The following is a 113,005-nucleotide window of genomic DNA, read 5'->3' as shown; positions in this document are numbered from 1 at the left end:
GTTCAATGTCTACTATAAATGTACCTCTTTTGTATTTATGGACGGTTTGTTTACCTTTCACTACATCCCTGCATGAAACAATCAACAGCTGTGATGAAGCTGTTAATCCTCATATTTGAGGTTGCATTACTGTCCTGTTAGTAGGCTATACTGTGCTGTCTGTCATGTTAGGACACAATGAGCAAGGGAGGTTCAAGTCCCCCCATGTCACAGATCTGTGTGTCCTTGAGCAAGACAGATTCCTTACCACTGGCAGTGAACACAATTTTCCTATGGGGATCAATAACATATCATATTGTTATTAATACCACCTATCTGCAATGTAGATTAGTAATGACTGAAATATGTTCATTGCTATGCTTTCTGAATTCTTTAAGTAAATACACAGTCTTAAACAAAAGGTGACGAGAGGACAAAAAGACGACACAACCCGTTCACAAAAGTCACAACTTTATTGCACCTGTATAGTTTACTATAATGTGGTAAGAGTCACTTTCATTATGAAAGGTCTCTCCCCTGGTCAGAAAAGGCGGTGCAAAATATAGAACCATCAATGCAAACATGTGGATGATCCATTCACACTGGTAAATGTTCTTCTGTGTCGGTTTCGTTGAGAGTCGTGTCCTAAGTCAGTTTCACAGCCCACGAACACATCCTAGGGGATTCAGACTTGTCGAACCCTTCTTGTACTGTACACACTACAGTGACATAGGGAAGGTCTCGCATGGAAACAGACAACTCTCTTATACACAAATGAACAAACACATTTGCAGATAAATTCTCAAGTGAACATCCACCAACTGATCTGAGTATTAGTAGCACATTAAAGATCTGTGTTTTTTTTTCTTTAAATTATATATTTATAACATTAACTCCTATACTTTTTTTTTAATAGCCAATTCAAGGCAACATTTCTAGAATGAAAGTAAATGCATGGGCAAATCTTTACAGCAATGGAAGAGAACACAGGAAGCACAAGGTGGACTGTACAATCTTCTACACTGGCAAAGCATCTTGTATAATGACATTAATATCTCTATGTATCTGTGCCCAGATTGGTGGAAGATGATCCCATGGTTTCCACACCTGAAATACTTGTATAAAACAGTTTCTACAGGATAGAAATGTATATGGCGCGAAAAGGGAGATTAGGGGTGCGGGGTATGATCGGAGATGAGGATGGGATACAGGATGACTGGGTTCCTGAGGCACAGCCCAGTTCCTTGGTGACCAGCATGACTGTCAGAAAATTGCATAGAGATATAAGATGGGGGGAAAGAAATTATTAGCATGTGGCAGCCCCATTCTAACACAGTGCCTTAAGTATAAAATTTAACCCTTTTATTTCAGTACAAGTTAAGAACAGTTTGTGGAGAAGTTTGTTACAGAAAACAGAAGAGTCAAATTCCCAGATCGAGAGCTTTTTGAACACAGGACTGATGAGATGAGCTTCGTAGTTAAATAGCTGCACTGGAGAGAAGAACTACTCCGGTCCACAGTTACTCATCGATTTTACAGCATTCACATCTCCAACACGCCCGCCCTCATCTCTGCAAACACACAGTGCACTCTGAGCTGTCAGAGGAGAATAATTAGCAGGTAAACAAATGAGTAAGGGGAACGGATGAAACGAATATTGTGTCCAATGTGTTTTTCATGAATTTCAACACTTCCACAAACAGGAGTTGAAACGTTCATATAATTGTTGGAACAGTTTGTTTTTTTTGTGGTCATACGCTTTAAAATGTATCAACTGTAAATCCAAAACCAGTATAACTACAGTGTATCTTCCTCAGTCATATATGTATATTCAAAAACTTTAAAGGAACAAAAAATGTTACTAAACCAAGATACCAGAACTTTGTTCCTAGTAAATTTGAGAACCAATTTGGAGGCATGCATATTTTTGGATTGGTGGGTAATTTTAAAATCTTAATTTTGCAGGCCAAATTTGATCCTTAAAAACAAAGCACATGGCACAGAATAAATGTCAGAAGGTAAAGGCATAAAATCAGAAAATTAATAAGAAATCTAAAATAAAATAATTGAGTTTTACTTATTTGGGGTCCTTGCAATTTGGTTTACAGTAATTTCAGGAAAAGGATAAAAACAAAAAAGAAGTCACTTTTCTCAGAGTCCAACTTACTGAGCCCTTATGTCTGCAAAAGCAGCATAATACACTCTGAGATTGTGTACAGTTTTCAATACATTATGCCACAACAGCAGAAGTGTTAGACGTTATGCAATTATACTTTCTCATTCTTAGCTCATCCTTTCACAAATATGGTAAAGAGTGCACCTTATTTTATACAAGCTCAAGATTTTCAGAGCAATCATCAAGGCTCAAAAGATGCAAATATAGGAATTAATGTGTCATGGTGGTGTCAAGGTTCTGCAAAAGATTACATGCATAGAGCAGCTTGAGCCACTTACTGTGACGCATTTGGATTAAAAAGGGATACGAGTGGTTCATTCCCCCAGGACACTGAAGCCTGAAGACAACATTTCATGTTGGCTAATTTAAACTCGAAATTGATAGAGGAGAGTATGCATCAGTCAAACGCTCAATGCAATACAATCCATTTCTCTGTTTTTGGCCTGTCTCTCATTCTGTAATTCGGGTCTGAACTGAACAAGAGAAAAAACAAAAAACAAAACAAAAAAAACAAAGTACAGAATTTGGGTATATTTGTTGTCTCAATTTCCAGCCAGCACAGCCTCAACAGCAATCTGGGCTCTCAGCGACGGATTCCAAAAGCCCTCTTCCCCCCAGGCGTTACAGACCACTTGTTCCGCCTGTCCTGGATCTTCTGGAAGATGCTGCTGCTGCTTCTCCATTTATCTCTTTTATAGTTTTTCATTTTCTTCACCTGTTAATGCATTAAGGAAAGGCGTGAGTAGTCAGTGAGTAGGAACTGAGATAATATTGTATGCTACGCCTTACTCTGTGGAGCTAAACCTGTCCTTTCATATTTCCAAAGTGATTGGATTTAGCAATTTTCTATTTTTTTATTCAATGCCTGGCAATGAACAATATAAAGCGACCATATTAAGAAATGGTTTGTCTGTTGTGTCAGTCTTCTCTCACCTTTCCACTGTCAAAGTCTTCATCCCACTCGTCGATCACGGTTTCATGCTTGGCATGGCGGGCATCCTCGATGGCATCTCTACTAATAGCAGAGGCCTCTCCATCCCAACTGAGGACTGCAAAACACAAAAAACACACCTATAAATACATATAAAGACAGGTGGGGGCTACCTATCTCTTACCTACCGATGACTGCTACCAACTATCCTGGTCCTGCAACTACCAACTGAAAACACAACCTCACATAGGCTCAACTTTAGACAACATTCAGTGTCTCACCACTAGCTCCATAGGCCTTGTCTGTGGCGTTCTTGAGGAGCTCCTCTACCACACCACTGCTCTTTTTCCCGTCCCAAGCTACAGGAGCGGCGCGGGGCGGGGCGTCTCCAGACCCGTTCTCTTCAGCTGCTGGCGCCTGGCAGCGCTTGTAGCCGTCCTTCAGCTGGCTGTCCCACACTACAACTGTGGCTGGATTTGGAGAGACAGACAGCGGCAGGAAAATAAGCACCAAAAGATAAAACAGCAATTAAATGTGGCATTCTTGAAAAGTCAGGACTCCTACAGAAATTAATGACCACTCAAATGAAAAGATGAGAATTTGTGGTGGGTGTGTGGGAGGGTGATTTTTGGCAAATGGCTTTGATCAATACGGGAGTAATTGCAGGTTCTGTGTTGGCATGGCAATAAAACAGCACCTTGCTCACTGTAGTTTGTGTATAGCATGTACGCGTGTGTGTGTTTGTTTACACATGTATACATTCATGTCAATGCCCACATACCTGTAGTGTGTTTGCTCATTGTGTCGTTCTCGGCGGTGTCGTTTTTGGGAGGGGGCTCCGCTGCTACAGGCTTGTCGTTCTGGCCGTCAGGGCATCGCCTGCTCTCCTCCCACAGTCTCACCTCTTCTTTTAGCCTCTTCTTCTTCTTCTTTAATTTCTTTTTCAACATTATCAAATCTCCAGTGTCATTCTGAATGACTGCGGCCTTCATCCCGTAACTGTTATGGAAGAAAGGTAAGTGCTGCTTCGTTACTGAGAGCAGGTTGTTGGGTAACACTGCTATGGCACTTTCACATTAATCTGCATATTGCAAACTGCAAGCAACCTTTTTGTTTTGTTTACACACTAAAGGTAATAAGGAGAGGAGTTTTTAAGTTGAGAAAAGTTGAATTTTTTTTAGAAAAGCATAAGCATGGTGTTGAGTGTTGAGAGTTTTGAGAACCGATGAATAACAAAGAAGAGACAAAATTTCTCGTATGAAGGCAACAGACAATTTGTGATAATAGTAACAGAATGAAAATGGAGAATGTACTGGCACAAAAGTTCACACTTGCTATTACTTTCATAGTCAGTATGGAGCTCATTGGCTGTGGGAGTTTCTGGTAAGTGTCCGGCAGTTGCACATAAGCACAGTTTGCAGATAGTGCCAGCTGGTTGTTATAGAAACAAAGTATGTGCCCCGTTCTTTCAAATTATGAGCACAAAAAGCAGTTGAGGCAGCACTTTTTCGACAAAAATGCAGAATAGTGTATGTGAACCCTTAGAGGGGAAAAAATCAATTCAAATAACAGAAATTCGAGGCATAATAACCTCCCCTTCAACCCACCTTTTTGATGCAGAGGATGCTGAAGCTGCATCCTGCAGAGCCTCCACCAGTTGCATCTTTTTCCTCTTCTTCTTCTTCTTCAACAACAACACAGAGTCCGTACTCTGTTCCTTCTGATTTGTCTCAGGCTCGCATCGTATCGGCTCTGCCTGGGGCTTCTGTGGCAGCGCAGGCCGAGGTGTGGCAGCTGGCTGGGGTTTTTGTTTAGACTGCTCCGAAACTGCATTTGAAGGAGGTGTTAGACTCCAGAGCCCACCCTGACACCAGTCCTCCTCCTGGGTCGGAGCCTCCAGATGAGACGGGACACACTCCCTCTCCTTCGTTTTCTCTCCGTCCTCATCCTCTCTCTTTCTCTTCTTTTTCTTCTTCTTCTTTCGCTTCTTCTCGCTAGCCGTTTCCATGGGGTTTGGCTGTGGTTTCGATGTAGCCGGGGGGGACACAACTGGCTCCGGGTCACCTTCCACCTCGGAATGACGCCGCTTCTTTTTCTTCTTCTTCTTTTGGTTGACTATTTGTACTGGAGGGCCGTTGAGGCCCGGCTCTTGGAGACTGGAGCTGGGGTTGTGGAAAGACCTGGGGCTCTTTGGGCCGGGACTGTGAAGCCCGTTGGTTTTAAGAGAAAGGCTTGGGTTTGGTTTCTGCAGTGTAGAGAGAAGGGACTGTTTCTGAGGGCTCTGCTGTTTGAAGGGTCCGCTTAAGTGGGCTGCAGGCGGTGACTGGATTTTGGGTGAATGGAATGAACCAGCTCTAAAATCAAGAAAGTACATCCGTGAACATAACATGCGTCTGCAAACAAGATTTGATTATTACAAGGTTGATACTCTGCCAGGAAAATCTGCTTTTTCAGTGCATTTCTGCCATCATATGGGTTGCACCCTTCTTACCTGTGAGTGTGAGTGGGCGAGGCAGAGGTGAGGGGGTGAAGTTGAGTTTGATGCGTGGGGTCACTGGACAGCTGGCGCGGCAAGGGGGGCAGAGCATCAATGCTGCTCGGACTCCGGTTGCGAGCCTGCAGTTATCGACATAAATAAAAACTTGGTGGTCTAAAGAAAATACCCATGAATGTGACAAAAATAAGGAAAGGAATCAAACGAGGAAGGGGAACCATTGAGGGGTGGCAGGAAAAGATGGAGGGAGGAAAACAAAGAGGAGAGGGTATGGCAGAGAAGAATTAGAAATGGTTAGAAAAAAAGAACAAACTAAAAGAAAAGAAGACAAAGAAACTCTAAACAACAAGTACTGCTATGTGGTTGATTAGACAGGCACACAGGAGAAATGACACTCATTACAGTGCATACAGCAGATTAAACTATCAACGAGAGAATTACTTGCCATCACAAAACCATTTACAGAAATCAATGGTCATATTTTGGGACAGCAGTGCGGGGCAGGGTAACGGGAAACCAAGGTATCATGAGCTTGCACTAAGACAGCAGGAAAGTGGCACTGTTGCTGTGGATGGGAATGAAGTTCACCTTCTTGGCTGACAGGGCCAGTTTCTTGGCAGGTGGGGGTGACATGGTGCTGGTGGGTTCAGATGTGATGTTGCTGAGGGCCGGGGGTTTTAGTTTCACCGTCTTCTGCTCCTCTGTGGTCTGAACGCGCTCCAAGCTCTTGGCCGGGGAAGCCAGGCCGTTGGAGCCTTTCCTAGGGGTGGAGGGAGTCTCTCCTACTGGAGCACTTTTCGGACCCATGGAATCCTAGTCGATGTAAAAAGGCAATCATAGGTTATGGTTTCACTTGACATTTCAGCTGGATTTTAAAGTCCCCATGAAATGAGCTCCCGTTACTTTTACTTCATGGAAAATAGACCTCACACTGCACCAGTAGGCGTAAATATAAATTCCAACCAAAAAAAACAAAAACACAACACATATTTTTGAACAATCCCACCCCTCAGCTTCTCCCATAAAATAAAAATGCCTTTCTCTCCCTGACTGATATTCCTTTGGTTTAGACTTTTGAATGGTCGCTCACTGCGTTATGTCCGCCAAGTAAAGATGCCATTTCACTTCTTTAAGAAACCTGATCACTCTGCATCCACACTGAAAATGGCTGTCAGGCTTCTCCTTAGGCACTATAATAAAGTCTGCGTCTGCATTACTTTTTCCCCAGTCTCCATTTGTTTACATTGCTTGTACGCACATTATAACTCAATTGCTACCAGACTATGTAGATTTCCAATCACAGTGAAAGCCTGACCACGTTTATATCTAGTTCTGAAGCTCAGAAAACAATGCGAGTGAAATCTGATTTTGGTGCGTACAGACATGTCTTAATGCATCCTGATGTGACCAGATGATGAAATGACAAGTGTAACCATAGCCATTTTATCCCCAATGTAACCATCTGAATATCGAAGACACCAGGGGTGCAAAGGCATGGCAAAGGGTGCCACGAAAAGCAATGGAGAAACTGTGTGTAAGCTATGTGCATGACTGTGAAGTAAGATTTCCACTTGTCTGCACTCTGTCTATGCACACATTACCTTTGAGTCAGTGGTGTCGGCCGAGGAAGAGTCAGACAAAGACTTGAATGAGGTAGATGCTGCCATGCCCCTGCCCTCGCCACCTTGCCTTTTGTCTCCCTCCGACCTGCTGACGCCGTTGGAGGGGGCGGGCGTGCCGCTGCGTGACTGGGCCTGGCTCTGTGGAGACGGCTTCTTCAGCTTCTTGAAAGGTTCCTCAATCAGCGTAGGCCCGCCTGGCAGCTTCGGAAGGCCGTGCGAGGATGAGATCCCATTGGAAAGTTTGGGCTGAGGCTGGGTGTTCACACCGTTCCTAGAAATGGGCAGGCCCAAACCGCCATCCATGGACTGGATCTTACGCAGTTGGGCGGGCTCAAGTTTCTGTGAACAGGAGTTAAAGCCATATTAAAAAAGATAATTATGTGGTCAAAATGTTACAAGTTGTCAAAACTGGGCCAACTGGTACAGACTGAAATTTATTTGTATGTCCCACAAAAGGCTTCCTGTCATCTTGTCTCTTACCTTTGTGACCTGCGGGGAGGAGAGCGGCCCGTTCAGGTTGGCCTTCTTTATCTGTTCACTGTTCTTCCCAGGATGCATCATTCCCTGCTTGGTGATCTGCCCATCTGCATTCTTCTTGGTTTCAGGGATCCTTTAACACACAAATAATGACTCAGGTTTATTTCATTATATATCCAAGAGCAATAGAGGACAATATGGAGAACTATAACCTTTTATGACCTCTTTTTTCATCTTACCTCAGGTAGAAAAGCACATAAGCCTGCTGGTTCAAGACCACTTTGATGTTACTAGAGTGCACCATGGAGTCATTCATTTGGTACCATTGTCCATTGCTTGCCTATGAAGAGGAAACAAAGACGAGGAAACAATACTTAAAATAAAGCAAGAAGCCACAGGAAACTGTGGTTTACAGTGATTTTAGAACAGCTAAAAAGGCGTTGTTACTGTACCCATAATGCAAAGTTATACAACAGCAGTCATACACCATTATAAAATACATACAAATAAAAAATTTAATAATTTTACTGGAATAATTAAATTGTACCAATAGTAATTAATAATAATTAAATGCTATTATTCTGCCAAACAATATAGTTCTTGAATGGCAGCTAAACAAAGTGGTTGCTAAGCGACAGTCTGTTTGACAGTTCCATTTAATTCTGGGATTTTTCTAAGAGTTTAATTTCCCTCTCATTTATGTCATTCTTTTCTTATTTTTTGCATTGTCAACCCTGCCAAGTAAATATGGATCAGCTACCTACTATCTACTAACTAGTCTTTGTGAGAATCTTGAGTTTTGGAGTTATATTACAGACATACTTCCATACTCTATGTAAGTAAGGTTACAGCTCAGTGTCTGTCCAATTGTTGTAACTTGGTAAACAAATGATAATCCTGCAAAATGCTTCAAAACACACTCTGACCCTTGAAGGATGTGTGTCTGTGTCCTCACCTTGACATAGCAGTAGTAGTGGCCAGCATGACAGCTGTAGCCAGAGTGCACCAGAACGGCATAGAGGCCGTACATAACGGGATCGCCTGAGCTCTGAGACATGTAGGGGCGGATGTTCAGGAATTCTGGGTAACCCACATCCTGGAAAAAAACGAATGTGAAATGAATAAAAGACACATGATATGAGACAGCTCTTTCAAATAGGAATAGGCAATGATGTGACAGCGGTTTGTTTACCTTTGTTATTTTCCCTCCACTGAAGTTGGCAAACCTCTTCAGTGACAGCGTCAGTACATTAGATGTTCGATGGACCGTGAAGCGCTTGGTTGCTGGCACTTTCTTTTTGCACCTGGAGAATAAAAGAGAGATAAGTGCACATATTGATGAACACTATTGAAAAAAACATTCAAGCCCTAGGGATGTCCACAAAAATGTTGTCAGACAATATAGGTGGCACTCACTTGGCACACATGTAGGCATTCTCCCCACTCAATACATCCGGTTTGACAAACAGTTCCAACGCTCGCACAATGTTTGCTGCTTGCTGAAAGACAAGGACAGACAGACAGACAGAGAACTACTCAGTACAGATGAAGTCAGCTGGGAGAAGAAATGACTCTGTACATACACAATACATAGAAATGACAATAGATATCTTGTGATAACATACCCGAATCTCAACAGCGATGTCCAGGTAAGGGTCATACGTGTCTGACACACTTTTGCAAATAGAGCACTTGACTGAAAGAAAATTGAAAACAAATCTGACTCTCCTGGGGCCATTTTCGAAGCAATACAATTTGTTGATACAACAGTGAAAATGATTGTAGGAATATATCACATGAGCCTCCATTATACTTCCTGTAAAGCATGACTACTGAAAACCTCAAACTGACTCTCAGCTCCAAATTAGGACTGAAATGTTTTCCCCAACGACCCAGTTCAAAACAAACATAAGGGGCAATACCATAAAATCTGAATCTCTTCTCAAAATTACCATATTACATCTGGAGTGTCAGTAGTTATTGGGACATTTTCGCAAGCAAAGAGTGACACTCGCAGTTATATGAGGGAGGTCTTAAAGTATTACAAGTTGCTGCCTGATGCATTTTACAAATCAACAGCTATAAGATGAAACTTAAATGATCCCAGCAGGGAAAACTGGTAAATTCTATCAAAATCCTTTAAAAAAAAAAAAAAAAAAGCTCATATTGATGCCTAATTGTGAGGAAATCAGCTGCTCCTGAAGGTGTGATGTTTGATTTAAAAAGGTGAAATGAAAAGCATTTCACTTGTGCTCTAACAAGTCACATTTAGTGCAACAGCAATTCCATAATGTGCATTTGGTGAGTCTGAGAAATATCTAACAGTAGATATACAGTGCAATTTCTTGCAGTGTGACAAAAGGTTTACAGGCAAAAAAGGATACAGAAATGTACAATATTTAATCTTATTATATATAGTATATTTAATCTGAGTTTCCAAAAACTTGCTCTGTCAGGAGATTTGAAATAATCTCGAGCATCAAAAAACGTGGTTAGCCTTTGTCCAAACACACTTGTTGCTCATCTAATGAGCACAAATGACTGGGTTTTAATTAGGATTAGAAGATCTCCTATAGTAGCTTTTTATACAGGATGACCAGCAGAATATTTTCACTGTAGCCAGCTTCAGCCATTAAAACTAGAGGGGTAAAGCACCTCCCTGTTTTCTCCATGTATGATGAGAAAGAAGAATATCTAACTTGATGAAGCAAATTCGGTCGTATCTATTTAGTTGACATTGTGGACATCATTAAAATCCTTGTTGCACCTAGTCAGGCACACATTAAACCATGTTGTGATCAAGGGTTTTAACAAGTTCTTAGACTACTCTGTTAAGAAAACAGATACTATCAATAGTGCACTGGCAACATCCAACCGCTAGAGATGTGGAAATTCATACTATTGCACAGCTCTAAAAACAATTACTTCTGTATTTCTATGGATGAGCAAAGTCTATACCTCTTGACCTGAGGTAACCTCCAAAGATCTGGTGGACCAATGTTGTGGCCTGGGTCTGCCTGTCGAGCCTACAAACAGGAAGCAAAGAAAAAAGAAAGGTCATATAAACAACATTCAAAGAAAAACTGACAGAAGGTTTAAAAACAATAATAAAAATAAACTCTTACTTAGGGTAGCCATTAAGACAAGCTTTCTGCATGGCATCGATGGTGTAACGCAAAAACTCATGGGCGTCTTCCTGGCTCCCAAATCGAAAATGTCTGGCAATTTCTGTAGAAGAGAAAAATTAAGACTAGCTTAGCGCTAGTTAAATGCTTGCCGACTGTGAGCGTCTGGACAAATAATTAACAAGCATAAGTGTTTTTTTGACAGTCATGGATACAGACAACACCAATGTTTTAGCAAACATCATTTACCTAGATGACAAGGAGAGCAGAAAGTTGTTACTACAATTGTACTTGAAAAGTAATTGTAGTTGACATTAGCAACAGCCAGGTGACAGCATGGCAGCTAGAAATAGCAAACAAATCTTTGTTGTTCCAAACTTTGTATTCCATAAAAAAAATTGTTTCCTGGTGGTGTGTCCTAGTTTTGTCCTCGGTGAGTGTTTTGCCACGTGCAATGAGATTATTGTGGGTGACACACGCTTAATAAATGAAAAAAAAAGTAGACTAATGTATCAATGGACATTGATCAATGCTTGTGGTTTGAGATAAGAGCACAAACAAGCGTGATCGCCAGTCAACATGAGACAACTAGATAGGTTACTTTCAGTAGGCTACTTTCATTCTTGTTTGTAAAACGTCAGTGTATGGTAGCAGGTTATAATATAGATGTAAATATTAATGAAGTTTAAGTAGGTTTCAATAAAGCTGCTTATTTTGAAGTGTTGAGTGATCATTTTCAATCATTATTAACCACTGCATAAATTGGTGTTATGTCTTTTTACAACAATGTTTGTCACGCAATGTTGTGTCTGAAGATTAATCTTGCTTGAGGGCCATCAGCTGGTCTGTAAGGTTGCTACCACAGGCATCTTGGTTCATAAAAGGACCTAATAAAAAAGCCTATGGTTACTTAGCGACTTCAGCAGATTGAGAGGGATCTAGATGCCCACCGTGATTCATAAAAAAAGAAAACTCTCACATTAGACCTAATGTAGCACTAACCCCCTTGGCTCTGCGGTATCTCCTAATGGAAAAACGGGAAAGTATGAGCTGGTAGAATTATAATGTGGTCATCACCACCACATTCCCAGCATAACATCCCTGTGCAGTTACAACAATGAGTCACCCCTGAGCGGGAAAGAGGAACAAGACACCACACGCTAATGACCTGTTCAGGACACCTCTCAGACAGAGACGACAACTGTGAAAGAGGTGAAAACTGTGGGAATGAGGGGCAGGGAGTCATTTTGGTTGTGAGACCCCGGTTCGATCCTGGGGCGATTCCAGGATCAGTTTCAGTAGGTGCTGCAGTTTAAGGATGGCCCTTATGTGGTTATTTCTATCATGACATAGACAACTGTGCTGTAATTGTATATTTTGGGTGATGGATTTTCATTGCTTTTACATTGTCCTAGCTGTGATGGCAATTTACTAGCTGTGGGGGCGGCCACCAGCGAAACGAATGTAAAGGAAACCCTGGAAGATGTGTGTCTCTAAGCCATGGTTTAAAGTGAGGGAAAAAGGTGGACTGTATATTTTTGTGCTAAAGCTGCTCCTCTCAGCCCGCAGTCACAAGGAGACTGAGAGGGCATTGGGGAGGGAGGGAGGGAGGGACAGAAGGAGAGGGGAGGGAGAGAGAGAAGCACAGAAGGTGGAGACATGATTGCAGCAGCACACAAGGAAGTAGCAGGCAGGTTGGGGTGGTGGGGGGGAGGGGGGGTGCAGAGAAGGCTCCCATGAGACTACAGCGCAGTACCTCACTGTGTCAAGGTGCAACTAACACCTCATCCCTGCTCTCTCTATATGGTGTTCATTCGTGGGCTGCAGTCTCACCGGTCCACCTATGCACTGCAGCTACTGGCTGTTGTCACTTGGACACCTTCTAGCCCAGTTGTGCGTCACCGTGCCTCCAGCAGCATTCAACCAAAAATCTAGTCTCTACAATTTCCAACACTAGCTACAATCAAACAAGCGAGCGCAAACTGCTCAGGCACAAAAACAATCAGGCAGAGAGTTTTTAGGCGAGGTGGCGGACTGGCGGTCTTACTTTTCAGATCTCTGATGAAGGAGACAGGCTTGATGGCATTGCCTGTGTTGGCAAAGGCTTGGATGATGTGGTTCTGCATTATACAGATCATACAAAAGCCCGACTGGTGACCTGAAACACAGGGACCACAATGAGGTAAGAGAATCAGAGTGACTCAATTTGCCAGGTAAATTAAAAGTACAGGAATTTGTCTCAGTGACACTGGTGCAGAGCTGTATCGACTCACTAAGTGACGAAAGTACATACTCTCGCACACGCTACAAGGACAGCACATTTAGTGCCGGGGGAGGGTGCAGGACAGACAATAGACAGTGGACTATACAACACTAGGTAATGACAAATAGGATGAAATAGACAGCAGCAGTAGTAGGGTTACAGTAATTTCCCATAGCAGGGGGTAGAGGGGTAGACCAGAGACTGTGTGGGCATACACAGTGTAAAGTCTTTCTGAATGAGAGGGTAATTGCTGAGAGTCCAACGGCATTAAAAAACATAAATTATTGAAGTACTCACAGGCACGGCTGTGCTCCTTTGAGAGTAAGTAGTTGGCAAGTGGTGGGGTGTAGGTGAGACACTGCACTGTGGAGTTGAGGAAGCAGGTGTTTCCCAGGTTGTGGAGGCCGGCTCCAACCCTGTACACACGTTCCCATTTAAGGGTAAGCTTGTTCCCTGGAAAGAGCATCTTCTGTGGGGCAGGGATCCCATCGCTCTGGCCCCCAACCACATTCTCTGAGACTGAGGGAAGATTGTGGTCAATTTTGTGATGATTTGAGAACAGTAATATATAGAATACACTAACTGAGCCAGTATCAGAAGATTAAAAAGGCAACTGTGGGAAAATGTCAAGCGTGAAAATTTCTGTGAAATTCAAACTATCACCCTCTACAAGGTTTTTCAGTGGGAGGCCATTTCAAGACCTTACCTTGCCTCTTTATTTGGGCAGGCTCTATGGCCTTCTGTCCCGTGGCTCCCTCATTCCTGGGATTGAGGATCACATACTTGGTCTTCAGGCTGTCTAGTTGGTAGGAGAAACCCTTGCTGGCAGGCTCAAACTCAATCTTCTGCAAGAGGACCTTCTTGGCAGAGGAGGCCAACAGTTTGTTGAGGTCGCCCTCATCGCCTGTGTCCTTTCGGCCAGGTTTCAGCGCCTCCTTGAGTTTATCCACTATCGGCATTGTGGAGCATCACTGCAGAGAAGATTGGATGGGATGTCAGTGTTGTAATAAAAATGTGTTTACACAATCACGTCACTAGGTCAAAATGAAGCCCGCACAAAACAAATAACATAGGCCGTTTACCTAATTTCCCCACAGGGATCAATAGTTTAATCTTATTAGGTGGACGCTTTTACCACCATAAGCACCTTAGAGTAGCACAACTCTTTTTCTTTTCTTTTTTTTTTTTACATGGGCAGCCCAATGGGATTTGAACCCCTTACCATGGTATTGTTAGTGCCATGCTCTCCCAAATATAGTCCCTCAGATGACACCATGTCATGATTAAATGATTAAATGACTGAAACATCAAATTTATCTTTAAGCAAATCACAGAAGTACCCATTAATACCCCTATCTGATGGTGCTTCCACAGTTACTGCAGGGCCTAGCAGTCAATCTTTAGTTCACGTGTCCTGAAGTGGCTATAGGAGCCTTACATAGATATATGACAAGAGGCCTGAGTGCATCTGAGGAGCCAGTTGAGACTTGGAAACTGTCCCCATAGTTATGCAATACAACATGCATTAAAGCGTACTGTGCTAGAGTGGGGGAAGAGGGGGGGAATGGGGGGGGTGAGGGGGGGGTGAGCACTTTAAGACACATAAGGTGGAAACAGCTGCTGTTAACTGCCAGGTCAGATTCTCGTAATCTTTTTTGCCCATATCAATCTTTACATCGTTACCATTGTGCTTCTGCCAAATGGCATTTTTCCCTCAGTATAAAACTGAATGTCATCTGGACTATCGGCCATGTGGGACTTCATCAAAAAACCTAATGAACCAAAAAGTGACAATGGTGCTTAGATAAAAAGTGAGTGAATATTTGCATTGGCTGTTTACTGGCCCTTTAAATATAGTGCCGCTCAGTACACACAGTACACTAAAAGGGCCATTTCTGTGCAGATAACAGTCTGTGCACATTTCTACAACCACCGTCTGCCAGTGTCAGCCGTTTGGCAAGTGAATGACTTCTGACGTGTCATTTCCTGCACAAGGCAGGGGGCTGGCAAAATGTGTACAATGTAGTGAGAGTACACTAATCATTCAGTGTCCTACCGCCTCGATTTATTTACACAAAATGTAGCCAGTGTGCCACAAACAAAATAGCAAACCCTCTAGTCAACACCTTTGCCACAATAGTTCAAAAGCCAAAACGTGAACGCATGACATCATGTGTACACCGACACACTACACACAGAAGATGTCCAGTAGCCAACAGAGCGCTGCGAGCGTCATGCTGATCAGTGGGCAGTGACGTTGTGAAGAGGGGGGGAGGGCTCAACATGCATCGCATGCACAAGGGCACACTAACCTTCACGTGCTGCTGATACTCATACAATTAAGAATGACAGTCCGCAGGGAGATGGCACAGCTGACTGCAGTGATGCAACTGTGAGACCAGGCAGGAATGTTGATACACACAAGGTGATGTATCAGATCATTATTCCTTTGTAGAGGTTGGCAGACCATCCTACACACTTTAGGCTATTCTATCTGGGCCTTAAAACCATCTCTCGTAACAGGAAAGGGACAGGTGTAGGTCCCTTTCATTAAAATATAGGCAAGCCAGGGCTTCCTGGTGGCTCAGGAAAATGTGACGTCCTGGGTTCATGTCCGGCCTGGGACCTTTGTCATCCGCCCCCACTCTCGCAATCTTCTCTATATATATATATATATATATGTTTAGCATATATATATATATATATATATATAGGCCAGCCAACATAATGAGTCAATGTTTTTGTACATAGTAAACAGAAACTTTCCAATGTTCTTCCTGGTATTTGGAGTGGCTTATTGGCTACATTGACAATGGCCGATTTGGTGAAATCAAATTTTTAAGTAGGCTGGCAAAGGGTTAAACATTTAGGGAAATACATACTTTCTACCTTACTGCTTTTAAGTAACGAGTGCATTATAAATGTACAATAATATGAATATGAAGGCAAGTCTCATACTTTTGGGTCCTCAGAAGAGACGCAAAACTACAATCCAGTGCCCTTGTGGTCCTTCAGGAACACAATGGAAAGATTTTTTAAGGACTGCTAAACATGCTAGAGACTATAAATGATTCCATCATATTTTGGAACTAATGCTTGGGATCAAATTATACAATCCCATATATCAATGTTAAGAGCCCTATATGACTCGGACTGAAGTCCTGCAAATTTAAAATTTTCGAGTTTACATTTTGTGAGTCTTCTATTTTAATCTGACCTTAAACTGACCCATAGATATTTAATAAACTACTGAGTAATATTAGTGAACTCTATATGTCTATAAATTCACACAACGCAAGCATAATTCATTATACATCTGTCGAAGAAATGTGTGTAACAAACCGACAATAGCATTTCAGTATATTCTGATGGCATTTTGGAGACTATAAAACACATGTCAAACATGTTTAAGATTTCTACCGTATTTCCTCCACTTTAAGCTAAATTTCTTCATTTCGATTAAGCGCCTCCAGTAGATAGATGGCATCCCAAATGTCTTAACTGTACATTTTTTAGTGACATTCCTGAAAGGGTTTACAGGACCCTAAGGGGGGGGGGGGGGGGGGGCTAATCCAATTTAGGAACCAATACTCATTATTTTCCTGATGAACATTTCACAAGAATGGACATTTGTAATCCAACTCAATTTTGACATTGCTTTTTTGTTTGTTTTTCTTTTTACACACATGAACTCTGATGCAGCCCTGGAAATACACTAAACTGTAAAGAAAAAAAACATCACTTCACAAATCAGCAGCGGACGAAGCCACGTGGCAAGTGTGTTATTAGTGTACCTTCAGACCCACTGACATAGACCTGTGTCCGTGTCCATTTTACATTTCAGTGTATATTCAATAGTAAAGATACCGACAACCACTCTACCAAACGTGTTTTCACCATCTTGCATTCCTGTCATGACAGGGGGCCTGCGCTGCGTTCACGGGCTGCCAGAAATATCCTAATTACTAATGGGAACACGCCACCCAACAAAGTGGAAAATACGACTTGGAAAGTCGGGATTTTCTGGTACTCCAGTTGCCGAAATGTAACGTTTATTAAGGAGAGGAGATCATGTAAGCAGAGAGTATTTAGGTTATAGTATGTTTACACTGGCACAAAAATGTTTGGCTAATTATTTAATTAAAACAATGACATGACTGGTGCATATGTTCTAGTGTTCATTCTGCTGCTGCACCACAACTTAACTACGTGTCACTTAATTTCTAAAATAAGAACAGACACGAAACAACACGTTTGTTACAGTATCCATTGTTACTTTTTCCTGACTAAAAAACACCTGAATATGCAACAAGCAGCTACTCCCAAATTTTGGAGTCGAACTTACACGGAGTACTTGAAGGCAGCGCTGCTCTTGCTGTCACATCTTCAACTCGCCATGAAAATCCCAAGTAGCATTAACTAGCCTAAGCCGACATTCAAAACTTAAATGCACTGCTTTGTCAGAGAGCTGGACGCTTGGCTGGACGAGTTGGAGTGCTTTTCTTTACGGTGTCCCCCATACGGTATGTACACCAGCCGGACTGTACTCGTGCGGGCCAGTCATCATAGCCAACAGTAGCTAGTTGTTAAAAAGGCTAACGTTAGGCTGCTAACCTTAGAGATAGCGAATGTCGATCTGAACGGACGCGAGTTTTGAGCCAAAACGTCGTCAATAGGTGTGTAAATATCTAGTCCCTTCGATGTTTAACAACTGCTCTTTTCCTGGTGTCGTCTACAACGTTTTATGTCCCCAACGTCCCTTTTTAAGGTTGGCAGCAGCAACAAAGTAGCCAGCGAGCTAACGTGGCGAAAGCCTCCAGCTTCCTTCAATGCTGCAATGTGGGTTAGCATGTTAGCTTCCAGTTGGTTAGCATTCCCCAGCCTCGTATCCTGTCTTTTTAATCAACGACATTTCCTTGGAAATACACACCAGCATGATGTTACATATATCCAAAATGAATGGATATACTCACCTTTCGTTCAATCATCCAAAATCGTTGACAGTAGAAGACTCTGCTTCTTTAGCTACAGCCCTTAGGTCTGGTATTTTCGCCCATGCTGCATTATGAGAGGGCGGGGACAGGGATGACTGACGGAGATCTGAGACCAATCAGAGTACAGATCACGCCTTCGCTGAGGAGCTCAGCCAATCAGTGGTCAAATATACGTATCGCTGTCGGGGAGCAAACAACACGTGACTTACAGGCAGCGCTGTTTACCATTGATGCATCACTCGGCATGATATATGTTACAATTTAATGTACAGTAACCTGACAGTAACAAACAACACGGACATTTCCCATATTTGTATAGTTATAGTCGCATCCGTCAAACGTTAGGTTCACACCAAGCAGCTACTCGCTTGCACGAAAAGCCCTCGGCGTATTGCCTCTCAGATGTTCCTAATTTCTGCTTTCCAACCCCCAAAATTATCTTATTTCGTTTGAGTATAAGAAACGATCAACAAATTTCCCCAGTATTATCCAACCCATCCCATACCTAATTCTACAGACTTTCCCGAGCCAAGTCACCTTGCATTTCAAGCTTTCGGAGTAAATTAATAAACTAATTTAGTGTAGAATATTCTCACAGCACCATCTAGGAAGGAACGAAGAAAATAAGCATATAGTATTGAAAGCAAGATGATGCATCTCATCCTTGATTCACACCAAGGAAACCTTTTGATTACACAATTGAAGCGCCATTGCTAATACTGCAATCATCTCGCATTCCTTTTATATTGTTGTACCTGTTTCTGTGTGTATACTGTTTCATAATTGCATAACATCTATGCTTATAATAGGCCTGTAATGGAATGTCTCTGCATGTCATAGACTGTTATGTCCAGTAGGGGGCATAAGATTACTATAATAGTGTCGCAAAGCGTATCATAACACTACCCTCTGTCCTTGGTGTCCAACTATCCCATATAGGCTACTGATTTAAGAAACTGAAGATGATGTATAAAAACATTATCAATTTGACATATGCCGTGCATTGTATGCACAATCTTGCACTGCAGATATTGTCTGCACAAGTCTTTACACCATGTCACTTAAACCTCATGCATTTTCATGCACTTATTTCATGCATTTTCATCATGTCTTCATGATATGTTGTTGTACGGCTGGACTCTCACCTACAGCTGCAACCGACTGCATGCCACAATGCGCTGCATGAACGCCCATAGTGATAGAATGCTTTTTTGTGTATATGTAGAGTAAATGTATGTGTACGATCTGCTGTTTGTTGCATGTCCTGCACTGTCCCCTTCTGCTAACTGAGGTCCTGTTGTCCCTGTATGTCTGCCAGTATGTACTAATGCCACTATGTGAGTTCACATTATGCTCCTGTACCAATGTCACCAAGACAAACTGTCATACATTTAATGTCCTTTGCAAAAATTCAGATTCTGAATCCAAATTCTTTATAATTAGTGCTAGAGCCTCATCATCCATTATACAATAAGCAGTGAAAAAGAACTAGTACAAATCACATGAAAGCAGGGTTTCTGGTGTTTTATTTAATGTATTTGTCAATTGTACAGTATTGTTTAAGTTATTCATGGACATGCATGCAAAAATCTGCCCTCTCAACAAAGTCTCATGTGAAACCAGCACAAGACATCTATGTACTCTACTACAGCCTCTAATGAACCGCTAGGCCAACAAAACAATATTTTTTACATACCTGCGAACTTGAGACACTTTCACATAAAAGTCACATGACTTTTGCTTAACCATTTCACTTTCATTTCTATGGTTCTGCAAGTAGATGCAACATTGGTCACAATGGGCCACAATCTTTCTCTCAGTCTGTCCAGTATGATGCGGCAAGAACAGTTAGGCCTACAACTTCACCCATGAATTTCACCTTTAATGCAAATAAAATGTGTATTTTGCAGCTACCATTAAAACATTAGGTCTTTCCTTTGAAAATATACAAATGGTGTCATTTTTTCACAAAAAGTAGTAAAATGTGGGCATTTTTTTCATTAGAATATGATGAATCATATAACCTCCTTAAATAAAATATGCTCTTACACCAAAGCATTACAAAGAGAAAAGCACAAATTATATGTGTGTCAGAGCTGTAATAATACAAAATACAAAATGGAGGATTCAATCCCCTTGTTTTCAGACATTTTTCATTACAGAAAACATGACTGCTGTGGCAACTGTGTTCAAAGTGCATTCTACATCTATTCAAGAATTTTTTTTTTTTAAGAAACATACAATTATATAACAAAAGCAATGATTGTGTACACAGGCTGGCATCTGAAATGTGATGGATATGCCACTCTTACTCTAAACAGTCAGATTTACTACACATTTTGAAAAAAAAAAAATTAAATGGTTTTGTGAATTCAACAAATGACACAGAAAGTATTCTAATATTTGAAGCAGGACAAACAAGGGGTGTCACTCATTCTTTGTGATAGCACCGCTGTCACAAATGTAGCTCAAGATGCCAGCTGCCAGCCAATGTTTATTTATGAACACACACATGCACAGGGTAGTTATACTTTGATTTATGTGTAACGTGGGTGTGTTATACTTTATAATTATCCTTTGATTTAAACAATACCTTTGGTTCAGATACCGGAAATGAATAGCGCAGGAAAAAATACTTTGAACAATTTTGAGGAATCCCTTTATTTCAGTTGAAAGAGAAGTGATCAGTAAGCAAGTGCCTTTGAGTTGGGGGTGGAAGCGTCAGAAAGTGCTGAATTCATAAGACTGTTTACTCTTGATTAAAAAAACGTGACGATTCCTGCAACAAGTCATTTCTTTTTGTAACATCACAACCTCACCAGTGAATAACGAACCCTATGGCTTTGATATTATGAAAAAAAAAAAAAAAAAAAAAAAAACGATATAACAATTTGAACCAGTAGATAAATTTGTATTTTTGGGATTTATAGCTTAGTATATTTCAACTGCAGACATCCTCAGTAATATTGAACAGTGATGGTCTGTGGAGTTAAGGGTCCTCGATGTCCAGGAAATCCTTTTTGGGTGGCGCCGCCCCTCTGTACCAGGCACAAGAGCCGTCACTCCTCTTGATACAAGCAAAGTGTTTGGCCTGTGGTCCACTGATGCTCTTCTCAATCACCCAGTCTGTCCACAGGCACTCCTCTGGGGTGCTGATCATGCAGGGGATGGAGGTGCAGCGAGTGATCTGAGGAATCGGAGAAGAGCCCGACATCAGTGATCGAACTCAGAGTCAAGAGATTCTTTTACACCTGTAACACTGCTGTGCTGCACTTCCGACTCTCCTTCCACTTTATAGACCCACGCCCGACTTTCTTACCTTGCAATCGCAGCCCATTTCATAGCGCTGAGTCAGGCTCTTCTTCTGGGTGGCGCTCATGGCCTCCCAGGACTCGATGAAGTCACACAGTGTGACGTGCATTGTCCCGTCAGCCTCCAGTTTGCCTGCGGTGGAGAGGGCCAGTGGGTCAGTTTGCAAATGTAGCAGAGGCAATGAGATATATCAGCATTCGATTATCTAATCTGTATAGCGCACGTGATTGATTTGTGATGTCGTCACGGCTGTACCTGTGAAAAGATACTCCTTCTTGCCGTTGGTCTCCAGAGTCACTCCACACACGGCAGAGGAGGGAGCGGTGTAGATGGCCTCCACATCCTGGTTAGGACCTTTGAACATCTAACAGTTCACACAGAAAGAGAAAATAATCAATCAATCATACAGATTCACAGGACGCTGAAGCTTGCCCAGACCTGAATCTGAATATTTCAACATGCAAATTAAAATAGCTTTAGAAGATTTACCTTGATCTGCTTGATGTCATACTTGATTCGTTTGATTGGATTGCCATAGACGTCGTTGCCAGCGTCAACCTCTTGTCCTCCAACTACCTTTGCCCGGATAACTGAAAAAGAAGACCCACAAATTAATTTGTTTGATTCGAGGACAAAGTTTTAGAATCACAAATCTCTGTCACATTAAAAGCTAAAGCGGATCCGTGTCTGTCTGTATCTGCTCTGAGCCCTGCCCAGGTTTGGCGTGCCTGGCTTGGCCACAATGCATTGCTGTGGCTTGGATTTGAACAGTTTGCAGGTGCCAGGTGCTGGGAAGGCCGAGGCACATGAGTGTTTCATCAGCTGCAATCAGAGAGAGGAATGTACGCCGCCTGCTCCCAGGATCCTGAGCCGACACAGGAGGAAGCCAGTCAGCAATCTTTGAAAAAGCTGAACTAGAACGCTCCCCTTGCCCCCAGGCCTCTCTGCCGGCCTGCCTCTCTGTCTGGAGAGAGGTGCTGACATGCAAATCAACCTCTCTCTCTTTCTCTTTCTCGCGCAGCCCTTCCCCTCCTCTCTTCTCTGGCACTCTTAGCTTCAGCTTCAAGATTCAGAGAGGTTTGGATGAAAAAAAAAAAAAAACAACAGTTCAAGTGGAAAAATATTATCAGAGCCATGCGGATGAGCTTTGGAGCTTCAGTAAGGCCAAATACTGTCTACTCAACATAAAATATGACTCATGCATTTCACAAACACTGGCCCCTTTCTTGTGAATTCAAATGTTGAAATATCGGCCATATACGTCATATCCAACTGTCTATGGCAGCCACAGTGGTTACATTAGGATAATTTATAAAATAAATAATAATCCAAATAATCCCCTACTACACTACGATAGGTGAAATAGGTTTACAACATCGCATTCAAAATCAAGCTTTTAACTACAGAAGGAGACAAGCGACAGAGCTAATGTTAACCAGATGTTCTCTCTGCCCTCCTAGCTCAGTGCTCCACTTTCCCAAGGTGGCAGCTACTGACTGGCTTCCTTACCAAATAAGATCCGTCTTTTCATTTGCTTTTTATATGACCGAGGTATGAAGCTGTGAGCCATATGTGCCCTAACTCGATGACAATAGAGGCTTAGAGAACATCTCCTTTTAAGGGTCTAAAGAGTCAACCGTTAACAGAAGGAAAACAGGGAGAAGGGGGAAAAAAGGAGCGCGCGCACACAGATTTGGGACAGAGCGAGAGTGATGGAGTGATGAGGATGGCTGCACTCCGCAGGCAGGGGAACAGAGGGGAGAACTGACAGGAATAGCAATCGCACTGCAGTGGTCAAACTACCCCCGACCGTGTCCTGTGTGTACAGGGCGGAGATACACCTTCAAAGCAACAGTATTGAGCAGTCGAAAACGTACAAGTTGACGGGAGGAAGAGGAGGCAGAGAGCAGAACAGAGGGAGATGTAGGATTTAGTCCGGAGCCAGGAAAAAGTGCAAAACACTGTGTTGTCCAAGGCTGCATGCTTTTCTGTGTGCTGCGGAGCTGCTGTGACGCGGCAGCCATACTGACTCTGATGTACAAACATGCTCACTTGTACATAGATATACAGGCATATGCAAACACACACACACACACACAGGCTGACACCACAGCATAGTGCATAGTAGGCATAGACGCACACACACACACACATAAACCAAGGTCATCAAAGACAGCGTTTGAAACCATAAACTGCATTCAGCCATCGTTCACAACAAACAAGACACACATAAACAGCACACACTTCTCCAGATGCTCTGAGACACACAGTGTTATAGTGTCGCTGCTGCAGGGAGAATGAAGTGGGGAGAAACTGTCCAACTCCTCTGGTTACAAGGAGGATTGGTGGTAATCCCCTTTCCCTGAGTGTGCAGAATCACACACAGATCACTTCTCTTCTGCCCTACTGTTGTAAAGTAGGTCAGGTGAAAAGATCCATATTTATAGTACATGCACATGCACACACACACACACACACACACACACACACACACACACACTATATGGCTAGTGAAAGAAGAAAAAACTGAAAAGGTGTCTTATGTGAATGATGATTTGACCATCTTCAATAGAAATGCTATACAAAATGACTTCTGATGTATCCCAAGAGTCCTGCTAATCTAATTGGAACTGAGATGTGATCCATATTACATGCATACACACACATACACACAGCTGACTGGTTCTATGTCAAAACAGTGAATAAAGCAGTTATTAACAATAAATAGGCCACATCAAGTACAGTATCAAATATGATCTGATTTTCAGGTTTAAAGCCCTTTAAATTCTAAAAGAGGGATCACAGACAAAATGAAATAACCAGGTACACATAAAGGTCATATTATAGTTGCTGTGAGGAAAAACTGTGACTTAAAGATTATTTTCCCCCTTTCACTGTTTTGTGGAAGCCTGCATGGGATCTGCAGTAAAATAGTGGTTGCAGCTATTTTTCCAATTTCCAAGTTTTCATTTGTAACCAGAGAGAGCTAAATGACTCATCCTATAACTTTCCCACACCATGATGCCACTGAAGCACTCGCTGTTCCTGTTCAACTAGGGAGAAGTAAAATTAAAGAGAGTCAATTTAGTGATTATGGTGTGCGTGTGTGTGTGTGTTACTCCATTAGCTGAAGTAATTTAGAAACGTGACTTAACATTTGGTACCGATATACCTAATTCTCGTATAAATGATGGTATTTACTGGAAAGGCTTGACCAAAGACTATGAAAAACACAAGTTTCAAAGAACTGGGAACTAAGTGAACCATCTAATTTTCGAGTTATACAAACAATAAACACAATATTTTGGGTGTAGTAACATGGTCATGACAGTGCTTTAAAAACAAAGAGAATATGGGAAGAAAGCATATGCTTGTCATGTAATTGCAGGGCCTGTACACCCATTTTCCTCTCTGAAAAGCCACACGGTGGTCATGCTTTGAACGAGAAAAAGCAAACTACAAATTCAAACTGATTCCTGTGCTGCCTCTCTCCAGAGATAGTCAATCCATCATTATATTTTTGTTTATCCTCAATAATGTGATTTAATGCTGCCTGAAACCCTCTGCAATGGACCCATCAGTGCCTGGATATGCTTGTAGTTTGCCTTTCTAGCACTGCTTAAAAACATCCCTTTCAGCATTTATTTTAGCATTGTAATGTTTTCCCTTACATGTATTTAAAGGCTTTCACCACAGGTGAGTTGCTCTACATAAGTGCTAGCTAAGTGCAAAATGTAATGTTAGTATGGCTGTCTTTTCATTTCAGTGAGCACATAAATTGAAGCTGCTGGACAGTCCAACTGGTGAACATCAGCCCCCACAGCAGAACAGCAGTTAGCCTACTGATCAATGCAACACGTAATCACCAGAGATGCTGGAGTTCAAAGCAGCTGTTGTGAGAGCTTGCACACATTCAATTTGGCTCAAAGGAGGCCGATCTGGTTTTAATATCTGCTCTGTTTACACAGCTTGCAGGGCTGTCTTTATACCGGAAATCAGGCTAGAGCCAGCCTTCTTTTCAAGCTCCCAAATGGTTTGCCCTCCTTCTTCACAAAGCCACACAGGTACACAGCACTCCAACTACGCATCACCAAATAAACAGCGGATGCATAACGAGCGCAGCATATGACCGGCATTCCACTGCCTCAAGCCAAAGACCCAAGGGAGGGATTTCAATTTATGAGGAAAGATATATTTTTTGGTTTCTGCTCCATCTTTTCTTGTGATAGAGTGTTCTGTTTTGACAAGATAAATACGATTTACTATAATGTGTACAAGTGGAGCTGAACTGGTATTTAACTTGTTTGTTCACTAGAATAAAGCCTGAGAGGCCCTAGCAAAGTGAGGCCAAAGAGGTCACAATGGTCAACTAGGGGCAGAGGTGGAAAGTACCTACCATAGTTACTGACTTGAGTAGGTTTTTAGATTAATGCTATTTTATGCTACTTTACTAACACTTAGTCTGCACTTTTACCTCTATTTTAGATTTTTAAGTACTTGTTTTTACTTTAATAAGTTTCATTTTATACATGTGAGTAGTGAGATCTACAGTAACGTAGCAGATAGTAGACTTTCCCTCCCATACAAGATACTACAGCTTGAAGTAAAAAGGATAATCTCCCCAAACGTTGGGCTGCAACTGACCCATGAAATTATTAATGATGACCATGCAAATCAAGTTTTTTGTGTGTAAGATTTTCATTCACTTGAGCCTGCAATCTCAATTTCATTGATTTTCACTTCTTTTTAGTGAGCAATTCTTGTACATTTTCCACACACTCTGACTCAAGTAGAATGTAACTTAAGTAATAGTTTCACTTCCATAAAACATTTTGTTAAGTATGCAAAATGTGCGAGTCAGTGTGTGAGTAAAGGAAATCTGGAGAAAAACATCATCTACAGCGAAACTAATAATGGTAAACTATGTGTTATGCTTTTTGAGAGTGCTTTCCACATAGTAAACCATTAGCTTCCGTTCAAAAAGAAATTATAAACTACAGTTGTTTGGCTCCTACCTGTCAGTTCGGGACCAGAAAGTTGATTTTAACAGTGAATTGTCTGACTACTAAATTCACAAGGGTTCCTCAAGGCAGTGTCTTGGGACATCTATTGTTTTTACTGTGCAACAATGACATGAAAATCATATGCTCATTGAATTTATTTTACTACAAATGATTTTGCCTTGTTATTATCACTCAAGATACACTAGGCTATTTATGTACAGCACAGATGATTGTGTGTCAGAAGTTGACCAAGATTAGTAATTGGTTGATGTCATTTTAACACCTTGGTCATACTGAATCCATTTTATTTTGTTCACCAAGTTTGAGCAAAGCCTCAGGACTAAAGGTGGAGTGAGGAGCCCACATCATCACAGCTAAATCTTCAGTTCAGTTCTTGAGTTGTACTGTTAATAACAGTTTGGGAGAGTTAGAGTGGTGATGAAGGTTCCTGATAAGGTTAAATACAGAACAACATTTGTAGTCAGGAAGGTTAATCTCTTTGACCGAGGACTGCCTCAGGTTATTAGAATAGAGGCTGGGGAAACATCATTTTGAATATGCTGGTTTGTCTTGGGAGGGTCTATCCATGGTGCTGAAGAAGAAGCTCCAGGTGTCTCAGCAAATTGGTCATGGTCATGTTAGGAATTAGGACTCAGGCATCGTGTGGGTAGGAGTCACTTTGAGGAGCTCAGCTGACTACCCATTTAGGTCAGAGTAGCTCAATTTAGGTTTCACATGATCCACAGGATTGTCAACAATAAAGCCTCCCCTCTACCTGACCGAATGATTCACTCAAGCTGAACACAGTTACAACCACCATACCAGATCTAAAAAGCTCCTCTTTACACTCTGGAGCAGGGGAAATGACCAAGATGACACCAATCAGACCCTTAATGCAATCACCTTTAAGGAAATGAAATTGGCTCATTGTGTCCAAGTGATTCATGTTTCATCTTCTGTTGTGTTTGCTATTTGGTGTTTAGGTGTGGTTAGAATACTGAAAACGTTATTGAATATGTTATTGATTTTGTCTATATTAGGGAGTCACCATAATGTAATGAGCATTTGTCAATGTTTTTAAGACCAAGGACTGTAATGGAAATAAGTCTTTTACTTCTTGTGTTATGCTTGATAATTTTGAGATGTGTATAAGCTCTTTAAATGTAATTTAAAAAGTCATTCACTAAACTAAACTGAACTAAATGGAATATAAATATAGATGGATATACAGGACAATTGCTTAATAACAGCAAATAAATGGTCTATTGGAACATTCATCTATTAGAATTTTGTGTTTACGGCAAGTTGTTGCAATGAGTATGAATTTAAATTTGAATTTGTCTGGATCTTTAAAAAAAAATGTGCCACAGACTTTTATCTGGTTGTCCAAGTGCTACACCATGCTCTCTATCATCTCTCAGCTTCACTATGATTAAAAATACTCCTCTCAGACATTGTTATGTAGGCCAATATCAAATAAAGTTTTTTGTTATTCCATGCCATTTTAGTAAATCTCTAAGCTTCTTAACCTCACAAAGTTTGAGGAATGCCAACTTTAAAATTGGGCTATCTCAGTGAAACTAGTTAAGAAAGTGCCAAAAGTCAGATTTTCCTTTACAGTAAACGCTGCAGCAGGATGGTGTGGTTTCTTCTTCCTCCAGAGCCATGGAACCCAATGGTAAAGAGAAACCTTTGAATAAGTCAGCTTCTGTATACATACCACACGCTCAGCCAGCTCACAACCAAGAAAAAAGACCCTCAGCAAACCCCAATTTAAATAGCTAAACAAGCCAGTCACTGTTGGGATTCTCGTTAGCATAAGGCCTATGTTGACGGCAGCAACAAGCAGTGTTTTGTAACGGGTCAAATAAGCGGGAAACTATCCGCATGGCCTTTGAAAAGGGGTAAAATCAAATCCCATTCACTTCGAGGAACTGCACAGTAAAGCTCTCAGCCATTGATCATACCAAGATGATCTACTATATCATCTCTCCATCCTCTGTAGATGATGAAGTGTCACTGCTGTAGTGGTGACACTGCAGCAGGACCAACTTCCTGGTTTGTTCAAGGGGATGGGGGGAAACACTACAATTTCTATGTAGTTTTTTTGTTTGTTTTGTTTTTGTGCAACTATGAAACTCGCATATTTATTAACTTTCATTGAATGAAAGTTAATAAATATGCCATCATCTAGTGGGGGTCAAATAGGTTTAGATCAACACACTGCTGAAAAGATGAAGAACAGAAGTTTAAAGAGTGATAGATAAGGAACATGACCCCTCTAATCAGCCCATGTTGTTTTCAATCTCGTCAATTTCAGGCACTGATTTGGCAAAAATGGTTACCAGATTTGATGCATGTAGGGGGAATCCCTAATGAAATAGATGTATAATCATTTTAGAAGGACAAATATCAACACAAAACAAACAAAAAATCCACAAAAATTCTACCAGAGAAAATCCAATTCCATAGGAGATTTAAAAAAAAAAGTAGTCTACATTAAGGTCACTATAAACTCACTATTAAACTTACATTAGAGACAGGGGAGAGGGGGAGGAAAGGGAAAGAGAGATTGGCAGAGAGAGAAAATTCCGTTTAAATTGATTCCACTCCATCCACTTCCCCCTGTAATTCTAAACACAAGAGGATACGACAAGTTTGTAGAGTCCCCCCCCCCCCCCCCCCCTTGTGTCTATAAATCGACCCGCAGAATACAGGCTATTCCAACCAATAATGTAAATAGGACGACGCCAGGTAGAAATATGTAGTGGGCTAAAACCTGGAGTCAGAATCAATTCATTCCAATCAATTAACTGACTTACCGACGTCTGCGTTGCAAAACGCCTGCTGGGGATGCGCAGGGGAGCAGCTGCAGGCTTCTGCGATTTCTTCCACTCGCCACAGGAACAGGATGGCCAGGGTGACAAAACAACTGCTCACCGTCCAAGTCATTTTTAGAAAACTATGCTGTTATAATCTACAGATCTAAAAAAAAAAATATATATTTATATATATATATATATATATATATAACAATAGAGAATGTGCAGTCCAGCAAAGCCTACAGGATTATGAACAAAAAAGAACGTCCACAGTTTCAGATTAGTAAAAGACGGTCCACTTGTCAGAGTATGAGACGCACAACGCACGAGACTGTGTTCATTCCTGTTGAAGACTGCACCCAGGCACCCGGACACCTCCTGGAAATCTGTTTTCTACTACCGTCAGGAGCTGCCCGCTTTTTATTATCGCAGGCTGGCTGTGAGCTCCTCCCCCTCCCGCGGGCTCAGCCAGTAAGCGGAGCACTGTGTGGGTCAGCGGCTCCCGAACTTTTTCATGTCAAGGTCCCCCCAAACAGATAAGCATCAGCCCCCCCCCTCCACCCTCCCACACCCCCCCACCCCTCCTCCTTCTCAAGCTGACATGATTTGTGTCAGAGGCGGACAACTGTTTATGCTGTAAATGGGGAGATTACAGCGATGAGAGTGAAACCTCTGACCCAATAGTCATTCCTATGACATTATCTACCAACTATTAGTCATTTTATCCTGGAACCCGATCAGAGACACCTGCTTTGCCACTTTGGGAACTTCTGCTAGAAATGAATGAGATTACCACCACACACACACACACACACACACACACACACACACACACACACACAGTCACTTCAGTATATTGCTACATGAGTTTACATGAGTTGGAGAATAAAAAACATCATGGTAACAAGGCAAGAGACCTTCAAAATCAATAGGCAGCTGTCCTTTTCCTCAGTTTCCTCTGTCATTTCATATTTCATATTTCGTATTATTCCTATAATTTTCTGATATGGACTAAATCTTTGTCTATATACGTATCAATGAGTTTATAGTGACCTTATCCTACTTATATTTTTTCATCTCCTGAGGTATCACTGTAATATTCCTATAATATTCAGATAGGGACTCAGAGGAATAATATGATTTTGCTGTGATATTTCTATTGTGCCCTTCTGTTTGTTTTTCATATGGGTTCAGTGCTTTGATGTTGTCATTGTTATTTTGTTTTGCTTTGTTTTGTTTTGTTTTGCCATGTGATTTTTACCTTCAACATTTGCGTTAATGATACTTTACTGCTGAACAAATACTGACACTGGTTCTACTGAGTCCATGTCATCTTAGCACAGGCTTTACAAGTCCATGTGTTTCTCAGTGGAGTAGTCCTCAGCTCAAGCTGCGCAATTCAGTTATCTGTGATTTTAATTCATTGAGGGCATTTAGCTTTGTTTGCTATGCAAGCACGATTTCGGTAACTGTTAAAGACACCACAACACATGAAAATACTAAAGAAGGAGGGCGAGAGGAATACTAAAGAAGGAAGGAAAGAGTGGGGGAGTGGAGAGAAGTGACATCATCCCTTTAAACTTAATAGATTCAATCTGGTGGCGATTCCCCTAGCGTAAGCTGCCCAAACCCTCCTCCCTTCCATGAAAGAAACATTATGCTATAGTCAAAGTTTTTGGTCGCTGCTCATTCCTTACTCATGCACAAAAATGGATGGTTCTTTTGTTGGAAAGTTGAGCACTGCAACACCATCTCAGGAAACTGAGGATCTCAGGAGTTTGGGTTCGTGGCCTGCGTTGTTGATTCTGGCTTAGAAGGGGAGATCATAGTAAGGGCATGGTGTGTGTAATGATTAGGGCTGATGATGAATAATGAAGAGGACAGAGGAGAGAGGACTGTATCTGCTGTGGTTGCCTTGCTCCCTGACATCATATTTGGCCACAGGCTGTCGGTCTTCTGGGCTCTCCAGCAAATATTTCCACTCTTTTCCATAGTTTAGCATTTTTGCTTGGTTGCTTTTCCACAGGTCTCTGTTACTTGATGTCTGTATAAAAAAGAGGCAGGGAGAGGGTAAGAGGAGGGAGGCAAACGGGACAACCACTCTAGTGCCCTCACTCTAATAACTGCTGCTTGTTTTCGTCGCAGAACGGGGATTTGGGCATTCATTCATTTAGCTTCAGACGTATTCTCGGCGGCCATGAGAGGCCATGGAGTAAGAATGCCATCAGATAGATAAGGAAATTTCCCAAACTGATGGAAATTTTGCAAACCGGTATGACTCGTAAGCAGAGGGGAAGATGCCAGACACAAGGGACACGATAGGGACAACAGCGCAGACGTTGGGCGTGGGAGAAATTAAGACACGTAAAAAGGAAGTGACACATCCAACATCAAATGGGCAGAAATATGCTTTCGTCTCCTTTCCACAGTGTGCCCAAGCCATCACGGGAACAGCAGACGCCTTCTTCTGGGCAAAGCCTGCCTCCCCCTGTCAAAACAGTTGGCTTCCTCTGCACTGATGTGGTGGGATCTGCTCAGATCCCAGTCGTGTCCCCGGCTCCTGGGCGGTAGAGAGGCCGATCCACACACTCTGCACTCCACCTCCCACCTCGCCTGCAGGACTTTGATATAAGATGAGGAGGGGATTTGGGTGAACCTCTTATTATGGGAAAGAATTTCAAGAATTCAGGCCGAGGATGTGTTTCCTTTGCTTAATGAGTTAGAACAACAAACAGACAAGCACAAAACATGGCCGAATAATACGGATGTATTAACATTCCAGTGTTTTTGTAACTGAGCATGTTTTACTAAATCAACCAGTTAAGAGACATAGATAAAAAAAAAAGATTTATTTGAAAAATGTTATATGAAAAATGGCAATTCACAAGATGACCAACTGACGCACATTGCAATTCTCCCTTTAGAACAGGCCAGTTTAGATCTGGATTATTGTATCAACATGAGGTTTTCATTTGTAGAGAGAGGGTGGATTTGTCAAAGAAGTGCAATGTAAGCAGCTCCCCTGTGTACATTACACACTACAAACGCCCAGAGGGGCTTAGGAATGGTCGAACCTCCATACCCTAAATTACAGACTTGCAAGGCCAGGAATACTCTCAAAAGGAAGTGCCCAGCAGGACAGAAAAAGAGGGTCTCATTGCGGGAACTGGTGGGTGCTGTGGCAGTGACCCACATCCTCTGACTCCCACCCCCTCTCCCCTACTGCATGCACACATCCCACATGGGGCAGAACGGCTCGATTGTGACCTGACCACCACCTTGCCTCCTTCCACCTTCCATTCCCTGCTGCCCATCCTCTCCCTCCTCCGCACCATCTTTGTTGTTTTGTTGTTTTTTTTTTCATACTTTGATGTGAGCTAGCCGCAGCCCACGGACAATTCCCATCATTTTCCACTCATCATTCGAATATTATGGGTGTTAATGTGAGACAGTGAATCAGTGGCAGTGATTTCACTTGAGGGACAGTGAAGAGGAGGAAAACATCTGTTGGAAAAAAACGTGGAAATGGAATCAGAGGCTTTTGGGGGTCAAGTGGTCAACATTGCCCACTGTGGTGAGTCACCATGAGTCTGGTTAATGTCCAGAGTGTCTCCTCAATTCACTGACATTAACTGTGACTAAATAACAATAGCAGTGACCAAATAACTTGGGCGTTTACGGTTGGGACTTTCACTTTTACGAAACACAACCATACTTGTCCAATAAATTAGTGCACAGTCATTTCCTCTGCAGGGCCGCTGTAATACCAGAGCATGACTAGGACGTCTGGGGCAAGGCTTGACTTAACGCACAGCAGCAGGCTGGTGTTGAGCAAATGTTTAAACGAGAACCTCAAGTCATTAAAAAAACTACACTTCATGGAATTTCAAAATTTTGGGGCATTTTGAACTGGACAGCCCATGTCATGACCTGCGATTAGTTGGTGTGTAAAATGACGCAATAAGTCAAACCCAGTGACACTTATGACGAAGCATTACGAAATACCTGAACTTTCCCTCACGTAGTATGATGCAGTCTTTTACGTTACTATACACAGCCTGTCATGATATTGTCTGTTAATGGTTCTTACAAAACCCCTCTCCCCCCTCAGGCTAAACAGTTGCTGTAATTTCTTACAACACTGAAGCATGACTTTGGAAGCCATCTTGAAATACACACACTGAACACGTAATCTTAGTAATGCATCAATCGTCCCTTGTCTTGTTTCAGTGCGCCCAGAGACAAGCCCACCACTCAGACCTCCATGAGTCACTCTGCGTCGTGTGTTGCTGTGTTTCAGCCACCTGTCCGGGCATGTCGGTTTGACTGTTGTCAAGTGTGACTGTCAGCTCCATGGAGCAGCAGTGCGGGAAGGTTCGAGGCCCATCTGGGGTCTGTGTAAACACCACGCTTTCTGGAAGATTCCATGATTCATGCAGAGGAAACCACTAATGTATCCCTAATCAAAATGCCTGCAAACTCCCATCAACACTATAATCCTTTCCAGTTCATTTGACCTTATCTGATTATGCTGAATAAAGCTGATATGCTCGAAGTTCATTTAGTTTGGCTGCTCGGCAAGAGTTGTGGTCAGTGAAACTGCAACTTTAAAAACTTCTTTTAACTACACCCAAATTGCATTGTGGCGTACAAGATAATATACTGACAGTGAGACACAGCGAGGAGCATAATGTCAGGGAACAGATACTTTGGTTTGTGTCTAGGGAGAAAAACAATTATGGGTAAAATGAGATTGAATTCAGGGAAAAGGTGAGAAAGAGGCCAAAATAAGGAATTCCCATTTATTTGTTTGTTGGTTTGTTTGTTTGTTTGTTAAAATGTAACTAAACTACTACATAAATCTAGATAAACTAATATGTCAACATTTTGTTGAATTACGTGTACTTAGTTTCAATAAATCACTTTAAATTCTTTTATTACCTTTTTTTTCTATACAAATGAATAAAACTGCTTCTCTGATGGAGCTCAATTTCATATGTCTGTAGTAATGATATATGCGTACAAACCCTCTTTCCCTCAATGAGCTGGACAGCATCAACATGGCTGAGGTCATGATGACAGATTTTACTCTGAGCAGCAGGGTTCATGTCAGAGTCAGGACTGGACTACACCTTTGGAGAGAGCACACTCATCCATTACAGTGGTAATTGGGTCCTCCCAGAACTGGAAGGTCCTTCAGCAGTGAAGGGGACTGAAGCTATAAATTAGCTTGAAGATGAACTTAACTTTTATCTGTATTTACCAGTTGCTCTTTTCGGGGCCAAATCGAGTCTTTTAATGAAACAAATGTACTGACAGATGGAGAAATAATGTGGAAAATCAAGTTTATTCCAGTTTTTTCATTTGCCTTTACTACAGAGACAGGAAAGGATAGTTGATATGATTTAAAGCACAATCACCTGATACCTTTGTAGCTAATCAACAGACCTGTCATTCACACAAATAATATTGTAAGTATTTGATTGGAATCAGTTGAGTAATACCATGACAACCATAACTGTTTTGATAGGAGAATTACATTAGCGTGCTGGCTGCCTTGTAACATCTGAGTCACTTCTGTCGGATCAGATGTAGTCGGGTCTCACCACAAAGTGGTAGATGTACTGGTCGTTAGGACAGGGATAGGGCAGAGCCTGGCTGCTGTTTGAAGAGATATGAGCCAAGCCGTTCTTGAAGTCCTGAACCTGACAGATGTACTTGCCTTGGCACATGAGCAGGAGCCGGTTACTAAAGCGAACGCTGCTCTGGTACTTGCTGAGGCTGCTCTGGGCAGTCAGCCTCGCAGCAGGGAACGACTCACACTTCACACCCTTGTTTGAACATTCACTCTGGCTCTGAAAGACATTTGCCTCCCAGCGAATCATGTTGTCCTTAAAGATCATGCTATTGTGGACAGGTGTGCTGAATGACTTGCTTCTGCGTTGGCGGTATGGACTGGCAGTGGTATAATAATAGTAACGATAGTCTTGGCGATAAGGATTCCTGTTGTAGGAATCCCTACGATTCCCTACTTTTCGGTCACTTTCTCTCACGTTTGAGTCAATCAAAGCATCCCATGGCTCGGCTGTGTAGATCCTGGGCTGGTAATCATCTTCTTCTCTCTTGAACGTTGAGCTGTTCCTCAGAGTGCTGAAGAGCAGAACATTAAACTGGTATGCCTTCAGCATGTTGTTGCGATACACATTCTGATGAGCATTGTAGAGCGTGGAGCTGAACTGCAGCTCATAGAGCTTCTCAGCAGGGATCATAGGGAAACGGATGCGGCTCAACAGGTCGGCCTGACTTTCCAAACTGGTCGAGTTGCCCTTCTCTGAGATCCAGCTCTCCAGGGACCGAAGCAGGAAGGACTCATCTGGCACCACTAGGTCTGAGCGATACAGAAGGACTCCAAGGAGTCCCACGGAGAGGCGGCTCCAAGCAGGGGATTGGGTCAGATTTTGGTAGTTCCAGGCCATGTATTTGACACAGTTCTCCTGGAGCAGAATGTCCCCGGTTTCCACTGCATACTCGTAGAGGGACACCTGGGTGTGGAAAGTGACATCCTCTGGGAGGATTTTGGTAAAGAGCCGGCCCATGTCCTTCATCAGCTGCTTCACCCCAAACTTAGAGGCCGTCTGGTGGAGGCACTGTGCAGAGGAGAAGGTCACATCCATCTTGCGGGTGTAAAGGTACCTAACAAGAACCAGATTGTTAGAATATTTACTTGAGCTTCTTTTAAACTGACTTTAGTGACAAATATCGGAGTTAGAGAGGTTATGATGTCTTTGATTAACAAGACTTGAGCAGCCATAATCACCATGATAGTGACTCAAACATAACCACTTCGGATGTGAATGAGGTCATTAATTAAGCTAATGAATGTATTAATTAGCAAATATTTCTATGTCAACACACTTGTCTTCACATAACACATAGGCAGTATTAATATGAACTACGTATCTTGAAACATTAAGGAGTTATAGTAGTTTCAAGAAAATCTGTTTTTACTATTTTAATTTATAGGGCAAGGTTCCCCAAACTCTAATCAGATCATCTACCCTATACAGGGAACCTGTGGCGTAAGTATGAATTCTATCATGTGTTCATGAGTCATTGTGTTGACAAAAATGTGTCACACAGACAGACAGACAGACAGACAGACGCCGCCATAACAACATACAGTAATGTCCCGCATGCCATGTACCATGGTGACGGGACATAAAAATCGCATGTCTCAACGTGTCTTTTTCTGTGGCAGCAGGCTACCTGATGAAAGAGGTGAAATGTGGTTGGCAAGACTGGCTGACAAGGACAGAGATGCTACTGATCCCCTGTGAGGCATTGAAGCATGGGAATCGTGACAAGACCATTTTGTGTGCGCAGATGGTCGTCCCAACCATCTCCAAGGTCCCATCCTCCTGTTTGTTTCCAGTGGGGCTTTGGACCAAGATCTGGAAGTCACAACCATCCCCGCTGTCAAACAGCTGGCCAAGCTCCGCAGACAGACCCACACTGTGGTCTAGCGAGTGTTTGGTATCACTGATGGTCTCATTCATGTCTAGAGGGGAGATGGATTGCACAGGATTAGGAAAATGAGCTATATCAAAAGGGCATGGATACAAGCTTGAAAGAGAGAAGTCACAATCACAGACTGTGATATTAAATGAGCTTGGCGAGTAGCCTACAAGTCCAACCCTTATAGGGATCATTTCTCTTTTGTTAGAAGCCTAATATAAAGCTGTTGCTAGTCCAGTTAGTCAACTTTCATCCAGTCATGTTTTGTGAGGTTTTAGATACGTGCCTGCTTCACAAATAACTCCAACATCCTCTTTGTGTGAGCAGTCAGTAACTGCCCAGCCTCTGAAAAAACAACTGGTCAGGACGTTCTCTGTACCCTTACAGTCCATATCATCGAGCCAGATGGGTCCAGACCCTAGGATGTGAAATGAGAGGAAATAATTGAGTTGTCATAAAGGACACATTAGACGGGACACATTAGACAGTGGGCGTTCTGGGTGGCTGAACTTGTGGTGTTAGTGCATAATGTTAAGGCCTCTGGTAAATCCTCAAATCACAACTCTGCAATCACTAAAATGATTTCACTGCCCCCTGGTGGGGGACACATGGAAGTGGAGGGCACCTTCTCCGTAAGTCCCTCCACTGACAGCAGATTTGGCTCCAGGGAAGTTCAGCTGACGACACACCACCTGGGCCTCAGCCAGGTCCCAGCCATCGTCACACACTGTCCCCCATTTCCCATCGTGGTAGATCTCCACGCGGCCCTCTGAGACGGTCTGAGAGCCCGCCAGCCTCACATCCCCATCCTGTGGCAGCACCTCAGCTTGTTTTCCTGTATGCGTACAGACAGACAGGAGCGTAACAGAGCCCGAGCCAGCAGAGGTTAAGCAAATATTCTGCTTATTTGCATTCTATGTTGAACGAATAACATGGTCAGGCAAAAGAATACAACGTAGTAAGTACATATATAGATATTCACACAAAGATTAATTAGGAGTAGTTCCATTTCAACAGAGGTGGAAAGTACAAAGTAAAATGTTGAGGTACTGGCACTTTACTTGAGTATTTCATTTTGTGAGACTTTATATTTACTCCACTACATTTATCTGATGGCTGTAGTTACTAATTCCTTTGCAAAATAAGGTTTTACATGCAAAATATACAATAAGCTCGTAAAATACGATGCATAGTTAGAGTTTAAACTACACAACAGTATATGGATTAGTTAGACCTAGCGCCATCTGAACCACCTACAACATTAAAATACTTCTTACAGGCAAATGCATCAATAATTTAACACTGAAAGGGACTAGTCTTCAGAATTAGTACTTTTACTTTTGATATGCAGTACATTTTACTGTAAAGGATTGAAGTAGCCTACTTTTTCCACCCCTGCATTTCCACTAGTTACTTTCAAACCAGAATTTTGCAAAAATGTTTCATTAGGGTGAGATGCACCCTGGATGACTCACTGAATAGGTTCAATTTTAAAGAGTCCATTCCGGAGACATGAAGAAGCAGCAAAAGCCACAAAGTGTGTGTGACTCCATGTATCAGCATTTCCGCCTGTCAGCTTGGATTCTGATACAGACAAACAATGGCAAAAGCAGGCAATGTGAGAAATATGACCACCTCGCTACTGTACTCCTACATTACAGTTTAAGTCATCAATGGCATAATCTATAACCAAGCAACAAGTTGAAGAATGTTTTTTTTTTTTTATGCTCAGCATGCATCAGTGAGTTAATTCAACGAACGAAAATAAAATAAGACTTTCAAGATACATTTTACTGTCACTTTACTATGCTTTCATGAAGATGGAAAGGAAGTTCATGCTTAGTATTATTCTGTATTTTGGAGTTACAGTTAGCTATACTATACACAGTTTTTACTCTAATCACATTGTTCGACTAAAGAGCAGCACTAGCATTTAAGCAAATTATTTTAATGTCTAGTGAAGATTAATTGAAACTCCTAAAAAACACTATAGACAGTTCTAAAATGAAATATGAAAGGTTAAAGGTAAATGGTTACAAGGTGTGAAATCCTTACATATAATGAAGCCACAAAACCCTCTCACCTCTGTTGCTATGTAGTACTGTAGTCCTTCAGCGCAGTTCTCCCTTTAGACCCCTGTGACAAACTCACACTCCTTATAAAGCCCCACAGAAAGCGGTTTGGGACCCCGTTTTCACTTCTGCAGCCTTCCCTAAGTTTCGTTTCAAATTAAAGCTCAGAATTGCAGCCAGTTGCACAACTTCTCCGATCTAGCCAAAACCTGTCTGAGGGGAAAGTCTAGTCCACAGTCTGGTGACTGTTTCTCAGATCCCTGTAGCAGAACCAGGTCTCCACAGCCCAAATGGATCCTTGAATAACTTTCTTTCCCAGGAACAAAAATGACCCTTCACCTTTAAAGCTACAAAAGTTTTATCTTGACACTGAACAAGACTAAGGGGGGGATCTCTTCCTCCCATTTACAGGTCTTATCTACAAGCCACATCGGACTGCAGGCTAGGACACACACACACACAGCCTCCTAGGCGTCAGAGAGTCTGATGAGACACATTGGAATGTGTCCAAAATCAGGAGAAATCTTCGATGCAGACTCATGAGACTTTGGATATCACAATGTAATGGACCCTAATGTATATGTCTAATGTTATATGCAACTGTGATGTTTTATATAAGGGTTATTTGCATTATCCAATTTCTTCATCTTTACATGGGTTTAGATAACCATGTTTGATATTAAAGTGTTCAGGAATTTGTGTTGAGTTTAATAATGTGAGTGTTATGACGGTTAAATAATTCTGTATCATGTTACCAAACGGATCAGGAATTGTTTCTCCTTTTTCTGTAGTCCTGTAGGAACTCCCATTGCTCTGGAGAGAAAGGGCAATAAAAATTGTAAATCCATAAATTCCTTTCATTCTTGGTTTAGTTCTCTCCTTTTTCCTTCAACTTTGTATCTCCTAATGTCCCCAATGAGTTTAGAATAGTGTGAAGTATACTAAATCGGTTAATCATATGCTTAGGTATTGTAATTATCATCAAATATGGTTCAATTATGTTTGTGTTTGTTGTTTGTTTGTCTAGTGGGTAGTTAATGAATATATTTGTTCATTATAAAGTCGTTGTTCTGTGTTTCCTTGTCTGCAGAGAAAAGTAATCCCTGAACTGAAAAGATCTCATGATCTTTAGATTGATGACTGATTAGTATAGCCAAGGTCTGTTTTTCCTTCATCTATGAAGGTGGTGCCCCTGAGTGTCCATGAGTGTAATTTGATATCTTGATCAAAGTTTCATATTTCCATACCTTTACTAAATTCTAAATTCAATATTTTCGACTCTACACGCTACTTCCCCATCCAAAAAGAAATTAACAGACTCACAGTAAAGTAGTAAGAGGGATTTTACTCAATCAACCCACAAAAAAAGATTGCTATGAAGTTACATATGAATCGTCTTTCACCAAATATTCCTTCAAATAATGTTGAGTTGTATGAACAATAAAAACAGACCTAGTGATTCCACTGAAGGTAATATGTTGGGTATATACAGTATGATATTGTTTGACACCAAGCAAAGGAAGAAAACCCTTTGACCGCTCCCTCCCCATCGTTTTCAGAGTGTACAGTATGTGCATGTTGTAAGGAAAGTTATGCGTTACAAAAAAAAATCACAGTCTCTAATTAATCAATCTTTTTGTACATTCATCGTAAGAAAGGCTACAGTACATTTGAGGGCCACATTTGGCCTGGGAAGGGCATGACCAACCACAAAACATGTTGGCATTGTTTGTTCTGACTGGTTAGCACTGTCTCAACACCCGAAAAAGGAGCGTACTTTACAGTCTCAGACCATATTTCTTTTATTTGCATCGAAGGAGATTCCTTTGAGGGGCGGAGGTGTGCCTTTCACAAACTCAGTGCGCAAGCAGCGAGTCACTTCAACAGTGATTGGATTGTAAACAACATGGGACCACAGTGCAGTGGCCTTAAGAGGGAGTCTCTCAGTCTCCACTCTAAATGAACTCCAAGCCCTCATATTTCACGTCCCCAATCTTGGTTTCGGGTAAAAGGATGCGTCCGTCCAGCGTAAAGGCCATAATGTACGTAGCGATCTTTCCGGCGTCTTCCTCTGACTTGAGCGCCAGGATAATCTGGTCGTCTGTATTGGGGACAAACTTGAAGGAGGAGAAGCCGTGGGTGGGGTTGTGCGGACCCACGCGGCTTACAATGATGTCTTCGAAGTCCGGCGAGCAGCTGAGGACGAGGTTCGTGGCGCGGCGCTCATCCGCCGTCTCCTCATAGCGCTCCTTGCTGGCGCGGCGGGGGAGGAAAAACCAGCGCTGCAGGGTATCGCTCCACGCTGCTGACTCGTGGATAAGGTAACCTGTGGAGACGCAGAGGAACACATAGAGGAGTTGCGTTCAAAAGAAAAGGGAGTGAAAATACAAAAGGAGCACCGACATGAACTTAGATAGGCAATCATGTAAAGATTCAGATTTATTCAGATTTCCATCTTCACCTGGAGGTTCTATCCCCGCAGCGGACTTCAAGAATTTGTACTTGGGAACCCAGTTCTGATGCTGAACATCCCCTCTGTAGCCCACGACTTTCACCCACTCGGGGTTGTTGTTGACGAACTCTCCTGCGGTGGTGGTCCACTCCTTCCCCAGACCGCCGACGTACAGGCGCTCGTCCTTCACTGCCAGCCACTCTGCTTTGAACCCTAACAGGACAAAAGCTCATAAGTCACAATTTCAGGGGGCACTGTCTCAATTTGTTACCATTACCAACAACTTCAGAACTTTGGGGTGTACAATGCACAGCGCACACATGTTTTTCATTCTCTTAAAGCCATTTTGATCTAAAGGCTTATGCTTTAAATCCTTGAAATTTGACAAACATAAATAGTGAAGTTGATCCCTATGTATTAATTTATTTCCAAAGCCTTTGTCTTTCCATCAAGACAAAGGGCGGCTACTTTAAAGAATCTAAAATATAAGATAGTTTTGATTTGTTTAATACTTTTTTGGTCACTGCATAATTCCATTTGTGTTGTTTCATAATTTCGATGTCTTTACTATTATTCTAAAATGTGAAAAATAAAGAAGAATGCGTGTCCAAACTTTTTCCTTGTAGTGTATAAGACTAGGGCAGCACTGACCTTTGGCAACGCTGCCATCGCCATCAGGCAAGATGACCCAGGGCACAGCCTTGTCGCCATCGATGTGGTAGACTACGCCCGTTCTATCATCGACACTGTACAGCTTCCCGTTAAACACCACCAGCTCGGACAGCTCCATGCCCCTGCCCTTCTCTGACAGGTGGCTTTCCAGCAACACCGGGTCCTGGTCCCATTCTACCGCCACCTTGTCACCGCTCTGGGACACCAGCAGGTAGCCCCGCCGCATGTAGCTGAACCACGTCAGCTTCTTGTCACTGAGAGAGTTTGTGTCTAGGTCGGCGATGACCCCAATGCGGTAGCGGGTACCCTGCGCCGTGCGCTCCGGCGGACTGAGGGGGTAGGTGTCGTTGTAACGGGACTCGGTCTGCTTGGGGTCGTTGGGGCCGGCTCTCCAGCTGTGCGGGCTGTAGGGGCGGGAGCGCAGCCCCGGGCTCAGGTGCATGAAGAGCAGGAGCACCAAGGCCAGAGCGGCCACCACCACCACGATGGGCCTCCACTTGAGGCGGAAACGAGGATCAGTGGTATTGGCCATGGACGCCAACATCGGGAGGCCTCCTACAGAGATACGCAGAGTGTTCATAGGATCATTCTGCTCCAGTCGAGTGTAGCCTGGGGAAGCAGGCATGGAGGACGGAGCCCTGGAGGGACCTACAGAAACACAGAAGGAGAGAGAGAGAGAGAGAGAGAGAGTGAGAGAGAGAGAGAGACAGAGATGGTAAGTTACCTACACTAGATCACATCATAATGAACCAAAAACTACAGAAGTTCACAACAGAAAGTTAATGCCCCAGTTGGATTGAGTTTAAGATCTTGCCATAACTCAAAATGCAGGTACATTTTGTTCTCATGTTTACAAATGCAAAAGTAAATCCATTTACAAACTTAGAATGCATATGTCAGTGATGTGTAGCTGTCACATACTGTTCCTTAGTATCAATAGCGTAGCCAATTAGAGAGTGATTTTTCTCAAATACACTGCAAAGTGATGTATGGAGTACAGCAGGTGAATCAGGGTGGGGATATAAAGCTGTGCATTTTTCAACTGGGTGGTTACACCTGCTTTTCCTTGTTCTAAATTTTTCAAACTGTTCACATGGTCCCTGGAGGGGGACTTTAAAATCATTTCTTCCAAGGCCTGGCCCATTGGCAAACAGGGCTACAACTAACGATTATTTTCATTGTCGATTAATCTGTCAAAATAGTTGGTGATTAATTTAATAGTTGACAACTAATCGATTAATCGATTAATCGTTGCAGCTCTACTACCCACTGTCAATTCTCAAGTCAATTTACATTACATTACGTCATTTAGCAGACGCTTTTGTCCAAAGTGACTTACAATTAGGGTTGGTCCGATGGACGACAGTCATCGACCACTGAGCCTTCTACATCGCAACATCGTGATTTAAAGCCCCCAGACAGAGAGTGCAAAAATGAAGGATGGGTTTATTCTAATTATTATAATAGCTCCTTGCACCTGATTTACTAAAGGAAAAACAGCTTATTTAATCACACTATTTGCCGCCCAGTGAAAGCATGTTTTAATTTAGGCCAGACATAAAATGTATTTTTAAATTTACCTGGTTTGCGCCTGCCTTAGTAAATCAGGGGGTGAGTCTTTATTTGTAGCCTATCTCAAAACTGAGGATTCAAACTCACCTACAGAGCGAACTCCGGCCACACTGATCTGTCAAAAAACTGACAGAAATACTAACAGATAGATTTCTGTCCATTGGGTTGTTTTGGAACGTAAACGCTATTTACGTTCCACGCTATTTACCCCCCCCCCGGTACAACGATGTCATCGTCCATCGCGATGTTTCATCATCGCGATGGACATCATTCATGACATCGGCATATGCCACTTTGGTAGACATCGCCCAACCCTACTTACAATAAGTGCATTTTGTCAATAGTAGTCAAACCAACTGTACATCATAGTCTTCATCAGCTAAGCCTTTAATAGGAATAAGTAGCATTAGAATCAGAGTTTTTCTTTTTCATTCATCTCAATGATTGCAAGGACAAGGATCCACTTATGAAAACTGAGTGAAGTACAGGTAATTAGCCCGAGACTTACCTGTGAGGATATGGCTTAAAATGATGATATACAACAACACCATCATATATGACAATAATATCTAGATTAACTATCTGGAAAATTAGTTAAGACGTCATCAACAATTTAAGTTACTTGAAGCCAAACACAAGTTTCTTTCAGATATTACACCAGCCCAAACTACAGGATGACAACAATAAAGACATTTAGATAATGAAGCTGAACTGAACTGTGCTCACACACTTTCCATGAAAAGACTCTGTTGTCCTCTATGTCACCTCCTCAGTCTGGATGGCAGGCAAAAAACCCTGCGACTTTCATATCTGCCTATAAGCTATGTTTTAAATATTATTAAAAATTCTGGGAAGAACTCACACACAGCTATGTACATCTGTGCCCAGCTAAACTGTACTGCATGAAGCAGGAAGTAGTCCAGCTTCAGGTTAGGTGACTATCAGGTGGCCACTAGCGCACCATGTCAACGTGGAGGCTGGGAGGGGCCCATTCACCGACCAAAAAAAGAGACAGTGGGTGTGAACACCGGTTACTCAGGAAACACACAACCAGCCAACTAATGTAGTATCACTCAAACCAGTTACAACTTTGATTTGTCTGACAAGCAGTAGTCGATTTGTACACAAATTTCAAGGGGGATGGTGGGGTCCTTATGGAGACAAACAATTTGATAGTGGCGACAGCATGGAGGGTAGGGGACCAGCTGTTTACCCTTTTGTTTATATTGTAACAGCACAAAGGTATAGCCTATTCAATGCTATATTCAAAAGACATGCAAGTTATGGATGTTAGGTATCAGATGCTCCTGCCAATGCCCTGAACCAAGGCACTGTTCTCAGAATTGGAGTTGGTCTCTGCATTGCAGTAATCAAATTAGGAGCCACTGCACAAAATTCAGCACATACTAGCGCTGTAAACACCTTTGTGCTCTAAGTCCTGTGATCCTTAGTCAAATTTTATTTGGGTTTACATGAGAACGACACACAGAGGGCTTCTTCCCTTTGACGGTGACTACCTGCCACTTGAACAACAAAATTCAAACAAGGTTAATCTTGACTTCCCGTTTATTTTGTTGCCTGGCAACATCCCGCTGAGGATGAAATGTAGCTTGATGAAATGCATCCATATCAATGCAGGTGTGTGTGCCCCCCCGCCCTCGGATTTGCTGTAAACTCCAGATGTGCTATATTCTTTAAAATGATTAAATATCAATAATAAGTGGCTTACACATTTCTTGATTAAATGATATCTTTGTGCCATAAAAAGGGATGAAAGGGGGATGGCAGTGTTACAAAGGGGATGGTTTTTGACAATTTTCATTTCAAGGGGGATGACATCCCCTCGCATCCCTCCTCAAATCGACTACTGCTAACAAGGATAGTTCAGAAAGAGGTAGCAAATAGGCAAGTAAACAGAAAACAACAAGTAGACTCTTGGCCTATTCCGTTGAGCAAATGAATATGACTATCTTTTCACAAATGATAAACAGAGGGCAAGTTACTGAGTACTTGCTGAAGTCTAGCACACACTGCAGATCACAGATCAGCTCACATATGGGTTCTCTACACTTGAAGGGACACCAGGCCCCGTAGTGCAGACCTGGTGTGCACTAACAAAACTCCAGTGACCTCTAAACCCAGGCTCAGGAGCTTCACACTCTGCGGCCTAAACATGGCTGCACGTCTCTGAAGGAGAGCAGGGGCACTGGCCTCGACTGAAAGGCTCTTTCATAAACAGGGCCCCAAGCCAAACAGCAGTCCATTATGGCAGCAACATCAGGCCCCGCGCTCCGAGGCAGACTAACGATCCTCTCTAACATACACAAACAACTGGTTGAAACCAATTAACTCAAAAGACATTATTGTTTTTCAGGCACCAGATTGCAAACACATTGCGACCGAATACACGAGGACATAAGCACTCAAATATAAAAATCTGACAGAAATGTCTGACAAGAGAGCAAAACAAGAATATTTTGCGAAGATCCTCTCCACAGAGCCCCCTAAACTAATCAGACAACCCAGACAGGCCACCACTGAAACAAAACAGACTGTTGAATAGTCCTACCCCTTCGTCTCCTTCTGCCAGAGCGCTGAGCCACTGTCATCTCAATTACCACGCTATCCTTATAGCAGACTTCTTCATTCAGTCCTGAGCTGCAAACTCTCTTTCTACCAAGATTATTGGCCGTGCAACCATGACTAAGGGCTCTAACCGTGGCTGTGAACTTTAACTAGACTTGGAGGATTATGATCAAGTCCAAAGGGGCAAACTTCTCAGGCTGCCTACCTAATTCACTAGGCTCTCATTCATCATAGCAATCATTGTAAGACCAGGTTACTCACACACACACACCCCCCCCCCCAGATATGGGAAAACATTGTTTCTGCCTGCTCCAAACCTCCACCTGCCCAAAGGTGGAAAGCCACTAATCTAGCAGGCTAAACAGAAAATCCACTACAAACAAAGCTACATTCACAATGACAACTCCAGACCCCACATACCAGAGGTGCTCCTGTGATGCAATCAGTGCTGCTGGACAGAGGCCAGAGATCGAGCTGGTGACGACAGCAGAGGAGTCACAGAAGAGTGAATACGTTTCGCAATCGACAAGGAAGTTGGAGGAGCGCCGACTCACTTTCAAACTAATGCTTGCGATAAACTTTCACTCTTCTAGGGCGGGAGATGTCAAATGTTAAGAGGATGAGTATGGCAGATAGGTAGGCTACAGAGAATGTGCATGAATTGCCAGTAAACAACCAACTTCTTCCAACTTCCCTGTACCCCACTTTGGGGTGCAGGGACCACCGGGAGTCCTTGCAGAGAGATCCAGAGGTTCCCCAGCAAAATGAGAAATACTGAGGTGTAATTTAACTTTTATTTCTCTCCTTAGAATAAGAGGATATGAGGATGACTTTGTTCCTAGGAGTCACTGCCCTCACTGTCACCTGCCTGACAGTATAGGCAGTTATGTAACTCTGCATGGAGTCATATCTTATCAGGTGGGGGTTCCTTCAGACAAAATCTTACCCAATAGGGGGAGGTGATCTAATGCCTGTGTAGCTGAAAATGGGAAGGGACTGAGCTTCTACACTCTCGCTGGCCATAAAGGATGACATCTGGGGAGGTGGACTTCAAAGGAAACAGAGAGAGAGAGAGGGAGAGAGAGAGAGAGAGAGAGAGACCTTAGGTGTGTCCAGCCCATAAATAGTTCAGTCAGCGCTGCAGGGCATGATGGGATTCATAAATCATTGAATTACTGACCTTAGATAGCTTAATAATAGCTTAATAAAGGTGGGAGCTTAGTCCAGTATGATGGGAAGTAGAGTAGACCATGCTGTTATTAGGTTTAATCTGTTATGAATTATGTGTAACTTAATACACTTGATGACTCGATGACTTGATTTTAGACCTCTCTCTCTCTCTCTCTCTCTCTCTCTCTCTCTCTCTCTCTCTCTCTCTCTCTATCTCTCTCTCTCCCTCTCTCTTCAGTTGCAGTTGCCACAAAGTGTGTATCGTTCCCTTCCCTACACACTTCACTTACACAGACTTGTGTCCCTGACCTGCCAGCAGCGGAGAGGTTAAACTAACAGGCTGCTTCACGGGAGATGGCATCGCATCACAGGATCACGGCATTTAACGGCCACGGTCGCAACACCCTTCTCTTGCAGTTTCCCGGTTCACCAACCTCACACAGTTTACTTCGTACTCACTGTAGACGTTAGATCTTCGGTTGTAGGTCCGATGACGGTTGTAGTTGAGATGTCATTGCACTGCTTCCTTCTTCGGGTCTCCTGCCTCCGTCCGTTCACCAGACAACCGATCATTACTTCCTGTATGTGGTGATGACGCCGACATCGCGCAGTGCTTGCGCACGCTGGATGCGATGAGGGTTTGTCAAATGCTGCGTTCCCGTGCCGTCGGAAATGCCAGAACTAACGAGTCTACACGGACGACCCGGTGAACAAAGTGGTAAACACGACTGGGAAAGTAGGCGATGTCTGTGATACTCGAGAGATGTGACGTTTAGGGAGCGGAGAGCAGGGCAGCTGTGTCAACAGCTGATGGTAAAAGTGATGTATTTTATTATTGTATGTCATTATTTGGCATTCTGTGGAAATACTGTGTGTCTATATTTCACTCTTTAACTGTCAGTTGTCATGTATTTTCTTTGATTTATTGAAATATCAAACACACTGTAAGTAACTGTAGGAATATTTTTTAAATATTATTGTGTTCTTTGTTGTTTTTGGGTTGGCCTACATGTCCCATACAAAACAACACAATTTTTCACAAAGTTATAGCCTATGTTTGGCCCTCTTGAAAAATCAAGATGTAGATGTTGTCATGAACTGGTAAATTTCAACATGGAAGGGAGATAAAGAGGAATACTCAAAATGAGGTTTTATAGTCACTAGCTAATTACAAGGGAATATTCAAATGAATTCTGCTGCAGAATAATTGAGAAATTGATGATTAAACTAAAAAGTTTATATAGCAATGATCCTTGCTTATAACTTCCATTGATAATCTGATTATCTGATAATCTGGAAGGAGAAGAAATCCCTTCCAAAATGCTATATAGGATAATACATCTTTTGAGAGGAAAAAAACATTAGCAGAATGTCATTAATGAGTATTTCTAAAACATAGAGGATCCAGCCTGTAGGTGTTTCAGTATGTCATTTCACCAACCAAGGTCTTACATTACCTGCTTTCCTATTCCTACATTCCTATGTATGATGATCTGATTTAATTTTGTGTATCAACCATTTTGTAAAAATCAAGTTCAAGTGGTGGATATCTCATTTTGGAACATGTGTTGAAGAAAAGCCCACAGATACTATAGCAATGGAATGCTAATGAATTTACTCAAAGGGAAAAATGAATCACAGAAAAAAATGAGAGAACATTCTCTTCACTGGTGTGCCTCATTCAAGGCTTCGGCTTGCTCTGGCAGGTGGTTTTGCTCTCGCTCTTGTTTTTGGATGGTCTGCAGAGGAAGCTTCTCTGTTTTTGCAGCCATAGGGTCAGCCTGCGAAGAGACAAAACAAACAAACAAACAAACATTCTATTATCTAGCTTCTTAGTTTGTTTATTTGCTTGACTGAATTGATTTGACCATGAAAGTATGATGGGTAAAGGGCACTTACATGTTCAGATTTCTTATTCTTCCCTTGTCTGAATATGTGGAAGAGCCAAGAGAAGCAGCCATAATTCTTCTTCTTCTTTGTTTTTGAGGAGAGGCTACTGATGCTGGAACAACCACCGCCTGCAGGTCTGACCTCCTGGTTACAGTTAGCTGGAGTATCGATCTCCCGGGGCAGACAACATTGATCCTGATCCTCTTTGTACAGGCTGGTAGGATTTTTGGTCTCCAGCTGCAGATTGGCTGGTTCCTTGGTCTCCTGGACCAGACGGGTTGGGATCTTGTCAATGTCACTATCAACGGCCTCAAACACCTGGAGAGGACTTGATACGGGTGGAGCCTTGACTTCCTGGATTAGGCTGATTTGAGTCTTTGCCTTTGTGGAACTGTTGTCAGGCCCAGCAGAGACCAGAGTTGTGACAGTCTTTTTGTCACCACACTCATGTTTGGTATCATTGCATGGAGCACTAGCAGTCCCGTCAGCGCTGGAATCAATGCTTGCACAAAAATTGATCATTTCTTCATTGATGACCAAGTGGTCTTGTTTTGTCTCCTCACTCTCCAAGTCCACCAGGAACTTCCGGAGAAGTTCTGAATCAGATTGGACCAGTGACTCCCATTCATTAAGGTGGTGTGGAACAGGCCCATGGGATAGGGAAACCGCAAATCTAGAGGTATTTGATGGGGTAGCGTAGTAGGCCTTTTCACCAAGTCCCTCCTTGTCTACGTCATGGGAGAACTGCATTAATTCGAAAGTAGAGACCATTGGCTCCCATTCATCAAAGTTGTCCAGAGTAGGTCCAAGGGGTGAGCAGCAGTCAGACAAAGGAGCATAGAGGTACCTCTTGCCAACAAGCTGCTCACCGAATTGATACATGCAGTGGTCATAGTCAAGGCTAAGAGAGTCATGAAGCAGCCTGGATATGCACTTGATCTCTGCATCTTCATTAGTTTGGACTTTACTAGATGGAGCCTCAATGTCAGTGTGCAGACTGGTTTGAGTCTCATCGTCCTGGGCTGGATTGCTGGGTGGTTCTGTCAAAGCCTTGTCCTTTGTCATGAGTGAGGAGTCTTCCTCTGTGGGCGGAAGGTCTTCATCTTCCATAGCGATGAGACGTTTGTATGCTAAGGAATCTGTGCTAGCTATTGGGTCCCACATGTTGAGAGTCTCAAGTCCAGGTGTGGAGTTGGACCCTACATTGGAGCCAATATCACGATAAGACGGTGGGGGCAGAACAGTGCCGAGTTCAAGCATCACTGTGGAGACACTGGTGACTGGAGCATAAAAGTATTTCTTTTCCCCGAGGATGATTCCAGGCTTACAATCAGTATACTCAGAATTATCAGCAATGAGTGAAGTGACAACTCGCATCCAAGCTGAAAGAAATTAGAAATGGCATGACAACATGTCAAATGGCTATATTTAACAAAACAATCATTAAAGTTTCATATTATGTTTTATCATTTTGAAGCCATTAACTGAACTGTACATTTACAATGCAGACTGGGCAGCAATGGACGCCCAACAAAGACAATTTTATTCAACAAACACATCCTGGTTTGGCATTCCCTTATTTATTCATGTAGTGAGATAGTTTAGGATAACTCATCTGAAAATTATGATTAACTTTGCCTTACCTGGATGGGATTCACTCTCCATAATTGCCTTTTTGTAATAGCTGATGTCAATTTGCAACTACAGGAGTGCAACAGAGTAGTTTCTTTCAAGGTGGTAAGTGTAGTTCTTTCAGGATGGTAAGTGAGTAATGATGAACAATGACAAATTTGTGTCTGCAAAGTTTTGCTCATCTGCAGCTATTATGACAGCACAATCCTAAATTCTAGAACCGCTCCATGCTTTCCATCAGAGCTAGAGAGCAATTTGAACTGCTGTTGCAATGAGAACATACATGATGTTCTATATAAAAGCTGAAAAATTATCCTTTTCAGCTTTGATATAATTTCATAAAGCTTTCTTTCCCAGTCGGTTTTCTGTATTATTTTAAAGAGTGTCTCCCTGCTTGCAAAGCTCATCTAACTTTTGATACACATAAATTCAGCACACAACTGGGTTTGCATTCATCAAATTTTCCTGTATAGTATAATAATCTATCAGTGATTCACACAGATATATGATATATATAGCCTATCATATACTGTATATGATGAACATAACACAAAGCTATGTTTTACAGTATCACAGTGTCATCTAAGTAGCTGCTACTTGACCTTCTCACCAAGACTACTGTTTTACATACAGTAAATGTTGCATAGCTTGAAGGGGTTTCTCACCAAAAACACATCTGAACTCTATTTTGTACCAATTTATGGTGTAACATGATTCTCCATCAGAGATTTTTGCTGCAGTCTTTAGTTCATTAGATATATGGTTGTAATGTTTTGATTTGAAATCCTACAAAGCCCTATTCACCTACAACTGTAAATATATAAAATGATTCCTAACTTGAAAACTCAAATATTAACTCTCAGTATCTCAGTAACGGATTTATGCAAGACTGTTTACAGTTTGGGAATATGTGAGAATATGCATGATAAATCATCATGTGCTCCTTTAATGGATATGTACTATAACTAGCTATAGTTCACTTCACATCAATAGGGTATTGTCTCCACACTTCACGAGTTCCCTCACATACATCAGTACAATCACTAGTCAAATATTTGCCAAAGGAGCACACCCACATACAGAAGGTCCTGTTCCAGCTGTAATGAAGGATACAAAACTTGGCTGACCCGACAGTTTCAAAACATGAAAAGTCTTTATTTGGCAAACCTCTTGTGTTACTATGAAATACAGTATACTGTACAAGGCACTTCATGAGGAATTATTGTAAAGCCTCAGAGTAATCCAACTGGATTACAGTGCATCTAAAAGCACAACGGGGAAAAAAAAACAGTTCCCAAGGTGAAGGTTCTGATGGTATGATTGTCATGTACTGAATCACCAGGACTGAAAGGATCAAGTAAGCCAATAAATATAACAATCGTTGTATTTCAACAGACCATGCTATAACTGATTTCCTGAAATCAGATTTTGGCTGAAAGGTTTCTTGTATTGGACATGAAAAAAAATGTTACACTGTATAATTGCAAAACTCACAAAGGCACATTAAACTTTTGCAGAGGTAGCATATATAAAGGTCATGGTATAGGTTAGGCCACCTTAACACAAAATAAAACAAACCCTTATATACACTATATTGTAGCTGTATCTAATTGAAACACATTCAGATAAACCATCTTAGATTGCATTACAGATATGCAATAAACTGCCCCAAAGAAAGCAAATCATGTGTTTTTCAGTGCACAAAAGCTCTTTTAGGTTCAGTGGTTGATTATAAAAACTATGGCAGTACAGTAGTTTTTGAGTGAACATTTTCAACGCACCCATTAATTAAATAATATATGGGTTTGTGGTGTCGTAAAAATAAAACAGAGCTTAACGCTAAGTAATTTCTGAGGAAGTGTATTCCAGAATTATGGCTGTCAAATTGTCTATGAATTTAAGAACAATGAAAGCATATTTATATGCACTAGACAGTAACAAAGCGTTGAATGAACAAAAAAAAGAACAAAACTGTCCATTGTTTAAGCTCTCATCTTAGCAACGCAAAGCAGTTTCCCCAGCAACAAAATGTATCCTCATCTACTTGATGATTGGTGCTTTGATATCAACAGCTCTCAAATAACTGCAGTCAAAAAACACTTCTATGAAAAATAAAACAAGCGGGAATGAAATAACTATAGTTGTTTTGGTGCAGAGACAACCATGGCACAGTGTCATCAGATCAATCTCATTCTATCACAATATATTCTCAGTTTTCACTTGCTACGTCTGGTGCTTTGCTTGTGGATTGTACAATGTGGCACATATCCACCGAACACCAAATTACAATAATGGCACAAACTAAGAACATATCAATGCACCCTTCAATATGCAAAAACAATCAAAGTTTTTGCTTTTTTTTGCAGGAAGAAAATCAGTACGGAGTGCAGAGTAAAGTCCCAATTGTAAATTAACCATTGGCCACTTCCTCATTTTAAAAATAAATCCCCTGTCGGTTTCATGTGTTAGAATGCCAGTCCTTTAGTAAGCTGGAGGCTGGTACTCTCCAGGACGCTCTTGACTGTGGGTGAAAGGTGACTGCTGGTAGCCCTCTGGACCACTACTGGGGTATGGGCTGGCTGGGTATGGAGTAGTTTGGTCATTGGCTGGGTCTCTGTAGTCCTGGTCAAAGTCACTCACACCTTGGCGATATCTACTATAAGCAAAATAAGTCAACAGAGCCTGTGGAGAGAAGAGGCACACACACATGCTTGAATTAATACCTGTAGCATTCACACGTCTGCCAGTCAGTGAATTTCTGAGCAGAAGGAGGTTGTTATCAAGTCCATGACATTTTGTTAGTCAAATGCTGGTCACGTGGGGAAGTGAGATGAGAGACTCACCCAGGTGATGATGGAGAAGAAAGAGAAAGCCACGACAGCTCGAGCAGCATCACTAGCAACGTTAGCGGTGTCGGTGGTGTTGGACCATTGGTTGGCCAGGACACAGAAGCAGACGAACCACAGGAAGGTCCAGGCTCCTACCCCGAGTTGGAAATCAACAAAACACTATTACAAAAGCAGTTCAACCAGTCTATAGCATAGGAATATGTCTAGATTGAGATGCAAGTGTGGTGACAGAATTCATATTTTCTTGTCATCATTTTGAGTAGATTGCTAATGTTCATTATTGATTGAGCTATCCTAGATCATAAGAAAAATAACATGAGATTCCAAATTTCAGGTGGATTTCCCTACAGTTTATTCTCCATGCAGCCTACAATAAAATCTGACTCTCACCGGAGAAGACCAAATCCCCACAGACTATGTACTTCCTCTCTTTGGCGTTGCTGATCTGTGGGAAGTAGGCATCCAAAATGATGAAGACGACACACGCCAGGAAGGCCAGAATTCCGATTCCCACCCCGTAACTGCAGGCACTGTCGTTGTTGTTGAACATGCACTTGGCTTCTTGACGCTCTGCTGGGTTAACATAGCCTTCTGCAGTGATAGTTGCAAAAACCACAATGGCAAATATCTGCAAACAAGTTTTTATATAGATATGAGAGAGAGGGAGAGAGAGAGAGAGAGAGAGAAATAATTACATTACCATTGGGGGAAGGGCTTATAGCCTCAAATGTAAAGCTAGGGGGCTTTTGGTGAAGGCATTAAGTCAACCAATTGTGGGACTACAGTGCATGCTGCTTATCACATGATTCACATGGTAAGAGATTACCCCCTTGGACTTCCCCTACCGACTTCACCTGAACACATCTTAAAATAGTAATAAGTGGAGCCCAGCGACTTTGACTCTCTGCCAACTACGTGACGCTGGAACATTTTCAATTCCTGGTTTAACCTCTTGTTAAATTCACTATTGTAAACACTCTGGAATAGACTAACATATAAGGTAACGTTAGCACACGTCACTTGTGAGTTATACAAATCGTGCCTGGTCCACTTTTCACATCAGGGTAACGTAAACAAACAGACGTCCATCAGCCACCACCGACCAGTTCAACAGGTGGTGAAGGTAGTGCGGTGACACAGCAAGGGACATGCTAGCCAACATTAGCTAATGCTAAAGCACTATATTTTATCGTGATTACTTTACGAATTTATTTAAGATGGCAACCTAACACTAACACCCTATCCAACGTTAACTGCAAACAAGGTAACTCCCTAACTAATACGTGTCTACCGTGCCAACTCACATCTGTTAATAACGCGAACGTTACCGTTGCTAGCACAAAGATGTGACAGTTGGCTAAAGGTTTGCTAACCTGCGTTCGTTACTTTCCATGCAATCACTCACCCAGCTCAAGAAGCGCAATATGGTTTGAGGCTGTTTTACAAAATTCAAGAAATCAAAGGCCCCGCCGGCCAGTGAGGCCCCGTAGGCACCACTCTCCATATTTTGCCACAAAACTTATCCGTCCTGTCAACGAGTTGAAGACTGGGCTAACCCACTGACTCTGCTGTCAAGTTGGGCAGTTTCGTTTTCTCACCAGTTTCCTGAAAACTTTTTAAACACCGCCCCTTCTTTGGTGCCTTCAAATGCTCCTCGTAAACCCCGGCTTCCGGCCTCAGTCGTAAATACGATCTGTCGCGTATCCAAGTGCTTTTGGTCGGAAATGTTAAGAAAATGGACCCTGTAACTAAAGTAATTTCTGGTTGCTGTTTTATTTTGAAAATCAAGACACATAGCTGCCTTGTGCTACAGTGGCAGTATGAAGAGGAGAATGTCTATTGTATCTTCCATGTAAATTATGTTTTGGTTAATTTATAAGCCAAAAGTTGTTGTATTCGTCATTTTTACCACCAAGTGTCTGTATGACTTCCTCTGCCCCCTAAATGTCACATCTTGGGTATCATAGAAAATTGTATTTATCACTTTATTGGATTGTTCATCGTGCTGAACTTGAATGCAGCATACAATATGCAAATATGGAATATCTATGTTATGATTAAGGCAGGAGTAATATAGTATAGATATGGTAGCCTGAGTGAGTTAAGTATAAATGTTTGCTACAATTTGGTGTCTGATCTCCTGAGCGGGCCCTCTCAAGCCAGTAGAATCAGCTGTTCCATTATGCTATTGTTGTTGAAATTATGAGGAAGATTAGAAATTATGGAGTAGTGTTGGAAACTAGAGATAAGCCTAAGAGTATAGTATAGTATACAGGGTGGTGTGGTTATTGCTGTCTTTGGTGTGGAGGGTGGTGGTTCTGGTGGTTCCAGAAATCACTGTCGAGCCTTCTGGAGGTGTCATGGGTCGAATTCAATGAAACATCTGTGATGGGAGGAAGCCACTTGATAACCCCAGTGACTTACACACACTCACACACTCAACCCTGTAACATTTAGATGAGGTGGCTAGTGAATGGTGCGGCCTGTCTGATGGGAGCCTGTAGATTCATGACAGTGTAGCCATGATGTCCTCTGTAGTGACATTTCTGAGTACAGCTTTCTTTTTACATCTGTATGAATGCTCATCTTGGATTGTGGCACAATGGATTGCAGCATCAAAACCTGTGTATTGGTAAATACTGGTCAACACATTTCCCATTTGGTTGATACTTTTGAGATGTTTGTCATAGAAGTTTTCATCAAAATAAGTCCTGGTTCATTGCACAAGACAGAGTGTGGGACGAGTTTTATTCCAAAATATAATACTGCATCCACTATTTGATAAAATTGACACCTACTCTTTTATAATAATTGCTGGCATGAGTGTAAAGCACATAATGGGTCACTGTTGACATTAAGAGCCATTTTAAGACCCTTGTTTACAAAATAGTTACATTTTGAGGACTGAATCATCTATGTTTTCAAAATATTGACTTCTTCTTTTTTAATGGAAAACATTGGTAGCATTTTGGAATGACACCCCTTATATCCAAAATGTATTTCTCCTAAAAATACTATATAAGGGTATTAACTCTAGGTGGCAGCAGTAACCTTCAAGTCAATTGGAGAAAGTGGACATGGCAGAGCAAAGGGCATCTCTGAGAAGTTAAACAGACTGTGAATTCACATACGGCAGATTAATTCTTTACACCAATTGAAAACAATAAGGCACAGCTGTGCTTTAATCCCTTTGGGGTGTGGTGTGCGTGTGAGAGAGACAGAGAGTGAGTGAGTGCATGTGGTTGAGTTTTGGAGTCTGGTGTGTCCCACAGAAGTTGGTATATAAATGTGGTGCTGAACACAGACTGAGGAAACACTGAACATTTTGTTCTTGCCTCCTCTGCTCCTCTATGTCCCACATTTGCTGTGTTTCGGCCTTGATCTGGCACGCGTACAGTTCACTGGTCAAGACGTTCTTGATATCCCAGCAGTGTGATAACAGTCTGACTGGGGGGAGGAGGGCTGTGCATGTGCTCTGTGGGAGGTTTCCACAGGAAGGAAAGCAGCATTGTGAGCGTCTCATTGAGCAGTGCCTTCACTTTGTGGAAGGATGAATAAAAGAGAGCTATGAAAACCTGTTGTTTTTTTTCAGTGGCTCAGGAATGGTTCATTTGACTTCCTCTGGTGGCCCTGTGAACTCAGCATGTGGCTGACGGGAAAGAGTGATCAGCTGACAGGTGTGTGTTTGCAGTAACGGGTGATCGACCAGGACCATGGCGCACAGCGTTCACTTTAATCTCAACGATTGTCAAATAGATCTCGATTATGAGTAAGTTGTTTTTCTGTCTTTCTCTTGGTAGGCCTGACTGATTTGAGGTCAGGTTTGCTTTGTTTGTTTTTTTTTTGTTTTTTTTTTTGCTTTAGCTGTCGAGCACTCTGCCTTTGTTTGCTTGGGTGGGCTTCTGTATTTGGTTCCAATTTTCTCTTTCAGAGCAGCAAACATGCAATGTAACTGTGTATACTATATGACTCTTCATTGTATCTATGTGGGGTAGACTGAAAGTTGACTTTCCCTAATGTCCTAAATTAAGGTAAGTGTATTTTTGCATTTTATACAAGTCATGTATGAGTCTTCCTCTTGATATTCTTTTGAAAGAGGCCTATTAAAAGTCCAAATCCCAAGACATGGGGTTGTTTGGTGAGAACAGTTGCAGTACCTTTGTAGTTGTTTAAATCTAGCATCAGTTATACTAGATTGAATTATCTTTGCATGCGCTTATTTTTGGAAGCCTCCCTTCGCTTTGTCATTTGGCTGCTTGTGTTTGTAGCATTTGGAAACTTTCCAGGATTCTATTTGGGTTTTAGTTGAATATTGAACCATTCTGTGAAAAATCTTCATGTGCACACTACTGTAGCTACAGAATATGCTGTTGTGTAAAGGCCGAAGCCTTTGGGAATCTTAATCATGATCATACCTCTCTTAATCTTAAATCTCTCTTCATCTATCTCTTGTAATGTTTACTCTTCTCCAGGAATGTTGGAGAGGACGGCCCGGCCCAGGACTCTCTCTGCCAGCTCATCGGGGAGCCAGGACCCAACGCTGATGACAGCCATGACACCCTGGAGATGGAGGTGCTTGGGGAATGCAGAGGTACCACTACACATATCTGTGACTTACTGGGACAAAAGTCTGTATTTGCTGATGTCTTGCAGAGAGGTGCTATTGATCTTTCCATCTAAAGTATCCACATCTACAAGTGCCTAGGATTCATTCATTTGTTGATAGATTTCAAAGTTCAAGCAATTAATAAATGCGTATAGGGCTTTTTAAACAGCTGATGTACCTGCTGCTGCATGGTCAATCCAAATCATCTGGAGTAAATATTAAACCTCCCTCAAACATAAACACTCCCCTGTTTGTGAATATGCATTGTTGTTGTTCTTAAAGTCCTTTAGGTAGTGAAATTGAAAACATTGCTCATCTGAAAACTTAAAATAGACCTATGTAGTTGGTCTGAAGGCTTCGCATAAGTACTGTGTTTGTTTCAGATAGCCAGTCCTTTCAAATTAGCCACATCAGTGAGGAGACGTGTGAAGAAGAGCAGACCAACCTTCTGCACCGGAAACGCTGGTCAGCTGCCACCCAGAAGGTCCTGTCTTCCATGCCCAGCTGCTTTCTTGGTGAGGTGAAATGTTCCTTGTTGCTTTCAAGTAATTGTCTGCAGTGTCACCAGGCGATATAATTCTTCCATGCAGTCAAAAGAACCCAAGAGAATGTTTATTACTAGATAGGCCATCTGTTTGTTTTTGGCTTTCTGAGAAATCTAAAAAAAAAATCACGAGAGCATAGCTGGCTGTTGACAGAGTTGTTTACACATGTGAATCTGATTTAATTAAATTGTTTTAAAAAATGTGCCCTTGCCCCACACAGGGCAAAGTAGTGTTGAAATCACTTCCCAGTGTGGCAACCAGACCTCCTTCCCAGGTTTCTCCCAATCCTCCAGGCCAAATATACGGTGTGACTTTGTCCAGGCAGATTCAGAGGAAATCTATGAGAGGGGTGAGTGCAAATTCAAAATCCAGGGGGTGAGGGATATGTGAGAAATTGTTCCCAAGTGTTTTCTTTTACTTGTAGCTCAACAATTTGGTTTCCCCAGTCATTCAAGGATCTCTTGTTCTTCCCTTGTTCCTCTCTCTCCCACTGGGAGCCAGTATTGGCTGCAGCAGCTGCTCTCTGAGCGGCTCAGCGTCCTCAGGTGAATGATTTGGTCATTTCTAACATGCGGTTTACAGAAAACAAGATGGAGCAGTTGGTGTCTAACCTCCAGAGCCTTTCAGTGGGTGATCGCCTGCGCGCGCTGCGAGCCAAGCCCCTTAGCCTGACCAAGAAGATTGAGCTCAGGTACAGGCAGCGTTGAAAACATGAACCAAAACATACCACCTGTGAACTGGAGTAACTAGACAGACTAGATATATTTATAACATTTCTTCATCTTTCATTCATTAGGAAACTTGCTTTCAGTGACGTCGTCGAAGATTCACTCATTAACAGAGATGTTCCATGCTACAGTCGTCTTAGGGTCTACATTGCGAGGGTGAGTATGTGTCATGTGATAAAAGGGAAGATTTTGTTATCATTGCATGTGTGTGACATGTGCACTTGTGCTTTTCTCCACACAGATGTGGCGTCACTGCCTGTTCAGCTGTCTCCCCCTCCTGACGTCCCTCCAGTTGTGGCAGCTGCCGATGAAGAGACTGAGCGGGCGTTTCGGGACAGGAGTGCTCTCCTACTTCCTCTTTCTCAGGACCCTCTTGCTCTTCAACGTCCTCCTCTTCCTCATCAACGGCCTGTTCTTGGTCATCCCTCAAGCCATTCACCCTCCTCCTCCGGATGGCTCCAGTCACAACATGATCACTGGCCTCGAGCTTCTAACTGGCACAGTAAGATGGGCGTGCAACACAGCACTGGTTGATATAGTTCTCAAGAAGAACAGTGGTGCTCAACATGGGGTTCAGGGACCACCAGGGGTCTTTGAGAGGGTTCCAGGGGGTCCCCAGCAAATTGATCAATTGTTAAACTTCACCATTATTTCATTTACTAGAAGTTAATACAATTAGAGAATGTAGAAGAATGACTATTTTGGTAATAGTTTCACTGTTATCTCCCTATCTACAATATAGATAGTCATGGAAAAAGGTTGAAAATCACTTGATTTAGTGCATGTCATTGCGATTTCTCCATTCTCCACTGTCACTGTCAGGGTTTCCTCTCTCAGAGTGTGATGTTTTATGGCTACTACACCAACACCATCATCAAGACCTGCATACCTGCTGACTCGACCCCCGGTTCTACTGCTAAAATTACTGACCCGCCAGTCTGTGACGCTGCCAGCAGCTACCAGATGATGCCATACAACATACCCTTAGCCTACTTCTTCACCATCGGCATAGCCTTCTTCATCATCTGCATGATCCTTGTGTACAGGTTAAACAGTGAATCATTTCTTCATTTATTTTTATTCTCTTCGAGTCGTTGCAAGCAGCGGGCTTCATGGCTACATTGTTCTATATCTCAGTTTGTCCAAGTCCTTTGGGAGAAGTTTCCGTGTGCTCAAGTCTCATGGGAATCTGGCGGTGAAGGTGTTCTGCTCCTGGGACTTTAAAGTCAGCAAGAAGACGTCTATCCAGTTTCAATCTGAGAACATCAGCACCCAGCTCAAGGTACAAAGGCTTCTGAATATTCACTTTGATACACTGATGTCTGATGCAACTCATTTTGTATGTAAATGGGGACACAGTTAAGAGGCTCAGATGAATTTCCAACTCATTCTCCATTTAATTTTCAATCAAATAGAAGCTCCAGTACTGGGTTTTATACTTGATGCATAACATTTCAGGTTGCAAACCATTTAAAACGAACTGCCTCCATATATACTTTGTTCCCCCAAATATTATTTAATATCTTTGACAATCCTCTGCAATAGACACTTCACAGAAAAGTTGACTTCAAGGCTGCATGCTTGGTCACTTTGCATACGCCTTTATCACAGTTTTACATATTGCCACAGCCTCTACCCAGGAAGTGTGGGTTACACTTTCACATATAACGGCAATATTTAGCTACATTCAAGCGGGCTCATCAAAAAGAGAACATACAGCATGCTGTTACAAATGGGGTGTTAAAATGTCATTGATATAGAGAAGATAAAGATGATATAGAGAACAGAGAACGGATCAATGACCAGTGTTTCTAGTGAGAATTTTAAAGATCTGTTCTTAATGTAAGCACTGTCCAGTAGCTGACACACACCCAGCATATTAGTGCTGATCACAGCTTCACCACAGTGTGAAGATCGTTTAACTGGAGCGCTGTTGCTGGCTTGACATCACAGACACTTGACTGTGGTTTCTGCTTCTCTCACAGGAGCTGCTGTCTGAGATGATCTGTGGGGAGGAGGAAAAGGGCTGCGTGCAGCGGCTGTGGGGCCTGCTGGTGCACCTGTCGGCGTGGGCCGTGTGTCTCACCAGCATATTCCTGGGTGCCCTGGCAGTCCACTTCCTCTCAGATCACATGCACCTGGTTAGAGCGCTGTGTGAGGACTGCTGGACCACCAGACCTTATAAAATTAATGCAAATTTGAGCAGCTATAGGGCCTCTAGGGGAATTTTTAGTTTCCTCTTTTTTTTCACAACTAGCACACAATCACCCCGACCAAGAAGCACCTTCACACCTCGTACAGTGTTTTCACACTTAACGCTTGCTTTCTAAAATAAGTTCTTCATCGCCTTTTCATTAACGTTTACAAATTGATATGCCTCAGAATAAGCAAGAACAAAACTGATGAAGATATTGGAGGAAGAGTATATTCAGTGGTGCTTCATACATGTTAGATGGTGATGCGCAAATGTGTGTGTGTGTGTGTGTGTGGGTCTGTGCCCTCACTGTGGTTTATCCATTCCCTCACAGCACCATATTGAAGGGAGTCTTATCAGAGAGGCTTATCTTCTAGTCTCGTCTGCAGTAGTGTCAGGCATTAACCTGCTGCTCCCTGGACTCTTCAATTTGGTGTCTTGGATGGAGAGCTATGACTCACCCTGCGTACGCGTCTATGTCTCCATCTTCAGGTGAGGACAGGGACTACAGCAAGATCACTGAGTCACAATCGTACTATAAACATTCGGTCATTTTGAAATTCCTGACTTATAAGAAACAGATGGGTGTTGTTTTTTTTGCTACATACACACTTTATGATTTTCCTTTTCTTTCTTTATTATGATTATTGTTGCTATTATCAAACGGTAAATTCCCCTTTTTGTCATGATCAAATCTTTGTCAGGAACCTGCTATTGAAGGTCAGTGTTGTTGGAGTGCTGTGTTACCATTGGTTGAGGAGAATTGCTGTGGAGCCAGAGAAGCGTGGTCTACAGGTACAAGATTCTTGACATTTGCTCTTCTTCTCATAATTATAGCAATGGAGGAGGACTGGAATCTATAATGTCCCTCATTCCTAAAAGAACACCTATTGCTCAGTGTTATATCAGAGTTTGTTTGGATTTGTTTTTTTTAATTGAAACACATGCAATTTACAGTCAAATAAGGCAAATTTAATCGTCAAATTGAACAAGATCTTCGCAATGAGCTCAACATAATTAGATATAAAGGAGATAAGTAAGAATACAAAGCTTGCTTACATCTGAGTTTAAGAAACAGAGAGCTGGGTTAGATGTTTGTTGTGTAACCTGATTACAGGTGCTATAGATATTCCATCCTACTACCATACAGTCAGCCTGATAGTAAGGCTGATATGAAGTTATCTTGAATAAACTCTCTGCGGATGCTGTAGTATATGTATCTCTATTTGTCCGCAGTGTTGGGAGAGCTTTGTGGGGCAGGAACTGTATCGCCTGCTCCTGATGGACTTCATCTGCACGGTGCTCTACACTTTCTTCGGGGAGTTCATGTGGAGGCAAGTGGAGCTTGACCTGCAGAACGTGTCTCTAAAGTGTTTCTGCTGTTTATTGTTTTTGTGAAGCCTCTCATCGACTGTTAATGTACATGCTGATAGCCAACTTTGTGTCTTTCCCCCCCCAGTCTGTTTTCCAAGCGAGTGCTGAAAAGAAAAAGGAAGCCAGTGTTTGACATTGCTCGTAATGTGCTGGAGCTCATATATGGGCAAACCCTCACTTGGTATAACACACATTTTTCTGGCTGGCTCACGTCTAGAACAACAACAACAAAAAAGACATTTGTGGCACTTTTTAATGAGGTCTTCTGGCCCTTCCTATAGGCTCGGTGTGCTGTTTGCTCCATTGCTTCCTGCAGTCCAGATCATAAAGCTGTTTGTGTTGTTTTACATCAGAAAGGTCGGTAGGGTCAACACCTGCAACTTCAATGCTGCACGTCTGGGTAATTGCGTGACAAATAAGTATTGTTGTTTCTGTGGTTCCTTCCTCAGAGCAGTCTGATGCTGAACTGCCAGGCCTGTGGAAAGCCCTGGAGGGCCAGTCAAATGAGCACACTGTTCATCTCCCTCCTGTGCTTCCCCTCCTTCCTCGGTGCTGCCGTGTCTGTCACCTACACAGTTTGGACGTGAGTGTAGCAAAAAAGCTCTCTCTCGCTCTCTCTCTCTCTTTCATCTTCATGCATGTCTTGAATTCACTGTCATGCTTACAGTTTCTTCATCAAATGGCATGCATGAATTTCACAAGCTCAGACACTCACAAAGAGCATTCTAAGAATATGTTTGAAACAATGCAAATCCCCTTCAGACAAGAGGCCTCCTCTCCTGTCTGCAGTGGTGGGATGTAACTAAGTGCATTTACTCAAGTACTGTACGTAAGTGCAATTTAGAGGTACTTGTACTTTACTTGAGTATTTCCATTTCATGCTACTTTATACTTCTACTCCACTACATTTCAGAGGGAAATATTGTACTTTTTACTCCACTACATTTATTTGACAGCTTTAGTTACTAGTTACTTTGCAGATTTAGATTATTAATACAAATTATAAATCAACTAATAAATGATGATATATTTTTATAGGTGAAGCTACCCAGCAGTATATAAAGTAATTAAAATTAGCTCTACCTTTACCAGCTGCAACATTAAAGTGATGAACACATTAATGCATCAATAATTATAGTCCAATAATATGATATATATGATTCTGAAATGGGCCATCCTGCATAATGACTACTTTTAATTTTGCTACTTTAAGTATATTTTGATGCTAATACTTTTGTACTTTGACTTAAGTAAGATTTTGAATGCAGGACTTTTACTTGTAACAAAGTATTTTTACACTGTGGTATTGCTACTTTTACTTAAGTCAAAGATCGGAATACTTCTTCCACCACTGCCTGTCTGTCCTTCACAGGATTAAACCGTCGTCTGGGTGCGGCCCTTTCAGGAACCTCACCACAATGTTTCAGGCAGGGAAACTGTGGGCCCAGGAGCAGGAGGACACCAACAGCGACCTGTCTTGGCTCAACTGGGCCTACACCTATCTGGTGGAGAAGCCGTTTTTCTTATTCCTGGCCACGGGGGTCTTTCTGTGAGTTGGCCACCATCACGCCCCCATTTCTATGTTAATTAGTCTTGTTTCTGCAATCATTCATTTTCTGCCATTATCAAGTTATCTGTGCTATGCTGTTTATTTGTTATGCTGCTGACAACACATCATTTCCCCCCCGGGGGTAAACACAAGAGGCACCATGAAGTCATTTTTACCTCACATTTTTGCATAATTGTTGTGTTCTTTCTATGTATCTGTCTTTTTTTTTTTTTTACAAAGCTAATGCCTGAATGGTATGTAAACACTAGGTTATGCTAAATCACTGAGATTGAAAATATAATTCATGCCCTGTTTGTTTTTCAGAATGGTGATTTACATTCATACTCAAGTTGTCGATGGCCAGAGAAGAATCATCGATCTGCTAGAAAAGCAAATTGAAAATGTATGTGTGATCAAACAGCATTATTCTTTCTTTTTTTTTTTATAAGTACAGATGTGCATTGGTGTTCAGCTGAATGTGTGTTTATGTATTTTTCTATATGCAGGAGGGTAAGGACAAAAAGTTCCTCATCACTAAGCTGCAAGCCTTTCATGAGGAAAGGAATCTGGTTTCCCCTTCCTGATAGTAACCACAGTGAGGTGGGTAGTCGTCCCTCCACCTGCTGTCCTCCTACACCCTGCAGCAGCCAGTGCCATTTATCTGTCTATCTGTTTCCCTTACAATGTGTAGCTGTAAGGGAAACAGATAGCTGCTTTTTCTTTCAGTTCATTACACAATTGAAGCACCTTGGCACAACAGTGGGGTTGCAACAGGTTTTGTTTCCTTGCTCAGTGTTTTGTGAACATGGACATTCACTTTCATTTTGTGAAATGAACACACCAATGATCTAAAAACAGTGTGTGAACATTTTTTTTTTATGTATTGTCTTCTATATTTAAAAAGAAATCTTTCCTATTTGTCATTCAAAACATAGAAATGCCAAGACATTATCTCAGCAATGCGAAGACACTTGTCACCATCGTACATTCCCAAAGAGAACATGTCCAGTAAAGTGTAGTTTTTAAACATATTGCAATGTTTGGTCAGTATTTAAATGTACTGGATTTCTTATATTTAACGGATGAATGCAAGCTGAATCATTGAACTGGTACCACCATTATGGACCCATGCAGTTATATTTATTGCTAAACTTATGTAAATGTGTTTTATATTTGTGGTTAGCTTTAGACTGTAAATTACATATATATGAATATTGTGCAAGAAATGAAAATAAATGAAAACAAATTTGTTGACTGCATCCATCATGGGAATGAAGAATGACTAAACTGCAAAATGTGCAAGTGAACGTGTAAGTGATCCTCTGGTTTAATAGAAAGTAGTCTACTGTTACACAGGCTTTGAAGGTGTATTAAAGAGTTCATTGTGGATGGCATCCCGGTGGCTCAGTGGTCTCAGGTGCGTACCATGTAACTGCAACGTCCTGGTTTAGAATCTGTCCCAAAACCGTTGTCGCATATCATCCCTCTCTCTCTCCAATCCTCTCCTCTCCCGTCTATCTCTACTTTCAACTGTCAAATAAAAAAGAGTTCAATGTGAGTGGATTGTTGAGTCACATTATTACTTGCACATGGTGCTGTATAAAGAACCAAACACCTCAATACCAAGGATGGGACTGTACTATGCGTTCTTTCATGAAAATTGTGTCAGACATCAATGTGAAGCTATCACACAGTGGCCTGATTACTAAAATAAATGTGACAGGAGGAGGCTAGAAAAACATGAAATGAGTTTTGGCTATAACAATCACTTTAATAAAGTGACTACCACCAAACCAAATTGTTGGCTAACTTAACATTGTTGTTGAAGACCTGATAGTCTAGTTTTTGTGTAACACTAATCCAGTTCAGCCAGGCAGACCGAGCCTGCAGTGGTACCCATCAGCTCGTGCTCAATGTCACATAGCATCGGAAAATGTTTCCCCAAGGCTCTTGAACAAGTTAATCAGGTTATCGGGAAAACTATGCAGCAACACACCATAATCTGATTGGAATTTCTGGTCTGTCATTTTTCTTTCTAAGGAGGCCTAACTTGAGAAGACGACTTCACAAGAAAAATGTTAATAGTATGAAGAGAGTCTCCTCCTTATGACTCAAAAGAGCATGTGATGTGAAACTCCCCTGTATTTTGAGTTGGTCTGTGTTCTAGTCCTCGGCAGAGTGGGTTGAGGAACATCTCAGTAATGGACTCTGGTAAGTACAGCAGCAACTTGTTTCTTCATTTAATTTTATGGGACCTTTGTGCCTCGGCACAAAGGTTTGCAAAAACAAGATTTGCAAAAAAACAAGATTTGCCTCGGCACAAAGGTTTGCAAAAACAAGATTTGCAACGTCAATGATTGTTTTTGCAAATCTTTGTTTAACCCAAAATGTGAAACTCATTTTCAAGTCATATACATATCTATATCTATATATCTATATCTATATCTATATCTATATCTATCTATATCTATTTATATACTGTATGTATATACAATTTTTTTTTTTTACATTTTTTTTTTTTATTCTTTAGTGTCTAATAACTTTAACAATGCCTTACCACTGATAACATTGTTTTCTGGCCTAAAACCTCTCCCAATGCACAGGCTTTCTAAATAAATGAAATGTCTTCTAACTCATCTTCCCTCCTGATACCGCAGAAGCCCTGCCAGCTCCCAGGAGGAGAGTGCTCATTAGTCTTCCTAAGAAACACATGGACGGTTTGAGCAAATATTATGAGCTGGTAAATAATACCCCTTATATCCCCCATTCACTAGGAGCATCACTGGAAACCACTCTATTGTTTTTCCATCATTACAGCCTAAGACATGCCATGAAGTTCATAATTTCTTTCATTTACCAGGACCATGGACTGGTTATTAAGCAGCTGAACCCCTACATAAATGAAGGATACCTGCATGCTTACTTCAGAGAATGGGGCAGCATCACAGCATGCAAGGTAAAGACTGAAAGAAAATGGAAATATTTATTGTTATTATTATTATTCATAGCTGTGTTTATGGGGGGGGGGGGGGGGGATTTTGTCAACTTTTAATGAACTAAATGGCCAATAACTGTTGGTTTGGACATTGTAAAACAGATTAAGAAGAACAGCTCCTCAGAAGACAACAAGGCAGTGGCCTACGTCAGGTTTTCCTCAGTGAATGAAGCGGACAGAGCAGACTGGGCTGGACCTCACTACATTGGAGGCACCGAAGTGGAAGTAAAAAGAGTTGTTAGTCCAAAGGTGAGTGCTTTTCATTCACTGTTACAGAGCAGAGTTGGTATTGTGCCTGTTCATAAAAATTAATTATTTCTGGTATCAAGAAAGCTAACAGCTAAATCCAATACAGTAACTAATGTTAATTGACAGTGTTTGAGTTTTGGATGGGACAATATATCGAAATTCAATATATCGCAATACAAAAATGTGATAATACCTATCGTGGAGCAAGTTAGTTAGCTTGCCCATCACAATTTCACAAGCTCTCCATCCAAATTATATTATTTGCACTTTGTAATGACATTTTTAAATTGTTTACATTCTACCAAGCCAATGCCGTGGCTAGAAAGATTTGTGGCTCAGAAATAAACATAATTCTGCACAGTCAGACTTTGTTGTCATTGAACTTTTATTTATTTATTACATCGTAACGTGTTTGTATCAAATTGTGAACCCCACATCACGCATCGAATCGTATCGTGAGATAAGGATATCGTCCCATCCCTAGTTTTGACACCATGACGTTTTAAATTGTGCATTTGCTTTCTGGGTTAACCGTGCAACCGCTCTCCCTTCTCTCAGATGGAGGAGGATTCGGAGGAGGAAATCCCCACAGTCACTGCTATTCCTCGGCCGAGACGCTCCATGGGTCTGGGGTACATTCTGGAGGACGCTCAGTGGTTAGACGATGAGCTGGACGACTAAAAAAAAAAACACTGAGCTGCTTTAATAATGAAAAAGGTTTCCCTGTTGAATTACCAAACATGATGAGTTGCGCAAGACCTGAACAAATATGACAAGCATGGGAAAAAACAGGCTCAGGAAAGAATAGTTCCAATTATGTCTTTTAGTCACTTGTGTTGTCTTTCTCAAACGTATAATTTGTCTTTTACAGGGTATGAATTTTAAATGGATGTGTGATTATTGTACACTGAAATCAAGTTGCACTAAGAATAAAGCAAAGTGTGAAACATATCCATTTGTCCTGACCAATGAACTACAAAGACCGATGAAAAAAATGGAGTTTTTGTGTTTTGTAAAGATACTGAGGAAGAAGTTTCAATGTAGTTTTTACATAATGGGAAATATAAGGGACACAATAAACAAGAAGTTCAGTAGGCTATCCCCACCCCCTTATTTATTTGTTTATTGTTTTCATGTTTGTTGAAAGAGTGTTTGCAATAAGATGTATTCTGAAGTAGCCTACTCCTGTTTTGCATAGCAATTAAATAGAAATGGAATGGAGTTAGGGGAAGAGACGGGTCCTCATCATTAGGCCTAGTAGGCTAATGTTAAAATGTCCCGGTCTTTTCCTCACCTGAGGCACTCTGTAATCACTCATTTTGAGTTTCAGTGACAGGCGTTACTTAATGCAGGTGTTGTCAATTACGTATTTCTGCTCCTATTGTTGGACAAATACATAACCATAAAAAAGTAACATGGTTCAGGGTCTCAAAATGATGACAGGCCAGAAACTGGGTCACATAGTTGTGACATAACGAAAGCTAACCAATATGCACGGTATGCACCTGATGACATTCTGTAAGTTTTTGTCTCCATGTACAATGCTCAGGCCTTTAATAATACGCTCTCACTGTTTTTTTTTTGTAGCGAGAGCTTCTGTGTTTCTCAGATTACCTTATGTACAACCAGTTTCGACGATTACATGAGTTTTTCTGCTATACAAATACACGAAACTTTGCAAAAAACGCTGTGGAAAAAATATACATGTTTACGTCACATTATTTAAGTGACAGAGGGCAAGGCAAACATGTATTTATTGTCGGCACAAACGAAAGGTTATGACAACTTAACAGTAGGGAGGGACAGAAACATGTTAGATTTAAAATAAATAAATAGATTTTTATCATTGTCGTTAATGGAGAGAGTCCTACTGTCCGGCTCTGTTGGCTTAGCTTTACCTATTTTCTGTCTGTCTCTGCTTTCCTCGTCTTTCCACGTCAGTCGCGTCTACGACTGACGTAACAGATCGATGGCCAATCGTTAAGCAGAGCGCGAAGTTTCTCGTTTAGTATGAAACATGGCGGAGAGGGAGCCTGAAGTTGAGTTTAAGAAGGTAGGACCGAACGCTTTTTAGTGACAGCAGTTGTAGTTACAGAGGAGGCAAATGTTCCTCTTAAATCCATCTTGTTCTATACTAGTAGCTTATAGTAGCTTAATCACTCTGCACATATAACTGTCAGGCAGCAACCTTGCCGATGCCTGCCGTTCTCTTATGTGGGGAGAAGCGCAGGCCAAACTGCATTCAAGAAATCTGGAAATTTAGTGTGGCCTTGCTTATGGGCAACAATCTGGCATTTTAATCTACCTGGTTCATCGAGAACCGTGCTTCCCTTAATTCGGCATACAATGCAGCAATTAAGTCAGGTGAATAAAATGCTGTCAGTGTCACATAGTCTACTTGTATGCCTATCAAGAGCTCTGACTAGGAATTTGAGACAGAAACAATGTCTCCAGTTCCAGGTGTTCACGGGGTTTAATAGCTAAAAATCAAAATGCATCAGAAATGAAATTTTAAACTATTAATTAAAAGCCTCTTGCAGCATTTCAAGAGAAGTGATGACAAGTGGGACTCATACCCCTGCTCTGAATGTGTACATAAATGCCGTGCACTACAGGCTAAATGCTCAGTTTAGTTTTGCTTTATGGTGGAATTAAATATTTTGTTGCCAGTCTTTCCTACCTCTAGATTATATTAATCGGCACTCTGACTGGGAAACACTTAAGAAATGATTGCTAGTTTCTCCAACCACCAACTTAGTGCAAAAGAGCTCTGAAAGTCAGTGTCAATTACATTGTAATTGTAAATGATGTTGTATATTCTCCTCACTTATAGGAGACAGTGAGCAAACTCCTGTCAAGTTTCTTCAAGGAGGATAAAACGAAACGTGAGTTGGGAAAATAGCAGCTTGATATAACTAACTTACCCAAAACAATGTTGGAGAGTTATGATTTCTAATTGATTAACAAATTGAACTCTGTTACAGTCAGTGGTGATGCTGCCCTGCTCATGGCAGAGATGCTGAAAGTATTTGTTCAAGGTAAGGATGCTTCATGCCTACAATTGTGTATATAGTATGTTTGGATTAGGCCTACTTAATGATTCAAGTCTTGATCTGTTATCTCTTAATTTTCAGAGGCTGCTATGAGATCAATGAAACAAGCTGAATCGGAGGACTGTGACCAAGTAGACATTGAGCACTTCGAAAAGATCCTACCTCAGCTGGTGTGTAGCTCAAAAGGCCTCTGAAACCAAATCAGTTCATGCATTAGTCAAGTCTAATACATTTTTGAATGCATGATGATTTATCTACAAAAAAAAATGGCAAAGGCTGTTCCAGTGTCTCTTACTGAGCTCTTCCTCCCAGATTACAGTGGCCTAGAGCAGTGATTCTCAACCTTTTTCATGTCAAGGACCCTTAATTTAGTCCACATTAGAGCCATGGACCCCCATTTGATGAGATTCTGTCTCTCAAACCAAAATCTGAGAATATTGTTATTGTTAGATACAATTTTGTCCAGAATTCCATGACTATCTGTATTGTAGGTAGAGGGATAACAGTGAAACTATGATCAAAACAGTCATTCTACTACATTCTCTAATTGTGTTAACTTCTTGTAAATGAAATAATGGTGGAGTTTAACAATTCATCAATTTGCTGGGGACCCCCTGGAACCCCCTCAAGGACCCCTGGTGGTCCCCGGACCCCACATTGAGAACCACTGGCCTAGAGTGCACTTGAGGAGCCTATGTTTTAACAAACAGAACAGGCGTGACAACTGGGGAGTTTCTAGTCAGATCAGATGCTGATGTTTTTTCATTGTTTTTTAGACCTGGGTGGCATTTCAGGAAGTGCTGTTTTCCTTGTTTAACTCCTGAATTCAGAATTGGTTGTATGATGCAAGCCCAAGGCTAGGCTGCTTCAAATTATAACATCATATCTTCCAAGGCCAATCTGCACCATTGCAGGTTAGTTCACCTGTAGCCTGTATGACAATCAAAGTAACTTGACTGCAGGGCTTTCCATTGGTTTGATCACACCCTGAGGCAATGTGGATTGCCATTTGAAATGAATCAAGTGCATGAAATGAACACATGCTTCTTGAAAGCAAACGGCTACCATACATCCTTCTCCACTCCTTATTGTATTTTAGTTAATATTCTTAAATAGTTGGTAATAAAGAGTCAGTGACCTATTATTTTAATCAATTGTTGTCATGACTCATGTCGTGGAATGTGGCTTTGGCTCAACTCTCAATATCATTTGTAATTGGGTGGGTGGACATATCAGCATTCATCTCACGTCTCCTACCTGCATATGAGATTCAGTTGTTAGAAGCTCATCTCAGCCTGGGTTTGGATAAATACCACAGGTTAAAACCATTTCCTTGAAATACCCCCTGGACTAATTCAAACTATTGGCAACTCGACTAGGCCTATATTTAGTCTTTTGGATGTTATGTAAAATACTGGTTAGCCATAAAAAACAAATTGGACATAGGCCAAAAAATTCCATTACCAAAATCAGCATAACCACATTAATCTCTTGGCCTTTCATCTCCTTTCCATTGCAGCTGCTGGATTTCTAGCAGCGACTGTGCCACAAGATGGAGCCAGAGTGCTGCATGCGGTGCTCAAGTCGGCCCTACGACCAACTTACGTCTGCCTGTTGTTTATACTTTTTCTGTGTATTTGTATTTGCATATTAATTTAAATCTTGCATTACATTAAGATTCACAGGCTATGATGTTTATTTGAGCTGTTTAATTTAAAAAGTAGAGCGCAGCGGTGTTGTCCGCACCGCTCCATGCCACCACCAATAGGGCCCACCTGTGCTCCTCTGTGCAACAACAGGTGCTTCCAGCATGCTCTCCGGCGCCCTTCATCAAAGCCTCCTGGAGCAGTTGGAAGCAATTAGAGTAATAAGGGGAGCAGCCAGTCCCTTAGATGATGACAAGTGCCAGGAAAAAAGGAGTACCCCCTCCGGCCACTTTGAAGTTCCCTTTTGCTGTCCTGCGATGTTTAGTTAGAGGTGGGGGGAAGGGCAGCGGGGACCTCTGGCACAGGGGGAAAGTTGAATGGGAGTGTGCGTGCGTGAATGTGCGTGCGTGTGTTAGCCAAACACGGCCAGAGACCACACGCATAGATATTCTGTTTGAAAGGAAACATAACAAAACACATTGGAACATGGTCCAAGAGGAGTAGGGTGTAATTCTGAAGGTAAATAAACAGAAGAGGCGAGTAGTAGAGGTGCTTTCTCTCCCTTTCATCACAGCAGAAGGGGAAGTTGGGACTGCTAGGGAGGGGGTTATGTGGGGTTTTCTAACCTGGGAGCCTCTGATGGTTTTCTACCAGTGGTGCACTGGGACCAGCGTGTCTTCACTCTGAGTCAGCATAGCTGCGCAACACCTCACACTATTTATTTGTGTGGCTGGTGGGTGAGTCACTACGCTTACCACTGTTGCTCACGTACAGCTGGAAGCAACTTGGGTGAAGTCGGAGCCCAGGCTGCGCTAGGTGCTCAAGGACGCGCCACCTGGAGTTTGACCCAGCACCTTTTTCACTAGGGTCCAGACTGGATTCAGTCTTTTCCCATGAGTAACACATACAGCAGGCCTTAAGGAAGAGATTTGTTTGGTTGTGTGATGTGTATTTTAAAGATGCCGTGAGAATCATTAGATACAATACAATATTTTTGGTGCATTTCATGACCAAAAATAGGTCAATCACTACTGACATTCTCTTAGCAGAAAGAAGCTTGTCTTGCCTTCTAGTTTTGAAAAGTTGTATACATTTGCATATTGTTACATGAAGATGCACACTCATGTAGGCTATCCATGCCGCATATAAAATGTATGTATGTTTTTCTTTTGAAGTTTATCATAGAACTGAAAAGGTCCTTTCCCGATTGTCATTTCTCTCAAATGTAATAAACATTTATTCTCTTGGATTTCACAGATGTTTTTTTTTCCTCTCCACAATATGAGCTGTTGGAAGGTCTCTGTAATGGTGAAGTAGTGCACTACTGTACAACGTTTCTCCTTATGCATCTTAGTGGAACAAATTACATCTGAAGGCAGTATTATTAAACATGCGAAAGCAGTTAGGACAAGAATGGGGAGGGGCGTTGAAGAGAGTAATGAGTTAAAGCTTTTCTTGATCATACATTAAAGGCAGGGAGTGTCGACAGCCAGTCCAGACGCTTTGGAGAAGCTCCGGAGCGAGAAGCTTTTCCCAGGAGACAGAGACTGATCCGTCTCCAGCCCGCTGGCTGGTCTTGGACAGTGTTGCACATGGGATAAAGCCCCGATCATTGCTGCAGATATTTCCCTGATTGTAGCCATCATTATCAATACTGATGTTATAGAAGCACCAGTAACTACCATGACCTTTCTTCAGCTTGTCTTTTTATTACATGGAGATAAATTAAATTTGACTTTGCTTGATCTACAATAATACTGAGTTGTGTCGATGACAATGGTGGAGCATTCACCTGACAGCTGGCATCACCAGTCATGATGCTGTTGTTCTTGATGGTCATGTTCATTTTAAGCCCCACAAAGGAAACCTAAATTTAAACAATCACAACATCATTATAAAATAAAATCAAAGCCTGTCCACTTATTCTGAGTTCTGGAAATATCTGTCCTACCTACTTGGACCTACCGCTGGAAAACCGCTGAAAAAAATGGCAGAATGTAGAGCAGTAAGTCCATATCCAGTATGTTATAAAGTTTGATTAACAATAAGGCTCTTTGGTAATTCTAGTGGTGATAGAGGGTGATGTTGCTCAAGGGTGGAGTCGTCTGCATCAGTCTTGAGTGTCCCAGTGAGGGTATGTTAGGATTATGTCAGATTTCACTCCCTAATTCCCTGCTCGCTAGTCTCCTTTTTTGTCTGTTACAGCTGAAAATGACACAGCTTCCTCGGCTCTCCAATATTCTGTCATCTCATAGCTCCTTTCTTCTCAGGCCCAAACTGTAAAGGTCCCATCAATGACAAGCGGTCATAATACACCCAGAACAATTATTTCCCTGACTGTTGGCCTTCCTGAGATGGCGGTAACAATATCCCAGCAGGCAAAATCTCAAGTGTATGAACCACATCAAAGTTTAAAAGGCTTATATGGCGTATAAAACCTTCACTTTTACCATCAATGTGCGCATAAAAACATTTACTGTATCGTATACATCATTTTCATGAGTAAGACTGTAAGCTTTTAATCCGCTTTATACTGACTGAACTGTACTTTGTGGATCTGGTTACAACTTTAAGGTGATGCTATGAAATCTTACAAAAAAGATACTGGAAAGAAAAAAAAATCTGCTGTTGTGCAAATAGTTTCAGTTTTATAGCAACAGTGAAATTCTACAGGTGTCACCTGCTGGTAGAGCAAGCTGGACACTTATGTTACAGAATTAAAAGGAAGATCATCATCATTTTACCCATGCAGGCCTGTTATCTCGTTGTATGTAGTGATATAGTAAATGTGTGATGCTGCGTCTGTGCGTGCTTGGATGTTTGTGTGCATGTATATGTTGTGCTGGGTCTTGCTACGGCTGTGATGCATTAGTGCGCAGGAGACAAGAGGCCCGAGCAGCCCCCTCATGGGCATGGAGCTGTCTAACCATGCAGGAATGCTGCAGGGGACACGGAGCGAACGCATTCCTCATGGACGCTCCTCGCTCCCTGCGCTCACACGCAACTCACGCACAACTACATGAAAACTTGCAAACACATGGGCTACTTGCAAACATTTACATCGCTGTATAACAGAAACGCACGCAGGCACGGTCGCATGTGTGTGTTTCGGGGCAGACTAGCGTGTGTGGAGAGAATGTAAATAGAGAGGCGGTGTCTCTGTCGACTGTATATACTGCTGTGACATGCGGGGGTTCCTGGAGGCCCCGGGCCTCTCTGAGGGGCCCGGGGTCCTCGGGCTAAGCTTCGTTAAGGAGCCACGGGGCCCGCGCCGGGGATGATTAGAACATACCTGGCAGTTTCAGCCACTTGGGCGCTCTGCTGGGATCACTCCTAACTGGTTGTGGCGCTTGGCTGTTAGTCTGAGGCTGGAGATGGTCTGCTGCTGTGCTCTGTGTATCGGCTGGGGCTTTGGTAGCCACAGGGGGCGGAAAGGACTCTTCCGGAACCAGTGAGGTGGATGATAGGGTCAAAGACCTTGGCATGCAGCTGAGGAGGGAAAAGGGAGCAAGAGGGATGTACAATTAGGCCCGGGGCTGGGTTATTTCTGGAGCGCTGCTCTACTACCTTAACTACACTACCCTCCTCTTCCACCCCAATTCCCCTCTACTCTCCATCTCCACCCCTCCCTCCTCTGTATGGTGGCCTACGTGGTCAGGGCATAGGCAATAACAACAGAGTAATCCCCTTACATAACACTGCACAAACTCAATGAAAGAAGGCCATTCAATTAGTTTCGGGGAGCGTCTAAAAATAAAGAGGCCGTTTGGCCAAGGTGACGTCAAAAGGGGGTGTGGGGGAGGTGGGCTCGTACCCCAAATGAGCTGCTCAGACCCGACAGGGCCGGAGGTCAGCGGAGCACTCTATTTTTAGGTCCCATCAAAAGCAGGGATATAAAAATACTGCAGCATGGGCCCTTGAGTGTCTGCCAGTCAGGCTTAGAGAAGCTGTGAACCTGAAGGTCATGTGCTTTAAATCATGAAAGGGGCGATGTTTGATGATATTTAAAAAGGAGCAAGTAATGACCGAAATCTCTTTAGCTGGTGGCAGGTGGCACAGTGTGAGCCTGCCCTTTGTTAGGCTTGTTAAAGGACTTCATCAACAGACTTGTGTAGCTTGCAGCAACTGGCTAATATCCACTGCAATCACACAATAGATATTGGGGACAACAGGGATGAATGGGCGTGCTACTACCTGATGTTAACGTCAACCTGGACGACTGATAGAAACTGAACCAGCAAGATGATATGAGAGATTTTAGCAGTAGAACATCTTAGCATCTGATTCCCTCTCTCACCATATATAGATCGAAATCAGAGGAGAGCACAGCATGAAGTAGGTTCCTAAGGCTGAGGAAAAATTATATATGTTCCCACTTTTTCCACCGGGTCAAATGAGTCTGTCTTAACGTCCCACCACAACAAGACGAGAGGCCAAGATGTCGACTGTCTCTCCTCACAGTGGTTGGGGGGCACCGGAACTCTAGATTAGCCCTGGTGAGTCAACAGGACAGCTTTCATGTGGACAAGGGCTCATGCCAGATTGCAGGAGAGGTCAGGGTGCGGGGGTCAGAGGTCAGGCCGCAGTGTTGGTCCTTGTCATTAACAGCTCCCTGTCTGCTGTGTCTCTGCAAACCTGAGCGGTAATCCCTTGCGTTGCAGGTTCAAAGAGGAGAGATAGTCTCGCTCTCTGGGACAGGTATGGATCTCATCACTCCACCTGCAGCTGGGCAGAGACACCATCTACCATTGGTACTGAAGCAATGTTTAGTTAAGTGAGGATGAATTATAACTTTTGAGCTAAGACTCTGCTTTGCCATACCGACATTAAAACCCACGGTGATTTATTGCAAGGATTTTTTAAGTTTAAGTAGAGAGCCTCTAACATCCAAGCGATAAACACCACTAAAAGAACGATTTAAAAATAACAACAGTATTTTTTTATGATGGCATGTGAACACATAGATGTTATCAGTGGCAGAAAATGTGCGCTCTGCTTTCATGTTGTTGATGTTATTCTTTGCAGAGCAGTGGTGTGCCGGATGTAGCTGATGTGACTTCTGCATATCTGGTGATCTCAGGACCTTTTTGTATAAACAGTGCCGATGCCTGACAGCAATTAATGGAGAGGAAGCTTGCATTGAGGCATGAACACACAGCCTCACCTGTATCCAGCCTCTCCCCTGAGCCCCACTCCATCCAGTGACACAACTGAGGGTTATTAGCAGAATGGGCACAGACTGTGGCACGACCTATGGTGCATTTTGTGAAGGGAGACTGTTGATTAGATATGATTAGGAAGAGGGCTATGAACAGGAACACAAAGAGGTTGAGATTCACCTTTTAATGGTCTCCTCCGACTGCGAGGACAGGATCCTGGGGTCCAGCAGCCGCTCTTGGAGGTCACTGGCTATGGGGATCAGATCGACACATTATGAATGAGAGTAATTGGTTTTGATTGATATGTATGTATTAGAAGGATGCCTACACCATACTGGAATCTCATAGAAAACATCTGCTTAAAAGTACCATATGTAGAATCTGTAGCAGTGATGTTCACTATCACAATTTATTAGACAGATAAATGCTTAGGGCAAATCCTTTACCCAGTACCTTTAAGATGTCAAGAAGGTCTGCCCTCAATAATTTTTTTGATACTTGACATGAATGTTTAATTTCAAAATATATCACAAGCTGCATCAATGCTCCCGCTCACCTTCAGACTTTGAAGGTGCACCTGTTTCAGCACATGCGTCATACAATTCGTGTGAACGTGGTGCTGGAGGGAGGGTGAAACCTGAGCTAGGGTCAATAGGAGACACAGCAGGGTGCTCCGATGCGAGGTGTCTCTTTTTCTCATTGAGAGAAAGGGAAAGGAAGAGGCAACTCAAGCCGTTTTTGTTTCTCTGGCAGGAAATCTAATAAAAAAAAAAGGACCAGGAGAGGTGATTTACCAACCTGTCTTGACATCAGAGTAGAAATAAACCAGAGCTGCTGGAAACAGGCTGGCCTGGAGGAGCAAGAGGAGGACAGAGTTAGTACACACGTGGCACGGCGCAACACTTTCACATCACACAACTGGAGCTTGGATGATGTATGTTTGCTGCTCCAGGGGACAGTTGGCCCACAACATGGATGAGAACTGATGCTCTGAAATAAGTCTGCGAATCACATGGTTTGATTTCACTCTGTTCTCACTGAGGATGCCTAAATCAAGTGAGAAAACAGAGGAAGGTGATTATAGAAAGAAAGGGAGAGCCAAGATGACCTTTGACCTTTGGACACAGGTACATTGCACCACCCTGGCCCGCTGTTTCTCTACCCCCACTTGACGGAGAGGCGAGGGCAATACTCATTTCCAGACATGAAACGTAAACCCTCTCCAAAAACAGCAACAGAGCAGATCCAATCTCAACGAGCTGTAATTTAAAAAACTCCTCCCCTGGAAAAACAACAATAAATTTGAAAGGCCTTCAAAAGAGCCGCCGCTGCTCTTACCTTTCTGTACATAAAACAAAAGTACCGGCATGTTCTAAAACCACTTCAATCGCTCGCCCCATGATGGAACACACATCTAACAACAAACTGAGACTAAGACTATGAGATGTAGCGGGCAAAGAAAAGAGAGGAGACTCCTTTGAATTTGACTTATAGAGGCTTTTATGGTGTCTGACTAGGGGGCTGTTGGCTAAACAGTCAATCTGCCTCTCCCTTTCTCTTTTTCTCGGTCTGACTCTTTCTCCCTCTAACTGGGTGTCAGTCAGGCTTGCCATGGTGATGTCATCCCATAGTGTTTCAAAAGCAAGAGGTGGCCAAAAGAACACCATGTTTGGCACCATGCTGGTGACAGGGGCTGGCGCTAGATCACTCCTCCTGGGGCACTTCATGAATCACAGAATGATCTAGTAATCTGGATGCCTTTGATTTGGGCAAACAAGCTAGTCCCCCTGCCATAGAGGAAAGCAAGAGGGTATCAGAATGAGCAATGGAGTGGAAGCAGGACCATCTACTGTGACCAGATACCCCACCGGTGCCGGTGGATGTTGCATTTACACACTGCACGGGCTGAAGGAGCTTCACAAGGCACATCAATGGAAGGGCAATATCCTGCATCCTGATTCTGCCGAGAGGCGCAGCCATGACATGTCTGAGCGACCAAAGAGAAAAGGCCAGGTGTCCCCCAGTCCTCTTTCATTCCCCCCATCCAGCACTGATCCTGCTCACTAATAACACCGGAGAGTTTCCACCCCTGGCACAGGAACCCGAATCACTGAGCTGTGGATGTGTGTGTGGGGGTGAGGACTTCGTTGACTTACAATTGCTGCTGGACAGCAGAACTCCAATGTAAATTTAGACAGAGGAAAACAAGCAATCTAGTGCAATTCTTTATTTACATCAGGATGTGAGGTGTCCTAGATTAACAAAGTTGAAATTCAAATGTACAAATCTAACCACATAACAGCTAGGCGCATATACACCATCCTCTACTCACATTTGACACTTAATCATTAAATAAACACCGAAGTGAAATAAGTAGCAATGGTAGGAGTGAAAACACAATTCTACTGAAATGTGTTTTCGTTTAGGCGCTCAAAAGTGTGCTGCTGGTTTCTATTTTCTGGGCTGGATGAAGACCTTTCCAAAAGACAGAGCACTCAGCAGAGACATGGTTCAGAGTGATGGGATGAAATGTATCAACTAATAAAGAAAAGATCCACTGAGCAAAAATGAGCAGAAAGAGCGCCTTTATTCAATCATCTGCGGGGCTTGGAAGAAACTAAGCATGTTTAACTCAAATATATATCAAAGATATATATCAAAGACACTCAGCATGAAATTCTATGACACAGTGTGCGAGACAAGAAACTGCAGCATTAGCAAACCGAAATGTTTAAAGATCAATAGTTTTGGGTTGGAATACAGTCACAGATAAATTTTCACACATTCTGTAAGTTTGAAAATGACATTTTTTTTCCTCAATAGGGATATTATAGAGCATTGTCTGTTAAGACTGTCCTACTGTGGGACAAATAAATCGAATACTAACTCAATGTCACATTCAGACCCAGCAACAGGTTCATTTACATCCCGCTGAGGTCATGGGAAGACTTTATGAATGGGATATCCTAGGGAGCTGTGCTGCTGACCCAGGTGGAGAAAGCGCAGAAAGCACAGGACAGGACATGCACAGCGCTTTTTGAGGTTATGAAACCTTGTATTTGCTGACGGTGGCCCTATCTCCTTCCTTCATCTTTCGTAGTTGAAGAAATATTGTCACAATATGAAAAGGAAGGTCAGATGCTCACCAACAATGTAAAAACAAAGCCATCTGAGCAATTTTATTCTTCGTTGCATCTCTGACACTGAGAAGAGGGGAAGCAGAACGTGTTCATCTACAGCTGAGTAAACTACTTAAGTCTATCTTATATGGTTACAGACATGATTTTTGAAATGGGAAAACCCAGAAATGTGGTAATGATAGAGATAGACAAACACGGCGATGTTTGATTGCCAGACTTCCTTTTGTTATTTCACTGTGTTTGAAGTGTTATGAGAGAGTGAGTGAAATCTTAGTGAACTGTCTTCAATTTCTGCACTTTCTCTGACTCAAATCCCCACTCTGACGATAAAATCTCCTGGACAGGATTCCCAGAGCGATGAGCTCTGACAACACTCCACAGCTACCAAATACTGTACAGGCAACCAGCGCCTTGTCTTTGCTTCGGATCTCTTATTGTCCTCGCAAACCAGCTGTGTTAAACCTTTCCACAATAAGATAAGCGCTGGGTCTGTTTCCTGTGCTGCCTATAAATATGGCCTAATCACTCTCTAGTGTAACTGGAGGGACAGATGTTACAATTGCATCCCTCCACCTCACTGAAGTCCATATTGATGGTCCACAGACTGTTTACACAGTTTTCATTCATCTGTGCTATGACTATTCCCAATTGGATTCATGTGCCAACCCTAGTCTGATGGTTTACATAGTGGAGCCCCTCCGGCATGTGGAATCCATGCTCTTTACCCTCTGCTTGTTTCGTGACTGTGCACACGCAAATAAATAAAAAGTGAAGATGTATGTCCGCGAGTAATCCATAGAGGAGAGAGCCTGGCGGGCACCAGATCTAAACAGACTCGGATGACTGTATATGTGGAGTCAGTATAACAAGTGGAACATAACTTTATGCTTTGATCTGCTAATTATAGTGGAAAATAACCTGGCACAGAACTGGCGTGTTCCATTTTTACTGCATTACCTGAATTTTCCACCTTGCAAACAACAATACTGTCCAAGACATTAAAGTTACATAAAGGTTGAAGTCCAGCAGGTGTAGGTCTGTATCAACGACATTGTTCTAGCTGATTACTGAATTACAACACTTACAGAAGGTAATCTTGACCTCCTTAAGAGCGAATACCGTAATTGCAGCAAAAGCGTAATTGAAAACATCACTTGGTACTTTCGAGACTTTGCACGTTTGAAACAGAATACATGGACCTTTGAAAGAAGGTTGGGGTGACCTAGTTTGTACAAACAATGTGTGTCTATCCTCCAAAAAAAACAACAACTTTCAATTACTGTTTAGCTGTCATTTTTATCTTGCAAAGCCTTTGTGCTCCTCAAAGGCATTAATACCTGCACCTTGGTGATGCCTTTAATTGCCATTTAGCATTGAGCTGGCTGAACAATAAAGCGCGGGCTGAGGGGATGCTGTCAGGTTTAATGAGGCCCTCGGTGAAAGAAGGCTGCTGTGTCGGCACCACCAAAGGCTGCTCCCTGAATTCACCTCCAATGGACCAGAGTGGTCCCGCAGGGATTTGATGGGCTGAGGGAGCACAGACTGTCTCTCCCCCACTGTGGGAGAGTGAGGGGGCCGCAGTGGCATCAGTAGCCTTTGCTGCGCATGGGAGGGGGGGACAGAGGAGCACATGGGACGAGGGTGTCTGCCCCGTGTTTTAGGGAGAGGTCGTAACCAGGGTGCCACAGGGCAGGGTGCTACAGAGCGGCGGCCCGTCAGCAGGATGACACAGAAACATCAGGCAGCAGCACACAGAGAGAAGAAACCTTTACTGGGCCAACCAGCAGCTGGTGCTCTTTCACATCACCTGGCTGCAAAGAGCAACGCACTGGCCTTTCTTTTTTCCACCCATCGGCTGACTTAAAGAATGAGAATATACAGTGCCAACAAAGGCATGGCCACAAATAGACATATGGAGACAATGACATGTAACACAATGGGAAAACAAAGCCAAAAAAGAAAAGCAATGACAACTGTGAAGTCCAGGCCCATATTTAAGAGGGGTACATGGTTCACAGTTTCACATGGAGTCCTCCGCCCCCAAACCCCATTCCAGTTGCTTTGATTCTTTATTCATCCCTTTCTCCTTTTTTTTCCTCCTAACCCCCACCACCCCATCCTTAAGTCCAGCTGATGGAGGCTCTTTTGTCCACCAGCACCCAGGCAACAACATCAAAGGGCTGCTGGGTATAAATGCAGAGTGCCTGAAAAACAAAACAAAACTGAAAAATAAAGAAGTCCCAGAGGGAACGGGAGATACTCACAGCAGCACCCCGGAGAGGGAGGGAAAGAGCTGTGTACAGGAGGAAATAAAGAAGCAGGGAGAGGGTAGGGAGGGAGAGAGAAAGAGAGAAAGAAAGAGAAAAAGAAAGAAAGAAAGAAAGAAAGAAAGAAAGTCAGGACACAATAAGCAGAGAATGAAAGGAGAGAGAGAGAGAGAGAGAGAGAGAGAGAGAGAGAGAAAGAGAGAGAGAGAGACCAACACGCCCTAACTGGCTCAATAGCAGTCATTTGTCAGACATTCATCATCATTACTGAATACACAAAGGTGTGGGTTGGGTCATTCTCAGTTTAATGACAACAATAAACAAATGAAAAAAAACGACATTAGACTTTGTATGAGACCATTATGACACTTTCTTTGTGCCGGATCATCAAAGCCCATTAGGGACGGTGAAAGCCTGCCATTGCCGTTCGTGACCATTTCCTCATTCAGTGACAGCTGAATTGGAGGCTAGATGGATTGTTGTGCAAAACAATGTCATGCTTTTGGACTGAATGCATCACTTTGATCTCGGGGGATGATGCCCTTGAAGCTTCAACAAGGGCTGATATGTTAACAACCGGTCTGGTTATTCTAGTTCTATCCTCCACCTACTGCCATGCCAGTCAAAGCTCCAAAGAGAGAGAGAGAGGGGGGGGGGGGGGAGTAAGGGGAGATAAAAGCCTTTCATCCCTGCCCCCCTTCGGGACCCCTGTGGAGTCACGCTCGGCGTGGCGGCATGCCTTGTCTCGTACCCACAAAATACCCGCCAGTGACACACTGACTCCAGAGGCTGGCACCAGGTCTCCAGCCAGCGCCGAGCCAACCCTCTATTCAGCAAGACGGAGGAGACACTACTACATCGGGCCTGCAGCTTGTAATTAAAAGTCCTCAGCCTCAAAGAGCACAACATCTCCGTCTTAATGGTAGGCTTCCCTCTGAGGCATCGGTTTAATACTAACTCTGTGTCCCATCAGACAGTGATGTGGACAGAAGAGGAAGAGAGACATTAAGACTACAAAGAACACATGTGTCCCATCCAGGATTAGAGGTTCACTCTTCCCTCAGTAGCCTAAGTGCCGGATTGACCAGATCAAAAACAATCACTTCATTCAGATCAAGGACATTGTCTTGCTCTTGTCTCACTACATTGTTGCACAATAACTCAACAAAAGCAGTGACAAACTGGGGGGAAGAAAAAAAACACAAGAAATCTAAAAGTCATGGACCGAAGATGAATGTAGTTCATGTTTAGAGAGCATGTAGTGTGATTAAGGGAAGCCCACATCAAACAGTGTGGCTTAAGAAAACCACCACTTGAAAAACAAGATGCTTCTTCTGTGCGGAGCAGCGGAGACTAGAGATGGTGTTGTTCGGAAGGCGGGCTAGCCCAGACTAACCCGCCTGTCTGTCTCTTGGGACAAACAGGGAAATAAGAGCCATCATGTATTTACAAAGGACTTGGACCACATTCTGAGTAAGTGAAGAGGATGTGCCGCAAAACTTTACATGCAGAACAGCCAAAGACTACAGGTTATAAAGGAGCACATGAAGATGAAGGATTAAATCAAACATCTCAGAATTTATTCGCAAATTAAAAATATGAAACAAAATATCAAATGGGCACGGACGGCTGAATGAATCACTGCAAATGACAGACTACAAATTCTAACAAACATGGAAATAAAACAGAATGTGGAATGAAATCCATCAAGCACATGTGAAACAAGTTAACATTTGAACCACCAACCGAGTTACTGCCTTCTTTTTTTTTTTTTAAGGAAAAGTCACATGATGCCATGCGAGCCTCCATAACATTATGCAAGCAAATGCTGGGCAAGGTCCAAAACACATGAACCTGGAGGAAAGAGGTGTGCGAATGTAAGCCAGTTTATCTGAAATTTCTTTAAGTCAGTGTCATGCTTTTGTGTGGCTTTTCGTTTTTCTTTACATGTGGACAAAACCTCAAGACTCTCATGGGCTCTGTCATGTATCAGTGGGATATGCTGAATGAAAAGGTTGGATAGTGCCCCCTTTCCCACAGAGAGAACCTCTCTGGACAGAAGAACAGCAATATTGTGGCCACATGTGTGAGCTTGTTTACTTATGCTTGGCTTTTAACTGAAGGAATCTCATGATTTAAACCACAACATAACAGTCTAAATTATTAGCATGTTACCGCGCTGCACACACTCTTTCCCATTGATTGGAACAGGAGAAAGTGTGCATGTGTGCTACCAACATCAATGGACATCCGTGTGGATTTACACACAGAAACACGCGCACACGAGGAGACATGCAATTCTCTGTCTGCCTTTCTCTCTCTCTCTCTTTCTCTCTCTCACGCACACACACACACACACACACACACACACACACACACACACAGACACAGGCCTTCCGCACACTCCTCTAAGGTAAAGAGATGGAAAGTTTATTTCTAAAAGCCTAATCATGGAAATCTCCCCTTTAAACAATAAACTTTCAACTTTATTTCATCTCTGCCTTTGCCAGGACCACATCAAACAAGTCCTGAGGTCAACAGGGGTCAGCGAAAGGATTTGGATAATGATGAGGCTCAAAGAAAAAGAGAGAGGGTGGTGAAAGAGAGATGGTAAAAGAAGGGGAGGGGAGCTGATGGGAACAGAAGAAAGGATGGGGCTAGTGGAGAGAGAGTGAGAGAGAGACACAGAGAGAGACAGAGAGAGAGAGAGAAAGGGGGTGAGACCACGGGCTAGGTGCAAAGGCTAGGTCTTGTAACGACAGACCCCCTGATTACATTGTTGCACAAATAAACAGGCACTCTGCAGGCTCCCTGGAGTCCAGCTGCGGTGCAGGAGAGGAAAGCTTTCATTTCAGGGGGCTGAGGTCGAGCCAGGCAAGCGCTGGGATGGGGCCTGGCTGTCTACCCGCACCGTTTCCTCACATCTCCATCAGCAAGTCAATGAACAGGGGGAACAGGGGAACATCTCATTTCAGAAGCTCGCTGATTACGTGCCATTTCCTGCATTTAAACCCGGCCTAGAAACACCGTCACCATGTGGCTTAATAACTGTCCGTCCCAGAGAGCTGCAGAAAGACCCCCGTTCAGCCCGTGTGGAAAAGAGAAGAGAGGAGACGTTGGATATCTGTGTGTTTTGATGATGATGAGAGGCCATCTGTATGGGGTCAGATAAGTGTTAGAGGAAAGAGGTTGAGAGAGACGAGGCTCAGATGTCCTCGAGCCACATCTGTAATCGTCTTTCCTTCACCTCCGACCATTACAGGGTCCTGGCCTTCTCTTCTCTGTGTCCTGCAGCTATTGAGTCCCACATCAAGGCATGCCCCTGCCAAATGTATGCCCCCCCATTAAGGGGCCATCATCAGATAAACAAGATAAACAAGTCCAATTCCTGGCAAGACTGATCAAAGGACTCAATGTTAACCCCATGGCCAATTTCAAGTAGGCAAAAATCAAACGCAGATGAGGTCACATGGAAATGGGGGAGGCTAATCCATTGTCCCTTTACGGGCACGGAAAAGCGAGGGGGACAGTGAAGCGAGCGAAGGAAAGAATGGAAATAGTTTGGAAAAGGGGGGTCTATTCCAGGCTAACCCTAACCCTTCTCAATTGTGTCCTTGCATCGCTGTATCAGCAACAAATAGCAACCATCATTGTCTCATAGTAACCAGAAAAACACCAGCATGGCATTGCATGGAGAGGTGCACCTGTTCAAAAACGTACATCAAGAAATACATATATTTATATATTTAAAAATAAATAAATACATATTACATCAGTCAATGAATCCCTCAGCTATGTCTGGAAGGTAATGCCAAGGGCCACACTCCAAACTGTAAAAGGCATCTTGGCTGTTGGTGTTGGGTGGGGTGACTTGGCTTCAGTGGTCCAGAAGACTGATATATGCTCCCCTCTCCCTCTCCCCTCTCTCTCTTTGGATTTCCCCGATAGATAACTGCGTCATCGAAACCAAACATTTATATGGAGGTATTCCATTAATCCTTTGCCAAGGCTCCTGTGTCATCTCTCTTCCATAAATCACCTTGCCTATTCCTCAGCTGTTGCTCAAACTCTCCCCTGACGCACACGTCAAACAACATTAACACTTGAAAGACAAAAACTAGCCAACTTTAAGCGCATGGAGGTGATTTATTTCATATCTCTACATGTAGATATCCACACGGTATCATTCAACAAGCAATATGATATCTGCAACCGTGAAAATGGGGCCGGTACATGCAAGCTGTGAAGTTAAATTGCTGCAAAAGAGGTAACAATAAACACAACAAATGCTGAATTCCTCATGCTGTCAAGGAAGCTACTGATTGGATGAAAGCAAGTGGGATGGAGGAGATGGATGCTGCTGCTCATGTAATCAGCTCATTCACATAGTCTTTAGGGGAGAAAAAGGAAATTCCACCGCTCTCTCAAGAGGGCCATATTGAATTGTAATCAAAAGATTATCCCAGAATAATCAAACAGCCCCCCCCCCATGGGACCACCCACAGAGAGCAGAGAGAAACATGAGACTGGCCGCAGGCTCTGCTCTCCACCAAGACCCCTATGGCACAGCCGATATAGGGAGGAACAGAGGCAAGACAGAAGCTTTTTGTCCCGATACTTTTGAAGGCTCTGGCCCATTGTTTGTAAATGGCATCGCTTTGTGTTGATTGCGAGGAGTGTGTGTGTGTGTGTGTGTGTGTGTGTGTGTGTGTGTTTATAGACTGATGGAAGCATCTTAGACAACAAGGAGAATCATCAGCACAGGCTGTATTTTTAGTGTGTTCGTCACTTCAAGACACATTTGAAATATTTCAAATCAATTTTACATCATGGTTAGGTCATGCTCCCAGAGCACAGCCGACGCCCCGGTGTAGTCACAGTGTATGTCATTGTTTGGGTTGCCGGCTTATCACATAATGGGAAAAAGTAGCTTCAAGCAAACAACAGCTTTACTCTCAAATGATCCTGATAATGACAGAGCCCCGGCTATATTTAGCTCTTGTCTCTCTGACGGACTCTCGTAGCTGCGTGGGAGAGCCGTAAACAAAGCTGGCAGAGTTTAGACAAGCATGTGTGCCATGATGGCTACGCTGTGCTGCGTGAGATACGGGCCGTGGGGGCCAGCAAGAGGAGGGGGGGGGGGGGGGGTCTGTACCACATGAAGTTTACAGACAGCACCACAGACTCTGGTTGAGGCTTGCGGTTCTTCTCAGAGCTTTGATTGACTGATACGTCCTATCATAGATAGGGCCAGACACCGGCGGTAGCCTGTGGACTGCTAGTGAGGATTGTTAGTGATGTTTTTCATCACAGGCCAACCAATATGCCTGTCTGATCGGGGAGGCATTTTTCAACAGGGCAAATCCACTGTTGTCAAGGAACGACTTGGCTTTCAACTTATGTTCTGGGGTCAGATAGGAGGAAAATGTTTTTGCATCCCCTGTCTTGGAGAATTAGCCTCCTTTTCTCCTCAGACTGGGGTGTTGGGTGGAGGTGCTTGCGGTAGGTGGTGGGTAAAGGGTAGACAGACCCCACCCAATTTCTTCAATCCTGGCTAATTAAAGGACCATGAGTCATCCATAGGGATTTGATGGGTTCAAAGAGACCTGGGTGTCCTCTGCTGTAATTTGAAATTACTGATTTCTGTTATTAATTATACATCTTAAGTGCCTTTGAAGAATGCTGCAGACCATCCTTCATCGGGAAGACATAATGTCTGGCGCTCAGAAAAAAAAAAAGACTTAAGAAAGCAAAGGCCCATTGGCTCCAATGAATCGGAGCTTCCAGGAAAATCAGCAGGCCCCGTCTTATTGTATCATTATTATTTCTCTGCCTCGGTTTTCTACCAAAACACCCGGGTCTGACGTCAGTGTATCATTGTCATTTCAAGAGTAGTCTTGGAAGCAGAGCAGGGGTTGTGATTGAACTCTGAGAGCTGCCCTGGAGCAGTACTTTGAGGGAGAAACCACGGAACCACAGATAATGCTTTACAGTCCACTAGTCTCAACTACTGTCATCAGATTTTCACTTTGTAAAATACTTGAATAAGATTGTCATTCCGGTTTCCTCCAGAGCAAAGGTCAATGCACCGATGTCAAGCTGAAGACAAGATTCTCTGGGCACGAGACTCATGTCGCAATCACAGACCATCGCTAGAGGGAATATCCCAAAACATCTGATGCAGGAAATTTAGTGTGCAGGAGCAAAACATTCATTTAGAGGGGATGTGTGGGATAGGAATGGATGGGACTGGGGCAACACAGCAGTTGAATAGATTTTGAATACTTGAATAAACACAGGAAACACTTGATTTATCTTGTATTGCCAGTGATGTGTCCACTTTGGAGGCTCCTGAAGTGCTTGGCAAGATAAATTGAGCTCTAATGACTCAAATAACTCAACCTTTATTATAAAAAAAAATGGAGAGCAGGAGTAAGACCTCCAGATAGACAGAGACAGGGTTAGTGCTGCTGGCGTTGTCCTTACCTCAAAGAGGGTTGTGTTGGGATCATCTAGAGTCATTTTTAGACGGGGCGGTGACTGTTTATATGGACAGAGAAGACAAAAGCATCATACAAGTGTCAAATGCACAATAAAAAGTAAACCACCTCCGTTGCCTGGTGGAGGAGTGAGGAGGCACAATACACGAGTTCAAACGCTGCCTATAGTCTCTTCCTCGTCTACTTTCCACTGGTGTAAAGGATTTTCAGGAGGCAGGGGAGGGCATCTCCCTTTCATCCTTCGCCACAGACAAACATAGACATATAAAAACATCCATGTTGAAAAGTGGCAATAGTCCTTTTAATTCCAGACAAACCCAATGTGAAGAACTTAATTACAGAACGGGGGCAACCCAGCCCTTTTCAAAATTACACTTACAGTAAGACCTTTGAAGCAAATGCATCCTTTATCCTATTTTTTGTTTTGTTCAATGTTTTGTCTCTTGTAAAGCATGCCATTGACTACTGTGGTTTCCAGTGGGTCTCCGTCTCTTCTCTTCTGTCTCCATCTCTGTCAGGCCTCTTCTCATCAAAGGCCTGTCCTTTGGACGTAGAGTGGAGAGCAAAAATATCTGAAACCCCAGTCAGTATTTTGGGTTTTGAGCCATTTTAAATAAACCATTCCCATGTCCGGATATACAAAAGGCCACACAAAATGACCAAAGAAATACAGAGCTCTTATTTAAGTAGAAAATTAATTAATTAATAGTCTGTCTTCCCAGCACTCCTGAACAGTTTGAGATACAAGGAGAGCTAAATGACTTGATGAGCAGGCAAAGCAATAAGATAATGGGTTGCTGATTCAGTTATTGATGCCTATATACCATACTGTGCTGGGAAAGCAAGTATTGGAACACAACTTCTGGTATAAATGAGATTTAATAGAGGATTCACTTACTTTTTTCAGCAGGGACACTATAGTATTGATACATATTTATTGTAACAATGAAGAAAGTAGAATACATTTAAATTATTTGTTATTGTAGCCTATAACATGCTCTATATTAAGGCTTATCTGCATTAGGGCCAATTCTTTTTTCTTTCTTTTTTTTAAGAAAATGGACTAAAAAAATCTAATTCGCTTCGGATTCATATATGAAGGTGTCAGACGGTAAATGATTAAAGTTAAAATTTTGAAAGTTTTGATCTTTTGAATGAATTATACTTTTCATTGTACTGTAATTTAGCATGTATTATGGTATATGGAGAGATATACATTTCAGCCCCATTTTCCTTTCAAATACTATCCATACATTTTCAAACTGACCCTGAAGAAACTTTCTGATGTCAATAGGTTGTTCCGACACTGTGTTTGTCAAACTAATGTTTAATATGCCGGGATATAAAACTCACACAGGTAAAACTGCCACAAAGGATCGGCCAGGTGCGTCTTTTACAAACTGCTTCATGCTGCCAACTGCAAACACAAAACACACTATCAGCTATCAACTATTTCATCAGCAACACAAACATGTGGAAAATAATTCCACTGCAGTCAGGTAAAACAACTTCAAAAGAAGAGTGCAATCCCATGACATAATGCCCAGACCGAAGCAGTTACAAATGGAAAACAGACGCTCCCATTCTGTTTGACAAGAATGCTGTTAATTCTTCTCTGTTGTACCTGGACGTCTGACACAATGACTTCAGATTTTGAAGAGAAGTTGGCTTGTTAAATATTTGCATTTGGTGAGATTATGAAAGGTGAATTCCTCCCTGAGATAAAGCATTAGGCTTTGGGTTTGGACAGGACCGGGGGGCACCCAGAGGTTCCCGGCCACAAACCTCTACCTGCAGCCGCCGTGCTGCTAAAGCGTGGGAAGCTGGAAGAGGTGTGGTAGGGGCCGTCCCCGCAATATCCCCTTTCACTCTCGTCTTTTTCTCAAGCAGGCGCAGCCAGTGTTCTGCCAGCACTGAGTTGAGGTGTTGGGTTCTGCAGTAAATCAGCTTGGTCTCAGATGATCAAACGCTTGTCGTTAGTTCCCGCGCTTTCATGTAATCTCATAAAAGGCCGGCCGCTCTTACGGACCGAGACTGCCTGCCAAACCAGCCGGGCCTCCCATGCTGGCACTCCAGTATGTGTGGCTCTGCTGACAATCAGAGCACTGAGGAAAACAAACAAGGCCTAACAACAGTACAAACAATCCCAGGATGAGATGAGTATATATAAACAATGCACAGGGTCAAACAGTGATACTGCATGCTTAGAATATTATTTGTCCAGTTAAAATGAACACAGTGTCGGTATTTAGATTCTTTGAACTGCACCTGTTCAATCCACAATATGAATAATTTCATCAGAAGAATGTTAACAATATATTCTCAATGGAGCCAAAACTTTATGGGAGCTGTCTGCTGCCACATCTGCCAATTTCAAAGTCACAGTGCATGTGAAGATTTGAGTTTTGCATTGAGTAAAACTGCCACATTGTGTCAGTAAAAGAGAAGATTTGCGTGTGAAATATAGGTGGCAGGAAGAAGAGCAGAAGCTTCTTGGTGGAAGACTAATAAAATGTCTGAAACCACTGCAAGACAGAACGAAGGAGACAAACATCAAAGTCAATAGGAATTAGAGTGGCCGTTTGATCTCCCCCAGTTTTTCCTCTCTTTTTAACATCACTCTGGCCCGTTTACACTCTGGTCTTCATTATCCTCCTCTGCCCTCGAAATCATTTCAAATCTATCAGGATCTGACACGAGAAGGGGGAACGCCGCGTTTCAGCTACAGGGTGAGGGAGACGGGCAGTGACCGCTCTGATACACAACATTTACCAGCCAGTATCACTTCATATCCTACCACGTTACACATCTTATGTGGGCCCTGGGTCGCTTTGAAAGAAACGGTTGGAAGTTTTAATGGATGTCCTGTTCTTAACTCAACCTCCGTGCTCGCAGGGAGGTTTATGGCTCGCATTTTGACAAATGGGTAAGGGTGAGATAAAACGCTTACACACAGACACCCACTCCCTCCTCAAATAAAATAAATCAATAACCATAAAAAGGCAGCTATTAAAACGTTGGATAGCCACACATTAGGAATAAAACTAGGATTTTGGCTGCTGTGTAAAGGCTTTGAGAGAGCGCGCAGGCCGCACACACCAATGATAAATGGATGCTGGGTGCTGGTGTGGTTGGGATGTATCAAACATGTGCTGGTAGGCCATTAAAGACCAAAAATACTGGCAGCTGCAGGGTAACTCATTCACAGCTTTCTGAGATCTGGCCAGCTTGGGTGGGATCTGCAGAAGGTAGACGTTACAGGTCCTCAATCGAAACATTTTCCTTGGCATCGACTGTTTCTCCGTTTGTTGACGGGATATCTGCCCGCAGTTCTAACTGAACGTGCTTTGTGTTTGTGTATCAGTGTCATTTTGTGTGTTTTTGCGTTGTAGTATGTCAGCATGTGTGCGTGTGGATGAAACCTCAGAAGAGACAAGGCCACTTGTGCCCATGGCGTCTGGGAGAGCTCGTGACTGTGCCTGTTTAACTCCGCTAACAGAGCACCGTTCCCCAAAGCCCATCACGCAACCCACAGATGTCCCACAGAACAGACACAACTGCGCCGCAACCAACAAGGAGCAGTAATAACCCCCCAGCCCACACACCCATGCACACACACACACCAGAGAAACACATACACACACACACACACATACACACAGGGGTCTAGCAGAGTGACAATAGGCTGCACTGAATCTTCTTCTGAACATGCAATATGGCTCCCAAAAACACCAAACTTGTTCTCACATTCACATGGATTTGCACAGGTATAAGTATGAAAGTAAAAGCATGAAAGTATGAAACATGGTTCAAACATGTTATGGCTTTAATAAACAACACAGTTCCAAGTGTAAGCCAGACTAGACTACTGTTACTTTCTATGTCAGCCTCACAGTAGTCAGACAACCTTGGGATATCGAAGCAATTTGTCAGTCATTTTGGACTCTTGTGAAGCAGTGCATCCTCAAGAGCTTTCCTGAAAAGATTGGGGAGGTTTAATAGTAAATGCTTAATCCTCTTGACGTAGCTTATAACATTAACCTGTTGATTAACAACTAGGAATTTTCCAAATCGTTGCAAGACAAATGACCTACCTAGAAAAACATTTTGTAATAAGTCTAATAAGCCATAGTAAGTCTATTTTAGGGAATTTGCTCATTAAATTCTTTCATTCATCAAATACACCTGAAGTGTTATAGCCTGCCTCTAACAACTGGAAAACTAGTGATTATATCTTGTATTTGATGTTGGCCCAGGACTGGGCCTTCAAGGCTAGCTGACTAGCTGAAGTTGGACCAGTGGCCATTATATTTGAATGAAAATTAATGAATGTCTTCAAGGTATGATCTTTTTTTTTTCTGGCATGCTAGTCCGGAGACAGCTTTTCCAGCTTGTAGTTAAAACCGGGAGACGGGGGAAAACTGCTTCAGTGAAACCTGTGAAGTTGAAGGTGAAATCAAGTTTTTTGCTGTCTCTACATTCACAGTTAGGCTACTTTTGAGAGTTGCCTGGGGCCCGACACGCAATGTGGGCTCCGACTTCAAAGGGCCCAAAAGAAAATATATAAATACAAAACCATTAGCCAGCTTGTTTTCTTTAGTTAACATTTCAAACACACTGCGGAGTGGATCATGTTTTCAGTCCCCTCTCTGTAACTCTAATGTTGATGTTGTTTTTCTGACGGTCCTGGGGCAAACTGTGGTGCCACAGCTGGAAAGTCCTCAACACCCTTAAAAAGGGCTGCGCAAACACACCAGAGTCAGGCAGAACACGACCTCCTCCGGCCTGCCTGGCCTCCACTGCCAGCTCTCCGCTAGGATACAATTTGCATTTGGCCCTTAGCACAGCAGAGGCACAAGCACGGATTTTAATGTCGGTGATGAGCCGAAAACATACACAAACTCGGGGGGTGGGGGGTGGGGGGGGGGGGGTGGGGGGGGGTGTCGCAGATGTACAGAAGAGTCAAACCCACTGAAACGTTATAGTGGACATACCATTCTCAAATGTGGGGGAGTGAAGCCGGTTTTTTTGTGACACTCAGAAGTTTATAAACAGAGTCGTTTGACACAGTGAACTTAAGATACGAGGGTGATCCTCTGTGTAGACAGATTACCACTTCATTAAACAAACCGAGACCTCAAAGAGTAACAAGCCCTTGGACACGCATACCACAGAGAGAGAGAGCAACCCGGAACCTCTAGCCACATGAGACAGTAAGAGGCTGTCTGTCACAGAGGTTATTACAATTCCAAACATTTATTGGAAGGAAATCAAAAAATGTGTGCCTTTTTGTATTCCTTCTTATTCCGCCCGCAAAATTACATCAAACCCATAAAATTTTTTATATGTTAGGTATATAAATGCTTGGGGAATAGCGTTTTGTGACTATTTTTAAACACACTTGGAGCTGAAATAACATCATAAAAAGACACATGAATCAGTAAAAAATAATTCTCAGTAGGAAAATAAAATCTTCCTCTGTTTCAAGTATGTAGCTGGGGCCATATTATAAAAGCACAGAAAGCTGTCAGGAGAACAATTCGATGTGTGTGTGTGTGTGTGTGTGTGACTGCAGCTCGAGGTTGACCAGAATAGGCCGTGAAAGCATAATGAACCACCGGCTTCAGCAGCATCAAGGCATGCATGACAAAATCAGTGCAGAGTGAGGAAAGATACTACTATTATGGCCGAGCCTACATACTTTGAAGAGGTAGCATTTTCATCAGCGAAGGCATCAATCTTCTTCAATCCAATCATTCACTAAAGCCTTTAGATCTGCTCTCAACTGATAGAAACGGGACTTTTGGATCCATTACCAAAAAAACATATATGTAAAAGATGGGTTTTGAGTAGAATATGGTACAAATCACCATTTATGACCATCTCATATCATCCATGGAATAGGACTAGTTTTATAGGATTATATAGGATTTGTTGAAACACCTGTTAGTCAGTGGCAGAGGTTCATTCGTCGCTCTGTGGCAGAACGGGTTAAGTGCAGCTGGAGCAGATTGGATGTTGAAAAAGGATCAGTTTCATCTGATCCAATCAGCGACGAGAAACAGACGAGCAGTGACACGGTGACACCACTTCAGAGGAAAAGCAGACCCTCTCTCACTTCAAAGAGCCGAGGGGATGCTTTTAAAAATCACACCGGCAATAAACTACAACAGAAGTTCATCGTTTTTTCCGCAACATGAAAGGAGATTTTCAAAGTTAAGTCTCCTGGAGTAGTCCCCTCTGCCCCAACTCTACCCCTAAACAAAGTTCATATCACAGTGGAAGACTTGTGGCGCTGAGGCTGTTTACATGGGAGGTGTTGCCATGGGAGGGGTCGAATTATTTACATTTCAAAGACAGAGGACCGAACGTGAATGTGTGGGGGGAAGAAATAGCAGGCCTTCATTTTAAATCTGCGTTACTAAAAAGTAAAATCCATCAAAATAAAGACTTTTATCGACACTGAAATGCAATTCCAATGAACGAGGTGCTGACATTTTAGTGTCTTTCATTTGTTTACCCCTGGATTGAGATGACAAGAAATTGAAATGACAAATATATTGGCGACTCTGGTCACCAGCGGAGTTTGCCTTGGCATGAGAGTAAATTACATCCCGGAGACAGGAGCTGAAACCCTCCTCCCTCCCATGACTAATTGAAGTAATTACAGAAGGGACATGAAAGGGGTGGTCTGCCCTGTCAACAGCCTGACTCAAGAGTGTCTGCCTGCAGGGCTCCTCTGTGGAGTCGCTTCCGGTGCAGGCTCCGCTCTCAAGTCGGCTCCACTGTGAGGACAGGAAATGCAGGCAAAAAATACAAAATAAAATCATGTAGACACTTCCGGTGGAAGCGATTTTGTCATTGATTTATATTTAATTAATTAGTCAACATTGTAACGTGAAAACTATTAATTCCTTAAATTTAGCATATATATTGTTTTTGCCTATTCTGACTACATAGCACATAACGTGAGTATCTATGCCAGTGTAGCAACATAATGTATATCGATTCAATAATTCTGCTAGTAACAGTATCTTATTTACACACGCTATTGATTTATTCTGTCAAAATAGGACATAAACTCTGTCCATATAGCCTAGCGACATCAATTAATATTTATTTTCTTAAAATAATTAGCCTCTTATTTATGTCATAGGCTAAGCCTCAACATCTTATTATGTATAATATTTATCATGTTATATACACTATTCTGTTGTGTGTTATTACAGTAGATGGTTCCACCTAACTCCTACATACACTATACTTTGCTGCTACTTTACTCACTATCATTTAACTTTTAGACTGTACTGCACTATTGCCTTAAATTTATGTATATTGCTTGACTTTTGAATTTTTTTTATTTATTTTAGCTTCCTTTGTGTATTTTTATTTTCTATTCTTATTCTTAACCACCATTCATTTCAAATAAATAAAAGGCTAATTATTTTAAGAAAATAAATATGGTTTTAACTAACTGTTCCTGCCCTCCATGTGTGCTGACATTGCTTGCATAGTTAAAATATTTATTGGCCTATATTAAATTCAGCTGATTGCAGTAAAATGCCGTAGTATATTATTCTTCAAAGGGAAATTATGAATGAGAAGTGTGTGTCTGTTTTTTGAGAAAGACAGGAAGAGAGGCTTAAGCTCCAATTGTTCAATCAACGAGTTTTATGTTTTTCTATGAATTGATGTCGCTAGGCTATATGGACGTTTATGTCCTATTTTGACAGAATAAATCAATAGCGCATGTAAATAAGATACTGTTACTAGTAGAATTATTGAATCGATATACATTATGTTGCTACACTGGCATAGATACCCACGTTACGTGCTATGTAGACGGAATAGGCAAAATCAATATATATGCTACATTTAAGGAATTAATAGTTTTCACGGTACAATGTTGACTAATTAATTAAATATAAATCAACGACAAAATCGCTTCCACCGGAAGTGTCTACACGATTTTATTTTGTATTTTTTGCGTGCATTTCCTGTCCTCACAGTGGAGCCGACTTGAGAGCGGAGCCTGCACCGGAAGCGACTCCACAGAGGAGCCCTGCAGGCCGACCCCTCTCGCCTGACTGCATTATCCTCATGAACTCTTCACTGTGCATCACTGTGCTTTTCCATGCTATAACATAATGAAATACGAATACAAAGGCAATATAAACAAAGGTTTAGAATTACATATAATGTGCATAGACAATAAAGAATTGGTAAATAATTGAGGAATATATATATTGGAAAGTTATGGAAAAACTCACATCTCAATTCTGAGCTGAGAGCGGCGCATCTTGACAGCATCAGTTGTCACCTGGCAGAAGTCGTCCTGCAGGTTTTCTTAGACTTTGTTTACACTGACTCCAGTGTCCAGATGATAGACAACTAGTTTCCTGCAGATTGAGATGGAGAGCAGTTGAAAGGATGCAGCAGACACACGACAGGAAGAGTAGTGACAGGTGAGATGAGATGAGAGACAAAAGGGATGGATTTGAAAGACTGAAAGACTACTATCATTCCAGTGGAAGAAAATAGACTGTGTGTAAAAATAAAGACTGCTGTTAAAAAAGCCTTATTGCTGCAAGTGACAGAACGGGTTAGAAGGGAGAGGTTGATGCAAGTTAGATGGTGGAGTCAAATTAAGCTGATTCACGGCTCTGTTACACTGTACAGTAGAGCTGTTGCGGATACGTCAATAGTTTTCACAGGAGGAGGAGGTGGTGCGTGAAACAGGAGCTGGTTGAGAAGGTGACAGGTGACAGAGCCTGCAGTCAATAGTTGTGACTGAAATTAGAGCAGGATCCTGAGCAGTTGCAGCTCCCTCCTGAGGTGGCTGTTTGGAACAGCATGAAGTGCTTCACACGCTTTCCACCTGATGATGCACACGTCTTCTATCACAATCCAGGTTCAGAAAATACAAAGCGACACATATATGATCAGGAGATGTTAATGGAGTTAATCTCAGAATGAAATAATTATCAAACCTAGTTGTCTCGTATTACCAAAGATTGTTGATAAGGAACTTGCAGAAGGGCCTAAGACTTGGGTGCAGATGTCTGACCATGGAATATGTGGTAGCACAACTTAAACTAGAGAAAGGATGAACTAACCAGTGAAATCAGCTGGTGTAGTGTTTGGTTGGAATGAAAACCTGCAGACTGTTAACCCTCCATGGTACATGGTTGTGGCAATCCTGGTCCTCAGGACCAGTTTTCTATCCTATCTGGGAGTTAATTGCAGTTAATTGCATTCACCTGCATCCCAGGTATAAATCAGTCCCTGATTAGATGGCTAGAATGAAAACCAGCAGCAGTCTCGGTCCTGGAGACCAGGATTTAAGAGCATTATATGATGACAATCCTGTAGTGTGTGAATGACTGTTGTCTAAGAAAGGTTTGATGATTTAACACAAAATAATATGAATTGGCTGTGAGAAGCAGGGTTATGACAGATAAAACCAGCCAGTAGTCAGTCTGAGCAACTGTCATTCATTTTGGCGTTCATTTTTACCCCGAGGAATTCCACGGCTTCCTTTGATTCCCGCTCTTCATATGTGGCACTCACTTGGTGCTGAAAGAGAAATTAGAGGTAAAGATGACAAAAGCATTCTGCAAATTACAAGGCTTTGTGTTTACTATTCTGGGCTCGAACGCGACATTCAGTCCAGCAACATGCTAGTCTTTCGGCGTTTTCTTTTCTTCGGAAAAAAAAAAGAGAAAAGAAAATACCACAGCCTATTGGAAGTACAGAGTGAAAAAAGAAAGGCCATAATTATAGCCGAAGATGGAGAGAGAGAGAGAGAGAGAGAGAGAGAGAGAGAGAGTCTCCATCAAGGAACTCTCATCTGCTCATCTTCATTTGTCCCTCACATGAGAGCGCGGTTGACTCTGGTCTTGTTTAGCAGAACATGTCAACAGTCATTCCAGTAATGACTATATACGCCAATGGCAGTGTGTTGGGACCTTAATGGCATCCTCAGACGACTTAAATCCCCAAACTGAGGCTGCTTTATACAAAACATGATTATAATAACTTTGTAACAGCATCCTCAAAGAGGTAATTCAGGCATGATAGTGATTTGGCTCAGAGGCCAAATGCAACTTTTTATCAGTGTGCTTCTGTGGACGTGAGTTTCAGTCTGGCATCTGAGCTGTCATGCTGACTAAATACTCATTTCAAAGATAAAAGAACATCCACGGAAAGAAGCCGTCCGCAGAAAAAACATCTATTGCGGAAAAAACCCCAAAAAACAGACTATGCCGTACTCTCCCATCGCTGACGCATGTTGAACGTTGACAGTGTTATATTCTCTTCTTCTACTCGTCTTTGATTTATCTCGCGCTGTTTCTAATAGACCTCAACAAGTGGCCCCTGCCAGAAAAGTAGTACTCCCAGCAGCCTTTGTGTCTCCATCTCTCTGTCTCTCCATCACTATTTCTCACCGTCAGACAGACTGGAGTGCACATTATTGAACTTGGACGGTCTCGCAGACATCACTCAGGGGCACAACCTTCGAGTAAGTGGAAGCAGATAACACGCACTTTTCATTCAAAAGCAAGCACACACTGTAACAAATGTGAATGTTAACCTAAAGTGAGAATCCACTGTAAAAGAGAAGGCGTGCATGCTTTTTGGACAGCTCAGTCTAGATGTGTGGGCATGAATGAGTCTCTCCTAGAACACGAAACACGAGAGTCAAGGCACTCATCAGGAGACGGATCCTGGAGCTGCTTTGTGACAGTGATTGTACCCAGTGTGGTTTTACGGAGTCTACGGTCACATTTTCTGGTTCACTGTTAGTACTACAATGAAATGAAACTCTGTTGGATATAAAAGTTTAAACAAACTTTCTCTGAGTCTGCAAGTCACTGTCACTTGGGCAGCATCAGGTCTCTTGTCTTGTCCAGAAACAAGAGACGTTGATTTTTAACTGTCTGACACCACAAGAATATCATATAGGAATTCTGATGTTTGCTTTAATTCCCAGATAAGCTTGACACCAGGAGGAAGGTTTAAAGCATACAGCATTCATTAACCTCCGCCTCAAATTTTCTGTGATTTGGGTTCAGAGAGGTTCAAATATCATCGTGTAAGGCTTTGATCAGAAAGTCATACCCATGTTTACTTGACCTCTGCCATATGGCGCCTTGTGCGTCTATCTGTGTGAGTGCGTGCACACACACACACATACATGTGCGCTCGCATGCCCGTTTATCCGTGTATTTCCCTAAGGCTCAACCTCCCACTCTCAAGTGGATATCAAAGGCCTGTATTTACAGTTATCTCTGCTTGGTTGCGCCACGGAAGTAATCAGCGCAGGTCAGGGGTCAGCGCTCTGGCCTAAGACAGAAACACAACTGACTGACGTCGACTTCAAAGGAAAGTGATCCTCTGACTGACTGTTGTTTTAGCCGGGAACTCTGGATATCATAATCAGGAGCGTGGAAAGGGACAGTAAGAAGAGAGAGCAGTGGAGTGTGTTGTAGGGGTGGAGGTGGAGCGGTGGGCGGGTGGGTGTGTGGGGGGGACTTGTGTCCCAGAAGAGAACTAGAAGAGAGAGAGCGACTACCTTTGAATAATTAGAGCCACCAAGATCAAAGAACAGGCTCCAGTTTGGTCTGCTTAACCTCTGTAACACAGAAACGGAGCAACAACAAAAAAAAAAGCGTCATTTTATTCCGTCCTGTTGTTATTCCTCTGGTTGGCGAAACCCAAAACCATGTCAAACATAATGGAAAATATTTGAGGTCTTCTTTTATTAACCAAGAACAGCTTTGATGTTTGACGTCTTTATTTGTTTTAGAAGAAGAAAGGGAAGGGGCAATATGGCATGCGAGCGATCTTCTTTTGGAGAGCAAACACAAAAAAGGGAGGAATGAATGATATGAGAGCAAACCAAGCTCCCTCATTCTACATAATCAATTAAACATCATTATCAGTCCTTTCAAGAATGCCAAGATCAAAGACCAGTAGGAAATGATCAAAGTGACAGCATTTTGTTTGAGCACAAACCCCTTACTGCTACTGAGTCCCTCTCGCACGCAAGTTCAATGATGTTGCTTCACTAGAGTTTCTGATGAAACAACAAAAAAGTCTAGCAAGATGCTTTGCTGCACTGTTTATTTGACTTTTTTTTCGTTTGTACAGCAAATGACACTTTGCATTTCTTCTGCAAAACAGCCTTCTGATGGATTAATTCAAACTTAGTGTCATATTTACATATAATCAGTTTTTTGTTATTTCTTGGCATTGGAAAGACACAAAAGTCTGGGGATTGCTGGGGATTGTAAATTCAAGAAATCTGGCAAACTGAGTCAACCAACTGTCTTCAATGTTAGTGGCTCTCAAGGGGAACATAAAACATCTCTGTTATTGTACGCAAGGAATTATCCACACGGCTCCAATTTGATTTCACCCTGGGCAGCTAAAACATCATCTCTATCTGACAGCTGTGACAAGCCACTGATGTATTGTGGGGCAAAGTGGGTGGCTGCTACTTTCATCACCTCAATTTGACTTGCAATTAAGCAAACCAAACAGAAAATGTGGATGAATTACGGCAGGTTAGGTGGAAACAAATTGTTATTTCAGTGGCATTTATGGGGGAAGAGATACACAGCTACACAAAGCCACTCTTATTCCACATGGCTGTGAAGCTGGAAAATAAATTAGCGCATGCTGGTGCATTTTGACCCGATGCTTTGTAAGAAAGTCCAAAAGAACATTCCAGCTATCAAAGGCACAAACCGCAGACCTTCTCAAGCTTATGTGTTTAGCAACTGGACACTTCAAATGCATAGCAACAGCATGAAAAGGACCCTCTTCAGCTTGCTGGGTGTGAAGAAGGGTGGGGGTAGAGGGAGTCTTTCATGGACATCCTGTAAGAGGGCAGGGCGCGGGTGGAGCAGCGTCACAGTGAGCAGAAGAGAAGTCAGCGTTTCAGGGTGGTCAGCTGGAGGGTGCAGGGGGTCAGAGCAACACTCCAACACGTCCCGGGCCCGTCTCGCCCTTACCTTTGCATCTTTGTTGGCTTTGAGTTTCTTAGCTGGTGGGGGGGGGGGCAGTGACACATGACAGGATCGAGCTGCTGCCACTTGGCCCGGACAAAGCCATTCTTGTTGGAGGTAGAAGGTAGGCTTCTCTGTCCCGCTCTCAGATTCCTTTTGTTTATGTAGTGCACCCTTTTTTGAACTCATTATCTTCTGCGCTGGAGGTTGTCAGCCTAGCATCTTTGTAAAAGTAAAAGAAACAGTGCAATGTGGGCATGCTGTACTACCATGCCTTATCAGCGTTAGCAGATGCTCAAGGCCTTGCTTTTGTCAGGTCAAGTCAGGTCATACCTCACACATCTAATTTGGCCAATTAGAGGTTGAGCTTGCTAAATGATTCCCTCACTTATCCCTTAAGAAGCTTACATACTATAAAATATCCAGTGTTATCACTGCTTGAAGGTATTTGTGGCGGCAAATTTAAAACCTATGTTATTACATGGTCATCATACAGTATATTAGAATAGCAGTTGCCACATAAAATCTACAAAATATAATCTTGAACAAATAATGATTTATACAGCAGAGCCCAGAAATATTTCATTGAAGCTTTCATTGAAGCATTGAATATGACAAGAATGTTTCATATTTTGATAAGTTTTAATAGGAGCAGCGAGCCAGGTCAGATCATCTACAGTATAAACCTGTCAACAGAGGTTGCCTGTACAGAACTTTGGCCTCAGTGTAAAAGATTGTACACACTGCATTAAAGGAGAGAGAAGACATTTGATCTAGAGCCCAAGTGGTGGTCTGTTTTGTCTCTAGCAATTCACACAAATACACACATGCACACACACACACACACACACACACAAGCATACTGCTGAAACATGCCAAAAAGCCTATTTGATCAGCAGCAAACTCGGGAGAGGTGACGTCCCATCCAGCAGGATTCACACGCTCCCCATTCCTCGGCACAAAAGGGCAGAATAACAATATTGCGGAGTCCACTGTGTGTGCCTACCCCCAGTAAAAACATTGCTGTGAGAGTGGGCTCGACCTACCTCTCCTCTCGTATAAAAAAAACACAAAGCCGAGTGTATTCCGACAGCTGCTGCCCGGCCGCCCTGCGGAGAACAGAAGGAGAGCTTTGAAGATCTTGACCTTCTGGAACAATAAAACGCCATCATCAAACACTCTCCTGAGACAGACCGCTGACCCACAGATCCAAGTGTCTGCCTGAGATGATTCATATTAAACTGTAGGAAGTACTGTGTCAATGTGTATGTGTGTGTGTGTGTGTGTGTGACGCAGGCAGCAGGGGCACAGATAATATGTGGCTGGAACGGTCAGATGCTCCTCCTGACTGACAATGTGCGGAGTAGAGTTTACCGCTATAAATCTTAATCTCACCACCTTCTAACGTCAAATGCTTTCCCATGCTGACATGCTCTCCATAATGCGACTTTAACATTGCAGAATACCCGTTTAGCCAAGAAATTTGGCTGCCACAAGTTCGACATTACTCAGTCCTTTGAGTCGAGTGCTGGATGCTTCAGCTCTTGGTCACACAGAGTCAGAGAAGCATTCCATAGCACAGGCTCACAAAGACGGAAAAAATAACAACAATGCGGTAAAGCGTCATTGCACCATCAAGATGTCCAGTAAACATACCGGACAACAAAACACTAAGTGATGGTTAGAGCTTACAAATGATGTGGCTTTTACATTTCCCGTCACTTGGAGTAAACAGTGATCCAGGATAAAATCAAAGCCGTAGCTCAGGTAGCGAAAACCGAGGTTAAAGGTTGACGTCGAGACTTGACCGCAGATGAATTATATATGTCGGTGTTTAGATTGATGCCTCACATCACCTTTTTGCACATGAAGCTACACATGGTGCCTGCGGTATCTGTGCCGGGAGAGAGATCAGAGGGGTTGAAAGGTAAAGTGGCTCGTCGGAGTGGTCTCCAAACGCAGGCACACCCGCCTGCAATATGGAACTCTGCGGCTTCAAGGTCAAGGCGAGACGGCAACCCCTCTCCCTTTGATGGCAACAGGAGGAAGTGCTGCTATTTACCACCTTGAGAAATACGCCAGGTGGCAGATTTTAGCACAAGGTGAAACAGAAGCTCAAAACATTAAGTCCAGGAGGTTGGAGCAGAAACAGACCTGCTGATGGTGACGAATGTTGAGAGCCGCCTTTCTAATCTCCGGCTCGCATGCTCTTACAAAATCCACAAACCGATGTTGCCGTTTCGTTCGTACCGCCTCAGTAAAAATAGAAAACTCCGGGCTTTGATCTCGCATTTGCATAACTGGCAAAAGGTGTTGCGGGGCAGCGATGCCAGCTGGGTCCTCTCGCTCATCAGCCCCCTGTCTCTGTCCACATGTTAATCTTTACAGGGCACTCAAGGAAGTGGCGTTGACAGCCTAGATTTGAGGTCAAGGGGGGGCCAGGGGTCAAGCACTTCCTGCTGACATGAAAGCACATCCAAGCACACCTTGCTCTTGGTATCTGTCCCCCCCCCCACCCCCGACCATCTGTACCTACATAATCTGGGGCTCATCGGGGCCCAAACAAAAGCCATGTGTTAATTACCTTTGAAGGTGTAATGACTTCAGGGCCGCAGCCGATCTTCATCTGGTTTCAAAGTGAGGGCCGGCGAACAGGTTACGCTTCAGACATGTTACAGTTGTCCTCTCTCCCCCTACCTGCCTGGCGTGCTTTCATTTTAGAGGGATACACCAGGGCCTTTTGGGTTCCCTAAGACTCGAATCCTCTCCCCTATCAAGTCCAGAGGTGTACACAGCCGCTTCACTCTCACTTTCGCGGTGCCTTGGATGAGTAAATTAGGGAGAAAATTCTGACACATGAGGATTGGCCCTACACCTGTCCTCCAGATGTCTATGTGAGGGCATTCGCTTTGATAGAGTTTTGTCTCATTCTCTGAGGGAATTGCCTTAATTGTTCTTGTTCTCTTCACTATAGGCTTATCACTTGGGAAACAGTCATATTGTACAGTATAGAGTTCATACTTCTAGCATTATGTAATATGTATGTAATATTTATTTATTTGTTTACATTTATCGCCAGATGATACATCTATAGGAAAGAAAACACGACCAAGTAAGGCAATTCACTCTGACAAAAACACAAAATTCTATACTGTATGTATAGTTGTATATGTATGTATTTTTTGTTTATTTACCATGTAGCTCTCTTTCGGGAGTGGGAGTGGGGTGCGTCCAAAAGGAACCCCCATTTCCTGATTCCTGTGCTGTGAATTATTCACAGATCAAAACCAGACAAAGATGAGTGAAATATGCTGGCGGCAATCTGTTCATTAGTCATCGCAAAAATAAGATGATGCGTCCCGGTGCTGGCTCCTCCAGCGCTCTCACGTTTGTGAGTAAAGCCTGAGTAACACTTTCTTCTCCTTCCCACAAATGACCACCCTCTTCCTGCCACAGGAGAAAGGGAAGCGGGCGCCGTATTTCCCAAACAGATATGTTACCTTGTTATGAATAAATGTTTCCACCGGCCGACCACAGGTGACCTCGAGAGCAAAGATGGGATCTTTTCAGGAAGACACCCGTTTTTCAATGACTTACGAGGCGTTTGGAGGAAGCGGAGGTGGTTCTAAAAGCTCTTCCCCTACGTCAGTGAAATTTGATTTACTTTTTCTGAAGCCACATTCCTAATTAAGTCAGACTGCGGCAGTCATACCTAATGATGTTTGTAACAGAAAATGATCTTTGTTGGATGCATCAAAGGGTATGAGTTATATACCATCTATCCCACCTCAGCCTCTTCAGAAGATATGCTGTCATTCTCTACATCCTCTCTGCTAAGGATAAACAAACACAGTCGTCTCCTCTCTAATCCTTTGAAAGATTTTCCTTTTGAAAATCTTAAAGTCTAGTTTCCAGTTAGCTGACGGTCAGGGTCCCGCAGACACCTCTTGATCCTCAGCTCCGGGGCGTCTGGAGGAGAGTGTGTATGATGTGGGGAAGAGCCTCCTACTTGTTGCCCATGTTACCCACGCGGCCCAGACTCCTGACCTACAGGTGAAGACAGACGGGCCTGTGAAGCCGAGCGGGGGGGAGGCGACGCACAGCCAGCCTGCCCCGCCTGGGGAGGAGCCGGTTATAAATACCCACCTCACGCGGGAGTTTCCTCAGTTTCCTCCGAAAGCAAACATTTCAGATTCTACCTTGTAATTTATCACTGCTCTCCCCGCCGAGGGGAAGGGAAATGTTGAGTTGAAAGATTTGAACGTGTACAGTTGTTTTTACTTTCCATGAAAATGACAGAACACGTCTCGTTTTGCGTTTTTGATTTTGCGTCCTCGTTTTGCCTGAATGAATATTTGATGTGCTCCACCCACCTGCTGTCTCCATAAGTATTAGAGAAAGTAGAAGAGAAGACAACTACTGCACACTCATCTTTAAAAATCCCTCTTTCCGCTGCATAATGAGGCCTGACAAAACCGTAACACCACTACCCAGGGCAAATACCTGGCAGGACTTTGTACTTACTTGGCATGTACAGTATATTGTAAGTTTTGAATATAAACATGTATGCCACACGTGCTAATGTGTATCTCAGATGTGCATTTCTTTCATTTTATGGCTAAGGGTGTAAAGGCGGGGATGATGATTTCAGATTCCTGGGAGAAAATTCCCAGGCCTGGAAGAGCCCGTGGAAAGTAATCAAGTAGCAGAGTGATGTCATTCTGATGAAAGGCAGCCTGTCAGACAGTTGGCTGCTATGGGCGCTCTTTGGCATGGGCCACAGTACGCTACACCAAAATATGACATCAAAGCAGGTACCAGGCCAGGCAACGAGGCTGGCACCGATCATTGTCTTCTTTGATTACAGTAGCCTCATCTTCTCTGCTGAGAGGATAAAAGAAAACGGCTGCTTGGTGTTAAGTGAGTGTCAGAAATAATGAGGAGCATACCGTCCGCTAACGGTGTCGCAATGGCTCAGTGGACTGAAGCGCATACCACGTACTCACAACATTATGAGTTTGGACCTGACACATGACCTGTGTTGCATGTCATCAACTCTCTCTCCCCCATATTTCCTGTTACTCTCCACTATACACTGTCAAATAAAACAGAAATGAAAACTCTTTCTACCTAAACCCTTTAATGTCTACAGTTTCAAAATCAGTTTCAAATGCAGCTTCCTTCATTGAATAATGACCCTATTTTACAGCAGGGTGTGGACTTCAAACGATCCCCCCCCCCCCCCCCCCCCCCCGGAGAGACGACCAGGTTAAAGGATAGAAAATGAATCATGTTTTGCGGCTGTGCTGTCATGAGCTGTAATAAGGGCTTTTCCATGTCCTTTGGCGAATCTACGGCATAAACAGACATTTCCGAGACAAAAGCGCCCAATCCTTCTTCGTGTGTCTGTGGAGATGCGGGTGAGCTGAGGGGAAGGAGGGCAGCCGCCTCTCTGATGATAATAATAGCAGGTTCTTGGATGGTAATTGGTTTCTGTCACTACCTGGCAGAGGGCATCGCAGTGGAGTCGGGGTGATTCAGGCACTAGGCATGAATGGAAAACTCCTGGAGGAGGGCCTCATGCTCACGCACCGGTACCTCCAATACAACCGGGTCAACCTCGCCCATCTTTGACTACACTAACACATTCCTACGCATGGCACGCAGGCACACACACACAACACACAAACACACAAAAATGCTCATACCCCCCACCCCGGCACACACAAACATCTATCTTGCTTAGTATGAATGACATAATGGAACTATTTACAGGCAGCACCAGCTATTTTGTGACCATCATTCTGACAAAGGATCAACAACAAGCAGCTGACCTGTCAGCTGATCTATTTGGTTACCCCTCGGTGCCAGGGAGACCCCTAATGAAAGCTGTCCTATCTTGAAAGAGTTCATTTTTATCGAACAGGGCATCATCTGTAACCAATAGAAGGTCTCCTCTTACGAAATGAGAGCCTGCTCGACAGATGTCTCCTGCCTCTCCTCTTACTCCCCATTTAAGTCCACATCTTAGATGGCACCTCTTGACTCAAGTCAGGATCAAGGTTGTTTACTAATTCTCTGGGTAATGTCGGGAACATGTGGTGAGGGCACATAAAAGGAGCTCTACAATGTGTTAACACCCAAAACCTCTGTACATGTTTGTTTTGGGTTTTACACAATAGTTTCAACATGAAATTAAGGGGACCTGCTTCCGGAATTTTGCCTAGAGGTGAAGCAGAAACAGAAGCTGAAGTGTTTTCAAAGAGGTAGATAGCCTCAAACATTACAGCCAGATCAACTAGACACAGTCATTAAAATATTGCAGGCAAAAATGTCAATGTTGCTTACCAAAATGTTGATGATCACACTTATATATAAAACCAATATTTTGGCATGAATAACATATGGCTCAGTCAATTTTATTCACAGTGCCAAGCTATGACAAACCACAAACAAAATGTCAAGGTCTGGGACGTTCTCTTTTGAAAAAGGAGCAGAGAAATGTTAGCAAAAGGGAGAAATTAAGAGTCAATTATTGCAATGCACACAAAACCTCTGAGTGTTTCAACAACTTCACATCTAATTCATAACACCTGAGTCGTATTCCTTAGATTTCCATTTCCCATTTCGTTCTGGCTTTTAGCAGATTTCCACACTTTAACACTTTGTGGCATAATACCACTAAATCAGAGGCAATGTGGTATTGTGACCCTCACAGGATTTAGTGCTGTGGTTGAATCCCACATCTCCTAACCTGATATCATATGTTTTATGCTGGTGCTGTGCAGTTTGCTCGCTCTGTATAAGAGAGGGTGGCACATTAAAGGAATTTAAAGAAACTCTTGTATGAAATACAAAGGTTTTATAGATGGTGATCTCTCCTTTGTTCTTCCAATGAGGACCTCCACCTGTTTCTGATGATGTGTGCCGGAGCCTGTCCCTTTCAAGAGGCTGATCCCTCCTGATCTCTTTGATGTAACCTGACCTAACAGTTCCAACTAGCAGGATTTGATGATCACGGATGGACCCTCGACAACAGCATGTGCAAATCAAAACTAACAGGCATGGGGAGACGGGAGATGGGGATGTGTGAGGAGAACTGGCAGGCTGCGTAGACAGAGCGCGCTCACAGACCTATGATGTGTCTAAACGCCAGGCAGGCAGTGGTCACATGATCAATGCTGCCAGCCCAGACTTAAGCAGTAAAACCTGTGGATCTGTGAGGGCACATGCAACTGATCGGAGATGAAAGACAGGCTTTGACTTTCATAGGAGGCCTGGAGTCGGGGTGGGGGCGACGGGGGCACTTCTGAGGGACTGCCATCAGAACAGCTGGGTCATTTTCAAATGACCTAATTCTAGGATTAATCCATCCGGACTTGCATGGTTAAATTTGTGTCCACACTACACAGAGAGGATGGGAGGCAAAGACGGAGGGAGGGAGAGAGCAAGAGAGAGAGAATTACCAGTGAAAGCCAGAAAGGCTTAGCGCTGGGAGTTCAAACAAGGTGCACAGTAGAGAGCAGAGCACCATGCACCAACAGTAGCACTGTTTCTGGGTCTTCCATATTCAGCCTTGGACCTTGAATCATATTAGGAGATGTAAAACACACCACTGACCATTGAGGGTTGCCGAAAATGACACGTTCCCTTTCTGAATCTACATAAGACCCAGGCCTTCCGATTACTTGCGTCACCTCCTCCAATATGAAGTGCTTGCATCTGCAGCTCACAGACTATTTGACACACCATCAGGGCATCTCTTCTAGGTGTGTGTGTGTCTGTGTGCGTGTGTGTCAGAGGCCAGTGTCCATCTGCGAGTGATTTAAGGGTTACATTTTTGGGGATGACGTGTGATAAAACAGGGAGGTATGGGTCAAAGTGACTAGACTCAATCTGTGACAGAGCCTCTCCTCCTGGGCCCTACCACATGTTTTAATCTATACAAGCATCTGTTTGAAGTTCCCAATGAATACCATCAGTCCCGCCGGTGACTTCATATCCATCTTACCTGGCTCAGAGGAGCGGCCCGGCACCGCTTTAGCACACTGATTCACCACGGGCCTGCAGTCAGCGAGGGGTCTCCTCTCAGGTGACGCCAGGCTGTTTTATTGTTATGATGTTCTTTGTCTGCAGATCACTATGTCTATTCTTTAATCTGCCCGCATTTGTTCTTCCTGGATGCTTTTTCTATCAGTATTTTCAAACTTTTTCACATTTTTCAGTGTAAAGTCATGCAGGTGGACCACTCTCTTACATGATAATTATATAATTTCCTTCCCATTACAAAATATAAATCTCCTTAACAAAGCTTATTAATCACTTTCTTTCAATAGATATAAATATAGATATAGGCTAGATATGGATTAGATATAGATTACATTACATTGCATTTGACTCACAATGTGACTTGGATAGTGATAAATTTAACAGTTAGTTATTAATAAAAATGTGTTTTCCACAATGTATCAAGACAGTAAGCTCAGCTCTCAACCTTCTTATCTATAAAATGTCAACATCTTGTGCTTCTTGCTAAATTATAACGGATATTCAAAATGCCTTTTAGTAGAGTTATTCCATCAATGGTGATCGTGATGACAAAAACTCTCATCTAGAGGAATCGATAATGAGGGAACTGATGGACAGACACAGCTTTCTGACTGAATCACAGTCACACCAGAGCAGTGTGTCAAACTGAACTCCGACTCCTATTTTACATTTCAATAAAGGTGTCCTCATGGGATGTCAATCACTGAGCCGCTGTCACACGAGGAGGTTCCCCCAAATAAGCACATTTGACGTTTGAAGCTTTATTTTGAAGCAACAGGGTTCTGTTAAATGTGCCAGTAACACTAAAGACCCCTGAGCTCCCTCTAATCTCGCCGCCTGCAGGCTGATACAGCATCAATGAGACATTCACTTCATCAATAAGCCACCTGAGGCCGATCACAGCGGTTTTACAACAGCTAAGAGGCGTTGTTAGGCACGACGGCAAGCGGAGTAAAACCCTCTTAGCTGTTCTAACATCACTGCCTTGTTGCTTTTATAAAGCACACCAGTGTATTAAAACGCAAATTCTCAACAAATTCTATTTTTAATTATAATATATAGGAGTAATAATGTGTTCATCCTCCGCCAAGGAATATAGTTCTCCAACAGTAGCTACACAACTTTGCTGCTAAGCGCACGATTACTGGTTGGAGTAGTTATTTTCTATCGGATTAATATTTAAATTAATTGCTCTGCGGTCACAGGTGTCACTTTATTTTACAGCAGCTATAGGAAAGCGTCTCAGCCAATCAGAAGTGAGGAGCGGAACTATCCCTGTTATAGAAAGGCAATAAAACACTAATACCTTTATGTGTTTATTGCTCGTAACGCTTAATTAATACATCATAGTAGATCCTCCTTCCCGCGCATAGCGGGAATACACCTATAATTAACATATCAGTCACGCATGCAGTGGAAGGTCCTCTCACTGTCCTCTTTGCAAAATGTTTTAATTATTTGCATCACAAAAGATTCACATAGCAACACAAGTATTAAAAATTGCATTTTGACTCCAAAGCCATCATATCCAGTCCTTTAATACACTGAATTATCAGAGTCTGTGCTAAGAAGTGCTATACTAATATAAAAGCTCGGTTAAAGACAAAAGGCAAGTGTTATCTTAACAAATACTCACTTCTGCTCAGTGACTTACATTTTCAATAGACTTAGCTTAGTCTTAAATATGTGGTTAAGATAAAAATGTTGTTCCAGGGAAGTCTACCTCAACCGCAACGAGGCATTCCTGTGTTAAGATGCTGGTTTCCCATCAGGATGCTCCACTCGACTTAAAATATACAGTAGACCCGGAAAGTTTGGAGGGGACTGCAGTGGGAGGGGGAGAGAAAGAGTGATGGTTGCTTTGATCTTTAGAGGCCCCTTCTAGATAAAAAAGTGTCCGCGTCCCTTTCTCGGCAGCTAAACAAGACCGGCTCAGCTAAGTCAATACTGGAACTGTATTGATTGTAATAAAGACAAAGTAATACATACAGTATGTTGTTTGGGCTTTTTTCCCCAGGGGAGTGGAGGTAGGTGATGAAGCCTCCCCGATAGTTAGAATAACCTATTATGATCGTAATTTTTGGAGTAGGCCTAGCTACACAGGCACATTACATGCATAATCCTAAAAATATGAATATAACAATTATGACATATATGGGTAAAATAAATCATAGTGTTTCTTGAACAACTCAAATAACACACTTGGAGCCTATGAAAATACCTTTTTCTACAGCTTAAAAAAAGTTGTGGAGATGTCCTTTTTGGATCAAAGAATGATGAAGTGTAATGCAATACATTACATTAAAACAAATGGGTGAATAATAATAATC

The 113,005-nt window shown here is 42.6% G+C and overlaps 8 protein-coding genes across 13 annotated transcripts; 3 read left to right on the top strand and 5 right to left on the bottom strand.

Annotated features, from left to right (window-relative positions):
- Positions 1 to 433: 433 nt before the first annotated feature.
- On the bottom strand, positions 434 to 18,117 carry usp36 (ubiquitin specific peptidase 36). Of its 2 annotated transcripts, XM_071530518.1 has the most exons (20): positions 18,041 to 18,117; positions 13,774 to 14,038; positions 13,365 to 13,586; positions 12,852 to 12,962; positions 10,805 to 10,907; positions 10,638 to 10,705; positions 9,305 to 9,375; positions 9,096 to 9,178; positions 8,872 to 8,983; positions 8,635 to 8,775; positions 7,919 to 8,019; positions 7,683 to 7,812; positions 7,182 to 7,541; positions 6,169 to 6,393; positions 5,578 to 5,702; positions 4,694 to 5,440; positions 3,868 to 4,085; positions 3,368 to 3,556; positions 3,089 to 3,204; positions 434 to 2,870 (listed from the first exon to the last, which is right to left on the bottom strand). In XM_071530518.1, the coding sequence occupies exons 2-20, from the start codon at positions 14,024 to 14,026 to the stop codon at positions 2,739 to 2,741; spliced, it is 3,507 nt and encodes a 1,168-aa protein (XP_071386619.1). In that variant the 5' UTR covers positions 14,027 to 14,038; positions 18,041 to 18,117; the 3' UTR covers positions 434 to 2,738. The 2 variants fall into 2 exon arrangements, with proteins under 2 accessions (XP_071386619.1, XP_071386620.1); XM_071530519.1 differs by lacking the exons at positions 12,852 to 12,962; positions 13,774 to 14,038; positions 18,041 to 18,117 and having other exon boundaries at positions 13,365 to 13,486.
- Positions 18,118 to 19,576: 1,459 nt separating this feature from the next.
- On the bottom strand, positions 19,577 to 29,578 carry timp2b (TIMP metallopeptidase inhibitor 2b). Its single transcript, XM_071530502.1, has 5 exons — positions 29,199 to 29,578; positions 21,863 to 21,963; positions 21,629 to 21,737; positions 21,381 to 21,505; positions 19,577 to 21,248 (listed from the first exon to the last, which is right to left on the bottom strand). The coding sequence occupies exons 1-5, from the start codon at positions 29,326 to 29,328 to the stop codon at positions 21,051 to 21,053; spliced, it is 663 nt and encodes a 220-aa protein (XP_071386603.1). The 5' UTR covers positions 29,329 to 29,578; the 3' UTR covers positions 19,577 to 21,050.
- Positions 29,579 to 34,526: 4,948 nt separating this feature from the next.
- LOC139653613 (galectin-3-binding protein A-like) lies at positions 34,527 to 39,204 on the bottom strand. The gene is made up of 6 exons (XM_071530503.1): positions 38,797 to 39,204; positions 38,189 to 38,297; positions 37,339 to 37,548; positions 37,000 to 37,131; positions 36,465 to 36,756; positions 34,527 to 35,891 (listed from the first exon to the last, which is right to left on the bottom strand). The coding sequence occupies exons 2-6, from the start codon at positions 38,274 to 38,276 to the stop codon at positions 34,784 to 34,786; spliced, it is 1,830 nt and encodes a 609-aa protein (XP_071386604.1). The 5' UTR covers positions 38,277 to 38,297; positions 38,797 to 39,204; the 3' UTR covers positions 34,527 to 34,783.
- Positions 39,205 to 40,110: 906 nt separating this feature from the next.
- Positions 40,111 to 47,826, bottom strand: cant1a (calcium activated nucleotidase 1a). 4 transcript variants are annotated; one of them, XM_071530513.1, is made up of 4 exons: positions 47,697 to 47,826; positions 41,889 to 42,557; positions 41,247 to 41,450; positions 40,111 to 41,111 (listed from the first exon to the last, which is right to left on the bottom strand). In XM_071530513.1, exons 2-4 carry the CDS (start codon positions 42,532 to 42,534, stop codon positions 40,741 to 40,743), a joined length of 1,221 nt encoding a protein of 406 aa, XP_071386614.1. In that variant the 5' UTR covers positions 42,535 to 42,557; positions 47,697 to 47,826; the 3' UTR covers positions 40,111 to 40,740. The 4 variants fall into 4 exon arrangements, with proteins under 4 accessions (XP_071386614.1, XP_071386611.1, XP_071386612.1 ...); XM_071530510.1 differs by lacking the exon at positions 47,697 to 47,826 and adding an exon at positions 46,035 to 46,090 and having other exon boundaries at positions 41,889 to 42,547; XM_071530511.1 differs by lacking the exon at positions 47,697 to 47,826 and adding an exon at positions 46,051 to 46,090.
- A 4,067-nt stretch (positions 47,827 to 51,893) lies between these two features.
- Positions 51,894 to 55,194, bottom strand: syngr2a (synaptogyrin 2a). Its single transcript, XM_071530504.1, has 4 exons — positions 55,014 to 55,194; positions 53,999 to 54,236; positions 53,603 to 53,739; positions 51,894 to 53,441 (listed from the first exon to the last, which is right to left on the bottom strand). Exons 1-4 carry the CDS (start codon positions 55,110 to 55,112, stop codon positions 53,241 to 53,243), a joined length of 675 nt encoding a protein of 224 aa, XP_071386605.1. The 5' UTR covers positions 55,113 to 55,194; the 3' UTR covers positions 51,894 to 53,240.
- Positions 55,195 to 57,070: 1,876 nt separating this feature from the next.
- LOC139653616 (transmembrane channel-like protein 6) lies at positions 57,071 to 66,744 on the top strand. 2 transcript variants are annotated; one of them, XM_071530506.1, is made up of 20 exons: positions 57,071 to 57,377; positions 58,081 to 58,199; positions 58,598 to 58,729; positions 58,980 to 59,108; positions 59,342 to 59,450; positions 59,556 to 59,643; positions 59,729 to 59,989; positions 60,310 to 60,533; positions 60,625 to 60,769; positions 61,473 to 61,628; positions 62,016 to 62,173; positions 62,386 to 62,476; positions 62,918 to 63,015; positions 63,141 to 63,236; positions 63,337 to 63,412; positions 63,505 to 63,638; positions 64,428 to 64,604; positions 64,929 to 65,007; positions 65,111 to 65,204; positions 66,645 to 66,744. In XM_071530506.1, exons 1-19 carry the CDS (start codon positions 57,322 to 57,324, stop codon positions 65,186 to 65,188), a joined length of 2,406 nt encoding a protein of 801 aa, XP_071386607.1. In that variant the 5' UTR covers positions 57,071 to 57,321; the 3' UTR covers positions 65,189 to 65,204; positions 66,645 to 66,744. The 2 variants fall into 2 exon arrangements, with proteins under 2 accessions (XP_071386607.1, XP_071386606.1); XM_071530505.1 differs by lacking the exon at positions 66,645 to 66,744 and having other exon boundaries at positions 65,111 to 66,133.
- Positions 66,660 to 68,748, top strand: LOC139653617 (heterogeneous nuclear ribonucleoprotein A0). The gene is made up of 5 exons (XM_071530507.1): positions 66,660 to 66,815; positions 67,262 to 67,344; positions 67,465 to 67,560; positions 67,702 to 67,848; positions 68,407 to 68,748. Exons 1-5 carry the CDS (start codon positions 66,806 to 66,808, stop codon positions 68,527 to 68,529), a joined length of 459 nt encoding a protein of 152 aa, XP_071386608.1. The 5' UTR covers positions 66,660 to 66,805; the 3' UTR covers positions 68,530 to 68,748.
- A 1,102-nt stretch (positions 68,749 to 69,850) lies between these two features.
- cenpx (centromere protein X) lies at positions 69,851 to 73,748 on the top strand. The gene is made up of 5 exons (XM_071530528.1): positions 69,851 to 69,901; positions 70,682 to 70,733; positions 70,833 to 70,886; positions 70,983 to 71,071; positions 72,421 to 73,748. The coding sequence occupies exons 1-5, from the start codon at positions 69,866 to 69,868 to the stop codon at positions 72,433 to 72,435; spliced, it is 246 nt and encodes an 81-aa protein (XP_071386629.1). The 5' UTR covers positions 69,851 to 69,865; the 3' UTR covers positions 72,436 to 73,748.
- The last annotated feature ends 39,257 nt before the right edge of the window (positions 73,749 to 113,005 follow it).

This window comes from Centroberyx affinis, unplaced genomic scaffold, assembly GCF_046629955.1.
Source record: "Centroberyx affinis isolate AG114_WGS23_722 - 3 ecotype Tasmania unplaced genomic scaffold, CSIRO-AGI_Caff_v1 ptg001934l_1, whole genome shotgun sequence".
Lineage (NCBI taxonomy): Eukaryota > Metazoa > Chordata > Actinopteri > Beryciformes > Berycidae > Centroberyx > Centroberyx affinis.
Note: the sequence above shows the minus strand (reverse complement) of the source record. Positions and strands in the feature narration are given on the sequence as shown.

What these genes read in the sequence shown, in the direction of transcription:
- LOC139653613 (XM_071530503.1), bottom strand. Translation starts at nt 38,276, where the DNA reads ATGCTGATACATGGAGTCACACACACTTTGTGGCTTTTGCTGCTTCTT. An exon ending in TGGAGTTATTTGTGAAGCAG is followed by an intron (nt 36,757 to 36,999) that starts GCACGTATCTAA and finishes TCTCCCCTCTAG; the next exon opens with ACATGAATGAGACCATCAGT. An exon ending in CATTTCACCTCTTTCATCAG is followed by an intron (nt 35,892 to 36,464) that starts GTAGCCTGCTGC and finishes GGTTCTTGTTAG; the next exon opens with GTACCTTTACACCCGCAAGA.
- syngr2a (XM_071530504.1), bottom strand. Translation starts at nt 55,112, where the DNA reads ATGGAGAGTGGTGCCTACGGGGCCTCACTGGCCGGCGGGGCCTTTGAT. An exon ending in TATTGCGCTTCTTGAGCTGG is followed by an intron (nt 54,237 to 55,013) that starts GTGAGTGATTGC and finishes ACTTGTTTGCAG; the next exon opens with ATATTTGCCATTGTGGTTTT. An exon ending in TCTTCTCCATCATCACCTGG is followed by an intron (nt 53,442 to 53,602) that starts GTGAGTCTCTCA and finishes TTCTCTCCACAG; the next exon opens with GCTCTGTTGACTTATTTTGC.
- cenpx (XM_071530528.1), top strand. Translation starts at nt 69,866, where the DNA reads ATGGCGGAGAGGGAGCCTGAAGTTGAGTTTAAGAAG. An exon ending in CTGAAGTTGAGTTTAAGAAG is followed by an intron (nt 69,902 to 70,681) that starts GTAGGACCGAAC and finishes CCTCACTTATAG; the next exon opens with GAGACAGTGAGCAAACTCCT. An exon ending in GCTGAAAGTATTTGTTCAAG is followed by an intron (nt 70,887 to 70,982) that starts GTAAGGATGCTT and finishes CTTAATTTTCAG; the next exon opens with AGGCTGCTATGAGATCAATG.
- LOC139653617 (XM_071530507.1), top strand. An exon ending in TGAGCAAATATTATGAGCTG is followed by an intron (nt 67,345 to 67,464) that starts GTAAATAATACC and finishes TTCATTTACCAG; the next exon opens with GACCATGGACTGGTTATTAA. An exon ending in GCAGCATCACAGCATGCAAG is followed by an intron (nt 67,561 to 67,701) that starts GTAAAGACTGAA and finishes ATTGTAAAACAG; the next exon opens with ATTAAGAAGAACAGCTCCTC.
- timp2b (XM_071530502.1), bottom strand. Translation starts at nt 29,328, where the DNA reads ATGACTTGGACGGTGAGCAGTTGTTTTGTCACCCTGGCCATCCTGTTC. An exon ending in GTTTTGCAACGCAGACGTCG is followed by an intron (nt 21,964 to 29,198) that starts GTAAGTCAGTTA and finishes CTTCTTTTTCAG; the next exon opens with TTATCCGGGCAAAGGTAGTT. An exon ending in ATGACATCAAGCAGATCAAG is followed by an intron (nt 21,738 to 21,862) that starts GTAAATCTTCTA and finishes GTGAACTGTTAG; the next exon opens with ATGTTCAAAGGTCCTAACCA.
- LOC139653616 (XM_071530506.1), top strand. Translation starts at nt 57,322, where the DNA reads ATGGCGCACAGCGTTCACTTTAATCTCAACGATTGTCAAATAGATCTC. An exon ending in CATGCCCAGCTGCTTTCTTG is followed by an intron (nt 58,730 to 58,979) that starts GTGAGGTGAAAT and finishes TGCCCCACACAG; the next exon opens with GGCAAAGTAGTGTTGAAATC. An exon ending in TTCGGGGAGTTCATGTGGAG is followed by an intron (nt 63,016 to 63,140) that starts GCAAGTGGAGCT and finishes TTCCCCCCCCAG; the next exon opens with TCTGTTTTCCAAGCGAGTGC.
- cant1a (XM_071530510.1), bottom strand. Translation starts at nt 46,090, where the DNA reads ATGACAGTGGCTCAGCGCTCTGGCAGAAGGAGACGAAGGGGTAGGACT. An exon ending in AGGGGTAGGACTATTCAACA is followed by an intron (nt 42,548 to 46,034) that starts GTCTGTTTTGTT and finishes AGGTCCCTCCAG; the next exon opens with GGCTCCGTCCTCCATGCCTG. An exon ending in TGCGGGGATAGAACCTCCAG is followed by an intron (nt 41,112 to 41,246) that starts GTGAAGATGGAA and finishes GCGTCTCCACAG; the next exon opens with GTTACCTTATCCACGAGTCA.
- usp36 (XM_071530518.1), bottom strand. Translation starts at nt 14,026, where the DNA reads ATGCCGATAGTGGATAAACTCAAGGAGGCGCTGAAACCTGGCCGAAAG. An exon ending in AGGTTACCTCAGGTCAAGAG is followed by an intron (nt 9,376 to 10,637) that starts GTATAGACTTTG and finishes ATTTTCTTTCAG; the next exon opens with TCAAGTGCTCTATTTGCAAA. An exon ending in TCGCCCACTCACACTCACAG is followed by an intron (nt 5,441 to 5,577) that starts GTAAGAAGGGTG and finishes TCTTGATTTTAG; the next exon opens with AGCTGGTTCATTCCATTCAC.